General features: G+C 44.5%; 4 protein-coding genes, 1 long non-coding RNA gene, 2 other non-coding genes and 1 pseudogene across 17 annotated transcripts; 6 read left to right on the plus strand and 2 right to left on the minus strand.

The window, feature by feature from the left end:
* The first annotated feature begins 8,470 nt into the window (after positions 1-8,470).
* On the plus strand, positions 8,471-10,933 carry LOC123122413 (uncharacterized). 4 transcript variants are annotated; one of them, XM_044542604.1, is made up of 6 exons: positions 8,484-8,753; positions 8,834-8,857; positions 9,251-9,369; positions 9,645-9,702; positions 9,813-9,890; positions 10,553-10,933. In XM_044542604.1, exons 1-6 carry the CDS (start codon positions 8,621-8,623, stop codon positions 10,744-10,746), a joined length of 606 nt encoding a protein of 201 aa, XP_044398539.1. In that variant the 5' UTR covers positions 8,484-8,620; the 3' UTR covers positions 10,747-10,933. The 4 variants fall into 4 exon arrangements, with proteins under 4 accessions (XP_044398540.1, XP_044398542.1, XP_044398541.1 ...); XM_044542605.1 differs by lacking the exon at positions 8,834-8,857 and having other exon boundaries at positions 8,471-8,753; XM_044542606.1 differs by lacking the exon at positions 9,813-9,890 and having other exon boundaries at positions 8,480-8,753.
* Positions 10,934-11,139: 206 nt separating this feature from the next.
* On the minus strand, positions 11,140-11,212 carry TRNAA-AGC (transfer RNA alanine (anticodon AGC)). Its single transcript has one exon. It is a non-coding gene; the product is annotated as a tRNA-Ala (tRNA).
* Positions 11,213-22,410: 11,198 nt separating this feature from the next.
* On the minus strand, positions 22,411-81,565 carry LOC123122417 (uncharacterized). Of its 5 annotated transcripts, none has more exons than XM_044542611.1 (3): positions 81,147-81,565; positions 76,102-76,139; positions 75,640-75,905 (listed from the first exon to the last, which is right to left on the minus strand). In XM_044542611.1, exons 1-3 carry the CDS (start codon positions 81,529-81,531, stop codon positions 75,705-75,707), a joined length of 624 nt encoding a protein of 207 aa, XP_044398546.1. In that variant the 5' UTR covers positions 81,532-81,565; the 3' UTR covers positions 75,640-75,704. The 5 variants fall into 5 exon arrangements, with proteins under 5 accessions (XP_044398547.1, XP_044398546.1, XP_044398548.1 ...); XM_044542613.1 differs by having other exon boundaries at positions 76,080-76,139; XM_044542612.1 differs by lacking the exons at positions 75,640-75,905; positions 76,102-76,139 and adding an exon at positions 22,411-22,979.
* Positions 22,892-27,746, plus strand: LOC123122415 (MDIS1-interacting receptor like kinase 2-like; annotated as a pseudogene).
* On the plus strand, positions 58,799-58,888 carry LOC123126932 (small nucleolar RNA Z223). The gene has a single exon (XR_006462134.1). It is a non-coding gene; the product is annotated as a small nucleolar RNA Z223 (small nucleolar RNA).
* LOC123122416 (probable leucine-rich repeat receptor-like protein kinase At1g35710) lies at positions 76,993-80,624 on the plus strand. Of its 2 annotated transcripts, XM_044542610.1 has the most exons (3): positions 76,993-77,094; positions 77,182-80,237; positions 80,341-80,624. In XM_044542610.1, exons 2-3 carry the CDS (start codon positions 77,411-77,413, stop codon positions 80,622-80,624), a joined length of 3,111 nt encoding a protein of 1,036 aa, XP_044398545.1. In that variant the 5' UTR covers positions 76,993-77,094; positions 77,182-77,410. The 2 variants fall into 2 exon arrangements, with proteins under 2 accessions (XP_044398545.1, XP_044398543.1); XM_044542608.1 differs by lacking the exon at positions 76,993-77,094 and having other exon boundaries at positions 77,172-80,237.
* Positions 81,566-93,436: 11,871 nt separating the features above from the next.
* LOC123125297 (uncharacterized) lies at positions 93,437-95,858 on the plus strand. 2 transcript variants are annotated; one of them, XR_006461381.1, is made up of 8 exons: positions 93,437-93,663; positions 93,781-94,010; positions 94,370-94,536; positions 94,612-94,671; positions 94,771-94,980; positions 95,068-95,107; positions 95,193-95,539; positions 95,625-95,858. It is a non-coding gene; the product is annotated as an uncharacterized lncRNA (long non-coding RNA). The 2 variants fall into 2 exon arrangements; XR_006461380.1 differs by having other exon boundaries at positions 94,370-94,671.
* Positions 95,859-103,484: 7,626 nt separating this feature from the next.
* LOC123122418 (probable leucine-rich repeat receptor-like protein kinase At1g35710) lies at positions 103,485-108,594 on the plus strand. 2 transcript variants are annotated; one of them, XM_044542617.1, is made up of 4 exons: positions 103,485-103,808; positions 104,596-104,729; positions 104,837-107,887; positions 107,993-108,594. In XM_044542617.1, exons 3-4 carry the CDS (start codon positions 104,863-104,865, stop codon positions 108,274-108,276), a joined length of 3,309 nt encoding a protein of 1,102 aa, XP_044398552.1. In that variant the 5' UTR covers positions 103,485-103,808; positions 104,596-104,729; positions 104,837-104,862; the 3' UTR covers positions 108,277-108,594. The 2 variants fall into 2 exon arrangements, with proteins under 2 accessions (XP_044398552.1, XP_044398551.1); XM_044542616.1 differs by having other exon boundaries at positions 103,485-104,729.
* The last annotated feature ends 35,585 nt before the right edge of the window (positions 108,595-144,179 follow it).

A 144,179-nucleotide genomic window follows, 5' to 3' on the forward strand; every position in this document is an offset into this window, starting at 1 on the left:
AGCGGAACCTAGATTCTCATATTGGTTCCTACATATTCTACGAAGATCTTTATCGGTCAAACAGCATAACAACATACGTTGTTCCCTTTGTCATCGGTATGTACTTGCCCGAGATTCGATCGTCGGTATCTCAATACCTAGTTCAATCTCGTTACCGGTAAGTCTCTTTACTCGTTCCGTAACGCATCATCCCGCAACTAACTCATTAGTCACATTGCTTGCAAGGCTTATAGTGATTTGCATTACCGAGAGGGCCCAGAGATACCTCTCCGACAATCGGAGTGACAAATCCTAATCTCGATCTATGCCAACCCAACAAACACCTTCGGAGACACCTGTAGAGCATCTTTATAATCACCCAGTTACGTTGTGACATTTGATAGCACACAAGGTGTTCCTCCGGTATTCAGGAGTTGCATAATCTCATAGTCAGAGGAACATGTATAAGTCATGAAGAAAGCAATAGCAATAAAACTCAACGATCATAATGCTAAGCTAACGGATGGGTCTTGTCCATCACATCATTCTCTAATGATGTGGTCCCGTTCATCAAATGGACAACACATGTCTATGGCTAGGAAACTTAACCATCTTTGATTAACGAGCTAGTCAAGTAGAGGCATACTAGGGACACTCTGTTTGTCTATGTACCCACACATGTACTAAGTTTCCGGTTAATCCAATTCTAGCATGAATAATAAACATTTATCATGATATAAGGAAATATAAATAACAACTTTATTATTGCCTCTAGGGCATATTTCCTTCAGTCTTCCCACTTGCACTAGAGTCAATAATCTAGTTCACATCGCCATGTGATTTAACACCAATAGTTCACATCACCATGTGATTAGTTTACATCGCCATGTGACAAATATCCAAAGGGTTTTACTAGAGTCAATAATCTAGTTCACATTGCTATGTGATTAACACCCAAATAGTACTAAGGTGTGATCATGTTTTGCTTGTGAGAGAAGTTTAGCCAACGGTTCTGTCACATTCAGAGCCGTATGTATTTTGCAAATTTTATATGTCTACAATGCTCTGCATGGAGCTACTCTAGCTAATTGCTCCCACTTTCAATATGTATCGAGATTGAGACTCAGAGTCATCCGGATCAGTGTAAAAGCTTGCATCGGCGTAACTCTTTACGATGAACTCTTTATCACCTCCATAACCGAGAAATATCTCCTTGGTCTTCTAAGGATAATTTTGACCGCTGTCAAGTGATCCACTCCTGGATCAATATCGTACCCCCTTGCCAAACTCATGGCAAGGTACACAAAAAGGTTTGGTACGCAGCATAGCATACTTTATATAACCTATGGCTGAGGCATAGGGAATGACTTTCATTATCTTTCTATTTTCTGCCGTGGTCGTGTTTTGAGTCTTACTCAACTTTACACCTTGCAACACAGGCAAAAACTCCTTCTTTGACTGTTCCATTTTGAACTACTTCAAAATCTTGTCAAGGTATGTACTCATTGAAAAAACTTATCAAGCGTGTTGTTCTATCTCTATAGATCTTGATGCTCAATATGTAAGTAGCTTCACCGAGGTCTTTCTTTGAAAAACTCCTTTCAAACACTCCTTTATGCTTTCCAGAAAAATTCAGTATCATTTCCGATCAACAATATGTCATCCACATATAATATCAGAAATGCTACAGAGCTCCCACTCACTTTCTTGTAAATACAGGCTTCTCCAAAAGTCTGTATAAAACCATATGCTTTGATCACACTATCAAAGTGTATATTCCAACTCCGAGATGCTTGCACCAGTCCATAAATGGATCGCTGGAGCTTGCACACTTTGTTAGCACCTTTTGGATCGACAAAACCTTCTGGTTGCATCATATACAACTCTTCTTTAAGATATCCATTAAGGAATGCAGTCTTGACATCCATTTGCCAAATTTCATAATCATAAAATGCGGCAATCGCTAACATGATTCGGATGGACTTAAGCATCGCTACGGGTGAGAAAGTCTCATCATAGTCAACTCCTTGAACTTGTCGAAAACCTTTCGCAACAAGTTGAGCTTTGTAGACAATAACATTACCGTCAGCGTCAGTCTTCTTCTTAAAGATCCATTTATTCTCTATGGCTTGCAGATCATCGGGCAAGTCAACCGAAGTCCACACTTTGTTCTCATACATGGATCCCATCTCAGATTTCATGGCCTCAAGCCATTTTGTGGAATCTGGGCTCATCATCGCTTCCTCATAGTTCGTAGGTTCGTCATGGTCAAGTAACATGACCTCGAGAACAGGATTACCGTACCACTCTGGTGCGGATCTTACTCTGGTTGACCCATGAGGTTCGGTAGTAACTTGATCAGAAGTTTCATGATCATCATCATTAGCTTCCTCACTAATTGGTGTAGGAATCACTGGAACTGATTTCTGTGATGAACTACTTTCCAATTCGAGAGAAGGTACAATTACCTCATCAAGTTCTACTTTCCTCCCACTCACTTCTTTCGACAGAAACTCCTTCTCTAGAAAGGACCCATTCTTAGCAACGAATATCTTGCCTTCGGATCTGTGATAGAAGGTGTACCCAACAGTTTCTTTTGGGTATCCTATGAAGACACATTTCTCCGATTTGGGTTCGAGCTTATCAGGTTGAAGCTTTTTCACATAAGCATCGCAACCCCAAACTTTAAGAAAGGACAACTTGGGTTTCTTGCCAAACCACAGTTCATATGGTGTCGTCTCAACGGATTTAGATGGTGCCCTATTTAATGTGAATGCAGCCGTCTCTAAAGCATAATCCCAAAACGACATCGGTAAATCAATAAGAGACATCATATATCGCACCATATCTAATAAAGTGTGGTTACGATATTCGGACGCACCATTACGCTGTGGTGTTCCAGGTGGCGTGAGTTAATTGCGAAGTTATTCCGCATTGTTTCAAATGAAGACCAAACTCGTAACTCAAATATTCTCCTCCACGATCAGATCATAGAAACTTATTTTTCTTGTTATGATGATTTTTCACTTCACTCTGAAATTCTTTGAACTTTTCAAATGTTTCAGACTTATTTTTCATCAAGTAGATATACCCATATCTGCTCAAATCATATGTGATGGTCAGAAAATAACGATACCCACCACGAGCATCAACACTCATCGGACCACATACATCAGTATGTATTATTTCCCACACGTCTGTTGCTCGCTCCATTGTTCCGGGGAACGAAGTCTTAGTCATCTTGCCCATGAGGCATGGTTCGCAAGCATCAAGTGATTCCAAAAGCCCATCAGTATGGAGTTTCTTCATGCGCTTTACAACAATATGACCTAAACGGCAGTGCCACAATTAAGTTGCACTATCATTATTGAACTTATATCTTTTGGCTTCAATACTATGAATATGTGTATCACTACTATCGAGATTCAATAAAAATTGACCACTCATCAAGGGTGCATGACCATAAAAGATATTACTCATATAAATAGAACAACCATTATTCTCTGATTTAAATGAATAACTGTCTCGCGTCAAACAAGATCCAGATATAATGTTCATGCTTAACGCTGGCACCAAATAACAATTATTCGGGTCTAAAACTAATTCCGAAGGTAGATGTAGAGGCAGCGTGCCGACGGCGATCACATCGACTTTGGAACCATTTCCCACGCGCATCGTCACCTCGTCCTTAGCCAATATTTGCTTAATTCGTAGCCCCTGTTTCAAGTTGCAAATGTGAGCAACATAACCAATATCAAATACCCAGGCGCTACTACGAGCATTACTGAGGTACACATCAATACCATGTATATCAAATATACCTTTCACTTTGTCATCCTTCTTATCCGCCAAATACTTGGGGCAGTTCCGCTTCCAGTGACCAGTCCCTTTGTAGTAGAAGCACTCAGTCTCAGGCTTAGATCCAGACTTGGGCTACTTCACTTGAGCAGCAACTTGCTTGCCGTTCTTCTTGAAGTTCCCCTTCTTCCCTTAGCCCTTCTTCTTGAAACTAGTGTTCTTGTTAACCATCAACACTTGATGCTCCTTCTTGATTTCTACCTCTGCAGCCTTTAGCATCGCGAAGAGCTGGGGAATTGTCTTATCCATCCCTTGCATATTATAGTTCATCACGAAGCTTTTGTAGCTTGGTGGCAGTGATTGAAGAACTCTATCAATGACACTATCAACCGGAAGATTAACTCCCAGCGGAGTCAAGTGATTGTGGTACCCAGACATTCTGAGTATATGTTCACTGACAAAACTATTCTCCTCCATTTTGCAGTTGTAGAACTTATTGGAGACTTCATATCTCTCAATCCGGTCATTTGCTTGAAATATTAACTTCAACTCCTGGAGCATCTCATATGCTCCATGACGTTCAAAACATCATTGAAGTCCCGGTTCTAAGCCATAAAGCATGGCACACTGAACTATCGAGTAGTCATCAGCTTTGCTCTGCCAGACGTTCATAACGTCCAGAGTTGCTCCTGCAGCGGGTTTGGCACCAGCGGTGCTTCCAGGACGTAATTCTTCTGTGCAGCAATGAGGAAAATCCTCAAGTTACGGACCTAGTCCGTGTAGTTGCTACCATCATCTTTCAACTTAGCTTTCTCTAGGAACGCATTAAAATTCAACGGAACAGTAGCATGGGCCATTTATCTACAACAACATAGACATGCAAAATACTATCAGGTACTAAGTTCATGATAAATTAAAGTTCAATTAATCATATTACTTAAGAACTCCCACTTAGACAGACATCCCTCTAATCATCTAAGTGATCACGTGATCCATATCAACTAAACCATGTCCGATCATCACGTGAGATGGAGTAGTTTTCAATGGTGAACATCACTATGTTGATCATATCTACTATATGATTCACGCTCGACCTTTTGGTCTCAGTGTTCTGAGGCCATATCTGCATATGCTAGGCTCATCAAGTTTAACCCGAGTATTCTGCGTGTGCAAAACTGGCTTGCACCCGTTGTATGTGAACGTAGAGCTTATCACACCCGATCATCACGTGGTGTCTCGGCACGACAAACTATTGCAACGGTGCATACTCAGGGAGAACACTTGTACCATTAAATTTAGTAAGAGATCATCTTATAATGCTACCGCCGTACTAAGCAAAATAAGATGCATAAAAAGATAAACATCACATGCAATCAAATAAGTGATATGATATGGCCATCATCATCTTGTGCCTTTGATCTCCATCTCCAAAGCACCGTCATGATCACCATCGTCACCGGCTTGACACCTTGATCTTCATCGTAGCATCGTTGTCGTCTCGCCAACTATTGCTTCTACAACTATCGCTACCGCTTAGTGATAAAGTAAAGCAATTACATGGCGGTTGCATTTCATACAATAAAGCGACAACCATATGCCTCCTGCCAGTTGCCGATAACTGTTACAAAACATGATCATCTCATACAACAATTTATATATCATCACGTCTTGACCATATCACATCACAGCAAGCCCTGCAAAAACAAGTTAGACGTCCTCTACTTTGTTGTTGCAAGTTTTACGTTGCTGCTACGGGCTTCTAGTAAGAACCGTTCTTACCTACGCATCAAAACCACAACGATTTTTCATCAAGTGTGTTGTTTTAACCTTCAATAAGGACCGGGCGTAGTCACACTCGATTCAACTAAAGTTGGATAAACAGACACCCACTAGCCACCTATGTGCGATGTGCGAAGCACAGCGAGAACCAGTCTCATGAACGCGGTCATGTAATGTCGGTCTGGGCCGCTTCATCCAACAATACCGCCAAATCAAAGTAAGACATGCTGGTAAGCAGTATGACTATTATTGCACACAACTCATTGTGTTCTACTCGTGCATATAACATCTACGCATAGACCTGGCTCGGATGCCACTGTTGGGGAACGTACTATTTCAAAAAATTTGCCTACGATCACGCAAGATCTATCTAGGAGAAGCATAGAAACGAGTGGGGAGAGTGTGTCTATGTACCCTCGTAGACTGAAAGCGGAAGCGTTTAGTAACGCGGTTGATGTAGTCGAACGTCTTCGCGATCCAAGCGATCCAAGTACCAAACGCACGGCACCTCCGTGATCTGCACACGTTCAGCTCGGTGACATCCCTCATACTCTTGATCCAGTTGAGGCCGAGGAAGAGGTTCGTTAGCATGACGGCGTGGTGACGGTGATGATGAAGTTACCAGCGCAGGGCTTCGCCTAAGCACTATGACAATATGACTGAGGTGGAAAACTGTGGAGGGGGGCACCGCACACGGCTAAAGATCAACTTGTGTGTCTATGGGGTGCCCCCCTCCCCCGTATATAAAGGAGGGGAGGAGGAGGAGAGCCGGCCACAAGGGGGGATTCCTACTCCTAGTAGGAGTAGGTTTCCCCCTTTCCAAGTCCAAGTAGGAGAAGAAGGAAGGAGAGGGAGAGGGAGAGGGAAAGAGGGGCTGCGCCCCCTTCTCCTAGTCCTATTCGGACTCCCCGTTGGGGGGCGCCACCTCCTGGTTGCTGCCCTCTCTCTCTCCTAAGGCCCACTAAGGCCCATTACTTCCCCGGGGGGTTCCGGTAACCCCTCCGGCACTCCGGTTTTATCCGAAACCAACTCGAACACTTCCGGTGTCCGAATAACATGGTCCAATATATCAATCTTTATGTCTCGACCATTTCGAGACTTCTTGTCACGTCCGTGATCTCATCCGGGACTCCGAAAAACCTTCGGTCATCAAATCACATAAACTCATAATACAAATTGTCATCGAACGTTAAGCGTGCAGACCCTACGGGTTCAAGAACTATGTAGACATGACCGAGACACATCTCCGGTCAATAACCAATAGTGGAACCTGGATGCTCATATTGGCTCCTACATATTCTACGAAGATCTTTATCGGTCAAACCGCATAACAACATGCGTTGTTCCCTTTGTCATCGGTATGTTACTTGTCCGAGATTCGATCGTCGGTATCACCATACCTAGTTCAATCTCGTTACCGGCAAGTCTCTTTACTCGTTCCGTAATGCATCATCCCGTGACTAACTCATTAGTCACATTGCTTGCAAGGCTTATAGTGATGAACATTACCGAGAGGGCCCAGAGATACCTCTCTGACAATCGGAGTGACAAATCCTAATCTCGATCTATGCCAACTCAACAAAACACCTTCGGAGACACCTGTAGAGCATCTTTATAATCACCCAGTTACGTTATGATGTTTGATAGCACACTAAGTGTTCCTTCGGTATTCGGGAGTTGGATAATCTCATAGTCACAGGAACATGTATAAGTCATGAACAAAGCAATAGCAATAAACTAAACGATCATAGGGCTAAGCTAACGGATCGGTCTTGTCCATCACATCATTCTCTAATGATGTGACCCCGTTGATCAAATGACAACACATGTCTATGGTTAGGAAACTTAACAATCTTTGATTAACGAGCTAGTCTAGTAGAGGCATACTAGGGATACTCTGTTTGTCTATGTATTCACACATGTACTAAGTTTCCGGTTAATACAATTCTAGCATGAATAATAAACATTTATCATGATATAAGGAAATATAAATAACAACTTTATTATTGCCTTTAGGGCATATTTCCTTCATGCCCCTCGCCCACCTCTTTGATTGCTCTCTGATTGCTCGAATGGAGGTTTGGGGTACTTCCCCACATTTATGACCCACGCGCTCCCAGCATGAGGTATGCTTGTCGTGGATCAACTCTAACCAGTGGACAACGATTCCTACTTCCTCTGCAATTCTAATTCAATTGGGTAAATTAATCTACGTGCATGCAAAGTCACTTATGTTACGTGCTGATGTAATTTACTACACAATATGTGCCATCACAAGTCAAAACATTCGAATAGATAATTGTATTGAGATAAGTGCACCAGAAGTCACAAAACTCTCAGGAGATGAGCACTTTGGTCACACTTCTTCTAAAATGTGATGAACCGATCACAACACTCCATATTATGAGCAAACAGGTGACATACTGGTTCGAGGAGCCAAGGTGTCCTGCTGACTGGATGCGGCTCCTCTGCCGTGCGCCATGTGACGTTGTGCCACTGACATGTGGGCCAGGTTTCCAACAGGCCCACATGTCAGTGATAGAACGGCAGGGTGCCGAAGGGTAGAGGATCCTCCTCCCTGCTGACTAGGCATCTTTTTGCAAAAAAAGACCCTGAATAATTTTTTTGAGGTGTCTTTTGCGAGATGTTGGGTCAACAGGGTCTACCTTAGTGCGGCATTTTCTCAAGCACCTTAGGTGATAAAGACCAAATGTGATGTTGCGGGCGATATTTTGTCACTCCTTGATTAATGAAAATATACAAGCTTTATACAAAAGAAATGTAACAGAGATCAAAAGGAACACACACAAAAAATAAAATTTTAAAATGCACACAAAAAGATAGGTAGAACAACACACGAGAAAAGGTTGCTAGCAAGAAAAATAAAAAAAGAAATAAAGAGAAACTTATCCATCCAGCGTCGTCGCCGAGCGGGCCGGGGCCCACTTAGAACACCACCTGCGGAGTCGCTCGTCACTTCGTCGCCGTCTCCGTCGTCTCTCCCCCTTTCCACGCCCCTCCAGAAGCCACCCTGCCGCTGCCGCTCCGATCCAACCGACCCCCCATGGCCTTCGCCAGCTCGCTCCTGCCCGCGCCGGCCTCCGGCGTCCGCGCGAGCCACGCCCCGGAGCTCGCCTTCCCGCCGGTCAACAGGAAGGGCGGCGTCTCGCTGCGGCGCCGGGGAGCCCGGCACGGAGGTATCTGTCTACGCTTCAACCAGCTCGTGCTCAAACTGCTCTCACTGGAATCGGCCTGAGATTTATATTCTAATTGCTAGGCCGTGGCTTCGCGCTGTCACTAGGTGTGCTCAAGATTAGTTCTTTCGCCCCTAAAAAAAGATTAGTTCCTTCGCTCTGATTTGAAGTCGGGTTGCCAGTGATGATTTTGCTTCGATGTTAGAATGTTTGTGCCTGACCAAGCCTACTTATGCTTCTGCTGGTTCGCGAATCCTGATAATGTAGTAGTAGCCTTCGTTTGCTGCACCCAAGTTAGTGGATTGCTCGCCATGTTTGGCTATCTTCTTTACCAGGGAAAATTGTTGTGATTGTAATCAAACTGAAAACTAACGGCAACTTGTAAAGAAAATTTAAAGAACATCCTTATTTTTTATTTATGTTTGAAGAGGTACGATACGAGAGATGGTTGAATTGGGGCCTACCATTTGATGTTTGTTTGCGGCTTTGTTTGTAACCAGTCAGGGCTGAAGTGAATGAATCTGCAAGTGCTTTAGCGATTGATGCTCTCTCCCAAGTTAAGCATGTTCTACTTCCGATCACTGACCGCAACCCTTACCTTTCAGAAGGCACAAGACAGGTCTGTTTCCTTTTTCAGATTTGTTAGTTAGTTTGCGTTTCATTGCTAAAGCATCATATACACTGCATTGGTAATTTAGAGGACTTGAAACATTGTGGCCAATTTCCAGGGCAATTTTATTTTGCCCATTAGTTACACCATAGTTTTATAATCTTCGAATGAAGGACTCTTAGCTGATCTTATTTCTTTCATGGAGTGCAACATTTGTTCCTTTTAACTTGAGTTCGGATACACTGGAAATAGTGGCTTACCCATAATGGCTGATGATGTACCAGGCTGCAGCAACAACCACTTCTCTAGCCAAGAAGTATGGAGCAAACATTACAGTAGTTGGTATGATCTTAATTCCTTTATAACATTACCTTTTCTGTGCTTAAGCTATTGCGCATATTCGTTTACATAGCTTAAATTCCGCTGCATTATAATTCTACTGTTCATTTCAGTTATTGATGATAAGCCAAAGGAGTCATTCCCAGAACATGATACTCAAATGTCAAGCATTAGATGGCATCTTTCTGAAGGTTAAAACCATTTCATTTATTTCTTTTGATTTAATGATCTGCCCCTTATCAAGTACATGAGTTTTTGTACACGATAAATTGCATTAGCCTACTAGTTCAATCTTATTATCGGTTTCATTTTTGATAAAAAAAGCAAATAACTATATAAATTGAACACTTAATCAACAAAGTGGAGCTCCTACTACAACAATAGAAAAGCAATAGTATGATATCACTCCCAATCCATGGCCAGTGATGAGGCTTTGTATTTTCTTTTGCGTTCTGATTGCCTTCCTGAACTTGTATGGTCTGTAGTTAGTGTTAAAACCTTTTGCTTCTTATTTTTCGTTTGTAAGAGAACTTTGATGTTGTAACACCTGGTTTCATTTGATAATGGAACCAGGGATTGTAGTTATCCCCCTGAAGATCTAGAAAAACGTTATGATATCTGTCAAATCTACTCGTGGGTGAAGGAGCACTCTGTGTAGCTGTATGGTTCTTACTGTAATATTGAAAACATTGCACACCCTTTTGGGAAAAAGGAAAAGAGTCTAACCACATATTACAGACCCAATATTGAGAAATAACCTCACCGAGGGTTATCAGCGTTTTTGTATCGCCGCTTGTTTCCGAGTGATGCCATTTCCGAACAGTCGTGCTGATATATTCGTGCTTCTGTGCAGGTGGATTTACAGAGTTTGGGTTGATGGAGCGCCTTGGAGAAGGAAAGAAGCCAACAGCTATCATCGCAGAGGTCGCAGATGATTTGGAGTTAGACCTGGTCGTCCTTAGCATGGAGGCAATCCACTCAAAGCAAGTCGATGGGAATTTACTGGCTGAGTTCATCCCCTGCCCCATTCTGATGCTTCCCCTCTAATAATGTGCTGAGTTTTCCATCTGCTGCTTTTTTTTTTGTCATTTCGGATGAAATTCCTAACTATTTCATGGATATGATGATGCACTTTGGGTTAGCTAAATGTTATACCTTGTTGACGCTGCTGTCCTGGTAGATTTGTGATCATGTGAATATTCGAAAGAACAATAAGAGTGGTTCCTTTGTGAAATTTGCTGTTCTCTTGCATAATCCTGTCATGTGAATGCATATGCTGGCTTGTTTTTTTAACATATTTTTTGCCAGCCGTCTCATGGTATACGCTGTTACTTTGGCTGGAGAAAGATGTGCAATTGTAATAAAGATTTTGCTGTAAAAAAAATGGAGTGCGTTACAAAGAATCAACCAAATGGACTGGGAAAAAGAATAAAAAAAAGGTGGAGATGCGGGGTATCGATCCCCGTACCTCTCGCATGCTAAGCGAGCGCTCTACCATCTGAGCTACATCCCCTTTGTGCATGAATCTCAGATTGTAAGTAATTACTGAAGCGTATTACCGCAACGCCACACAAACTACTCCCTCCGTCGAAAGTATTTTGGAACGGGAAGGAATACATCGTAAAATTATTCATGCAACTAAAAATTGTCACAGAGAAATCTTTGTCAGCAGCGTCAAAGAAACCGCGATCACCTCCTTTGTGTAGGAAAGATGAACGCAGAGAGTTAGGCCAACTTTCGTATAAATTGTACGACTTCATCAGCGTTGTGTGCTGTTTACTCGGTGCTCTACTTGTTCAGAGTCCGCCCAACGGAAAATCAAAGAAGTACGTAATTAGTTTGAACCAGATCTTGTACAAAGTCAGACCAATTTACGGCTACATTGATTCCAGACTATTTCCAGTCAAATTGGTAAAAGTTGCGTCAAGTTATGAATATATATTTCCAGTCTCTAGCCAACTTTCACTATAAATTGGCAGCAAGTTTACTGGTACATTAACTCCCTGCCAAGTTTGAAGGAGAAAAGTTAGGACCAAGTTAAGAGTACATTAATTATTAGTTCTACCACATTCTTGAGATGAATTTGAGACAAGTAATGTTGGCCCAGACGACTTTGAAGTCGTTGCTGTGCTATGGAGGCGCATGTGCCTCGCACGGGTACCGTCGAGATGCTCTGTGTCCCGTCTCCCTACGCGAGTTCTCTTATTTTCGATCGTTGTGGGTGTGGTTGCTAATCCTGGGATCAACGTTGTGTTGTTTGTCTTCTTGATATTGTATCGTCCGCAAGGCAATGTACTCTGCTTGACCCTTCTTTTGTGAATAATAATGAAACACCTCTCCACGATGTAGAGAAACAAGCAATTCTAGCCACCATCACATGGCGATTCCTGCAGACTTGTGATGTAGAGTTCCACTGCTTACCAATACCATGTCGAGTCCAGGACTCAGCGCTGACCACACCATGCACTAGTAGAAAACTGGGCTTTGGTCACAGGGCAATATTCACATTAGTCCCGGTTCAGTCACGAACCGGGACTAATGTGAGCATTGGTCCCGGTTCGTGCGGCCAGGGGCCTGCCGGGCCTCGTAGGGGCATTGGTCCCGATTCGTCCGGACCCTGTGGTCCCGGTTGGTGGGACAAACCGGGACCAATAGGCCACGCTCCTGGCCCACCACCCTTTAGTCCCGGTTCATACCACAAACCGAGACTAAAGGGCTGGTCCTAGTTGCGGCCAGTGTTTAGTCCCACCTCCCCAACCGAAGGGCGCTCACACCAGTGTATAAGCCCGTCCCTCTCTGCCTTGTTGAGCTCCTTTCAAAGTGAAAATAGATGCCCTTATACAGGGAATTTGACCTAAATTCACAGTAAATTTCTTTGAATTTCATAAAAATTTATTATGAATTTAGGTTGAATTTTCTCTATAGGCGCATCTATGTTCATTTTTTTATAGTAAATAAAAATAAATAAACCTTAATAAAATAAAATAAATTAAACTATAGTAACTAAAATAAATAAACCTTAATAAATTAAATAAAAATAGCAGCAGTAAAATAAATAAAAATAGCAGCAGTAAAATAAATAAAAATAAAATAATTAAAGTAAAATACATAAGTAATTAGAAATAAAACAAATAAGTTTTTTGTTGTAAGTAGAAACAAAACAAAACAAATAAAGCAAAAGAGAAAACAAAAAACAGAGAAAAAAATTATGCCACCTACTGGGCCACCACAGAAGGCCCAGTAGGCCCCACAGGCAAAGAGAACGGTTAGGCCCGAAAGCCTGCAGTTGAGAGGAGTTCGAGAGGGTGGGCGCAGCAGCGCTTATAAACCACTCTCGAGCCCTCTCAACTAGCGAGGTGGGACTAAACTTTTGAGGCGGGGCAGCACAAGGCCTTTGGTCCCGGTTGATGCCACCAACCGGGACTAAAGGGGGCATTGGTCCCGGTTCGTGGCACCAACCGGAACCACAGGCTTTTAGTCCCGGTTGGTGCCACGAACCGGGACCAATGAGTTCCCTATATATACCCCATCGCCACAGCAGAGCACTCCACAGTGCTCTGTTTTTTCTGGCCGGCGAGGGGAGGGCATTTGGGTGCTCTAGCTCACCTCCTATGCACATGAGGTGTTTGATGAAATGTCTGAGCCACACTAGTTAATCTTTCTCCTCTCGAAACTCGACCTCCGAGCTCCATTTTCCCCGAGATTTGTCTAGGTTTAGCGGTCCGTCACGTCCCGTCCCCGTCTTCACCGCCGTCGATCGCCCGCGCCGATCTCGTCGCCAGCACCACCATGGTGAGCCTCTTGTTCTTATCTTCTTTCTGAAAGGAAAAAAATTCTTACTTTAGATAGATACTTGTCTAATTTTGTTACTTTTATTATTCCTTCTTATTACATAGTGCGATGGTTTTGGTATCCGCCCCCGTCGGCCCTCGTCCTGTCTATGATTCGGATGTGGTATATATTATCTTTTTATAACTATTTGGTTCATTTATTGTTTATGACAAATATACCGACCAACGTGACATAGATTTTATTTATCTAGGAGGTGGTTGAACCGAAATTCTAGCCGACCCTATTGTCGAGAGGTTAAATTTAGTTGAAGAAGAAAACAATTACTTGAAGGAAAAAATTAAAAAAATATAGGAGGAGAAGATGATATTGGAGTTGCATGTTGCGGATGTCGTCGATGATCACAAGATCAAGATGGATGCAATGCGCTTGAAGATTAGAAAGATTAGAAAATATGCCATTCATACCGAGGCTTGGTATCATTATGTCGTTGGATCAATTGTTACCTTGGTTGCGATTATGATCGCATTTGTTTTCGCATTGAAATGTTTTACATAGTTTCAATGTATGGTTTAATTAATTAGATGCTCTGGAGAGCTATATATATGTTGTTAGATGAGAACTATGTATGTACTTTGGTTTTAATGTGATGATGAACTTCTATTAATTTGGTCACTTAATTATTTATTCATGATGTTTTGTAATGGTTTTTGACACACTTAATTATATATAATGCACGCAGATGAACCGACAATGGATGTACGGTGACAGACACACCTCCGAGTACATTAAGGGCGTGCATAATTTTCTCGAAGTGGCTGAGGCAAACAAGCAGAATGGTTTTATGTGTTGTCCATGCCCTATATGTGGGAATACGAAGTCTTACTCTGACCGGAAAATCCTTCACACCCACCTGCTTTACAAGGGTTTCATGCCACACTATAATGTTTGGACGAGGCACGGAGAAATAGGGGTTATGATGGAAGACGGCGAAGAAGAAGAGGACGATGACAACTATGTGCCCCTTGAATACGGTGATGCTGCAACGGGGGGAGTTGCTGAAGATCAAAAGGAACCAGACGATGTGCCCAATGATGCTGCAAGGGGGGAAGCTGTTGAAGATCAAGAGGAACCAGTGCCCGATGATGATGATCTCGGTCGGGTCATTGTCGATGCAAGGACGCAATGCGAAAGTCAAAAGGAGAAGCTGAAGTTCGATCGCATGTTAGAGGATCACAAAAAAGGGTTGTACCCCAATTGCGAAGATGGCAACACAAAGCTCGGTACCGTACTGGAATTGCTGTAGTGGAAGGCAGAGAATGCTGTGCCTGACAAAGGATTTGAGAAGCTATTGAAAATATTGCTGCAGTGGAGCTATGTGCAGTGCAGTCTACACTATTCCGAAAGGCTTGAAGCAAATCAACGAGCATTGCGCCTCTTTTTTATTTTTAATAACTTATTACAACTCCGGACTTCTTGTGTTCCGACAAAATAAAATAAACTTTAATAAAATTTATGAAACTAAAATTAACAAAGTATTTTCTGTTCAAAACATTATAAGAAACCTCTAGTATTATTGAAACTAAAATCATATAAAATTGATGCAACTAAAATTATCGAAGTATTTTCTGTTCAAAATCATTAAAAGCAAAAGGAATTTTCATAAAGAACTTTTTTTGATAGAAACTTTAATAGCAAAAAGAATTATCATAAAGTAAAATAAATAAATAATTAGAAACAAAATAAAATAAAATAAATAATTTTTTTGTTGTAAGTAGAAACAAAACAAAATAAATAAAGAAAAAAAGAAAACAAAAGAACTAAATACAGCAAAAAGAATTTTCGTAAAGAACTTTTTTGATAGAAACTTTAATAGCAAAAAGAATTATCATAAAGTAAAATAAATAAGTAATTAGAAACAAAATAAAATAAAATAAATAAGTTTTTTGTTGTAAGTAGAAACAAAACAAAAGAAATAAAGCAAAAAAGAAAACAAAAAAACTAAATACAGCAAAAAAAATTGTTGGGGCGCTGCCCGCTGGGCCTTCCAACCCTCGGGTTTGCAAATACAGGCCCAGAAGGGATAGAGGGCTCAACGGGCAGCGCGCCAAAGTTAGGCCCAGAAGCCTGCTATACAGAGGAGTTCGAGACAACAGCCGCAGCGGGGCTTATAAACCACTCCGAGCCCCTCTCAACTAGCGAGGTGGGACTAAACTTTTGGCCGCGACGCGGGCAGCAAGAGGCCTTTGGTCCCGGTTGGTGCCACCAACCGGGACTAAAGGGGTGCATTGGTACCGGTTCGTGGCACCAACCGGGACCAATGCCCCCCCTTTAGTCCCGGTTGGTGCCACCAACCGGGACCAAAGGCCGCCGCTTCCCGCCCTTTGCGCTGCTGAAAAGAGGGCTTTGGTCCCGGTTGGTGGCACCAACCGGGACTAATGCCTACCTTTAGTCTCGGTTGGCGCCATGAACCGGGACTAAAGGCTTTGCTATATAAGCAAACACTTAGAAAATTTTTCAGAGTTCATCTGCAGTTTGCCCCGACGACGCTGACGCCGCCAGGCTGCCCCGATGCCGCCCGCCGCCCCGACGCCGCCCGCCGCCCACGCCGTCGCCGTTGCCCGCGCCCTCGCCGTCAGCCGCGCCCCTGCCCCGACACGCGCCGCCCCGGCCCGTCCCTGTCGTCGCCGTCGCCCTGCCCCGCCCTTCGCCGCCGACGCCTCTGCCCCTGCCCCGACCACGCCGCCGTCGCCTCTGCCCCTGCCCCGACGCGCCGCCGTCGCCTTGGTCAGGGCCGGCACTGCCCCCTTCCTCCCTATCTTTTTATTGCATTTTTATAAAAATGTATATATGTATGTTCATGTATATATGTTCTCTGTGTATATATATGTATGTTCATGTATATATGTTCTCTGTGTATATATTCATGTATATATGCAAAAGATAGATTTTTAGAAAAGTTAGGATTTTTTTCTGTTCATAGATTTTTTTGGTGATATTAATTATTGTAGAATATGCAAATGTTTGTATATTCATATGAACAATGCATTAGGCAAAACCTTTACTTTTTTCGAAATTTTCTATTTGAACATTTTTTTATGAATGAGAGGAAAAAGGAAAATAAGAAGAGGAAGAAAGGAGAAGAAGAGGAGAGGAAGAAGAGGAGAAATAAATAAGAAGAGGAAAAAAGAAGAAAAAGAAGAGGAGAAGAAGAAAGGAATAGAAGAGAAGAAGAAAAAATAGAATTTTCTCCTCTATTCCTTTCTTCTTCTCCTCTTTTTTTTCTTCTTCTTTTTCTTCGATCTTCTCCTCTATTCCTTTTCTTCTTCTCCTCTTTTTGTTTCTTCTTCGTTTTCTCATGTTTTATCGGGTCTGTCGTCGTCGATATACCCCTCTCCCGATAACTTCAACACGAGGGGGGTCGATATACCCCCTCCCCGATAATATTATTTTCCCATGTACGTTCATTGTCGTTGTCGATATAACCCCCTCCCGATAACTTCAACACGTGGGGGGGGGGGTCGATATACCCCCTCCCCGATAACATTATTTTCCCATGTATGTATGTCGTCGTTGTCGATATATATAACTCCCTCCCAGATAACTTCGACATGATGGACGGTCGATATTTATACCCCCTCTCGACCGTGATAACTTATACCACGGGAGCACCCCTCGGCCCTCTCGCTCGACCAAAACTCTCGAGGACACCCAAACCGTAGAAAAAAACGATGTCGGTCTCCTACCCCCTCCCGCCGCGCCCCTACCCTTGAAGCGTTGCCGAGGCCACCCCAAACCCGGAATAAGCTAGGTCTACGTTTGCACTAACCACCTGCTGTCATGTTTGTGTAATAATTGCCATGTTGTAATATTTGCAGAAACAATGGAGCACGGACGAGACGAGCAAGCAGAAGAGGTGTTGGGGGACATAATCTTAGCCGGAGGTGATATCTTGTCGTATCTTAACGACAATGATGGTCTGGAAGAACAGGGTGAAGAAGCAGGCTACGGTGATCGAAGAGTGGAGGAGGAAAGACATGATTATGATGGCTCCGGTGACCCAATGCTGGTGCAAGAAGGAGCCCGTGGTGACGGCTCCGGTGACCGAACAGAGTCCGGCCAGGTAAATATATTAGTTAAGCCTGTGCTGACTAGCTAATTGATGCATTCATTGTTTTGGTATGTACACATATTAATTAACACTCGTCTTTCTTCTTTTTTCTAGCCCTCCGGATCGAGCACAACTGCGGTAAAGAGACGAGGCCCGAAGAGAAAGTTGCGCTCGGATGAAAGGTTTGAGATCACAGCAATCGCGCGCGACGGCCAACCGATTGAACCCATCCGGACAAAGGATGCATTTGCTGCTCAGTGCGGGGTTCTAGTTAGGGACAAGATCCCGATCAGCATCCACCAATGGTATAAGCCTAAGAAGGAAGACCCTGAGGTGTCTTATGTCAATGATATGCAGAAAGATGATCTTTGGACTGAGCTGAAGGCAAATTTCACCCTACCGCCAGAGGAGGATCCGGAGAAGCCAGTTAAAGAGCAATTAATCAAGTCTCATGCTCTTAAGAAGATGGCAGACCTATTCAGGAGGTGGAAGAATGAGCTGAAAACGTTTGTCGACAAAGAAGAGACACCAGAATTCATCGGCCGGTATGAGAAGATCAGAGATCACTGGCCCGCATTTGTGGCCCACAAGACATCGGAAAAGAGTAAGAAGATGTCAGCGACAAACAAGAAGAATGCTGCGAAGAAGAAGCTTCACCATCGCACGGGGTCAGGTGGCTACCTCAAAGCCCGGCCTAAGTGGGCCAAGGCTGAGAATGATCTGCTTGAAAAAGGGATCGAACCACAGACAATGAACTGGACAGACCGTTGCCGGACTTGGTTCTTCGGGGCTGGCGGAACCTTGGACCCTGTATCAGGGAGGTGCGTTTGGACGAACGAGCTTTTGAGAATACCAGTCAAGAAGATTCAGCAATATATCGATGCAGCGCAGGAAGGGACGTTCGTTCCAGACAGAGAGAACGACGAGCTCACAATGGCCCTCGGGAATCCTGAGCACCCTGGACGGACACGAGGCACGCCAGGCTCCGTTCCGTGGAAGGCTGGTTTTCCGGACGCAGGCGGTTACAAAAGCCAGGAGAGGAGGAAAAAAATGGAGCAGACCCAAATTCAGAAGCTGCACGAAAGGGTTCAAGCGCTAGAGGAACGAGACAGCAATCGACATGCCGAAACTACCCCCGAAGCTACCCCGCCATCTCAGCGGAGAAGCAGCGTGGCTTCCACCGAGCTGCTTCAGCTGGAGCATGTCTTGACGGCTCCTGCTAGCTACCCCGTGGATGCTATCACGGAGTCTCAACATTGCCACCTTATGGCGCAATGGCAGAACTTCAAAGTCAAGGCGGCTGTTGGCTCTGTTTTACCTCCTGAACCCGGCGCAACCTACCACTGCCGGCCGATTCCAGAAGGATATGCTAGGGTGATGGTGGATGAAATAACGGAGGGATTTGAGGACCTCCAGCTTGACCACCCTACCGGTGAAGGGGAGACTCGGCTGGGTTTAGCTCTGAAGACTCCGTGCCTATGGCGGAAGGAGCTCATCAACCTTCCGAACTGGACGGCTCCGGCGAGTAAGGGCAGTCCGCCTCCTCCTCCGCCTCCTCCTCCGGCGAGTGATCAGGGCACTCAGCCTCCTTCTCCGGCGCGTGGCGGCACTCCGCCTCCTCCTCCGGCGAGTGATCAGGGCACTCAGCCTCCTTCTCCGGCGCGTGGCGGCACTCCGCCTCCTTCTCCGCCTGCGCCGGCGCGCCAGAGCAGCCAGCCTCCTCCTTCTCCGCCTCGTCAGCAAGGGCGGAAGAGACCCGCCGCCGCTGCGGCTGCTCCGGCGCGTCGTAGTCCTTCTCCTCCGCCTCGTAAGCAAGGAAAGAAGACAGCCGCAGCCGCTCCGTCTGCTCTGCCGGCGTCTAGCAGTACAGCTGCCAGAGGCGGGAGGCAATACAGATTCGGTCCTTCTCTGAAGACTCCAGAGAAGTTACCATACGAGAGGACCGAGGAGGAAACCAGGAAGATCGTGCGAGCCGAAGTGACAAACTTCTTTGAAGGGGTGAAAGCAAAGAAACATCCACCTCCGGAGGAGAAGGTAGATCCGGTGAAAGCAAAGCGCACTCTGGCTGCCCTGACAAAACCACCAAAGTCTCCGCCGAGAGGCAACTATGAGCGCATTCTTGCAAAGACATATGCCGAAGCGGAGCGGTCGGGAAGTACTGTCAGTGATCAAAGGTTAAAAGAACGACGAGCTGGGAAAAAATTGCCCAGCTCGGCGAACAAGCGAACCAATCGTGCCCCCCGCTCAAGGTGTCAAAAGACATCGTCGCTAATGATCCGAGGATGGTGGCCGGTTATAGCAATCTTGGAGATTACCTGCCCGACGATGTACATTATGAAATCATGGAGGTGGACGAACACAAATACCATTACGGGAAGCCTCTCGTCAAAGATGAAAGATCTCTAACAACGATGATGCGAAGATTACATGATTGGTACATGAAAACCTGCAGAGAGTCTGATGGGATGAGTACTTTGACGCTGAGAGTTAAACCGGAGCATGACCTCGTTGGAATTGAACTGCTGAATGTTCCATTTGAGGATTTCTTCCAGTTTTACAATCAAAAGGCCCTCGATAAAACAACGATCACTTGCTACTGTCTGTAAGTAGTACTACTTCTGTCATTAAGTCTCTCTATATAGGTCAGCTCTTTCATTGCATGTATTTATAATTATCCTCACTATATTATGCAGATTGAAGATCGCCGAATTGAAGAAAAGACAAATCGGTGATATTGGGTTCATTAACACAAATCTCATAGATGCATATACGGTTGAAAAACATCCCAAAGAAGCCGAGGCCAACTTGCTACGATCGTTGGTATTAAATCAAAACAAAGATATAATACTCTTTCCTTACAACTTCAAGTGAGTGTTACTGTCTTGTGCATATTCGGTTTCCCTTATTAGTCCAGGTTATGGTAATGTAATTGATGACTTATGCATGCATGCGCAGCTTCCACTATATTCTCCTAGAGATTAAGCTTGAGCAGGGAGTAGTAACCGTCTTAGACTCGAGACGAAAAGATCCCCAGGACTATGCGAACATGACTCAAATGCTCGAGAAGTAAGTTAAATCGATCATTATCCACCATATCAGCAACTTTGTTCATTTCCTGATATCAAGTAATTGTTTTCTTTGTCTGGCAGGGTTTGGAGAAAATTCACCACAAAAGCTCCGGGACTGCCGAAGAAGCTGCAATTTAAACACCCGAAAGTAAGTACTATAGTAGCATGTTCCGCGCATCTCCTAGTGATTCAAGCGCTAGTTTCATCAATACCATTTAGCATGCTTGCTTATCAGTTTGATTGACCTCTATTTCTTGTAAAGTGGTTGTGGCAGGAACCCGGGAATAATTACTGTGGATACTACGTTTGCGAGTCCATCCGCTACACGACCTGTGAGCGGGGCTACTCTGACGAACAATATGAAGTGCGTAAGCAATAATATTCACAATTTTATTTTATTACCATCATTTGTGTTGAGTTTCATTTATTCATATATATATATATATATGTATTGACCCCCTTCTTCAAATTAGATGTTTCGGAAGCGGGATGAACTCCTAGCACCAGATCGTATGCCAGGAATTCAAGAGGAATTGGCGGCATTCTTCCTTGACCACGTGATCGCTGAAAACGGAGAATACTATGTGGACCCTGTGTTCTTACAATTTAATTAGGAGATTGTATTGTAAGAGATAATTATTGTATATATGTAGCCGGTAGTGTCGGATAGATATACGAGAACTTGTTGTTCGACCAATCTCTCGGAGAAGGAGAGGTGGTCGATATCACTTCTCTCTGTATGCATATGTTCATGACGATCTTCTGTTTCCTTCATTTGATTACTAGCTAGCGTGTCTAGTCCTCTCCATACGTATATAGTACGTAGCGTCGACCAAGCACGGAGATAAGAGAGGACACTTCTCTCGATTAATTAGCTAGCTAACACAATATATGAAACACCTAAATTAACCCCCAAACCCCCCCCCCCTTTCAAAAACAAAAAAACAAAAACCCCAGCCCTTGAAATGCTGACGCGTGGATGCCTATTGGTCCCGGTTGGTGACACCAACCGGGACAAAAGGCCCTGCCTATTGGTCCCAGTTGGTGGCACCAACCGGGACCAAAGGCCCCCCTGCCTGGCTGGCAGCCGCGACCACGTGGAGGACCTTCTGTCCCGATTCGTGTAAGAACCGGGACTAAATGGTTAGGGCTTTAGTAACGACCCTTTAATCCCGGTTCGAAAACCGGGACAAAAGGCCCTTACAAACCGGGGTAAAAGCCCCTTTTCCTACTAGTGATGGTCCAAGTCACCATTGGTTTTGTGGTCAGCGATATTGCTCTCTCGTGTATGAAATTGTAAATTACTCCCTCCGTTGTGAATTATAAGATGTTCTGTTTCTTTCTGAATCAGATGTATATAGATGCATTTTGATGTGTTTGTTCACTTATTTTAGTATATAGTTAGCCTGGGTAAAAAAACAATATTTTGAAGTGTCAACAAAATGTACATGTGCATGTAATTTCCATGCCTATTTTTTTATATAATACTCTCTTTGTTCACAAATATAAGATGTTCTAGGTTTTTTGTGAATCGGATGTTTATAGACACGTTGCATTTGTTCACTCATTTCAGTTTGTATGTAGTTAGTATTAAAATATTGAAAACATCTTATATTTGTGAACGGAGGGATCGGAGTACATGTCATGGGTACAAAAAAAAAATGTATATTGATCTGAAAATAGCAAAGCTACATCTTGCTATTATAAATCTACAACTTAGCTTTTTAGTCTGCAAGTTAAAGTACTCCCTGTATCTATTAACAAAAATTACATAAATGTACAATTATCTATATTTACATGTGAATTTTTCATAACTTAAAGTTTTATGAGAGAATTTACTAAATATAATTATGGGTTCTCATTTAAACCCGAATTTCAAATCGGCGCACTCAATAAAAATAAACACAGCCCTAAAAGAAAACAATCGCCCATTGGGGATGTGGGGCCAACCGCTGTTAATCGGGCCACTTTCCCCTCCCCTTCTTTCCTATCCCGCCGCCTCTTCGTCCATGTTCCGGCATGTCGCCGGCCATCTTCCCCACCGCACCAACGTCCTCACCCGAATCCACCCGCCGCCAGGATCCGCTGTTTGGAGATGGCCCGCCGCAAGGAGATATTAGGCATCGCGATGGTACAGAAGCGGCGCGGCCTCAGGTGGGAGGAGGGGGCGCTGCTCTGCCGCTGCTTACCGGCGGCGCTGGTGGCTTCATTTCGCTGCTAGGTGATCTTCTTCTCACACCGATTGGTTGCCGCAGCAAGTTCGAATGATTCCAGCGGCCTGGTCCATCCATGGCCATTTGGGTGAGTCTCTTCTGTTAGTAAATCAGCCGGTTAGTATAGTATCTAGAGTAATAGAACTATTCAGGAGGGTTCCTAAAATTTTGAGCTAGATATCAGGCGAGGATTCTTGCTGGCAGGATGGGAATGCATCGAGTTCTAACAAAACAATGAAGGCCACAAAGTGAAAGTCCATGTAAATCACCACAAATCAATCATATATGCAGCAATCAGATAATTTTGTAGGCCTTAGTAACAAGATAGAGAGACCAACTGTTGGAGAAGCTGTACTTTGAATGCGATTGCTTACTCTCTCCTCTTAGTAATGGTCTATAGGTTGAAAAGGAGGCACAATCACTACCTCTGGAAGTCAGTTCACACCACCTTCTGCCATAGTCCAACTAATGACACTTCTAGGCATACATTTCCTCTGTTTGAACAGCATTAATGGTATTCACCATCAGCGTAGCTAGCCGTGGAAGAAATGGCATTTTCACACTCAAACGTCAAGAGTGTCCATGTCGAACACAAAAAGTTTCCACAGAAAGAGAGACAGTTAAGTTCACTTGACCTGTTGACGCGCCAATTTATCCAAGAAAACCAAGTAATAATCCATGTCCACATGACAAGCATGATATTTTCTTTTTCTGTTGAACGGGCTGAAAGCATGCATTTCCACGATCATCAAAGAGGACCAGGCACAATTTTTTTAAACCAAAAATCTCTGAACAGTTAACTACTCTACAAGCTAATGTTTGTCAGCAGTAAAACGGGTTTGGTCGCACATCAATCGACGTAGAAGTTCTCTGTGCGGTTCCGTATAGAAATTATGTAGCCAGACTTGGACAGAGTCAAGGTCTTCGCTGCAAGTGAAAAGCAAGTGTGTATGCGTGTGAGGCTGCTGTAAATGTGTTTTTAAACCCCTGGAAAACGAGCCAGATGAGTACAACTCACACACCACCCAGCAAAAACCAAGCATAAACGGCTGCCTCGTTTTGCTGTCCGCACTAGAGGTGCGCCAATCTCTCTATCTCTTTAACCATATTTACGCGCGTGCGTGTGTGTGTCTTCTTGCTAACAGACTTGTGGGAGTACTTATGTTTACGTAATCACTTGGCGTATGCAGTCCGTTGCCATTGCCTACGTCGTGAGATCATGGCGGATTCCATGCTGCCATTGCCCCCGCTGCATTGCCTGGCTCTCTCGTTTGCCCAGCTGCTGCTGCTGCTTCTCCTTACTTCCACGCAAGCCGAGGGCCATGCCACACCAGCAGCACGGCACTACACTTCGCTGAGATCCCAAGCGGGGGTGCTTCTCCACTGGAAATCATCAATCGAATATTCCAAGCACATGGGAACCTGGAGAGACGATGGCATGTACCCATGCAACTGGACTGGCATCACCTGCGGTGACACTCGGCTGCATGGAGGAACCACGGTGAAGGTCATCAGAGGAATTTCCCTTGTTGGTGCCGGCATTGCAGGGAAACTGGACACCCTGAGATTCCAGTCGCTCCCTTACCTCATCAAACTCGACCTCAGCGACAATCATCATCTCTCTGGTGCCATCCCACCTGGCATCGGCTCTCTTTCCATGCTTTTCACCCTCAACTTCTCTGGTGATCAGCTTAGTGGGCACATACCTGCAACAATCTGCAACCTTGGGAGGCTTGCACATCTGGACCTCTCCAGCAACAATCTGGCTGGCCAAATCCCTCCTGCCTTCGGTAATCTCTCAAGACTTGCTTTTCTCTATCTACCTGGCAATAGGCTCTCAGGTAGCGTCCCATGGAACCTAGGACAGCTTCAGAACATGAGAGAGATGGATTTGAGCTGGAATATCCTTTCTGGCCAAATACCTTCCTCCTTTGCAAACCTGAGGAACCTCAACGCTCTTGGTCTTTCTGATAATCGTCTGTCAGGACCCATACCTGAAGAGCTAGGACAAGTCCAAACCCTACAAGTGCTATACTTGCAAAAAAACAGGCTGAACGGTGCAATTCCGCCCTCCCTTGGAAACCTCACAATGCTCACATTCTTGTACCTATATCGGAACCAGCACACTGGTCAGATCCCGGTAGAGCTAGGGACGCTCTCGAGCTTGATTGAATTTGATTTGTCAGAGAACCATTTGACCGGCACTGTTCCTTTTTGTGTTGCTGGAAATCTTACTTCACTGGCCTATTTTTCTCTTTGGGGTAACCACATAACCAAATCCATCCCTCATGAGTTTGGAAATCTCGTGAATCTGAAATCCTTGACCTCTCTGAAAATTTCATAGTTGGACCAGTGCCGTCAAGTATCGGGAACATGTCTTCACTTAGACAAATAGTAATACATACCAATAATCTCTCAGGAGAATTGCCGACTGAGCTTGGAAATTTGGCATACTTGGAATCACTGTCATCCCACGAAAACCAATTGTCCGGGTCCCTCAAAGTTTTGGAAAATTGGCGAGCATGACAGAAATGCGACTATTCACCAATCAGCTCTCTGGCCCTTTGCCTTTGACACTCTCCAACCTTACCAATTTGGTCCTGGTTTTGCTGGCTGACAACCAGCTGACAGGACACTTGCCAGATTTGTGCCAAAGTAAAAAGCTACAAGATTTCCAAATTTTTGATAACAATCTGGATGGTCCTGTCCCAAAAGGTTTGAGGGATTGCAGTTCACTAATATCCCTTGGAATTGACAAAAATCAGATCGAGGGAGACATAACTAAATCATTTGGGGTGTATCCGCATCTCAATGACATTAGTTTATCTTCAAACAAATTTGTAGGGCGGCTCTCGCCAAAATGGGGCTTGTGTCAAAACTTGACAAGTATTGATTTTGGACACAACATGATAGAAGGCAGTATACCATCTGATCTTGGGGAGCTAAAAAATCTTGCAATTCTCGATATGCGTTTCAATAGGTTGACTAGTGAAATACCACCGGAAATTGGCAAGTTAAGCAGCCTCTATTGGATGGATTTAGGAAGCAATCGACTATCTGGCCAGATCCCTAAGCAAATCGGCCAACTTAGTAATCTTGAGATTCTTGATTTCTCAAGCAACCTGTTAAGTGGTAAAATACCAGAAGAGATCGGTAATTGTTTGAAACTGCAGTCATTACATATGAATAACAACAGCCTTAGTGAAAGTCTTCCTGGTAGTTTGGGCCATTTAGCTTCCCTTCAAAGCATGCTTGATCTTAGTATGAATAGTCTCAGTGGACCGATACCATCGGAACTCAGCAAACTTGAGATGCTGATGTTTGTGAACTTCTCACACAATCAATTCAGTGGTGGCATCCCCATCTCCATCGCAAGCATGCAAAGCATAACAGTATTTGATGTATCATACAACTTCCTAGAAGGCTCTGTCCCAAATGGTATTCACAATGCATCAGCTGAATGGTTTCTCCACAACAAAGGCCTCTGTGGAAACCTTGTTGGCCTGTCTCCTTGTGATTTGCAACTTGCAGATCATAGGCGGAAACATCAAAAGATTATACTACCAGTGGGTCTTCCTATGCTTGTCGCTACTATTTCAATAGTAGCAGGTGTAGTTGCCCTTTTGATCTGTCGCAAGAAAGCATCTAAAAGTACTGATGATGTGAGCAAAGGGGGTGTTTTCTCTGTATGGAGCTTTGATGGCAGAATGGCATTTGAGGACATTATGAATGCAACTGAAAATTTTGATGAGAAGCACTGCATTGGAGAAGGATCATACGGTAGTGTTTATAAGGCAGAACTTCAAGATGAACAAGTGGTTGCTGTAAAGAAACTCCATGCAGGCGATGAGGAGGCACATGATGAAGAAATATTCCAGCATGAGATTGAAATGTTAACAAAAGTTCGCCAACGCAGCATCGTCAAGTTGTATGGCTATTGTTCTCATCCACGGTACAGGTTCCTTGTATGCCAATTCATAGAGAGAGGAAATCTAGCTTCTATCTTAAGCAATGAAGAACTAGCATCCCAGTTCCGCTGGGAAAGGAGGATAGCTCTAATAAGAGATGTGGCTCAAGCCATCACTTACCTCCATCATGATGTTCACCCACCCATAATTCATAGGGACATCACAAGCAGAAACATCTTATTAGATGTTGACTACAAAGCATTTGTCTCGGATTTTGGTATTGCAAGAATGTTAAAACCCGATTCATCGAATTGGAGCGCACTAGCGGGGACCTATGGCTACATTGCACCTGGTATGTTTATTCGGTACAATACTGTATTCTCTAGTAAGTTGTGTTCGATAGAATGCACTGATGCATACGCCTAACTAATCCTATTCTACTGTGTTGGATGTAGAATGTTCATACACTTCTCTAGTCACGGAGAAATGTGATGTATATAGCTTTGGTATTGTGGTGCTTGAGGTGTTGATGGGCAAACACCCTGGAGATTTGCAGGCTTTTCATTCTTCACTCGAGGACCAGTTTCTACTGGAAGAAATTTTGGACGAACGACTTCCACAACCCGAAGCTGGGGAGGAAGAAGTGAGACGGTGCATCTCTGTGGCATTTGAGTGCCTAACTCCTTCACCCAAAGAAAGGCCAACTATGCTGAAAGTTTATCGAGATCTTTCCATCTGAAGTTATTGTTAAATGCTTGCAGATGTATTATTTCAGTCGTGTTCGGTTCAGAACAAACTTGGACTACCTTAGCTGTCCAAGCATCTATCTGCAAACCAAATAAATAGGTTTATTTCTGTTGGGCATCATAGAATATGGGTCACAATATTACGCTGTGCTATTGCTCTTCCAGTGATCGTACAGATCCTCGATCAAGCTTATGATGATATTTTGAAGGAGGCTTGTATTGATGATAGTAGTCTCATTTATGTTCTCTCTGAACTTCTCTTAGCCCCTGACCTTCCTTCATCTTTACCACTACCAGCTATGTGGGTTCTTTAAAAATTGAGTCGGAAATTCTGAGATGCACTTTGTATGTAAGAAAATCAGTCTCTGGCCCCCGCGTCGCTCCGCTCGGGGCGACACAGGAGGCGACGAAAACCCTAGCCGCCAGCCCCCCTTTCCCCCTCCTCCCCCCTCCCCGCCGCCCGAGGAGGCCTCCGGCGAAGCCCGCGTGGTCGCCCAGGATGGCGGCAGCGAGGATCTGGCTGCTTCGCTCCTCGCGGAGGGCTTCGGGCGCCGAGGCAGCGGCCTTGGGTGGTGCTGCGGCGCCGTTTCTGCGGCGAGCGGCATCGCGGGTGCTGTCCCCCGTCTCCTTAGTCGCGAGGGCGGCGAGTGACGGCGGGCGCTGGCGCCGGTCGCGGCGTGGGCGCAGCCTCCCTGTTCGCGTCTGGATCTGAAGGCGGCTTCCACTTCCCCTCAGAGCGCTCCTCCTCGCCGGATCTGGTCGCCGGCGGCCTCTGGACGCCGGATCCGTGGTTGGTGGGGTAGCCTGGAGCTGCGGAACTGGACCGGGAGAAATCCGTGGCTGGTTCTCCGGCCACGGCGTCGGCGACACAGGCAGGTGCCATTTCCCTTCTCGGAGGCTTCGTCGAGGTTCGTTTCCTCTCCCTCCTGCTCCATGACCCTGGTGAAAACCCTTGTCTTTTCAAGACTGGACGGCAACGGCGCAACGTGCGTCGCCACCTTCTTGAAGGTGTCGTCTTGGGCATGGTAGGAGTGTGCAGAGTGTTGTGAGGTGGGTGTCGGGTTGGCTGCGTCAGCAGCGAGGGAGATGAAGCTTGGTGCTCTGTTTATGTAGCAGTGATGCTCTGCTTTGGCTTGCTCGCCGTATCCTTGCTTGCTTGCTCGCCGGTTTGGCGCCATTCTTGGGCAGGGAGGGGATAGGGCTCCTCTCTTTTGTTAGCAGCAACTTGATGTGGTGGCTTGGGCACGGAGCCTATCCATTCGGGCTTGACCTGCTTCCTGTAAGGTTGCTTCATCTTGCTCGATGTTCGTTTGTTCAGTGTCAGTGCCTTTGTGCAGTTTTTCCCCTTGGTGGTTGTAGCGGTGACCTGCGGTGTGGCAATTCGTCTGGTTATCCTCGTGTAGCGCTGTGTCGGGTTGAGTATCTCCCATGGTGCCCGGCATCGTGTCCAATCCTGGCTCTAGGGTGAGCTTCTCCATCTTCCAGCAGTCCGGCGCCTTTCGAGCCAAGGCGAGGGGCAGGGGTCCCCTCTGGATTTGGAGAGGAGCGGATCGAACAAGGTGTCACCTTTCGGTGTAGATGAGGGCGCGACCATCGCTGGACTATGTCTCCGTATGAAGAACCCCTCCGTTTTGCTCAGCTTGATCTACTTCACTTGGTGGACTCCATAGACTTCTAGCTAGTGCTTAGTTTGCTTATCCCTATAGGGCTTGTAGTCTTTGGTGCTTGTAAGCTGCTGCGGCAACACTATATATGTATCTGCTGGGTTTTTTTTGGATCTTGTTAGCGGCTTTTCGCAGTTGTTTAGTGGTTGTAACGATGGCCTTGTGGCCTTGTGTAATCCCTGGCCGGTTGATGGCTTTGTTAATTCAAAGTCGGGCTCCCCTTAAGCTTTTGTTCTAAAAAAAATGTAAGAAAATCAGTGCAGAGTGAACCAATTAATTTCAAAGAATATTGACATCGTGCTGTGCCTCAAGATAGGCAGACATGTATCGATGGACGACAAATGAGTGGATAGCATGGTGGACAAGGATGGGTTCAGTGGAGATGCCACTTAATCCTCCTTGAATAAACTGGAATGTTACAGTATCTCTTAATCCTTCTCAGTACTACTAGCAAGAGGCGTTGCAAAGGGAGAAAAAAAATTCATAATCTCCAATGGTCATGATCACATTTTGCTACATCACCGAGATACACCATCACTTTCAATTTCGTGAAATTATGAACATTTTTTTTAACTGGTGAACGTATTTGAAATCATAAACATTTTTCAAATTTATGAACACTTTTATATTTCTTCAAACATTTTTTGAATTCATGGACATTTTATACTATTTGCAAACATTTTTTAAAAATTATTAACATTTTCTTAAAAAAATTCTTGAATCGGTGAACATTTCTAGAATGGACGAACATTGTTTTGGGAATTGGGGGAACAATTTTTGAAATTTACAAACATTTTTTGAAATGCGTGATTATTTTTTGAATCAGCGAACATTTTATGAATGAGTAAACTATTTTGTAAGTCGCGAACAGTTTTTGATTATTTAGGATATTTTTCTATTCATGAACATTTTTTGAATTGGCAAAATTTTGTTATATTTCACTAACATTTTTAATACATGATTTTTTTTAAAAAAGTCATGAACATTTTTTGATTTCCCAAACATTTGTTTTCCAAATTTTAGAGATTGTTTGAATAATCAAACTTTTTTTTATAAAGTCGCGAACATTTTTTGAATCCACAAACATTTATAATTTAGGGATAATTGATTTGATGCCCCTAGTTGGGTCACACTCGGCAGGTTTACCCCTAATTTTCGAAAACACTCGTTCACGCCCAAACCACTTTGTTCGTCTTATGCTTTTGCTCCGTTTGACCATGAATTAAAAAAAATCATAACAAATTCATACTAACTCAGAAAAATTCGAATAAGATATCAAAATGTTAAGAAAAACATCACCTATATGTGCATGTGATTTGCACTCATGAAAAAAGTGTTGGGAAGTCCCCATCTCAGTTTGAGCTCATATGATCTCAACATGAACAGTAAAATCTGAAAAAATTGAAAAACAATTAAAAAAATTCTTAATTTTTTTGTGGCAAACATTGGCCAATGTTTTGAGTGCTTGCCAAGTTTTATCAGGGAATGACATTCATGAAAGTCATGGCCAAAAACAAAATTAGTACTCCAAAATACTTTTGTTTTCGAGCATCAGTTTTGTTTTTTGTTTTACCACGACTTCCACGAATGTCATTCCCTTATGAAACTTGGCAATAACTCAAAACATTGGTCAATGTTTGCCAGCTAAAAATTTAGAATTTTTAGAATTGTTTATCAATTTTTTCGGATTTTGCTATTCAAGCTGAGATCATAGGAGCTCAATCTGAGATGGGGACCTCCTAACACATTTGTCATGAATGCAAATGACATGCACATATAGGTGATGTTTTTATGAACATTTTGATATCTTATTCACATTTTTCTAAGTAAGTATGAATATTTTATGATTTTTTTAAAGTGACGGTCAAACGGTCAAAGGGCAAAAGCATAAGACGAGCAAAGTGGTTTGGGCAGGAACGAGTGTTTTCGGAAATTAGGGGTAAACCTATCGAGGGGGACACAACTAAGGGCACAGAATTAATTATCCCTATAATTTATTAAACACTTTATTTCAAAATTCTCATTTTTTATTTTTTAAAACTTTTTAAGTCCCAAATTATTTAAAATAGAAAAAAACAAAAACAGGAAAGAGAAAAGAGAAAAATAAAAACCGAAATTTAGAAAATAGTCCGCCCGGACATGGGCCGACCCAAAGGGGCGCACTGCGTTTTCTCCCAGCACGCAGAGTGCAGCAGTATAGGAGGCCCCTACTAGATGGGCCGGCCCAGGCGGAGGATTCCCCTGTGTGAAACGTTTTTATCACTTATAGGTTGCTGGTGGGTAATATTTTTCAACTTTGGTGCAATTCTCGTGATGTGACACAAGAAGCAATAACCGATTTATTATTAGATATAGATCAGTGATAACACTGAAATACTGGTAATATCACTACGAATCAATCATATACTCCCTCCGTCCCATAATATAAGAACGTCTTTGACACTAATGTAGTGTCAAAAACGTTCTTATATTATGGGACGGAGGAAGTATGCGGCAATCAAATAATTTTGTAGGCCTTGCTGACAAGATAGAGAGATAAACTGTTGGAGAAGTTGTTACTTTGAATGGGATTGCTTACTCTCTCCTATTAGTAACGGTCTATAGGTTGAAAAGGAGGCACAGTCACTACTCTGAAAGTCAGTCCACACCACCTTCTGCCATAGTCCAACCAATGACACTTCTAGATATGCATTTCCTCTGTTTGAACTGCATTAGTGGTATTCACCATCAGCGCAGCTAGACGTGGAAGAAATGGCATTTTCACACACAAACGTCAGCAGTGTCCATGTCAAACACAAAAAGTTTCCCTAAAAAGAGGGACAGTTAAGTTCACTTGACCGGTTGACGCGCCAATTTATCTAAGAAAACCAAGTAACAATCCATGTCCGCACGACAAGCATGATATTTTCTTTTTCTGTTGCACGGCCTGAACGCACGCATTTCCACGATCATCAAAGAAGACCAGACACAATTTTTTGAAACCAAAAATATTAGTAGAACAGTAAACTGCTCTACAAGCTGATGTTTGTCAGCATTAGAATCTGTTGAGTTAGGTCGCACATCAATCCACGTAGAAGATCTCTCTGCGGTTCCGTATGGAAATTATGTAGCCAGACTTGGACAGATTCAAGGTCTTGGCTGCAAGTGAGAAGCAAGTGTGTATGCGTGTGGTGCTGTTGTAAATGTGTTTTTAAACCCCTGGACAGCGAGCCAGATGAGTACCCAACTCACACACCACCCGGGAAACCAAGCATAAATGGCTGCCGTGTTCTGCTGTCTGGACACCGGAGGTGCGCTAAGAGCAACTCCAACCAGACGACCTAAACAGACACGCGCTTTGTTCGTTTTTCGTCCGTTTGAGTCGGCCAGACGGACATGTGCGTTCTCATTCTCAAATGGGTCGGCTTGACCGCCCAACGGGAGGCGGACCCAAATCTGACGGTGTAGGAAAAAAACAGCACGCAGAAATAAACATTAAGTGACCGGCACCGTCGGCCAAATTCCACTTAAACCTAGTTAAACATTAACTAAAACATAAAAAAAGTCTGCGCCCTCACGCTGCCCTAGACGTCGTTGGCCTTGCCCTTGCCCTTGACGTCGATGTCGCCATCGCCATTGCCGCCGGCGAGGTCGATGAAGACGAGAGCAGGGCCAGCCCACCCGAACGCTGGTTGCTACTGTTGGGGAATGTAGCAATAATACAAAATTTTCCTACGTGTCACCAAGATCAATCTAGGAGATGCTAGCAACGAGAGAGAGGGAGTGCATCTTCATACCCTTGAAGATCGCTAAGCGGAAGCGTTACAAGAACGCGGTTGATGGAGTCGTACTCGCGGCGATTCAAATCGCGGAAGATCCGATCTAGCGCCGAACGGACGGCGCCTCCGCGTTCAACACACGTACAGCCCGGGGACGTCTCCTCCTTCTTGATCCAGCAAGGGGAGAGGAGAAGTTGAGGGAGAACTCCAGCAGCACGACGGCGTGGTGGCAATGGAGCTCGTGGTTCTCCGGCAGAGCTTCGCTAAGCACTACGGAGGAAGAGGAGGAGTTGGAGGAGGAGAGGGCTGCGCCAAGGGAAGAGGTACGGCTGCCCTCCCACCCCTCCACTATATATAGGGGCAAGGGGAGAGGGGAAGGCGCCCTAGGGTTTCCCCTAGGGGGCGGCGGCCAAGCAGATTGGATCTCCCTAGGGAAAATCCTAGGGAGACTTTCCCCCCAAGCCAAGCAGGTGGAGGCTTGCCTCCCAAGCCAGGTGGAGGCGCCCCACCTCCCCAAGTAATGTGGGAAAGGGTGTGTGTGGGGGGGGGGGGTGCACCACCCTTTAGTGGGCTGGTTTGCCCCTTCCCCTTTGGCCCATGAGGCCCTCCAACACTTGACGGGGCTCCCGAAACACCTTTCGGTCATGCTGGCCATAGCCTGATACCCCCGGAACACTTCCGGACTCCAATACCCTTCGTCCAATATATCGATCTTCACCGCCGGACCATTCCGGAACTCCTCGTGACGTCCGGGATCACATCCGGGACTCCGAACTACCTTCGGTAACCACATACTATTTTTCATAACAACTCTAGCGTCACCGAACCTTAAGTGTGTAGACCCTACGGGTTCGGGAACCATGCAGACATGACCGAGACACCTCTCCGGCCAATAACCAATAGCGGGATCTGGATACCCATATCGGCTCCCACATGTTCCACGATGATCTCATCGGATGAACCACAATGTCGGGGATTCAATCAATCCCGTATACAATTCCCTTTGTCCATCGGTATGTTACTTGCCCGAGATTCGATCGTCGGTATCCCAATACCTCGTTCAATCTCATTACTGGCAAGTCTCTTTACTCGTTCCGTAACGCATGATCCCGTGGCTAACTCCTTAGTCACATTGAGCTCATTATGATGATGCATTACCGAGTGGGCCCAGAGATACCTCTCCGTCATACGGAGTGACAAATCCCAGTCTCGATCCGTGCCAACCCAACAGACACTTTCGGAGATACCTGTAGTGCACCTTTATAGTCACCCAGTTACGTTGTGACGTTTGGTACACCCAAAGCATTCCTACGGTGTCCGGGAGTTGCACAATCTCATGGTCTAAGGAAATGGTACTTGACATTAGAAAAACTCTTAGCAAACGATCTACACGATCTTGTGCTATGCTTAGGATTGGGTCTTGTCCATTACATCATTCTCCTAATGATGTGATCCCGTTATCAATGACATCCAATGTCCATGGTCAGGAAACCATAACCATCTATTGATCAACGAGCTAGTCAACTAGAGGCTTACTAGGGACATGTTGTGGTCTATGTATTCACACATGTATTATGGTTTCCAGTTAATACAATTATAGCATGAACAATAGACAATTATCATGAACAAGGAAATACAATAATAACCATTTTATTATTGCCTCTAGGGCATATTTCCAACAGTCTCCCACTTGCACTAGAGTCAATAATCTAGTTCACATCACTATGTGATTGTAATGAATCCAACACCCATGGGGTTTGTTGATATATCGCTTGTGAGAGAGGTTTTTAGTCAACGGGTCTGAACCTTCCAGATCCGTGTGTGCTTTACAAATCTCTATGTCATCTTGTAGATGCAGCTACCACGCGCTACTTGGAGCTATTCCAAATAACTGCTCTACTATACGAATCCGGTTTACTACTCAGAGTCATCTGGATCAGTGTCAAAGTTTGCATCGACGTAACCCTTTACGACGAACTCCATAATCGAGAAAATTCCTTAGTCCACTAGATACCAAGGATAAGTTCAACCGCTGTCATGTGACCCATTCCTGGATCACCATTGTACCCCTTGACTAACTCATGGCAATGCACACTTCAGGTGCGGTACACAACATAGCATACTGTAGAGCCTACGTCTAAAGCATAGGGGACGACCTTCGTCCTTTCTCTCTCTTCTGCCGTGGTCAGGTCTTGAGTCTTACTCAATACTCACACCTTGTAACACAGCCAAGAACTCCTTCTTTGCTGATCTATTTTGAACTCCTTCAAAATCTTGTCACGGTATGTATTCATTTGAAAGTACTATTAAGCGTTTTTGATCTATCCTTATAGATCTTGATGCTCAATGTTCAAGTAGCTTAATCCAGGTTTTCCATTGAAAAACACTTTTCAAATAACCCTGTATGCTTTCCAGAAATTCTACATCATTTCTGATCAACAATATGTTAACAACATATACTCATCAAAAATTCTATAGTGCTCCCACTCACTTCTTTGGAAATACAAATTTCTCATAAACTTTGTATAAACCCAAAATCTTTGATCATCTCATCAAAGCGTACATTCCAACTCCGAGATGCCTACTCCAGTCCTTAGAAGGATTGTTGGAGCTTTGCATACTTGTTAGCATCTTTCAGGATTGACAAAACCTTCTGGTTGTATCACATACAACCTTTCCTCAAGAAAATCGTCGAGGAAACAATGTTTTGACATCCTATCTGCAAGATTTCATAAATAATGCAGTAAATGCTAATACAATTCCAACAGACTCTTAGTATCGCTACGAGTGAGAAAATCTCATCGTAGTCAACTCCTTGAACTTGTCGGAAAACATCTTAACGACAAGTCGAGCTTTCTTAATGGTGATACTTACCATCATTGTCTGTCTTCCCTTTTAAAATCCATCTGTACCCAACAGCCTTACGACCATCAAGTAGTTCTTTCAAAGTCTATACTTTGTTTTCATACATGTTTCCTCTTGGATTTTATGGCCTCAAACCATTCGTCGGAATCCAGGCCCACCATCGCTTCTCCATAGCTCGTAGGTTCATTGTTGTCTAGCAACATGACTTCCAAGACAGGATTACGTACCACTCTGAAGTAGTACGCATCCTTGTCGACCTACGAGGTTTGGTAGTGACTTGATCCGAAGTTTCATGATCACTATCATAAGCTTCCACTTCAATCGGTATAGGTGCCACAGGAACAACTTCCTGTGCCCTGCTACACACTAGTTGAAGTGACGGTTCAATAACCTCATCAAATCTCCACCATCCTCCCACTCAATTCTTTCGAGAGAAACTTTTCCTCGAGAAAGGACCCGTTTCTAGAAACAATCACTTTTGCTTCCAGATCTGAAATAAGAGGTATGCCCAACTGTTTTGGGTATTCTATGAAGATGCATTTATCCGCTTTGGGTTCGAGCTTATCAGCCTGAAACTTTTTCACATAAGCGTCGCAGCCCCAAACTTTTAAGAAACGACAGTTTAGGTTTCTCTAAACAATAGTTCATACGGTGTCGTCTCAACGGAATTGCGTGGTGCCCTATTTAAAGTGAATGCGGTTGTCTCTAATGCCTAACCCATAAACGATAGTGGTACTTCGATAAGAGACATCATGGTATGCACTATATCCAATAGGGTGCAGTTATGATGTTCGGACACACCATCACACTATGGTGTTCCAGGCGGTATTAGTCGTGAAACAATTTCCACAATTTCTTAATTGTGTGCCAAACTCGTAACTCAGATATTCATCTCTATGATCATATCATAGACATTTTTATCCTCTTGTCACGACGATCTTCAACTTCACTCTGAAATTACTTGAACCTTTCAATAATTCAGACTTGTGTTTCATCAAGTAAATATACTCAGCATCTACTCAAATCATCTGTGAAGTAAGAACATAACGATATCCATTGCGTGCCTCAGCACTCATTGGCCTGCACACATCAAAATGTATTACTTCCAACAACTTGCTCTCTTGTTCCATCTCACTGAAAACGAGGCCTTTCAATCATCTTGCCCATGTGGTATGATTTGCATGTCTCAAGTGATTCAAAATCAAGTGAGTCCAAATGATCCATCTGTATGGAGTTTCTTCATGCATATATACCAATAGACATGGTTCGCATGTCTCAATCTTTTCAAAAACGAGTGAGTCCAAAGATCCATCAACATGGAGCTTCTTCATGCGTTTTATACCAATATGACTCAAGTGGCAGTGCCACAAGTATGTGGTACTATCATTACTATCTTATATCTTTTGGCATGATCATGTGTATCACTACGGTCGAGATTCAATAAACCATTCATTTTAGGTGCAAGACCATTGAAGGTATTATTCAAATAGACAGAGTAACCATTATTCTCCTTAAATGAATAACTGTATTGCGATAAACATAATACAATCATGCCTATGCTCAACGCAAACACCAAATAACAATTATTTAGGTTTAACACCAATCTCGATGGTAGAGGGAGCATGCGATGCTTGATCACATCAACCTTGGAAACACTTCCAACACATATCGTCATCTCACCTTTAGTTAGTCTCCATTTATTCCGTAGCCTTTTATTTCGAGTTACCAACACTTAGCAACCAAACCGGTATCTAATACCCTGGTGCTACCAGGAGTACTAGTAAAGTACACATCAATATAATGTATATCCAATATACTTCTGTCGACCTTACCAGCCTTCTCATCTACCAAGTATCTAGGGTAGTTCTGCTTCAGTGACCGTTCCCCTCATTACAGAAGCACTTAGTCTCGGGTTTGGGTTCTACCTTGGGTTTCTTTACCAGAGCAGCAACTGATTTGCCATTTCATGAAGTATCCCTTCTTTCCCTTGCCCTTCTTGAAACTAGTGGTTTTACTAACCATCAACAATTGATGCTCCTACTTGATTTCTACTTTCGCGGTGTCAAACATCGCGAATAGCTCAAGAATCATCATATCTATCCCTGATATGTTATAGTTCACCACGAAGCTCTAGTAGCTTGGTGGCAGTGACTTTGGAGAACCATCACTATCTCATCTGGAAGACAACTCCCACTCGATTCAAGCGATTGTAGTACTCAGACAATCCGAGCACATGCTCAACGATTGAGCTTTTCTCCCTTAGTTTGTAGGCTTAAGAAACTTGTCGGAGGTCTCACACCTCTTGACGTGGGCACGAGCCTAAAACCCCAATTTCAGCTCTTGGAACATCTCATATGCTCTGCGACGTTTCAAAATGTCTTCGGTGCCTCAATTCTAAACCGTTTAACATTACGCACTGAACTATCACGTAGTCATCAAAACGTGTATGTTAGATGTTCGCAACATCCACAAACGACGCTCGAGGTTCAGCACACCGAGCGGTACATTAAGGACATAAGCCTTCTGTGCAGCAATGAGGACAATCCTTAGTTTACGGACCCAGTCCGCATAATTGCTACTATCAACTTTCAACTAAATTTTCTCTAGGAACATATCTTAGTAGAACTAAAGCGTAAGCTACGACTTAATTTGCAAAGACCTTTTGACTATGTTCATGATAATTAAGTTCATCTAATCAAATTATTTAATGAACTCCCACTCAGATAGACATCCCTCTGGTCATCTAAGTGATACATGATCCGAGTCAACTAGGCCGTGTCCGATCATCACGTGAGACGGACTAGTCATCATCGGTGAACATCTCCATGTTGATCGTATCTACTATACGACTCATGTTCGACCTTTCGGTCTCTTGTGTTCCGAGGCCATGTCTGTACATGCTAGGCTCGTCAAGTCAACCTAAGTGTTTCGCATGTGTAAATCTGGCTTACACCCGTTGTATGCGAACGTTAGAATCTATCACACCCAATCATCACGTGGTGCTTCGAAACAACGAACCTTCGCAACGGTGCACAGTTAGGGGGAACACATCTCTTGAAATTTTAGTGAGGGATCATCTTATTTATGCTACCGTCGTTCTAAGCAAATAAGATGTAAACATGACAAACATCACATGCAAATCATAAAGTGACATGATACGGCCAATATCATCTTGCGCCTTTTGATCTCCATCTTCGAGGCGCGGCATGATCACCTTCGTCACCGGCATGACACCACGATCTCCATCATCGTGTCTTCATGAAGTTGTCTCGCCAACTATTACTTCTACTACTATGGCTAACGGTTAGCAATAAAGTAAAGTAATTACATGGCGTTTTTCATTGACACGCAGGTCATACAATAAATTAAGACAACTCCTATGGCTCCTGCCGGTTGTCATACTCATCGACATGCAAGTCGTGATTCCTATTACAAGAACATGATCAATCTCATACATCACATATATATAATTCATCACATCCTTTTGGCCATATCACATCACATAGCATACCCTGCAAAAACAAGTTAGACGTCCTCTAATTGTTGTTGCATGTTTTACGTGGCTGCTATGGGTTTCTAGCAAGAGCGTTTCTTACCTACGCCAAAACCACAACGTGATATGCCAATTTCTGTTTACCCTTCATAAGGACCCTTTTCATCGAACCCGATCCGACTAAAGTGGGAGAGACAGACACCCACCAGCCACCTTATGCAACTAGTGCATGTCAGTCAGTGAAACCTGTCTCACGTAAGCGTACGTGTAAGGTCGGTCCGGGCCGCTTCATCCCACAATGCCGCCGAATCAAGATAAGACTAGTAACGGCAAGCAAATTGAACAAATCATCGCCCACAACTACTTTGTGTTCTACTCGTGCATAGAATCTACGCATAGACCTAGCTCATGATGCCACTGTTGGGGAACGTAGCAATAATTCAAAATTTTCCTACGTGTCACCAAGATCAATCTAGGAGATGCTAGCAACGAGAGAGAGGGAGTGCATCTTCATACCCTTGAAGATTGCTAAGCGGAAGCGTTACAAGAACGCGGTTGATGGAGTCGTACTCGCGGCGATTCAAATCGCGGAAGATCCGATCTAGTGCCGAACGGACGGCGCCTCCGCGTTCAACACACGTACAGCCCGGGGACGTCTCCTCCTTCTTGATCCAGCAAGGGGAGAGGAGAAGTTGAGGGAGAACTCCAGCATCACGACGGCGTGGTGGCAATGGAGCTCGTGGTTCTCCGGCAGAGCTTCGCTAAGCACTACGGAAGGAAGAGGAGGAGTTGGAGGAGGAGAGGGCTGCGCCAAGGGAAGAGGTACGGCTGCCCTCCCACCCCTCCACTATATATAGGGGCAAGGGGAGAGGGGAAGGCGCCCTAGGGTTTCCCCTAGGGGGCGGCGGCCAAGCAGATTGGATCTCCCTAGGGAAAATCCTAGGGAGACTTTCCCCCCAAGCCAAGAAGGTGGAGGCTTGCCTCCCAAGCCAGGTGGAGGCGCCCCACCTCCCCAAGTAACGTGGGAAAGGGTGTGGGGGGCACACCACCCCTTAGTGGGCTGGTTTGCCCCTTCCCCTTTGGCCCATGAGGCCCTCCAACACTTGACGGGGCTCCCGAAACACCTTTCGGTCATGCTGGCCATAGCCTGGTACCCCCGGAACACTTCCGGACTCCAATACCCTTCGTCCAATATATCGATCTTCACCGCCGGACCATTCCGGAACTCCTCGTGACGTCCGGGATCACATCCGGGACTCCGAACTACCTTCGGTAACCACATACTATTTCCCATAACAACTCTAGCGTCACCGAACCTTAAGTGTGTAGACCCTACGGGTTCGGGAACCATGCAGACATGACCGAGACACCTCTCCGGCCAATAACCAATAGCGGGATCTGGATACCCATATCGGCTCCCACATGTTCCACGATGATCTCATCGGATGAACCACAATGTCGGGGATTCAATCAATCCCGTATACAATTCCCTTTGTCCATCGGTATGTTACTTGCCCGAGATTCGATCGTCGGTATCCCAATACCTCGTTCAATCTCGTTACTGGCAAGTCTCTTTACTCGTTCCGTAACGCATGATCCCATGGCTAACTCCTTAGTCACATTGAGCTCGTTATGATGATGCATTACCGAGTGGGACCAGAGATACCTCTCCGTCATACGGAGTGACAAATCCCAGTCTCGATCCGTGCCAACCCAACAGACACTTTCGGAGATACCTGTAGTGCACCTTTATAGTCACCCAGTTACGTTGTGACGTTTGGTACACCCAAAGCATTCCTACGGTATCCGGGAGTTGCACAATCTCATGGTCTAAGGAAATGGTACTTGACATTAGAAAAGCTCTTAGCAAACGATCTACACGATCTTGTGCTATGCTTAGGATTGGGTCTTGTCCATCACATCATTCTCCTAATGATGTGATCCCATTATCAATGACATCCAATGTCCATGGTCAGGAAACCATAACCATCTATTGATCAACGAGGTAGTCAACTAGAGGCTTACTAGGGACATGTTGTGGTCTCTGTATTCACACATGTATTACGGTTTCCAGTTAATACAATTATAGCATGAACAATAGACAATTATCATGAACAAGGAAATACAATAATAACCATTTTATTATTGCCTCTAGGGCATATTTCCAACAGGTACGCTGCCAGGGCAGCCTCCTCCGGCGTCTGCTGGGGCGGCGGCATTGCGGCCCGCCGGGCACGCTCCTTCTCCTCCTCAAACCGCAACGCCTCCGTGTCGCGATGCAGCAGCTGCTCCCAACCCATCTGCCGCTCGCCATCAGCCTGCTCCTAGGCGAGCCAGTGCGCTTTCCAGCACTTAAGGTGGGCCGCCCCCTCCTCCGGCGTCGCGGCGTAGTGGACCGGAGCTGCGATCACCCACTCGCGGAACTCACCGGTCCACGTGTAGGCCTCCTCCGGCCAAGTGGGTGGAGGCACGGAGCACTTCCGCATCGGCTCCGGATTTGGCTTGGGCTCAAGGACGGGCGGCAGCGGTGGCGGAGGCGGGACGAAGAGCTGGGAGTGGACGGAGTCCCCCGCCGCAGACAAGGCAAGGGCTTGCTCCAGCCCATCCCAATGCGCGTCCTCCTCGAGCCGGCTAGCCTCCAGCGCGTGCTGCAGGGCCTCCTCGAGGGCGGCTTGATACTCCGTCTCCGCCTCCATTTCCTTCGGCTCTACCTGCGGGGGCGACGGTGGAAACGGCGGCGGGTTGGCATCGACGCCTAGCCGCCATTGCTCCTCGTGTTTGAGGGCAAACCATTGGGAGAGTCGGCGGCGTACTCGGGCATCCGCCGCTGTGCCGACGTGAGCTGCGCCCAGCGCCTGCGCACCTCAACGTCGTGCTCCCGCTATGTCCGCAGAACCACCGGCACCGAGATCCGGTGCGGATCCAGGTGCTAGTGGTGCGGCAGCATGACGTCGGGGTAGGGCAGCGACTGCATGTACTCCCAGTGCCACCGCACTTGGTGCACCAGGATGTGCAGACACATACGACCTGGGCGGACACGCGCCGGTAGTGGAGGAGGAGCATGGTAGGATGAGGGCCGGGGGTGCACTTCCCCTTGCCGCTACTGCTGCTGCCGAAGAGGCCCATTGCTTGCTAGGGTTTGGTGGTGTCGCCGGCGAGGAAGCACAAGGGGGTGGTGGGGGCCAGATGTGGACGGAAGTGGATGAGGCCGGACACCGGCGCACGTGTGGTTAAAAAAGGACGCTTCCACTGGCTGACTAGTGGACCCGCTGTCGGTGGTCGTCATAAATTTGATGACGGGCGTTAGTTGGGTGGCCGCCAAGTGGGACCACGGCGAACACCGAGGAGACGCGTGGCGCGTCCGCGCCGACGCATTTCAGGCGTAATTTTGGGCCGAAAATGGGTCGGCGCGGACGCCAGGAGGACGCGATTTGGGTTTTGGTCGGCGCGTTGGGCCCCCACCTTTGTCCGCGCTGACCCAAACAGACGGGGGCGGACAAAATGGGTCCCCCACTTTTATACATTAATTGAGTTTCTGCGCATTTAATGTGCATAATTCAAATTTGAACTACAAGCACATGCTCCAATGCACTAAAGTTGGTTGAAAAATCACATGTGTGTTCTTGGGTGAAATTATAGGTCCCATGTAAGAAATGAGAATGAAATTGAAACATCTGGGCGTCGTGGCTCGGCCGGAAAGATTGAGAAACTTGATTTTTTAATTCCTGTAAATCTAAAACATGCCTGAAAACCATGAAACTTGGCATGGTGTCATGACATGGCATCAACATGCTGCGGTAAATTTTTTGGCTGAATTGGGACAAGCTTTGGTGTAATCTTCTTGCAAACCGGAGCTTCCCTCAAGAAGGCTCATGGTTTCGAGAGGAAACTTGTCACCTCCGTGTGCGAATTGACATACATACACTGCCTTCTCCCGCCTTAATCTTTTTACACAGGCAGATTAGACCAAATAGAAGTATCGTGCTATATTTTGGAATTATTCCGGGTTCGTTTGACCTTTTTTTATACATTAATTGAGTTTCTGCGCATTTAATGTGCATAATTCAAATATGAACTACAAGCACATGCTCCAGTGCACTAAAGTTGTTTGAAAAATCACATGTGTGTCCTTGGGTGAATTTCTAGGTCCCATGCAAGAAATGAGAATGAAATTCAAACATCTGGGCGTCGTGGCTCAGCCGGAAAGATTGAGAAACTTGTTTTTTTTAATTCCTGTAAATCCAAAATACGCCTGAAAATCATGAAACTTGGCATGGTGTTATGACATGGCACCAACATGCTGCGGTAAATTTTTTGGCCGAATTGGGACAATCTTTGGTGTAAGCTTTTTGCAAACCGGAGCTTCCCTTAAGAAGGCTCGTAGTTCCGAGAGGGAACGTGTTACCTCCGTGTGCGAAACGACATACGTACACTGCCTTCTCCCGCCTTAATTTTTTACACAGGCAAATTAGACCAAATAGAAGTATCTTGCTAAATTTTGGAATTATTCTGGGTTCGTTTGGCCTTTTTTATACATTAATTGAGTTTCTGCGCATTTATGTGCATAATTCAAATTTGAACTACAAGCACATGCTCCAGTGCACACAGTTGTTTGAAAAATCACATGTGTGTCCTTGGGTGAATTTCTAGGTCCCGTGCAAGAAATGAGAATGAAATTCAAACATCTGGGCGTCATGGCTCGGCCGGAAAAATTAAGAAACTTGGTTTTTTTATTTCTGTAAATCCAAAACACGTCTGAAAATCATGAAACTTGGCATGGTGTCATGACATGGCACCAACATGCTGTGGTAATTTTTCTGTCCGATTTGCGAAGGCACACACATTAACAATCAACAAAGTCATTATGAAACAAGCGCTGTCATGTTACAAATCGGAAACAAAAGTATTATTGAAACCGTGGGCGTTCTACTTACCAATTACGTGGCGCCACGCGTCCCCTTTTTTTATTGGCTAGGAGGTGCCGTGCGGGGTAGCTATTTGAGTATGGGAGGCGTGCGATCAGACCCCTGCGCGTGCTCATCAGGAGGAGAGCCATTTGACCGCTACCCGCCGCGCACCTCCCTCCCAATGTCTCCATTAATGGCGCCCAGACCCATGTTCTACGGTGTGGCTATATGTCTCACTGGGCTGAGATTTAAGAGAGAAAAATGAAAATCTGAAAAGAAAGTTTTGCACGGATCTTGATGTAAGATCCGACGGACCTATATAGCATCGACTGCAACTTATAGCAAGCATGATGAATATAAGGACGATGACAGTGGATAATAATTGTCTTACATATTTAGGAACATAATAAAAAAAGCCACATGCGGCAACGTCCGAAATACATAAGGGCAAAAGAAGAAGGAAGACAACGATCTGGCTCGCTGATCTCTACATTGTTGCAGGCCGCGGGAACTAGTCTCCGCGGCGACCGGCGATGAGCTCTTTCTTGTCCTCAAGATGCTGCTTGAGAGCATCCATGGATTCCTCCACCAGCCTTCTGCGCTCGATGCGCAGCATGGCATTCTCGTCCATAAGTTTCTCGACGATGACGCCGGTCCTCTTCAACAAGGCAGTGGTTTCCTCCTGCTCCTCCACACTTCCGACGATCTTCGCCCTCAGCAGGTCGCGCTTGGCCCGGAGCTTCGCATTGCTCTCATTTAGTTGCCGGATGACGCCGGTAGCCTATTCAAAAGAGGCTTTCATGTCGTCCTACAACCTCGCCCAGCCGGAGATCTGATCCATCTGGCTATGGACGATCGCATGCATGCGCCTGTAAGAGTCCTCGCCTGCCCGCGAGACATTTTCCCAGGCTGCCGTGGCGCGGGAGGACATCTCTGCTGCATTTGCGGCGCGGCGGGACATCTCTTCTGCTTCCGCGGTGTGGCCGGACCAGTCTGCCGCATCAACGGCGCAGCAGGACCTGCGTGCTGCTTTGGCGGTGCGGCAGGACCTCTGTGCTGCTACGGCCGCACGGCGGGACATGCCGGCTGCCTCCGCGGCGAGGCGGGACATCTCTCGTGCTTCTGCTTCCATGCTCGCATCTCCCTGGTGGCAATCTCTCGACCAAGAACTTACGCTGGCCATGGCGGGCGCAAAGGGAACGATGATGAATGACTTGTTTGTTTTTGTGGATGAGGAGTTGAGGAGGAATGTGCAGTCATCTTGGAGTAGTAGTATTTATAACCGAGTAGTAATAAACTCCTAAGTGGGAAACCGTTTAGGTTTTGATCGGTGTGAACACATTTGCAATTTGGAATGTGATGGGACGCATGCTCAAAATTTATTGACGGTTATAAGTGCGGCACTATTCCTGAAAGGCGTAACGTGGGCACGTACGCCTTCTCGGCCGTGTACGTGGTGTTTGCACCATAGGGTGCACCGCAATAGGCAATGTCAGCACACGTCTTGTTCCAACAACCGTGCGCGCTCGTTATTACCATCACGCATGTTTCTTTTAATTAGAATGTGTGTGCTCGTCTAGCGCACACACGTTGATCTATCTAACTGTTTCAGTTTGTTGTGGCTAATCGCAAACAGTTCATCCGTGTGAAGTGTATGCCATCAATCACAGACACTTTGATCTGGCTGACCCGTTTCTGTTCTGTTGCCTAATCGCAAACAGTTAATCCTACTGAAGCGTATGCCCTCAATCGCACACACCTTGATCTGGCTGACTGTTTCTTTTGTGTTGCCTAATCACAAACAGTTCATCCGAGTGAACCGTATGCTGTATATCGCACACGCCTTCATCAGGCTGCCCATTTTTTTTGTTCCGCCTCATCGCAAACAGTTCATTGGACTGAACCGTATGCCCTGCATCGCACACGCAACAAAAATCTGGACCGTGTTTGATGGCTCCGCCATCGCAAACGTTTTGTACCTTTTTTGATGGTTCTTTTACACCACCGTTTGCGATTAGTGCATCGCACACAGTTTCGTCGAAGGGTCTCTGATCATAGTGTCGCGTTAGTAGCATCCTGTAGTAGTGACTGGCATCGGCTCTCTTTCTATGCTTTCCACCCTCAACTTCTCTGGTGATCAGCTTAGCAGGCACATACCTGCAAGTCTGCAACAATCTGCAACCTTGGGAGGCTTGCACACCTGGACCTCTCCAGCACCAATCTTGCCGGTCAAATCCCTCCTGCCTTCAGTAATCTCTCGAGGCTTGCTTTTCTCTATCTACCTGGGAATAGGCTCTCAGGTAGCGTCCCATGGAGCCTAGGACAGCTTTAGAACATGAGAGATACGGATTTGAGCTAGAATATCTTTTCTGGCCAAACACCTTCCTCCTTTACAAACCCGAGGAACCTCAACTTTCTTAGTCTTTCTGATAATCGTCTGTCAGGACGCATACCTAAAGAGCTAGGACAAGTCCAAACCATACTTGCAAAAAACAGGTTGAATGGTGCAATAACGCCCTACTTTGGAAACCTCACAATGGTCACATCCTTGTACCTATATCAGAACCAGCACACTGGTCAGATCCCGGTAGAGCTAGGGACGCGCTTGAGCTTGATTGAGTTTGAATTTTCAGAGAACGATTTGACCGGCACTGTTCCTTTTAGTGTTGTTGGAAATCTTACTTCACTAACCTATTTTTCTCTTTGGGGTTCAGAGAAAAGGGACATGTCGCCGCCGGCTCCGCGCAGGCTTTGCCCGCCGGAGGCCACCGACAATGGCGAGAGGAGAAGGAGGAGGAGGCGGGGGCTGCCGGACGGGGCGATGTGGTCGCCGGCCCGTGTCACTCTGGGAAGGGAGCGACGCGGGGAAGGGGAGAGGGGGTTTTCTCTTTTCCTTATTAACTTTGTTGCAAATATGACAACATATGCCCTTGCTGAAAATAAACAAGCAAACCCTCTCTCTCTCTCTTGCATGTGGGACCAACACAACAAAGGGAAATAGGGAAAAAGAACTCCCTAGCTCCCTGGCCATGCCGGTGACCACTGGACACCACGGAGGTGGCTCCGTGGCTGGAGGCAGCCCGCAAACTCCTGCATCAAACACACCCTCCTCACTCTTCTCTCTCCCACCCTCGCTCGCATGCTCCCTCTTCCTCTCTCCTCTCCTCCCGGTGGAACCCTAGCGCCACCATGGTCACCATCACGTGCTCGTCTCTGACCACCCCGTGACGAATTGAGAGCACCTCCTGTAACGCCTCACCGTCCTCTTCCTTCCCCTAACCTGCATGTGCTTTGATGCATTTTAACAACTGAATCACCCCATTCTTCTCCAACTCCAGCCGCATCGTGTTCCATGCATCTTCCCCGGCCGTCTCCGCGTCCTCAGGTTGATCTCTGCCACATCTTTGTGCGTTTTCCCCTCTCTGTCATTACCTAGAACAGGCTACCGTCGCGAGCCGGTCACCGCCGTCGTGGAATTGGTCGCCGAGTGACTCTGGTTACCAAATGGTCACGAGCGCCACTCGCTCGTCTCCCCTTGATGTCGCGCGTCTAATGCGCGCATCCACGCTTCATGGCATGCCCTCCGCTGCAAGTTCGATGCTTGTTGGAGTCGGCCACCGCTGGGTTGACCCAAATTAAAACAGACACGTGGGCCTGGTTGCCTGGGTGGCTGGTCTATGTGGCCTATGGCCCAGCCGTCATTGGGTGTGACTAGGGTGGTCGTAGGTATAAGTATTTTTCTAGTCTCTTTCCCAATAAAAAAAAGTGACTCGTTAACGTTTTTTAAGATTTCTTGTTTTTAATTTTTTTTAGTGCAAAAAATGAGAGTGCCAAATGTTTTGAATTTTTTTAGTGCAAAAATGAGGGTCTCCAATATGTACGTTTTTTCAGTCCTAAAAATATTTAATTTAGATACAAAGTTTCCAAATTTTTGTTACAGAAATAAACAAATCATTATTCTAGTGCCAAAAGAGGGTTTTTTTGTGAAGCAAGTGGCAATAAGATGCAAAAGTGTACTTTTGCAATTTTCTCATGAAGTAGACCATAATAGAGTCCTACTGCCAAAAGATATTGAATTTTTTAGCTTTCTTGCTAGATTTCATTGATCATATGAATTTTTGAACATTTACCATAAGTAATTCAAAATTGTACTACAATTGTGTTATAGTTTGGTCCTAAAAGGTGGCAAAAACCATTTTCAGGTACTCATGTAGGATTGTACGCAGTATCCACAAAAAAGTAGCTAGGTTCAACAACTTACTATGAATAGCCATGTTGACAAAGTTGAACCCATTTTGGAAAAAATGAAAGAAAATGGGAAAATATTCAAAAAAATCCATCCTTTCGCATGGAGTCCTTTTATGTGTACTGGTTTCAAGGAAAAATGATAAACTAGGGATACCATGATTTCTTAATAAATGTTCACAAAATGAACTACCATCTAGTATGAAGGTTCATGGCTTTCAAGCCAAATGACCAAGTTCGTGGCCATATACATGGCATATTTGAATATAAGGTAATGATATTTGGCACAAACATGGGGCTTAACATGCCAAACAAGATTGCCAAATTAGAGTTTCCAAATTTTTGTTACTAAAAAAATTCATTTTTCTAGTGCTAAAAGATGGTTTTTTGTGAAGCAAGTGGTACAAATAGGATGAAAAGTATACCTTTTGAAATTTTCACATGAAGTGGATGATATTAGTGTTGGAAATATGCCCTAGAGGCAATAATAAAATGGTCATTATTGTATTTCCTTGTTCATGACAATTGTCTATTGTTCATGCTATAATTGTATTAACTGGAAACCGTAATACATGTGTGAATACATAGACCACAACATGTCCCTAGTGAGCCGCTAGTTGACTAGCTCGTTGATCAATAGATGGTTATGGTTTCCTGACCATGGACATTGGATGTCATTGATAACGGGATCACATCATTAGGAGAATGATGTGATGGAAAAGACCCAATCCTAAGCATAGCACAAGATCGTGTAGTTCGTTTTGCTAGAGCTTTTTCAATGTCAAGTATTGTTTCCTTAGACCATGAGATTGTGCAACTCCCGGATACCGTAGGAATGCTCTGGGTGTACCAAACGTCACAACGTAACTGGGTGGCTATAAAGGTGCACTACAGGTATCTCCGAAAGTGTCTGTTGGGTTGGCACGAATCGAGACTGGGATTTGTCACTCTGTATGACGGAGAGGTATCTCTGGGCCCACTCGGTAATGCATCATCATAATGAGCTCAATGTGACTAAGGAGTTATTCATGAGATCATGCGTTACGGAATGAGTAAAGAGACTTGCCGGTAACAAGATTGAACAAGGTATTGGGATACCGACGATCGAATCTGGGCAAGTAACATACCGATTGACAAAGGGAATTGCATACGGATTGATTGAATCCTCGACACCGTGGTTCATCCGATGAGATCATCGTGGAGCATGTGGGAGCCAACATGGGTATCCAGATCCCGCTGTTGGTTATTGACCGGAGAGGCGTCTCGGTCATGTCTGCATGGTTCCCGAACCCGTAGGGTCTACACACTTAAGGTTCGGTGGCGCTAGAGTTGTTATGGGAAATAGTATGTGGTTACCGAAGGTTGTTCGGAGTCCCGGATGAGATCCTGGACATGACGAGGAACTCCGGAATGGTCCCGAGGTGAAGATCGATATATTGGACGAAGGGTATTGGAGTCCGGAATTGTTCTGGGAGTACCGGGTGACGACCAGCGTGACCGAAAGGTGTTTCGGAGGCCCCGGCAAGCGTTGGGGGGGCTTATGGGCCAAGGGGAGGGGGCACACCAGCCCACTAAGGGGCTGTGCGCCCCTCCCAACCCCTCTCACGTAACGTGGAGAGGTGGGGGCGCCTCCCCTAGGGCAGCCACCCCTCCTGGCTTGGGGGGCAAGTTTCCCAGGGGTGGGGGCGCCCAAACCCATCTAGGGTTTCCCCTCTGGCCGCCGCCCCTCCCCTAGGGAACCCTAGGGCGCCTCCTCCACCCCCTTCCCCCTATATATAGTGAGGGAGAGAGAGGGCAGCCGCACCTCTTGCCTGGCGCAGCCCTCTCCTCCTCCAACTCCTCCTCCTCCTCCGTAGTGCTTAGCGAAGCTCTGCCGGAGAACCACGAGCTCCATCGCCACCACACCGTCGTGCTGCTGGAGTTCTCCCTCAACTTCTCCTCTTCCCTTGCTGGATCAAGAAGGAGGAGATGTCCCTGGGCTGTACGTGTGTTGAACGCGGAGGCGCCGTCCGTTCGGCGCTAGATCGGATCTTCCGCGATTTGAATCGCCGCGAGTACGACTCCATCAACCGCGTTCTTGTAATGCTTCCGCTTAGCGATCTTCAAGGGTATGAAGATGCACTCCCTCTCTCTCATTGCTAGTATCTCCTAGATTGATCTTGGTGACACGTAGGAAAATTTTGAATTATTGCTACGTTCCCCAATAATTAGAGGCCTACTGCCGAAATATTTTGAATTTTTGAGCTTTTTTGCTATATTCCATTGATTATGTGAATTTCTAAACATTTGCCGGAAGTAATTGAAAATTCAAATTGAGTTCTCTTTTTCAGCTTTCTCAAATATGGTGGATAAATATTTCATAATGGATTTATTTTAAATTTGGAGTTCTCTTTTGAATTTGAATTTTATTTGAGTTTAAAACTATCTAAATATTTCCAAGAATCCATTTAAAAAAGAAATAAATGCAAAAACTAATTTTTATTTGTTGTTTGAATAATTTTCCAAAACTATATATAATTAATAAGAATTATTAAAATATGTATTTTTTAATTAATTTTTTATTGGTTTTGCACTAATTAAAACTAAAACAGTTAACTAAACCTAACTAATGTACTACTAGGCTAAGCCCATTTCTCTCTCCCTCCCTATTTCTCGCTCAGATGTCTTTTTTCCGAGCTAATGCAGCAACCCTAGCACCAGGAGAAGCAACTTGGCCCAACACAACAACGAGCAGCCTAGCCTACCTTTCCCTTTCTCTTTCTTACCCCCTTCCCTCACTGATGAGTGGGCCATGCCCAAGTCACCTTCCACCTCCAGTGCACAACGCCGATGCCTCGACGCTTACACTTCCCTTCCCTCTTCCCGGATTTGTGAAATATCTAGAAGTTTCCCCATGCTCCCCGTAGCCCCACCCACTCCACTAGTGTGCCATTAACGCGACGGAGTGTCCGGCTGTCGCGTCCGAAAACTGCCGTTGTAACTCAGCCACCATCCGCTCGCCCCCGACCACCCCACGCTCCTGTAAAAGCCTATCGTCTCTCGCCTATTTCCCCTAGTCCTTTACCCCCTCCTTGTTGCAGCTATATCCCTTAGTGTCCATGCCAATTCGACGTCGGAGACAACCATGACCGCCACCATCCATGGAAGAATCCGGCCATCCATGGGGCTCCTGCGAGTTGTGCTGGATGTGGTAGTGAATCGGCTGGCCTCCAGCCACATTCGATGTCCTTATCATGCCCTCCCCGGCGAACTCCACATTTGCCAGTGGTGGGAGACATTGAGCTCGCGGGGATGTGTCACCGGCATGTGGGCCCAGGTGGGCAGGTAGTTAGTTAGCTCAAACCACCTAGAGTGACCAACATATGGGCCCTCCTCTCTTAATGATGCTATTAGGGTTAATTAACCCCCTGCTAGCCTATGAGAACATGACATGTGGGCCCTTCTATAAGGTTTGACTTGGCACAATTAGTTACTGAGTTGACCCACTAGTTAGAGACTCTAGATGAAGCGACTTGGCCCCACTTGTCAGCATTTTTCTTGGTCCCACTCGTCAAGAACACATTCTAGTAATGGTCAATGGGCTTTGACCCAATGGATGCTTCGTTTGGGCGTTTGTGAAGATGGGGTGGAGGGATGAGGGGAAAAAGTGGGGAACGCTAAGATAGTAGGGGAAAACTGAGTAGTACTAAGGAACCAGGGGCATGAAATAGAAATCCCATCTTTCAAACGCCCAACCTCCCCATCTCATGAGATTTCGTGTGAGGATGAGATTATCTTTTGAAGTGCAAGCAATGGATTCGTCACCAACAAAACAATTGTTACGGATGGATGGTATGAGCCTCATAGATAGGTTAGGTGTGCTTGGGAGCCTTCAGGATGAGGAAGAACCAATGAGTTTGTGACGGCTTAGAGATCGCCTACTTCTTGAAGTTCCACACCCAGTGATACTTGACCTTGGTGGACTATAATACATGGTGGGATATGTTGGTAAGTTCTTCACGGGCCCTTGGTGGGGACACTATTGATACTTTCACCTTTTTGGTATGAAGTGATAGAGCATTTACAGTTCATATCTTCACCAACGAGGACTAAGATAGCGCTAATAATTTGAAGCTAAAAAACTAAAATCAACATTTTCGATCTCTTTACCTTACTCAACTTTTTCTTCTGCGCTTTACTATTTTGTAGACTTGTATGTGCAGCATGCGCTTAGGCAACCTTTAGCCAAGCTTAAAGTTTACCGAGATTAAAATAGATTCGAATTTCTAAGGGGTAATTTTCTAGTCTATATCCACTCCCCTTGTAGACTCCAAACAATCCTATAATATTTTCCAAGTTAATGCACGAAAACGAGCCCACCTGACAATTACTAGTGTTGGAATTACCTCCCTGAGAAAGGGCAACTTATGAGAGTTTTCCTCAATGCAATTAACGATCATCTCAAAAACACTTATGGCAATAAATCTCCCACTACATTGTAAATATTTGATTTCCTTGAAATCAGGAGAACAAGCTAAGCCAAAAAATTAATTAATACCTCAACTAATAACACAAGGTTATTCAATAGGTCTTTGAAATGGCCAATTTTTTCGTGATCACACAACTTACCTTTTGGAATCAATAAAATGCAATGTTTACATAGATGGAATGTTCACTACTAGAAATATGTCAACTAGTGACCTTCTGTCAGTGACCCTGGAAGAATTGGTCATAGATCTATGACCATTTAAGACCAATTGGTCAAAAGCTGTTCGGGGGGCTCCAAACCCTAAACTATAACGACCATTTTGGTCAGAAAGGTCATAATTTCCTTACATGAAATGGTCATAAAGCAGATAGCACTGGTTCGCTACCTTATTTCTAGCTTATCATGACCAATATAGATGGTCATAACCTTTGTGATTGTGGTGGGTTGCTATGACTAGGCGCCACCTCATCAGTTTTGCCTATGTGTCATGTCCATGTGGCAGTTTTTGCCCTAGGTTGTGAAGCAACCTATATTTCTGTCATTACCAAAATTCCCAAAAAAATCTCATAAATTCTTTGGGTCATATCTTCGTCAAATATGTAAAAAATCCTTCCTTGCCTAGTTCAAAAATAATTCAAAAATATTCATTTTCCTATTTTGTTCAAAACAACACTTTGTGAAGGAAGTACCACTTTGGCATGTCCAAATAGTATCCATTTTCTATGGCGCTTTCCTATGCCCAAATAACCATCCTCCACCAAATGCCAGCTCAATCCATTCATTATTTTGAGCCCAGCTTCAACATTAGTATTTATGTCCAGTGTGGTACTTTGCAAAGCAAGTACCACCTAGGCTCCTCCTTTTGAGCTGAAAATTTGTGAAGACGGTCTTCTTAGTAACTAATCATCCTCAGCCAAAACTCACACCCATTAGCCATGTACATTTCCCGTACCGCTAATCAAACACTTGGCTGCTAATTCATATTTGAGCATCGATCGGTCTCCTCGTGAGAATCTTATGTTGTAATTTTCTTCCTGGAACCTACCTGGGGAGTGCCCAACCCACTAGACATTCCTAGGCCGCCCAGAACACATGGCAACACCACGGTCACGCGGTGACCACGCGGCGGGCATGCGAGTTTACGCGCTCTAGAGTTGGGGCCCTCGGCCACCGCCCAAACCTCGACGTATTGCCACCAAACCATGTATTTATGATTAAATAGGTCCTTATGTAACTAGAAATGATTTTTTGAAAATAAATAGCAAACTATGAGGCAGCTGCAGTTCAAATTTGACCCGCTTCCAGCTGAATCGACGGAAATTTGTCTTTTTCAGGAGAGGTGGATCAAAACTTTTTACACCCACCATTTTGTCAATTGTGCATTAAATATGTCCTAGTATTTTAGAAAATTGATTTGGTCCAATTTTGCAACAATTATTTGGTAGTTCCTTCACAATAAAACCTCATTTCGGGCACTCGAAAAATGGAAAATGGTTTTTTCGTCCAAAGAAAATGAAAACTTCCTTAGGCAACATTGTTTGCCATTCCAATATGCACCCTTGTGCACAATATGAGATCATTTGAACAAACTATGCCATGAATGTGGCCATAATATTGATCATTTGGCTTGAAAGCCATTGATCTCCACACGTGATAGCTCGTTTCTGAGAACACTTTTTAAAAATAATTGCCGTATTACAAGTTTGTTATTTTTCCTGGGAACTTGGCCACATATGATGACACAATGCGAAGGTTTCTCAATTTTTTGTTTTTTTTTTGAATTATTTATGCCCGTTTCAAAATGCGGTCAAAACGGCAGGAATGACCGTTCCTAGCTAGTAGTTGAATCTTGGAATTTTTTTGGTGTTTATCTAATTAAATAGATACTTATGTACCTAGAAATGATTTTTGGAAAAAATAAATAGCAAACTATGAGGCAGCTGTAGTTCAAATTTGACCCGCTTCCAACTGAATCGGCGAAAATTTGTCTTTTTCACGAAAGGTGGATCAAAACTTTTTACACCCAACCATTTGGTCAATTGTGCATTAAATATGGCCTAGTATTTTAGAAAAATGATTTGGTCCAATTTCGCAACAATCATTTGGGAGGTCCTTCACAAAAAACCTCCTTTCGGGCACTCGAAAAATGGAAAATGGTTTTTTTGTCCAAAGAAAATGAAAACTTCCTTAGGCAACATTGTTTGCCATTCCAATATGCACCCTTGTGCACAATATGAGATCATTTGAACAAACTATGCCATGAATGTGGCCATAAGATTGATCATTTGGCTTGAAAGCCATTGATCTCCACATGTGATAGCTCGTTTTTGAGAACACTTTTTTAAAATAATTGCCGTATTACAAGTTTGTTATTTTTCCTGGGAACTTGGCCACATATGATGACACAATGCGAAGGTTTCCCAAATTTTTGATTTTTTTTAATTTTTTATGCCCGTTTCAAAATGCGGTCAAAACGGCAGGAATGACCGATCCTAGCTAGTGGTTGAATCTTGGAATTTTTTTGGTGTTTCTCTGATTAAATAGATACTTATGTACCTAGAAATGATTTTTGGAAAAAATAAATAGCAAACTATGAGGCAGCTGCAGTTCAAATTTGACCCGCTTCCAACTAAATCGGCGGAAATTTATCTTTTTCACGAAAGGTGGATCGAAACTTTTTACACCCAACCATTTGGTCAATTGTGCATTAAATATGGCCTAGTATTTTAGAAAAATGATTTGGTCCAATTTCGCAACAATTATTTGGGAGGTCCTTCACCAAAAAACCTCCTTTCGGGCACTCGAAAAATGGAAAATGGTTTTTTCATCCAAAGAAAATGAAAACTTCCTTAGGCAACATTGTTTGCCATTCCAATATGCACCCTTGTGCACAATATGAGATCATTTGAACAAACTATGCCATGAATGTGGCCATAAGATTGATCATTTGGCTTGAAAGCCATTGATCTCCACATGTGATAGCTCGTTTTTTAGAACACTTTTTTAAAATAATTGCCGTATTACAAGTTTGTTATTTTTCCTGGGAGCTTGGCCACATATGATGACACAATGCGAAGGTTTCCCAAATTTTTGATTTATTTTTGAATTTTTTATGCCCGTTTCAAAATGCGGTCAAAACGGCGGGAATGACCGTTCCTAGCTAGTGGTTGAATCTTGGAATTTTTTTGGCGTTTATCTGATTAAATAGATACTTATGTACCTAGAAATGATTTTTGGAAAAAATAAATAGCAAACTATGAGGCAGGTGCAGTTAAATTTGACCCGCTTCCAACTGAATCGGCGGAAATTTGTCTTTTTCACGAGAGGTGGATCAAAACTTCTCACACCCAACCATTTGGTCAATTGTGCATTAAATATGTCCTAGTATTTTAGAAAATTGATTTGGTACAATTTTGCAACAAATATTTGGTAGGTCCTTCACAAAAAGCTCATTTCGGACACTCAAAAGATGGAAATGTTTTTTTTTGCCAAAAAACTCATTTCTCATGACATATTTTTAAAGATATTTATCTTATTTCATGTTTGTTACTTTTCCTGAAAACTTATTCACATTTGGTGACACAATGACAAGGTTTTTCATTTTCTTTTTGAATTTTCTAAGGTCATAAAATAGCTGATATGATTTTAACACGCTATTTTTAGTCAACTACGACCAATTTAAATGGTCATAACGTGGTACTGCATTTTGATTGGTCCGTGGACGTCTCACGCGGATCGTGCATGGAACATCGTCGGATGCTCTCGGATCCAACGGCAGTCCTCAGCCCACCGCACCAACCCCGAGCCCACCTAAGCTCTACTCGTGGACGTTTTCCACCCCCCGCCTCCTTTCTTTCTTTGCCTCCTTTCTTTCTCTGCCCCTCGCTCCCTCACAATCCCTCGCCCGAAACCCTTGCCGCCGCCACCTACGCCTCTTGTTCCGGCGGGCCTCGCCGGCGCGCAGCCCAGATCCGAGCTCCCCTGCCTCCGCTCTTCCCTCCCCTCCGGCCAGATCCGCCTCTCGCGGCCCCGGTAGCTCATCCCCAACCCCTTCCCACGGCTAGGGTTTTGAGGGTGGCGTTCCCACCAATTCCGGCGCGGCGGCGACTGTGCTCCGTCCTCTTCGACGCCCACCAACCTAGCCGCATGGCACGGCCCTGGCCATGGCGGCGGCTAGATCCACCCCCTCCCTCATCTCCTCGCCGCCGCCACCTCCTCCCCGTCCTGCAATGGCACGTCCCGCCACCACCTCCTTCCTCGACGCGTCCCGCAGCGACGCCCATCGCGTCCCGCAGATGCCGTCCCCAATCCCCACCCCCAACCAAAATCTTCCCCATCTCCCCCGGCCGGTTCTCCTCCCGTCCGCATCCCCTTCCCCACCCCCGCTCCTAGATCGCGGCGCGCCGCCCCTGACCGCCGTCGGAACCCCACCCCGCCGACGAGGCCCGACCCCCCGGGGGCCCAGCCAAGATGGTGCTCGCGCAGCTGGGCGGGAGCATCTCCCGCGCGCTCGCGCAGATGAGCAACGCCACGGTGATCGACGAGAAGGTGCTCGGGGAGTGCCTCAACGAGATCTCCCGCACGCTCCTGCAGTCCGACGTCCGGAAGATCATCAACCTCGAGACCCTCGCCGCCGGCACCAACAAGCGGCGCATCATACAGCAGGTCCTGCCCGCTCCACCTCCCTCAATTCATTTCCTGCGCTATTCGATCGAGGGACGCGCGTGCCAGGGGGGACTGGTCGGTTGGAGGCTGATGCCCTTGTGTTTTTCCTGCTGCAGGTCGTCTTCACGGAGCTCTGCAACATGCTGGATCCAGGGAAGCCGGTCTTCACCCCCAAGAAGGGCAAGCCCAACGTCGTCATGTTCGTCGGATTGCAGGGTCAGTCCGACTCACCAACCAACCTCGCCTGCTTGCTCTGTTTATTGTTCTACACCTATTACTGAATGTATATATGTACCACTCTGTGTGTAGCATTTTTCTAACTGTACAATAGCACTCACTCCTCTACTGTCACATAATAGATTAGCCTTGAATTCATCTAGTTTGGATCAAAACAGAACCATTGATTAATACTAGATGATTGTTACTGTACATTTGGTTACAGATTTCTTTGAACTAGTTTGATTCCCTGCTGATCTACATCTTTTACTTACTCACATGCTTGACTGAATTTGCTACTGCTGTTACTCTAGTGGTGAACGAGATAGGCATTCTATTGCTTGTTTCCTTGCTTCCACAAATTAAAACTCAGTAATCTTGTTAACTGCTACCGCTGTCATGAACCACACATCTGAGATGAACTTGACATTGATTTGCTCGTGTGTCAAGTATGGATAGACTTTGCTATTCACCAGTATTCAGGCGGTTGAAGTGTGCATGTTGCTGCGGCTGTTAGGATGTCGTTGGGTTGTTATCACTATTACTAGTCCTATCAAATTGCCTGTGAGTAGTTCATTACCATGCTATCCAGGGGATATTCATTTATGTGCCTGTGAATTCGTTCTTGGTGTGTATGTATGTATATGTGCTAGCAACATGAGTAGGAATTAGCATCATGCTCGGCCTGGATGAATTGCATGCATACATTGATCCAGGGAGAAGTGTATGGCTGATACAATCCTCTTTTTCACAAAGCTATTATACACTTTGGGAAATACAGTAATTTGTTCTTTACTAAATGCACTGCAAGTATGGATGCTGATGCATGCATGCATCTAGGGTGAATCGTACCTTGTTGTTCTTTATGCATCTCCAGTCGTACCTAGTATTGTTTTAATGGATTCAGTACAATTTCTGTGTACATTGGGATTGCTCTGTTTGCTTCATATTATGGTGTAAATGTCTTGCTAGCTTATTGTGGCAGCCGGCTGTGATGATAAACACTTTCAACAAACATGCCAGTTCTGCTTCTGAAAATTCATGACTAAAAAACCTGTTATACAAGATTTGTTTAGTACTCACGTATTATGGCCGTGGCTTATTTAGTATGTGCTTGCTGTGCCTTGTGTATTGGTGCCTAATTAGCTTCTGTTAGGGTATAATCTACTGGTTATAGCAAGATTTTACTCTTGTTTCGTGGAATAGATGGTTCATGTGTACTGCGATGTACTAGTTGAGCTCTCCTGGCTGTACTAGTCGAACTCTGCTCCTTCTAACTCATATCAATTTTTCTCCTGCTGTTGTACAAGTGATGCTTGTGTGATTGTTGATGGACAGGAACTAGCAAACTTTGTTGTTTTGCAACTGAATGAACGCAACTTCAGTTTGTACGTCACCCAGCTTGCTGCTACGGTGGCTGTCGATGCCGGCAAGCCTGCAACATCTCCGATGAGCTGCAGGACCTGGACACCTTAGGTATGCCCTGCTCCTCCTACTTCCACCCTCATCTCATGTGCGCCAAGTCCATCTCTCTCATGCGCATGTAGATCATGATGTACCAGAACCCTGCAACAGAACTACTGATGTAATATGCAAAGAACAAATTGAAACCATGTTCTATATCCTGACTTGTTATTTTCTTCTCTAGAAAATTGTAGACATGAATCTCTAGTTGACCTATTGTTTCATAGACATATATCTGCATTTCTGCTGCTTTATCATACATTCGATCCATAAATCTGCATTTCTGTGAAATTTTGTTAAATATATATTTTCCAGATAGTCTATACACTAAACCTGGAGGTTTGAATATCTACTCCAAGAATGAAAATGCTACTCTAATGACTTTGTGTTCACCCTTTTACAGGAGCTCCAGGCCTAGGAAATTTCAAGTTTGAAGTGGCGTGTTCTGATAGTCCAGAAAAGTGAAGAAGTCCGGAGTGTATTTGTAGTAGGAGTTATATGTTCTGATAGTATCACATGTAATGGTGAAATGAATTATGTAAAGATTGTGCTATTAGCCAAAATTGGCATGTGGTTTGATAATTCTCATTTGTTTGCTGTTGTGACTGAAATAATTGTGTGGAAATTGAAACATTGGATGTCTTTAATTAGAACCTGACAAGTGGGACCTAATAGTATTTAGCATATAAAAAGGCCATTTTCCAAAAAATATTCACAGGAAAAAAACCTAAAAACTAAGGAAATGGACAGTAAAAAGGCCGAGCCCCAATTGAGAAATAGATGCGGCCCAAAAAAGAAACCAAAAAAGGATCACAACCTTGGAAATAAAAAGGCTGCAATGTTGGGCTTGGCACATGTAGCCGGCCAAAAATTCACCTGAAAAAACAATAAATAGGCTGAATTGTTGGGCTCGGCCCATGTAAAACACTGAACTAGACCGGGCTGATTCTTATCCACGTCAGCTTGCCATGCTGGATCCTACGTGGTCTGGGGAGGCTGCTAGTGACCAAAATTTTGGTCGAAGAACCAACGACCTTTTACAGAAGGTCGTTAATTTCAGTTTACGACCGCCAGCTTTTGACCTTCTGTTTTTGGTCAAAAAAAGGTTGCAAATGAAAAACTATGACCTTTCAGCGGCCAATAGTGAGGGTCACAAGTTGACATATTTCTTGTAGTGGTTGTCATCTGGACCGGAAAAGAAGCATCCAATGCTTGTTGTGACGTATCACCCGAACTATTGGCAACAAATAACCCCCATGCTTATCATCTTGAATGTTACATATAACTCTTTAATATCCGCATTGTGTGCTCTATATAATAGACCCCAAGCCTCATTTGCTAAACATTGATCATACATCTGAGAAAATAAACTTGTTTGCTTAATTTGGGTTTAGGCCAAGAAACCACTTCTTCCTGGAATCTGGCTAACATTTCAAAAGATTCCCAGAGATACTTTGCAAATTGAAAAGAACCCAGTGCCATCTTCTTTACATGTCCCAACAAAGTTAGGATTTTTTGTGTGAAATATATTTCTTATATACATTGTATTATCATGCACGAGTATATTTCTAGCAATATATTCACATGCTCTTCGTTACCAAAGCGTGAGTCCCTTATGCTGCTACTCATATTTCACCTGTTCCTTCCTCGTAGAAAAGCTTCTGCAAATATAATTAATACACCAAAACAACATGCAACATCATTATATACTTTTGCATGATCTTTGGCAATGTTCAATGTCATGACCTTATCTACAGAGCCTTAGCTTTGGCTATAAAACATCAGTTACTTAAGAAAAGCAATTTGGGGGAAGGAAACAAATTGCACCACCTGATCTTTTCTAAGTATTAAGAAAAATAAAAGGGAGTAGGAAAATGTACATACGCCAAGAAAATGCGAGATATGCCTATGAATTTACCACAAAGGATGCATGGTGCTAAAGAGCCAACTTGTTGATGTAAAGATTTAGGTCAAAAAGTCTATGTGGGGTTGTGGACATCCATGTATCACACAGCTGTACTATTACCTATGGGTTGTACACTAAGATATCAATGTGAATCTGCCTCCTGAAATCGAGTAAAAACTTCCACATATCATTGGCATACTGTAAACTGTTCAGTAGCAACACCTCATGTCTTGTCACAAGCAACGGTCAATGTGGCATTTTGCTCTAATTAATATTTATTTTGTGCTAAAGAGATAAAGAATAAGATACTAACCTAGTGGTGAAGCTCCCCTATAAATACACTATCATTCTTAAGGTTCTTGCGAACCAGAACAACAAGCCCTCACCTATTCAGTGATCATCCTGTAGTTGACATGGTTCGAGGTGATAATGTAGATAATTAAGTAAGAAGGCGTACCGAGGAATTAAATGCATGGGTAAATGGCACAATCAATATTATTTTTTTGCACTTTCTGTTACTAGGGTTGTGTCGCAATCTCTATAATCTCTGTGTTTCACAAATATTATTTGACCGAGGCAACAGTTTTTAGTACAATTTTATCATTTGTTTCGCAACCCAAAAAAGAAAAAGAATAGGACCACACCAAGTCCAATTGGGTGTCGTGCTAAAGTTCCACAAGAACAACGATAGCAACCCCCAGGAGGACCTCCTAGTGTGTGTGCTGAAGTGTCTATTATCCATCCTGGTTCTACAAGTAGGTACTGACAAGTGCTCGACTAAATTATCCGTGTGGCCGTTTATGTGTTTTATTTCATGTAAAAGTGTGAGTAGGTGATAATAAAGAGGTGTTTGGAATTCATGCTGCCACCTTTCCGGCATATTGATGATGTGGGGCTATGATGCATGTATGGCCTTGGATTTCATTCTATGTAACTTGTATATTTATGGCAATAGAGAGGTGTCCAATTGTCGAGTCCATGTTGCTATGTTTGCCACGATGGTAGTAAGTTATATTATACATATTTCTTCACTAAATTAACCTTTTGGGAACTTATTGTCTTTATCTACTGGTTAGGCGTCTAAACTTTAGTTGGTCTCATTGTCAGGTAAAAAGTTAGCCCAGAGCAAAATCTGAGTTCTCAGTTTTGTCAAAAGACGAAAGGCGGGTTTGATTTTTCAAATATATAATTTGGGTTTTGTACTAGTTTGGCATGTATTCATGTGGAAGAATTTTTTAAACGGCTGGGACCGCAAACCCATGCTCTTCTTGAGCAGCAGAGCCACCAACGCATGCACAACTACCACCTCATTTTGGAGCAGCTCCTCACGTTGTGAGTTCCTAACATGACCACTAGCTTTATATGTTCGCATGATTACTTTGCTCCAGATACTATTCCAACGCGGTTGTTTATGAAGAGATGAATCCAAGTAGGAATCACTCGACCTTTCTTGCCACTCTCCGTCCATGACACCAAGTGACAAACCACACCCGAAAATAAACCAACGATCTGAGTAAAAACCAATAATTGAATAGATGTAGGGGCCGATCGATGGAAGCATTTATGTTCGAGGCAATGCACAGACAGTGACATCGAAGAACACTAATTACGTCCTCCCAAGACCCTCAACTCGCTAGGCCAGCATACCGTCGTGGTGCTTGGGGGCTTCGGACCAATATTGCATGCCGTCTTACAAAACATACTATATCTGCAGCACCCATACATGCATGTTGATACAATATCACATAAATGCTTATGTTCCTCACCAAGATGGTAGCATGCCACTAATGTGCTTGGGAATATGGAGCACACCTATGTCGGGGGTCAAAATGAAAACAAAGTCATCCAGCCATATCAGGCAGTCCTGAGTGGCAAACTACGAGGACACCCCCGGCAACAACAGTGGATTGCTTAAACATGAGAAAATGATTGGATCCACATATATATACAAGCAACTTTTTTAGGAATGAAGTAAGTCTCAAGGAACTAATTGCATAAGGCTTACCTTCTTAAATGTTGCTACAATTTGACTATTAAACATATGTTTGGTTTCCTTAGCATACTCCATTAGTTCTTATTCATTCATGGTCTGAAGCCTTGCCAGCTACTAACAAATGTTAGTCATATGCAGGAATGATGATCAAGTAGTACATATGATACAGTTGTACTAAAATGTACTTAAATATATATCATGCCTCCTGATTCTAAGCTAGAAAAAAGTGATTCCTTGATCAAACAATATTTGTGAAACACATAGATTTTAGACACTGAAACACTTAGTAACAGAAAGTACAATCATCAATATTGTTTGCAATATTTACATATGCATTGAATTTCGCGGTGTGCCTAGTTACTAAATTATCTTCATTATCTCCTTGAGCCATATCAACTACACGGTTATCACTGAATAGGTCAGGACTTGTTGTTCTATTACGGAAGAACCTTAAGAGTGATAAAGTGTATTTACAAGGGGAGCTTGACCAACATGCTATTCTCTCATTCTTTATCTCTTTAGCACAAAATAAATATTAATTAAAGCAAAAGGTCACATTGACAGTTGCTTGGTAGAAGACGTGAGGTGTTTGTACTAAGCACTTTACAATATGCTAATGAAATGTGGAAGTTTCACTTGATTTCAGGAATTAGTTTCATGTCAATTTCTTAGTGTACACACCAAAGGCAATACTATAGTCGCATGATAAAAGGATGTCCATAACTGTACATAGTTTTCTTACCTAAATCTTTACATCTACAAATTGGCTCTTTATCACGATTTCTTCCTTTCTGGTGAATTCAAGGAGATATATAGATCACGTACTTCCTTGGTATATCTACACCCCACTTTATTTTCCTTAATATCTAGTAGTAAATGTTGCCTTATCCTCGAAAAAGATCCAGTGATGTTATTTGTTTTCTTCCTCTTTTTCCTTTTCTTAAGTAACTGTTGTTTTATAGTCAATGCTAAGGCCCTCTAGATAAGGTCATGCCATTAAACATTGCCAAATGATGTTGCATGTGTTGTTTCGGTGTATTAATTACATTAGTGAACGTTCGTTCCTTCAGGGAAGCATAAGGCAAATATGGGTATCAACATAAGGCACTCACGCTTTGGTAAAAAAGGGCATGTGAAAATCTTCCCAGAAACTTACTAGTTTATGCAAATAGAATGTATATAAATAATTATATTTCAGAAAAAACAACACTTACCTTATTGGGACATGTAAAAGATGGCACCGGGCTCTGCATGGTCTCATGAAACCTTTGAAATTTTAGCCAGATTCCAGGAGAGGGTCTGCATGGTTTCTTGACCTAAACCCCAAATTAAGCTGGTATAAGTTGTTTGGCACATGTTGAATTCAAGGGAGTTGAACTTTGTGGTATAAAGAATGTCCATTTTCATTGGTATAAAACTATATACAAATGCTAAATGTTGTTTTAGACACTTCTTGTTTCTTCAACACATAAATGGACTACATACCTTTCCACACACACAAAATTTGTGTGTGCATGCGTAATAGCATTCATAATAAATTAGTCTTTCCCACATGTATTTTGTATGAATGGAACATAGAAATGGAGATACTTTATCCATGAGATAGTCTAGACCTACAGATACAATTTGCATGAACTTATAGCACACAAATCAATATACTTTATCCCTGAAATTACCCATTTTCATGGATCTTTGTCACTCACACATGATGGGTCTAGATCTACATATAAAAATAGACTTGCTCACAAATATAGTTAAGTATAATTCACATAAGCCCCGTCATCTCCTACGAGGCAAATATGACCCACCGATTTATGTTTGGGTTTACCCAATAGGTGGTTTCCATCCACAACACTACCCAAACATTACACTATCTTGCAACTCATAATAAACAACATCGAAGCCCTCACAAAAAAAAGCACAACAACAACAACAAAAACGTGAAAGCATGTGGAAGAAGAGAAAAACCTTAGATGCCGATAGGTTTTCCAACTTGCTAGGCTTGAAAATTATCATCACCAGCTACCACCTGGAACACATGTTTGCATGTTGTAACAATATAACACCATTAGCACACAAGTTTTTTCCTCATATGTATGATAAAATATTTAGCAAATGACGCTCGGGTCTATTATATAGAGTGTGCAAGGTGTATATTAAAGAGTTATATGAAACGCTCAAGATGATAAGGATGGCATTTATTTGTTGCCAATAGTGCTGGTGATAAGTCGCGACAAGCACTAGCTGCTTCTTTTTCGTTCTCGATGACAACATTCCAGCTATGCAATTATTGTATTTTATTGATTCCAAAAGGTCAATTGTGTGATCATGAAATTGAAGGAAATATGCCCTAGAGGCAATAATAAAGTTATTATTTATTTCCTTATATCATGATAAATGTTTATTATTCATGCTAGAATTGTATTAACCGGAAACATAATACATGTGTGAATACATAGACAAACAGAGTGTCACTAGTATGCCTCTACTTGACTAGCTCGTTGATCAAAGGTGGTTATCTTTCCTAGCCATAGACATGAGTTGTCATTTGATTAACGGGATCACATCATTAGGAGAATGATGTGATTGACTTGACCCATTCCATTAGCTTAGCACTCGATCGTTTAGTATGTTGCTATTGCTTTCTTCATGACTTATACATGTTCCTATGACTATGAGATTATGCAACTCCCGTTTACCGGAGGAACACTTTGTGTGCTACCAAACGTCACAACGTAAATGGGTGATTATAAAGGTGCTCTACAGGTGTCTCCGAAGGTACTTGTTGGCTTGGCGTATTTCGAGATTAGGATTTGTCACTCTGATTGTCGGAGAGGTATCTCTGGGCCCTCTCGGTAATGCACATCACTTACGCCTTGCAAGCATTGCAACTAATGAGTTTGTTGCGGGATGATGTATTACGGAACGAGTAAAGAGACTTGCCGGTAACGAGATTGAACTAGGTATTGAGATACCGACGATCGAATCTCGGGCAAGTAACATACCGATGACAAAGGGAACAACGTATGTTGTTATGCGGTCTGACCGATAAAGATCTTCGTAGAATATGTGGGAGCCAATATGAGCATCTAGGTTCCGCTATTGGTTATTGATCGGAGACGTGTCTCGGTCATGTCTACATAGTTCTCGAACCCGTAGGGTCCGCACGCTTAAAGTTTCGATGACAGTTATATTATGAGTTTATATGTTTTAATGTACCGAAGGTTGTTCGGAGTCCCGGATGTGATCACGGACATGACGAGGAGTCTCGAAATGGTCGAGACATGAAGATTGATATATTGGAAGCCTATGTTTGGATATCGGAAGTGTTCCGGGTGAAATCGGAATGTTACCGGAGTACCGGGAGGTTACCGGAACCCCCTGGGGGCTTAATGGGCCATAGTGGGCCTTAGTGGAAGAGAGGAGAGGCGGCCAGGGCAGGGCCGCACGCCCCTCCCCCTAGTCCAAATAGGACAAGGAGAGGGGGGCGGCGCCCCCCCTTTCCTTCCTCTCTCCCTCCTCTTTCCCCCTCCACTCCTAGTCCAACAAGGAAAAGGGAGGGAGTCCTACTCCCGGTGGGAGTAGGACTCCTCCTGGCGCGCCCCTCCTGGCCGGCCGCACCTCTCCCCCTTGCTCCTTTATATACAAGGGCAGGGGCACCCTAGAGACACAACAATTGATCGTTTGATCTTTTAGCCGTGTGCGGTGCCCCCCTCCACCATAGTCAACCTCGATAATATTGTAGCGGTGCTTAGGCGAAGCCCTGCGTCGGTAGAACATCATCATCGTCACCACGCCGTCGTGCTGACGAAACTCTCCCTCAACACTCGGTTGGATCGGAGTTCGAGGGATGTCATCGGGCTGAACGTGTGCTGAACTCGGAGGTACCGTGCGTTCGGTATTTGATCGGTCGGATCGTCAAGACGTACGACTACATCAACCGCATTGTGCTAACGCTTCCGCTTTCGGTCTACGAGGGTACGTAGACAACACTCTCCCCTCTCGTTGCTATGCATCACCATGATCTTGCGTGTGCGTAGGAATTTTTTTGAAATTACTACGTTCCCCAATAGTGGTATCCGAGCCTGGATTTATGCGTTGATGTTATATGCACGAGTAGAACACAAGTGAGTTGTGGGCGATATAAGTCATACTGCTTACCAGCATGTCATACTTTGGTTCAGCGGTATTGTTGGATGAAGCGGCCCGGACCGACATTACGCGTACGCTTACGCGAGACTGGTTCTTCCGACGTGCTTTGCAGAGAGGTGGCTGGCGGGTGTCGGTTTCTCCAACTTTAGTTGAACTGAGTGTGGCTACGCCAGGTCCTTGCGAAGGTTAAAACAGCACCAACTTGACAAACTATCGTTGTGGTTTTGATGCGTAGGTAAGAACGGTTCTTGCTAAGCCCAGTAGCAGCCACGTAAAACTTGCAACAACAAAGTAGAGGACGTCTAACTTGTTTTTGCAGGGCATGTTGTGATGTGATATGGTCAAGACATGATGCTAAATTTTATTGTATGAGATGATCATGTTTTGTAACTGAGTTATCGGCAACTGGCAGGAGCCATATGGTTGTCGCTTTATTATATGCAATGCAATCGCCCTGTAATGCTTTACTTTATCACTACGCGGTAGCGATAGTCGTAGAAGCATAAGATTGGCGAGACGACAATGATGCTACGATGGAGATCAAGGTGTCGCGCCGGTGACGATGGTGATCATGACGGTGCTTCGGAGATGGAGATCACAAGCACAAGATGATGATGGCCATATCATATCACTTATATTGATTGCATGTGATGTTTATCTTTTATGCATCTTATCTTGCTTTGATTGGCGGTAGCATTATAAGATCATCCCTCACTAAATTATCAAAGTATAAGTGTTCTCCCTGAGTATGCACCGTTGCGAAAGTTCGTCGTGCTGAGACACCACGTGATGATCGGGTGTGATAGGTTCTACGTTCAAATACAACGGGTGCAAAACAGTTGCACACGCGGAATACTCAGGTTAAGCTTGACGAGCCTAGCATATAACAGATATGGCCTCGAAACACGGAGACCGAAAGGTCGAGCGTGAATCATATAGTGGATATGATCAACATAGTGATGTTCACCGTTGAAACTACTCCATCTCACGTGATGATCGGACATGGTTTAGTTGATATGGATCACGTGATCACTTAGAGGATTAGAGGGATGTCTATCTAAGTGGGAGTTTTTAAGTAATATGATTAATTGAACTTAAATTTATCATGAACTTAGTACCTGATAGTATCTTGCTTGTCTATGTTGATTGTAGATAGATGGCATGTGCTGTTGTTCCGTTGAATTTTAATGCGTTCCTTGAGAAAGCAAAGTTGAAAGATGATGGTAGCAATTACACGGACTGGGTCCGTAACTTGAGGATTATCCTCATTGCTGCACAGAAGAATTACGTCCTGGAAGCACCGCTGGGTGCCAGACCTGCTGTAGGAGCAACACCAGATGTTATGAACGTCTGGCAGAGCAAAGCTGATGAATACTCGATAGTTCAGTGTGCCATGCTTTACGACTTAGAACCGGGTCTTCAACGACGTTTTGAACGTCATGGAGCATATGAGATGTTCCAGGAGTTGAAGTTAATATTTCAAGAAAATGCCCGGATTGAGAGATATGAAGTCTCCTATAAGTTCTACAGCTGCAAGATGGAGGAGAATAGTTCTGTCAGTGAGCATATACTCAAGATGTCTGGGTACTGCAATCACTTGATTCAACTGGGAGTTAATCTTCCGGATGATAGCGTCATTGACAGAATTCTCCAATCACTGCCACCAAGCTACAAGAGCTTCGTGATGAACTATAACATGCAAGGGATGGATAAGACGATTGCCGAGCTCTTCGCAATGCTAAAGGCTGTGGAGGTAGAAATAAAAAAGGAGCATCAAGTGTTGATGGTCAATAAGACCACCAGTTTCAAGAAAAAGGGCAAAGGGAAGAAGAAGGGGAACTTCAAGAAGAACAGAAAGCAAGTTGCTGTTCAGGAGAAGAAACCCAAGTCTGGACCTAAGCCTGAGACTGAGTGCTTCTACTGCAAGCAGACTGGTCACTGGAAGCGGAACTGCCCCAAGTATTTGGCGGATAAGAAGGATGGCAAGGTGAACAAAGGTATATGTGATATACATGTTATTGATGTGTACCTTACTAATGCTTGCAGTAGCACCTGGGTATTTGATACTGGTTCTGTTGCTAATATTTGCAACTCGAAACAGGGGCTACGGATTAAGCGAAGATTGGCTAAGGACGAGGTGACGATGCGCGTGGGAAATGGTTCCAAAGTCGATGTGATCGTGGTCGGCACGCTACCTCTACATCTACCTTCGGGATTAGTTTTAGACCTAAATAATTGTTATTTGGTGCCAGCGTTAAGCATGAACATTATATCTGGATTTTGTTTGATGCGAGACGGTTATTCATTTAAATCAGAGAATAATGGTTGTTCTATTTATATGAGTAATATCTTTTATGGTCATGCACTTGAAGAGTGGTCTATTTTTGTTGAATCTCGATAGTGGTGATACACATATTCATAGTATTGAAGCCAAAAGATGCAGAGTTGATAATGATAGTGCAACTTATTTGTGGCACTGCCGTTTAGGTCATATCGGTGTAAAGCGCATGAAGAAACTCCATACTGATGGATTTTTGGAACCACTTGATTATGAATCACTTGGTACTTGCGAACCGTGCCTCATGGGCAAGATGACTAAAACGCCGTTCTCCGGAACTATGGAGAGAGCAACAGATTTGTTGGAAATCATACATACAGATGTATGTGGTCCGATGAATGTTGAGGCTCGTGGCGGATATCGTTATTTTCTCACCTTCACAGATGATTTAAGCAGATATGCGTATATCTACTTAATGAAACATAAGTCTGAAACATTTGAAAGTTCAAAGAATTTCAGAGTGAAGTTGAAAATCATCGTAACAAGAAAATAAAGTTTCTACGATCTGATCGTCGAGGAGAATATTTGAGTTATGAGTTTGGTCTTCATTTGAAACAATGCAGAATAGTTTCGCAACTCACGCCACCCGGAACACCACAGCGTAATGGTGTGTCCGAACGTCGTAATCGTACTTTACTAGATATGGTGCGATCTATGATGTCTCTTACTGATTTACCGCTGTCGTTTTGGGGTTATGCTTTAGAGACGACCGCATTCACGTTAAATAGGGCACCATCAAAATCCGTTGAGACGACGCCTTATGAACTGTGGTTTGGCAAGAAACCAAAGTTGTCGTTTCTTAAATTTTGGGGCTGCGATGCTTATGTGAAAAAGCTTCAACCTGATAAGCTCGAACCCAAATCGGAGAAATGTGTCTTCATAGGATACCCAAAGGAGACTGTTGGGTACACCTTTTATCACAGATCCGAAGGCAAGACTTTTGTTGCTAAATTCGGAATTTTTCTAGAGAAGGAGTTTCTCTCGAAAGAAGTGAGTGGGAGGAAAGTAGAACTTGATGAGGTAATTGTACCTACTCCCTTATTGGAAAGTAGTTCATCGCAGTTTCTGCGACGCCTATACCAATTAGTAAGGAAGTTAATGATGATGATCATGGAACTTCAGATCAAGTTATTACTGAACCTCGTAGGTCAACCAAAGTAAGATCCGCACCAGAGTGGTACGGTAATCCTGTTCTGGAGGTTATGTTACTAGACCATGACGAACCTACGAACTATGAAGAAGCGATGGTGAGCCCAGATTCCGCAAAATGGCTTGAAGCTATGAAATCTGAGATGGGATCCATGTATGAGAACAAGGTGTGGACTTTGGTTGACTTGCCCGATGATCGGCAAGCAATTGAGAATAAATGGATCTTCAAGAAGAAGACTCACGCTGACGGTAATGTTACTGTCTATAAAGCTCGACTTGTTGCAAAAAGTTTTTCGACAACTTCAAGGGATTGACTACGATGAGACCTTCTCACCCGTAGCAATGCTTAAGTCTGTCCGAATCATGTTAGCAATTGCCGCATTTTATGATTATGAAATTTGGCAAATGGATGTCAAAACTGCATTCCTGAATGGATTTCTGGAAGAAGAGTTGTATATGATGCAACCGGAAGATTTTGTCGATCCAAAGGGAGCTAACAAAGTGTGCAAGCTCCAGCGATCCATTTATGGACTGGTGCAAGCCTCTCGGAGTTGGAATAAACGCTTTGATAGTGTGATCAAAGCATTTGGTTTTGTACAGACTTTTGGAGAAGCCTGTATTTACAAGAAAGTGAGTGGGAGCTTTGTAGCATTTCTGATATTATATGTGGATGACATATTGCTGATTGGAGATGATATAGAATTTCTGGATAGCATAAAGGGATACTTGAATAAGAGTTTTTCAATGAAAGACCTCGGTGAAGCTGCGTATATATTGGGCATCAAGATCTATAGAGATAGATCAAGACGCTTAATTGGACTTTCACAAAGCACATACCTTGACAAAGTTTTGAAGAAAGTTCAAAATGGATCAAGCAAAGAAAGGGTTCTTGCCTGTGTTACAAGGTGTGAAGTTGAGTAAGACTCAATGCCCGACCACTACAGAAGATAGAGAGAAGATGAAAGATGTTCCCTATGCTTCAGCCATAGGCTCTATCATGTATGCAATGCTGTGTACCAGACCTGATGTGTGCCTTGCTATAAGTCTAGCAGGGAGGTACCAAAGTAATCCAGGAGTGGATCACTGGACATCGGTCAAGAACATCCTGAAATACCTGAAAAGGACTAAGGATATGTTTCTCGTTTATGGAGGTGACAAAGAGCTCATCGTAAATGGTTACGTTGATGCAAGCTTTGACACTGATCCGGACGATTCTAAATCGCAAACCGGATACGTGTTTACATTGAACGGTGGAGCTGTCAGTTGGTGAAGTTCTAAACAAAGCGTCGTGGAGGGATCTACGTGTGAAGCGGAATACATAGCTGCTTCGGAAGCAGCAAATGAAGGAGTCTGGATGAAGGAGTTCATATCCGATCTAGGGGTCATACCTAGTGCATCGGGTCCAATGAAAATCTTTTGTGACAATACTGGTGCAATTGTCTTGGTGAAGGAATCCAGATTTCACAAGAGAACCAAGCACATCAAGAGACGCTTCAATTCCATCCGGGATTTAGTCCAGGTGGGAGACATAGAAATTTGCAAGATACATACGGATCTGAATGTTGCAGACCCGTTGACTAAGCCTCTTCCACGAGCAAAACATGATCAGCACCAAGGCTCCATGGGTGTTAGAATCATTACTGTGTAATCTAGATTATTGACTCTAGTGCAAGTGGGAGACTGAAGGAAATATGCCCTAGAGGCAATAATAAAGTTATTATTTATTTCCTTATATCATGATAAATGTTTATTATTCATGCTAGAATTGTATTAACCGGAAACATAATACATGTGTGAATACATAGACAAACAGAGTGTCACTAGTATGCCTCTACTTGACTAGCTCGTTGATCAAAGATGGTTATGTTTCCTAGCCATAGACATGAGTTGTCATTTGATTAACGGGATCACATCATTAGGAGAATGATGTGATTGACTTGACCCATTCCGTTAGCTTAGCACTCGATCGTTTAGTATGTTGCTATTGCTTTCTTCATGACTTATACATGTTCCTATGACTATGAGATTATGCAACTCCCGTTTACCGGAGGAACACTTTGTGTGCTACCAAACGTCACAACGTAACTGGGTGATTATAAAGGTGCTCTACAGGTGTCTCCGAAGGTACTTGTTGGGTTGGCGTATTTCGAGATTAGGATTTGTCACTCCGATTGTCGGAGAGGTATCTCTAGGCCCTCTCGGTAATGCACATCACTTAAGCCTTGCAAGCATTGCAACTAATGAGTTTGTTGCGGGATGATGTATTACGGAACGAGTAAAGAGACTTGCCGGTAACGAGATTGAACTAGGTATTGAGATACCAACGATCGAATCTCGGGCAAGTAACATACCGATGACAAAGGGAACAACGTATGTTGTTATGCGGTCTGACCGATAAAGATCTTCGTAGAATATGTGGGAGCCAATATAAGCATCCAGGTTCCGCTATTGTTTATTGACCGGAGACGTGTCTCGGTCATGTCTACATAGTTCTCGAACCCGTAGGGTCCGCACGCTTAAAGTTTCGATGACAGTTATATTATGAGTTTATATGTTTTGATGTACCGAAGGTTGTTCGGAGTCCCGGATGTGATCACGGACATGACGAGGAGTCTCGAAATGGTCGAGACATGAAGATTGATATATTGGAAGCCTATGTTTGGATATCGGAAGTGTTCCGGGTGAAATCGGAATTTTCTTGGAGTACCGGGAGGTTACCGGAACCCCCCGGGGGCTTAATGGGCCATAGTGGGCCTTAGTGGAAGAGAGGAGAGGCGGCCAGGGCAGGGCCGCGCGCCCCTCCCCCCTAGTCCTAATAGGACAAGGAGAGGGGGGCGCGCCCCCCCCCCTTTCCTTCCTCTTTCCCTCCTCTTTCCCCCTCCACTCCTAGTCCAACAAGGAAAAGGGAGGGAGTCCTACTCCCGATGGGAGTAGGACTCCTCCTGGCGCGCCCCTCCTGGCCGGCTGCACCTCTCCCCCTTGCTCCTTTATATACGGGGGCAGGGGGCACCCTAGAGACACAACAATTGATCGTTTGATCTTTTAGCCGTGCGCGGTGCCCCCCTCCACCATAGTCAACCTCGATAATACTGTAGCGGTGCTTAGGCGAAGCCCTGCGTCGGTAAAACATCATCATCGTCACCACGCTGTCGTGCTGACGAAAGTCTCCCTCAACACTCGGCTAGATCGGAGTTCGAGGGATGTCATCGGGCTGAACGTGTGCTGAACTCGGAGGTACCATGCGTTCGGTACTAGATCGGTCGGATCGTGAAGACGTACGACTACATCAACCGCGTTGTGCTAACGCTTCCGCTTTCGGTCTACGAGGGTACGTAGACAACACTCTCCCCTCTCGTTGCTATGCATCACCATGATCTTGCGTGTGCGTAGGAATTTTTTTGAAATTACTACGTTCCTCAACAGAAATAACTATTCATTTCAAGGAGGACCTATTGAATAACAATATCCTATTAGGTGGGGTATTAATTATTATTTTTTGGCTTAGCTTCTTCTTCTGATTTTCAAGGAAATCGAATATTTACAGTAAGAAGTAGAGGGGGCTTAATTGTCATCAATTGCTTTGGGATGATGTTAATTGCCTTGTGAAAAGCTCTCATAAGTGTTGCCCTTTCTCATGGAGGTAATCCCAATTATTAGTGTTTGTCGTGCGGGTTTGTTTTAGTGCGTCAACCTGCAAAATATTTAGGATAGTTTGGAGTCAACAGCGGGGGTGAATAGACTAAAAGAATTACAAATTAGAAATTCGAATCAATTTTAATCTTGGTAAAATGTTAGCTTAGCTAGAGGTTGCCTAAGAATACGCTGCACATGCAATTCTACAAAATAGTAAAGCGCGTAAGCAAAAGTTATAAGGTAAAGCATTCAAAATAAAGATCAGAAACATTGATTTTTTCCCGAACTTGGAATTGTTTTTTTAGAACCATGGAAGTATTACACCAAGGTAGAGAACAGTTCATCTCTCATAATATGTCTAACCTCGTTGGCAACGTCTGCAATCAGTTTGGAGTCGCCTGATCTTCTTGCAACTGCTGCCAGCTCATAGGCCCACTTGTTGTTAACCCCTCTTGATCATGCTGACATCCGTGTGCCTGAACGCCCCAGCTTGCATTTTCACGTCCTTAAGTACATCATGCCATGCAGTCTTGGAAGTCTCCTTGGACTAGAACTCCCATCCAAGCCTCGCGCAGGCTGTCTCCAGAGTCCAGAATCAACTGGCCATGGAACAAAGTCGCAAAATCTGTCACACCCATCAGAGCAGCGGCTCCTCCCGCTTCTTCCACTGAACTGCATCCGGGTAGCCACCGACCAACTGACAGAAAATCTCCTTATGATCCCTATCGACTGCACTCCCCCAAGCATCTCCCGTTTCCCTGATGAAAGAGGCATCAAAATTTAACTTCGCTGTGCCCGAAATTGGTGCAGACCAAAGAGAAGGTGTTGGAATCATCGGCCGTCCTGGGCCATTTGGGAACAGCGAAATCTTATTTTTATTCCCCTCTCCGCTCGGTGAATATGCATCAGACATCGGTTCAGAGTACAGGCACAGTAGATACTGCACCGATCCCGCTACAGTCTCTTTTGCATCACTATGGATAGCATTGTTTCTCAAGTTCCATGACTGCCAAAGAATCAGCATGATTTTGTTACGGATGACCTGGGTCTTGGATAGCAACAACATCTGCAGCCAGTCCTCTCCCGTGTACCTGAACTCAGCTTCTTTAGGTAACTAGATGATGCCCCGCGCGTTGCGGCGGGACTTTCTGGGTTCTATATGCAGCTTCAAAGAAAAACACACATAATATGAATTGAAAATGAAATTGAAGATCTGATTTGGATTTGTTTTTACATTCGAAATATTGAATAAATTTATTGTTCACCACCATACACAGATTTAGCACTAACATGTAAGCATTCCTTACGGTTGGCTTGAAAAAAATTGAAATAAAAACAAACATTGGGTGGAAATAACTGGAAACACCTAGAGAATGGACTCTTCATAGTTTGGTTCATAACCACTCCATCAAGGTCCTCGATGGGTAGCCAAGGTTGCAAGATTCCCTGGTCAAACTGAGACACGATTATTAGGTAACATGTGATCGAACAACTGGAAGGAAACTTTTAAACATGAATTATATATCAATGGTGTCTCATAGGGAAAACAATACGCAATGTCCGATAATTGCTCAACAATCTAATGTGATCCTTTTTCCTTATTCAATGCACAATTGCATGAACACTTACTAGCAAGGGAAAAAGTTAGTACCCAGGAAAAAGTCGTATAACTCCAGTCCTGCAGCAAACCTGATGCAATGCACAACTGCATGAACACTTACTACAAGGGGAAAAAGGACAGTAGAAAACTCCTATATTGTAATCTTGTACCATATACTAATGCGTATCAGTCAGAATTTCAAAAAAACAATTCTTAATATACGATGAATATTTTTGTAATACACGATGAACATTTTTATAATGCAAGGTGATTTTTTTTCATAATATACAGTGAACTTTTTCTTGGTATATGACGAACATTTTTGTAATATGAAATGAACTTTTTATAGACTACTCAGAAAAAGAAGAAAAATAAACAAAAAAAATTCACAAAGGAAAAAAAGGAACCAAAACAGAAAAAAATGGAACAAAAACACTGAGAACCGGACAAAACAGTGGGAAATACCGGAAGCAAAAAACCACAGAAGAAAAACGAAAAAAAAACCGCAGGAAACAACAACGAACGAAAAAAATCACGTGGATCCATACGTGGCCTTGCCAACTGGAGGCTGGCTTCAGAGAAGCCATGACTATTTTCGTGTTTTTAGTAATTGAATTCCATGAGTTTTGGTCGAATATAGACTTGAATTTGTGCACAAAAAAACCCTTAAATGTTCGCCCCTGCCGACAAAGTTTAATTTCTGGATCCGCCGCTGCAGATGAGAACAACCGCCACAACCACTTTACGTGCCTTGTGATGTTTATCACCACTAAAACATGTCGAGTTAGGCCGTCGCGCACCGGCTCAGAAGACCTGTGTCTTGGTCGGAGTCAAGGCATATATTCGCTGCACACGAGAAACGCGTGTGCAGGTGCGTGTGGCTGGTTTACATGTGCTTTTAAACCCCTGAACCTTTCATCGAACTCTCATCTCACACTCACAGCTCGAGCTCACACACGGACACCACCACCCGGCCTGGCAAACACACCAAGCACAAGGTACGTCTGCTCTCCGGACGGACAGCTGCTAGCTACCTGCAGAGGGGTGCGCTACTCTTTATTATCTCCTTCAACAATCACGTCTTGCCGCTTGTGTGCATCCTTGTTTTACACGATCATTTTCCATATGCAGGTGAGGTCGATCATGGCGAACTCTGCGGCGCGTGGGCCGCCGGCCGGTCGCCTGGTCCTCTTCGTTTGCCCTGCTCCTGCTGCTGCTTCTCCTTAGTCCCAGGCAAGCCCAGGGCCGCGCCACGCCCCGAGGCACTTCGCTGAGGGCTCAAGCCGCGGCGCTTCTCCACTGGAGATCATCCGTCAAGTACTCCGTCAAGCACCAGCTGGGAACCTGGAGAGAGGACGGCATGTATCCGTGCAACTGGACCGGCGTCACCTGCGGCGACACTCGGTCACGCCGAGGAACCATGGTGAAGGTCATCAGTGGAATCTCGCTCGGCGGTGCCGGCATTGCAGGGCGGCTGGACGCCCTGAGTTTCCAGTCACTCCCTTACCTCGTCAACCTCGACCTCAGCGACAACTACCATCTCTCCGGTGCCATCCCTCCAGGCATCGGCTCTCTTTCCATGCTTTCCACCCTCAACTTCTCTGGTGATCAGCTCGTCGGGCACATACCTGCATCAATCTGCAATCTTGGGAGGCTTGTAGAAATGGACCTCTCCAGCAACAATCTCACTGGCCAAATTCCTCCTGCCTTGGGCAATCTTTCAGTAATTGCTGTTCTCTATCTAAATGGGAATAGGCTATCAGGCAATATCCCATGGCACTTCGGACAGTTTCAGAACATGAGGGAGATGGATTTGAGCTGGAATATCCTTTCTGGCCAAATACCTTCCGCCCTTGGGAACTTGACAAATCTCAACGCTCTTAGCCTTTCTGATAATCGTCTCTCGGGACCCATACCTGAAGAGTTAGGACAAATCCAAAGCCTGCAAATACTATACATGCAAAAAAACAACCTGGATGGCATAATTCCGCCCTCCCTTGGAAACCTCACATTGCTCATATACCTGACGACATATCGGAACCAACACACTGGTCCAATCCCGGTAGAGCTTGGGACGCTCTCGAGCTTGATTTTGTTGGACTTGTCAAACAACCATTTATCCGGTTCAATTCCTTCTAGTGTTGCTGGAAATCTTACTTCATTGACCTATTTCGCTATTTCGCGTAACCAAATAACTGGATCCATCCCTCACGAGTTCGGAAATCTCATGAATCTGGAAACCCTCGACCTCTCGGTCAATTTCATAGTTGGATCAATTCCGTCAAGTATTGGGAACATGTCAACACTTAGCCGAATTGACCTACATAGCAATAACCTCTCCAGGGAACTGCCGTTCGAGTTAGGAAATTTGGCAAATTTGGAATCTTTTTCATCCCCCATAAACCAATTGTCTGGCTCAATCCCTCAAAGTATCGGAAAACTGACGAGAATGAAAGAAATGAGACTATTCACCAACCACCTCACTGGTCATTTGCCTTCATCACTATCCAACCTTACCAATTTGGTCGACTTTGAACTCGGTGACAACCAGCTAATCGGACAGTTGCCAGAGTTATGCCAAAGTAAAACGCTACAATTTTTCTCAATTTCTAAAAACAATATTGATGGTCCTATCCCAAAAGGCTTGAGGGATTGCAGTTCACTAACAAGCCTCGGAATAAAAAATAATCAGATCGAGGGAGACATAAGTGAAGCATTTGGGGTATATCCACACCTCAATATCATTAGTTTATTTTCAAACAGGTTTGTAGGCCGGCTTTCGCCAAAATGGGGCTCGTGTCAAAACTTGACAAGTATTGATTTTTCAAACAACATGATAGAAGGTAGTATACCTTCTGAGATGGGGAAGCTAAAAAATCTTGCAATTCTAAATCTGGGTTTCAATAGGTTGACCGGTGAGATACCACCAGAAATTGGCAAGCTAACTAGCATGTATTGGATGGATTTAAGAAACAATCAACTATCTGGCCAGATCCCCAAGAAAATCGGCCAACTTGGCAATCTGGAGCTTCTTGATTTCTCAAACAACCTGTTGAGTGGTAAAATACCAGAAGAGATTGGGAACTGTTTGAAACTGCAGGCGTTACAGATGAATAAGAACAACCTTAGTGGAACTCTTCCTGGTAGTTTGGGTCATTTAGCTTCCCTGCAAGGAATGCTTGATCTTAGTATGAATAGTCTCAGTGGACCAATACCATCGGAACTAAGCAAACTGGAGATGCTGATCTTTGTAAACTTCTCGCACAATCAATTCAGTGGTGTCATCCCTGTCTCCATTGCAAGCATGAAAAGCCTATCAATATTTGATGTATCATACAACTTCCTAGAAGGCTCTATCCCACAAGGGATCCAAAATGCATCAAGTGACTGGTTTCTCCACAACAAAGGTCTTTGTGGAGATCTTATTGGCCTATCTCCTTGTGATTTGCCTACCGCGGATCATAGACGAAAGCATCAGAAATTTATACTATCAATCGGTCTTCCTATGTTTATCGCTACTATCTCAATAGCAGCGAGTGTAATTGCCCTCCTGATTTGCCGCAAGAAAGGATCTAAAAAAACCGACTTTATGAGCAAAAAGGATGTATTCTCTGTATGGAGCTTTGATGGTAGAATGGCATTTGAAGATATTATTGGTGCAACTGACAATTTTGATGAGAAGCATTGCATTGGAGAGGGATCGTATGGCCGTGTTTATAAAGCACAACTTCAAGATGAACAAGTGGTTGCAGTAAAGAAACTCCATGCAGGTGATGAAGAGGCACATGATGAAGAAAGATTCCAGCATGAGATTGAAATGTTAACAAAAGTTCGTCAACGCAGCATCGTCAAGTTGTATGGCTATTGTTCTCATCCACGGTACAGGTTCTTTGTATGCCAATTCATAGAGAGAGGAAATCTAGCTTCTATCTTAAGCAATGAAGAACTAGCATCCCAGTTCCACTGGGAAAGGAGGATAGCTCTAATAAGAGATGTGGCTCAAGCCATCACTTACCTCCATCATGATGTTCACCCACCCATAATTCATAGGGACATCACAAGCAGAAACATCTTATTAGATGTTGACTACAAAGCATTTGTCTCGGATTTTGGTATTGCAAGAATGTTAAAACCCGATTCATCGAATTGGAGCGCACTAGCGGGGACCTATGGCTACATTGCACCTGGTATGTTTATTCGGTACAATACTGTATTCTCTAGTAAGTTGTGTTCGATAGAATGCACTGATGCATACGCCTAACTAATCCTATTCTACTGTGTTGGATGTAGAATGTTCATACACTTCTCTAGTCACGGAGAAATGTGATGTATATAGCTTTGGTATTGTGGTGCTTGAGGTGTTGATGGGCAAACACCCTGGAGATTTGCAGGCTTTTCATTCTTCACTCGAGGACCAGTTTCTACTGGAAGAAATTTTGGACAAACGACTTCCACAACCCGAAGCTGGGGAGGAAGAAGTGAGACGGTGCATCTCTGTGGCATTTGAGTGCCTAACTCCTTCACCCAAAGAAAGGCCAACTATGCTGAAAGTTTATCGAGATGTTTCCATCTGAAGTTATTACTAGTTAAATGCTTGCAGATGTATCATTTTATTCTTGTTCGGTTCAGAACAAACGTGGATTACTTTAGCTGTCCAAGCATCTATCACAAACCAAATAAATAGTGTTATATCTGTTGGGCATCGTAATAGAATATATGGGTGAATGGGTCACAATATTACACTGTATAATTGTTCTTCCGGTGATCATACAGATTTATGATGATATTTTGTAAGGAGGCTTGAAGTGATGATAGTTATCTCATTTATGTTCTCTCTGAACTTCTGTTAGCCCCTGACCTTCCTTTATCTTTAGCACCGCCAACTATGTGGGTTCTTTAAAATTGAGTCGGAAATTCTAAGATGCACTCGGTATGTATGAATATCAGCACGGAGTGAACCAATTAATTTTAAAGAGTACTACTACCATCCTGCTGTGCCTCAATATGGACTGCAAATGAGTGGATAGCATGGTGGACAAGGATGAGGTCAGTGGAGAAGTCACTTAATCCTCCTTGAATAAACTGGAATCTCGTACCTCTCGGCCCCCTCCACTCCGACCTTCGCCTCGCCGTCGCCGGCGCTCTCCTCCGGGTGAAGCCCGGCCGGACGGAGCCGGTGGCAGCGGGACCTGCTCGTCTCGCCTTTGGGGCGGCCTGCTTGCGGACGCGGAACCACGACGGGTAGGTGCTGAACCGCGCGTCGTCCGGCGGCACGTGCGGTACGGCTGGCGGCGACGGTTGCCCAAGCGTGGGCACAGGATGCCAGATCGGGGGGCGCTGCTTCGGCTTAGCGGCGACGCGGGGCGAGATGGTGGCGGCAGGCCCGATGTGGGTACGGGTGAGCCATGGCGGAGCTTGCAGCCGCTGCGAGGCTTTGGCGTTTGTGGTGTCTGCTAATCCGGCTGTGATGCCCGTGGCCATGTGGACGGCACGGCGGTCTTATCTGATAGTCGGGCACAAGGTTTTTAATTTCGGAGACCATATTATTTCGGAGCTCTAATTTCGAAATTTCGAATATTTCGGAAATTATTTCGGATTTGGCGATTTCAAGTTCCACTTAATTTTACAGAATTTTAACAAAATTTAAATTTATTTTGAAATTAGTTTGAATCTGCATCGAAATTTTGGAGTTAAAGATATTTCGCACCCACTGAAATATGTGAAATTTCGAGAATTTCACTGAAATTTCATTGAAAGTTTTAACCCTGGTCGGGCAGCTGCAGCTTGGTGTCGTCATTATTCGAACTGGCGTGGTCGTTCTGATTCAGATTTAGACGGCTTGGTGATCTAGATCTGGTCGGCCGGGCAGTGGTGGCTGCATGACTCCATGATGGGAGTGGTGAAGCGACCCCCTACGGCTCCATGACGGATGTAGTCATCAAAAGGTCATCGGAAGCGTTCATCTCTCCCGATCTAGTGGTTGGTAGAGAAATGGTTGTGCAGCTATGGCGGTCGTACATCGCATGTAGCTGCTGGATCGTGAAAAAGTGATGGTGACAATACATGAGTGACTTCGATGGTGGTGCTCCTCGAGCGTCTAGACTTGAGCTCCAGGGTGAAAGCCTAGTATGCCTGAGTTGGTTATACCTGGCAATGGCGACGTTTTGTGTACATTGTTACCTTGTTGTGGCATTGCTCGGATATACTCGGTCTGATTATTCATGGTGAAAACCTAGATTCCAGCCTTGGTGATTGGATCTGGTGACGGCGGCGCTTGAGCGTCACATCCTTCTTGAAGGCGTCACTGCAGAAGAACCTCGTCGTCCGTGTGATGTCATGAGATGGTTGGTGCGGATATGGTCAATGTTGTAGTTTGCCGATCGCAGATCTGATTGCTACCGGGTTTTTTTCCCGCTTAAGTACAGCTTTGGTCTTATATGACTTTGTTAGTCGCTTGCGTGTTTGTGTGTGTTGGTTTTGACTGTGTGCATTCTAGTTATGCAGAAACCGGGTGTGTGTTTATCGTGTTTCTATTCTCTTGATGTTTCATTTTGAATAAATAAAATCCACCCTTTGTCAAAAACATATCACTACTAGTCTGAACTCTTGTTGCCCTATCAGATACTCTACGCTTCTCTCTTGCCAAGTGCAACCGTGGAGGGAGGGCGTACGGCAAGCAACTCGGCGACATTTGGCATGTTGGTAACCTGAGATGCAGTTGCAGCAGCAACTTGAAGGGCCATGGCTCTGCCTGCAATGGTGATGAACTGATGATGCAAAACTACCAGCTGCAGAGATGAGGATGTTTATTCTGATTCCTCCTTCAAACTGAATATGTACTCCTATGCCCATTCTGCTTGGATCTGGAGTGGAGTTGCTCGTATTCTTTCCCCCAACTCAAGTGGCATCCCAGTATTACCCTGCATCCTGTAATTAAAAAAAAATCTGATTTGATTGTAGAACCTTGCTTTGAAATACTTTCAGATTCTTGATTTAGCCGCACACCTTGTTTAATGGACGGACCTGTTTCATCTGTGCAAGATGCTAATGACATACCCCGCAAAAAAAGAAGATGATAATGCCATGTGCAGTGTTCGTTTTTCTGCCAAAAGGGCGATCATTCCTGGACTTCGATAAACACTATAAGAAATTCATTATATTGCTCAAAGAAGCCTGAGGTGGTTTAGAATTGAGAATACGTACCCTGAATAATAGCAGGAATTGTGCCAAGGGTCTGAACAAAATATCCGGTTTTTATTTTATATCAAGGTTCAGAGAACCAAGCTGCTTTGGGCAATGTGCAAGTAAAGAATAAGTGCAGGTCGGTTTCTTCCAGATTACATCTTGAGAAATGTTTTTCGTTGCGAGAAGAATCATCCTCTAAGCAAAATTTTGGATGGAACAGAAAAGCTGTTCAACTCTCTGAGGCTCATGTAAATCTTGCAAAGAAATCCTGTAGGCATTTTTAGAAGTGCACTTCCCTGAATGATGAAGTTTGCAGCAGAGGAATAGGGAGTTATATCATTGCTTTGCCAGCCTAACTAGGGACTCTGGCTATACTTCTTAAGTACTGAGGCGAGTTAACGAGTATGTTGAGTTCTAGCCAGAAGAACAGCCGAGTCAACGAGCATGTTGCCCTCTGTACTCCAAGGAAACACAAATGTTCTCAGATTATAGCGAGATTATGTACAGTAAGCATGCTCCACCTTATGTCCACGCAAGCCCAAGACCGTGCTTCGCCTCCAGCTGTAGCAGAAGCACGTTGCGACACTTCACTGAGGCCTCTCCCAGTGCACGGGTGCTTAGATGACGGCACTTCACTGAGATCCGAGACCCTAATGGTTACTTAAGAAAAGCAATAAGGGGAAGGAAACAAATAACACAACCTGATCTTTTTTGAGGCAACAGTTACTAGCAGATATTAAGGAAAATAAAAAGGGAGGAGTAATTTACGATGCCAAGAAAAAAAATGTGAAAGGAAACATCGTGCTAAGGAGCCAACTTGCATATGTAAAGATTCAGGTCAAAAAGCCAATGTGCAGTTGTGGACATCCTTGTATCTCACTCCTGCTCTATTACCTAAGGGGTGTACACTAAGAAATCGATGTGAAACTGCCTCCTTAAATTGAGTGAAAACTTCCACATTTCATTGGCATACTGTCAAGTGCCTAGTAGCAACATCCCACATCTTCTCACAAGCAACGGTCAATGTGGCCTTTTGCTTTAATTAATCTTTATTTTGTGCTAAAGAGATAAAGAATGAGAGACTAACCTGGTGGCAAAGCTCCCCCTGTAAATACATTTTATCACTCTTAAGGTTCTTGGAAACCAGAACAACAAGCCCTCACCTATTCAGTGATCATCCTATAGTTGGTATGGCTCGAGGAGATACTGAAGATAATTCAGTAAGGAGGCATATGGAGGAATTCAATGCATGGGTAAATGACACAACAGATATTAATATTTATAATTTATGTTACTGTGGGGAGTGTCACAATGTCTAATATCCATGCTTCACAAGTATTGTTTGATCTAGGCAGCACGTTTTTCTAGCTAGGAATCAGAAGACATGATATATATTTAGCAATGTTTAGTACTCCCTCCGATCCATATTAATTGTCAATGATTTAGTACAATAATAAAGTTATACTAAATCATCGACAAGTAATATGGTTCGGAGGGAGTACAATTTATAATGTGTATTTGCTCATCATTCTTGTATACGGCGATATTGTTGGCAGTTGGCAAGGCTTGAGACCATGAATAAAGAAGAACTAAAGGAGTATGGTAAGAAAAACAAAGATATGTTTAATTGTGAAATGTAGCGGAAGTTAAGAAGGTAATTCTTATATAATTAGTTCCTTGAAACTTACTTTATTCCTACAATGTCATAGTTGTATATAATGTGTGAATCCAATAAATTTTCTCAAGATTAAGAAATTCACTTGTGGAGCTTCAGCGAAATAAACAAGAACAACAACAACCCAAAATGAAAAGGAAGAGGACTGCGCTAAGTCCAGTATTGGGGTCGGTGCTAAAGTTCCACAAGGACGATGATGATACCAACCCCCAGGAGGAGCTCCTAGTACATGTTTTTTTAGACCCTCCTAGCACATGTTGAAGTGTATAATATCCGTCCCGCTACAAGTCAATATTAAAAGGTGCTCGACTAAATTATCATGTGGCTATTTATGTATTGTTGTAGATTTTTTTTTCATGTAAAGTGTGAGTCAATGAAGATAAAGAGGTGTTTGGAATTTGTGTTGCCGACATGTTAATGATGTGTGGCTATTATGTATGGCCTTGGATTTCATTCCATGTAAACTTGTATATTTATGGTAACAAAAGAGGTGTCCTATTGTCGAGTCCATGTTGCTATGTCTGCCATGCGGTAGGGACTAGGGAGTTATATTCTACATATTTCTTCAATAAATTAACCTTTTGGAAATTGATCGCCTTTTTTCTACTTGTCAGGTGCCTATAATTCAATTGTTCTTATTTTCGATTTTTGGAAAAAAATGGCCTAGAGCAAAATCTAAGTTCTCGGTTTTGTCAAAAGGAAGGCAGGTTTTATGTTTCAAAGATATAAGTTGGGTTTTGTACAAGCTTGGCATGAATTCATCTGGCAGGATTTCTGAAATGGTTGGGACTGCAAGCTCACGCTCTTCTTGAGTAACAGGGCCACCAACGCACGCACAATTATCAGCTCATTCTGGAGCGGCTCTTCACATCGTAAGTTCCTAACATGACCACTAGCTTTATATGTTAGTGTGTTTTTTTTGCTCCAGGTGTTATTCCAACTCGGTTGTTTAAGAAGAGATGAATCCAACTAGGAAACACTCGACCTTTCTTGCTGCTCTCCGCCCTTAACACCAATTGCCAAACCACACCAGAAAGTAAACCAAAAATACGAGAAAGAAATCAATAATTGGACAGATGTAGGGGTCAATCGATGCGAAACTGCCTCACGTACGATCAACTAGCATACGAATTGTACGAGAAGAGACAGGCCCGTTTTCTGAGGTCTTGGCCCACCACACCAGATGAGTCTTGTCGTACACAGATCCTACAGAATTTGATCGTACGTATAGCAGCTCTCCAATCGATGGAAGCGTCCAGGTTCAGTTACAACCTCAATGTTGTAGTCACATTATTAAAGTTCGAGGCAGCGCACTGACACTGACATTGGAGCACACTAGATCCCTCCTCCCTAGACCCTCCACTCGTTACGTCAGCATACCTTCGAGATGCTTAGGGGCTACATACCAATACTACATGTTGCCTTACGAAACATGCTATATCTAAGGCACCCACCCGTGTGGTTTGACCCAATATCACATAAATGCTTACTTTGTAACGTGCTTGGGAAAATGGAGCACACCTATGTCAAGGGTCAAAATTTAAATAAAGTCATTCAGCTGTATCAGCCAGTCCCGCGTGTCAAACTATGAGGAATACCCCGGGCAACAAAAGTGGATTGCTTAAACTAGAGAAAATTATTGGATCCACACATATATACAAGAACAATTTGTAGGAATGAAGTAAGTTTCAAGGAACTAATTGTATAAGAGGCTTACCTTCTTAAATGCCGCTACCATTTGTCTGTTAAACACATGTTTGTTTTTCTTAGCATACTGCATTAGTTCTTCTTCATTCATGGTCTCAAGCCTTGACAGCTGCCAACAATGTCGTCGTGTCCAGGAATGATGACCAAGTACATATGAGACAGTTGTACTAAACATTACTTAAATATATCATGCCTCCTGATTCTTAGCTAGAAAAAAGTGATGCCTTGATCTAATAATATTTGTGAAACACGGAGATTATAGACACCAAGACACTCCCCATAGTAACAGAATGTACAAACATCAATATTGTTTGTGCCATTTACCCATGCATTGAATTTCTCTATGTGCCCCCTTACCGAATTACATTCATTATCTCCTTAGCCATATCAACTACACGATGATCATTGAATAGGTTAGGGGTTGTTCTAGTTTGCAAGAACCTTAAGAATGATAATGTGTATTTATAGGGTAGCTTCACCAACAGGTTAGTCTCTCATTGTTTATCTCTTTAGCGCAAAATAAATATTAATTAAAGTAGAATGTCACATTGACCGTTGCTTGTATGAAGATGCGAGGTGTTGCTACTAAGCACTTTACAATATGCGAATGAAATGTGGAAGTTTTCACTCGACTGCAGGAAATAGTTTCACTTCTTTCTTAGTGTACACCCCAAAGGCAATAGTACAGTCACATGATACAACGATGTCCACAACTGCACATGGGCTTTTTACCTAAATCTCTACATCTACATGTTGAGCGCTGCTATCTCGTGCGCGCGCTGCAACGCTCGAATTCAGACAGGCTGCGGTTGCCTTTTTTAGCAAGTGTGGGTTGCCTTTTTTAGCAAGTGTGGGACATAGTTTGAGGTAAATCCGGCCCCACCCCGGGCCCCACCCATTGAAATCAGGGGGGTGAGATTATGGTTCACGGGAGAGAGAGAGCAGGGAGGGTCCAGCGCTGTACATGCACATGTGGGATGCTGTTTTAACGTGGGTGGGCCCATCTGTCCTTGGCTTTCGCTAGCGGGAGGAAAAGAGGTCGCTCGTTGCGACGCTCGCTCGCGAAGGAGCGTTTCCGCTTGCATCCATGCCTCCGGGTACGAGTTTGCTATGTCAGTTTGTCGTGGGCCCATCGAAAAAACGACATGTTGTCCTATATATGGGGGTCACCGTTCTTATTCCCTCTTCGTGTCTTCTCTTTGCCTTCTTACTTGCAATGCTTGCAACTGATTCAGGTTTCTTCTTGTCCGCCGGTGGGCATGCGTTGCTTCGGTTGCGCCATCCGGGTATGTTTGTGTGCCCGACTCAGGGTGCTCTTGGTCTACGTGTCGGCTTGGTACCACAACGAGAAGACTAGTTACCTAGGGTTGTCTACGGAGGTGATGTAGGACATGTATTCGGTCTCTGAACCCGGTTTCGACCAATTTTGGCGTCACTAGGGAGGCTGGTTGTCGGTATCTTCTGGTCGTAGTCCTATTGCTTGGTTCCTGCGTTTTGGTGTTGCTTGGTCATTGTGCGACTTCAGAAAGTTTGTTCTGAAAGTCCGAGCACTAGTAGAAAAGAGGGCTTTGGTTCAGGCCGGGTCAGCCCATTAGTCCCGGTTCAGTTCAGAACCGGGACCCATGGGGCACTGGTCCCGGCTCGTGAGGCCAGGGGTCTGCTGGGCCCCGTGGGGGCATTGGTCCCGGTTCGTCTGGCTCCTTTGGTCCCGGTTGGTGGGACGAACCGGGACCAATGGGCCTCGCTCCTGGCCCATCATCATTGGTCCCGGTTGGTGGCTTGAACCGGGACCACAGGCTGCCCTTTAGTCCCGGTTCATACTACGAACCGGGACCAATGAGGTGCCTATATATACCCCTCGCCCGCGAGCAGAGCACTCCAGTGCTCTGTTTTTCTCTGGCCGGCGAGGGGAGGGCTTTGTGGTGCTCTACCTCACCTCCGATGTAGATGAGGTGTTCGATGAAATGACCGAGCCACACTAGATAAGCTTTCTCGTCTCGAAGCTCGACCTCAAAGCTTCATTTTCCACGAGATTTGTCTAGGTTTAGCGGTCCGTCACGTCCCATTCCCGTCTTCACCGCCGTCGATCGCGCGCGCCGATCTCGTCGCCGGCAGCACCGTGGTGAGCCTCTTGTTCTTATCTTCTTTCTGAAAGAAAAAATTCTTACTTTAGATAGATACTTGTCTAATTTTCTTACTATTTTATTGCTTGTTATTATATAGTGCGATGGTTTTGGTATCCGCCCCCGTCGGCCCTCGTCCTGTCTATGATTCGGATGTGGTATATATTATCTTTATAACTATTGGTTCATTTATTGTTTATGAAAATTATGCCGACCAACGTGACATAGATTTTATTTATCTAGGAGGTATGTGAACCGGAAATTCCAACCGACCCTATTGTCGAGAGGTTAAATTTAGTTGAAGAAGAAAACAATTTCTTGAAGGAAAAAATAAAAAAAATTGAGGAGAAGAAGATGATATTGGAGTTGCATGTTGCGGATGTCGTCGATGATCACAAGATCAAGATGGATGCAATGCGCTTGAAGATTAGAAAGATTAGAAAATATGCCATTCATACCGAGGCTTGGTATCATTATGCCATTGGATCAATTGTTACCTTGGTTGTGATTATGATCGCATTTGTTTTCGCATTGAAATGTTTTACATAGTTTCAATGTATGGTTTAATTAATTAGATGCTCTGGAGAGCAATATGTTGTTAGATGAGAACTATGTATGTACTTTGGTTTTAATGTGATGATGAACTTCTATTAATTTGGTCACTTAATTATCTATTCATGATGTTCTGTAATGGTTTTTGACACACTTAATTATATATAATGCACGCAGATGAACCGGCAATGGATGTACGGTGACAGACACACCTCCGAGTACATTAAGGGCGTGCATGATTTTCTCGAAGTGGCTGAGGCAAACAAGCATAATGGTTTTATGTGTTGTCCATGCCCTAAATGTGGGAATATGAAGTCTTACTCTGACCGTAAAATCCTTCACACCCACCTGCTTTACAAGGGTTTCATGCCACACTATAATGTTTGGACGAGGCACGGAGAAATAGGGGTTATGATGGAAGACGACAAAGAAGAAGAGGACGATGATAACTATGTGCCCCCTGAATACGGTGATGCTGCAAGGGGGAAAGCTGCTGAAGATCAAGAGGAACCAGACGATGTGCCCAATGATGCTGCAAGGGGGGAAGCTGCTGAAGATCAAGAGGAACCAGTGCCTGATGATGATGATCTCCGCCGGGTCATTGTCGATGCAAGGACGCAATGCGAAAGTCAAAAGGAGAAGCTGAAGTTCGATCGCATGTTAGAGGATCACAAAAAAGGGTTGTACTCCAATTGCGAAGATGGCAACACAAAGCTCGGTACCGTACTGGAATTGCTGTAGTGGAAGGCAGAGAATGCTGTGCCTGACAAAGGATTTGAGAAGCTATTGAAAATATTGAAGAAGAAGCTTCCAAAGGATAACGAATTGCCCGACAATACATACGCAGCAAAGAAGGTCGTATGCCCTCTAGGATTGGAGGTGCAGAACATACATGCATGCCCTAATGACTGCATCCTCTACCGCGGTGCGTACAAGGATCTGAACGCATGCCCGGTATGCGGTGCATTGCGGTATAAGATCAGACGAGATGACCCTGGTGATGTTGACAGCGAGCCCCCAGGAAGAGGGTTCCTGCGAAGGTGATGTGGTATGCTCCTATAATACCACGGTTGAAACGTCTGTTCAGAAACGAAGAGCATGCCAAGTTGATGCGATGGCACAGTGAGGACCGTAAGAAAGACGGGAAGTTGAGAGCAGCAACCGAGAGGGGAAATGACACGTATTATGGTTACATAGTGGACATATGGGAACTTGACTACGGACATGATTTTAAGGTCCATTTGTTTAAGTGCAAATGGGTTAATCTGTCAGGAGGCGGGGTACAGGTAGACCCACAGTACGGAATGACAACAGTGGATCTGAAAAATCTTGGGTACACTGATGAACCGTTCGTCCTAGCCAATGATGTGGCACAGGTTATCTATGTGAAGGACATGTCTACCAAACCGAGAAAAAGAAAAGATAAGGAAGCGAATACAGCATACAATGAGCCAAAGCGCCACATAGTTCTTTCAGGAAAAAGGGACATCGTGGGAGTGGAGGGCAAGACAGACATGTCTGAAGATTATGAAAAGTTTCATGAAATTCCTCCCTTCAAAGTCAAGGCTGACCCAAGCATCCTGATAAACGATGAAGATTATCCATGGTTACGGCGCAATAAGCAAATGACACAAGCGAAAAAAAAGTGAAGACTTTCTCCCGCAACTATTATGATGATACCATGCCAACTTTGTAACAGACGAGTATGATACCATTGTCCGTTTTGTACACGAAGTGCATCCAGTTTTTGCCGTAACCCTCTCAACTTTCTTGCACATGCTACGTGAATGAAATGATGACACCATGCCAACTTTCAACCTTTTCATAGTTCATTTGAAATGCTTTTCAATTTCAGGGTCTTATAGCTCAAAATAATCAATAAATGCATGGAAAATAACAAATGAAGTCAGAAAGGGTTGAAAATTGATGATGTGGCTTTGAATGGTGCATTTTGAACACACAAAAAGTCAGAAGTTCAAATAAGTTTCAAAAAATGAAATCCCTTTGTAACAGACGAGTTTCCGTATGAAATCCTGATACTTCGAAAGAGATTGTCCGTTTTGTACACGAAGTGCATCCAGTTTTTGCCGTAACCCTCTCAACTTTCTTGCACATGCTATGTGGATGAAATGATGATACCATGCCAACTTTCAACCTTTTCAGAGTTCATTTGAAATGCTTTTCAATTTTAGGGTACAAAAAGTCTTATAGCTCAAAATAATCAGTAAATGCATGAAAAATGGTGCATGAAAAATAACAAATAAAATAAATAAGTAATTAGAAACAAAATAATATAAAATTTAATAAAATATATAAGTAGAAACAACATATAATAAACTTTAATAACATAAATAAAATTTATGAAACTAAAATTATCAAAGTATTTTTTGTTCAAAACATTATAAGCAACATCTAGTATTATTGAAACTAAAATTATATAAAATTAATGCAACTAAAATTATCGAAGTATTTTCTGTTCAAAATCATTGAAAGCAAAAAGAATTTTCATAAAGAAATTTTTTTCATAGAAACTTTAATAGCAAAAAGAATTATCATAAAGTAAAATAAATAAGTAATTAGAAACAAAATAAAATAAAATGAATAAGTTTTTTGTTGTAAGTAGAAACAAAACAAAACAAATAAAGAAAAAAGAAAACAAAAAAACAGGCAAAAAATAAAAAATATGCCACCTACTGGGCCACCACGGCCTGAATACGACTAGAAACCCATCGATGGGCCAGGATTCAGGCCCGCAGAAGGCCCAGTAGGCCCATCAGTCATAGCAGTGACAATTAGGCCCGTAAGCCTGCAATGGAGAGAAGCTCGAGAGGGGTGCGGCAGTAGGGCTTATAAACCACTGCGCGCCCCTCTCAACTAGCGAGGTGGGACTAAACTTTCGACGCAGCAGCACAAGGCCTTTGGTCCCGGTTGGTGGCACCAACCGATACTAAAGGGGTGCATTGGTACCGGTTCGTGGCACTAACCGGTACCAATGCCCCCCCCCCCCTTTAGTCCCGGTTGGTGCCACCAACCGGGACCAAAGGCCGCCGCTTCCGCCCTTTGGGCTGCTGAAAAGAGGCCTTTGGTCCCGGTTGGTGACACCAACCGGGACTAAAGGTGGCATTGGTACCGGTTTGTGCCACCAACCGGTACCAATGGGTTTGCTATATAAGCCAGCACTTGTGAAAATTTCGTCAGTTCTTCGATCCCTCCGACGACGCCGTCATGCTGCCCGAGCTCGCCGTGCCTCTGTCGCGCCCCCGACCACGCCGCGCGCCCTCGCCGTGCCTCTGCCGCGCCCCCGACCCGCCCCGCCGTCGCCCGCGCCCTCGCCGTCGCCGCGTCCTCGCCCGACATCGTCGCCGCGCGCCGTCCCTGCCCCGACGCGCGCCGCCCCTGCCCCGACGTGCGCCGCCCCTGCCCCGACGCGCCGGCCCTGCCCCGCCGCGCGCCGCTCCTGCCCCGACGCCGTCTCCGCGCCACTCCCCGCGCCCCTGCTTGCCCCGACGCCGCCCGCCGCGCGCTCCTCCCTCTGTGAGCACCGCGCCTTTGCCGGGCCCGCCGGCGTGCTATTTTTTTTACATGTTTTTACATTTTCATATATGTATGTATGTATTTTTTAGATATATGTATTTTTTTATGTATGTATGTATTTTTACATGTTTTTTGTATGTATGTATGTATTTTTTCAATTGTAATGATGTTTTAAAAATACATATATGCAAAAGTTAGATTTTTAGAAATGTTTTATCTATATATGTTCTCTGATTTAGTACATTTTAGATTAGTTTCATTTTCAGAAAAGTTTTATATATTTAGGAAGAAGGAATAGAAGGAAGAAAAAGGAAGCAGCGATTCGGTGCCCGAGCGCAACTGCACCTGAAATCTCGCGCGTCTATTCCTGGCTTGGGATGCGAACAATTCCAACTGGCGAGTCCGACGCGAGCGGCAGTAATTCGGGCGTACGCGTGAATACGGTGTGAAACAGTGGCGCATGCGTGGGGCCACGGCGTAGGGAAGGGGTGGAGGTCACGGGATGGCGTGCTAGGCCGTGGACCAAGACGTTAACCTTTTTGCCGAGCCAGGGATCGGATAATGGGTCCAGGACGGGAGTCGACATCTGAGTCGTTTGTCGGAATTCGGGGTACCACAGGCGCGCACATGTGGGCAAAGGGCTGTCCCTCGGCTTGTCCTGGTTCATCCTGGAAACCCTCGCTGCCACCCTCTTTGGGGAAACCCTCGCCGCCATCCTCGGTACCACTCCTGCGTCTCGTGTTGCGGCTGTTCCTTGCGGCGGCGCTCGTTCTTTGCCGTCGACGACAAGGGGATGGATGGATCTAGTATGGAGTTCCTGCTGGACGCCGTCGACAGGTTAGTCTGCACAGATCTATGAAATTGCTTTTGGTATTTCCTGGGCAAAGCTGCATCACACGCAAGAGAGCCCTGACGAACTGCCTTTGTGCCGGTGATTGCCATATGTTTTTTCAGGAGTTCGCTGACAACCTTGAGCAGTTAGATCCGGTTCCCCTCGTTTTCCTTTCAGACAACAGAGCCGGTCTTTCGGTTCCTGCTGATGCGAATGATGGGTCTGATATCGCTGAAAAGGTCGGAGAAGATAGAGTGCGGGAAGGTGTGCACCGTAGTCGTGATGCATCTCAGACGAGGTCGGCTCAGTCGAACGACAGAGTCAATCCAGAGGCCCCTGGCTGGACTAAAAGGTGTGAAGCAAAATCCTCCCTGATCGTCAACTGTTTTTCTTCAACTACGTATGCAACTTATATGCAGAAATGCAGAATGCATTTTTCTTAAGAAAAATGTAGGTTACTTTGTTGGTCGTTTAGCTAGCAGAACCACTGACAGTCTGACATTACTCTACAAAGATGCCTCTGAAATCACTATTACTGAAAATGAGCAAAATTAGACCTTGAATGTGAGCATCTGAAAATGAGCAAAATTAGACCTTGAATGTGAGCATGAACCTAAAGCAGTTTTCGTTCTATTGTACAAAGTTTTTTCCAGAGAGGGCACAAAAGCAATAGCCGTATAATTATGAAAGCATGTTTTCTCTGTTTTTCAGACGCATGTACTAATGGGATTATACCAGCGAGAGGAGGTGCATCAAACAACTGTGTAGCCGGAAGTTCCAGTGAACCGGAAGATGAGGAAAGGAAAGAACGTGCAGGCAGCGAACAGCAGCACTTGTTATAGTCGACCGAGCCATAGACAATTCAGGACTCTTCAAAGGTTCTCAAGTGATGTGTGTTCATGCTTGTTTTGTTTTATAGATCCAGTAAAAAAAGATTGTGTGATGTCGTCCAGGTATATTCGAGCAAGCGAGGGGTCTCCTGTCAAGACTTGGAGTGGAAGGATACAACGGATGTAAGTAATTACAACACGTCAATTTCCACATACTGTTTGTGTTTATCACTATGATACCAAGATTGCGGATTGAAAGATTGGCATGTTCTGTTAATTTAGCTGGTGCAGCACCTGATGGTCAATGACCGAGGAGCGTCAACCCCGCATGCACGGGAGATGGTGAGGATGACATCAATTGGGATGAGCTAGAGCGAAAGCCAGGAAGCTGCACAAATGGAAGCTGAACAGCAAAACGGTTATGTGCCGGTTGGCATACTGGATGCAGCTATAGTAGTTAAAGATGAAGACGACAACAACCGGGGAGAACTGGTGCGCAATAAATGTGTGAAAACAATTTTGTCTGCTGTGTATGCAATTAACTGTTCGTTGATCTAATAATATTGTTGTGAATTTCAGAACTGGACGCTGATTTCCTAAATGTATTTTGATGATGAAGGTATTTGTTCATACGGGTCAGATGGAATTGTATGGTTTATGCTGACTGGCCCTGTCTTGATTATACACCTTGTTCTGCACTGCAGATGGTGGTGACGGGCAAGCTCCGACCAAGAGCATGACTAGTGGTGATGGGCAAGCTCCGACTAAGAGCATGACTAGTGGTGACGGTGGCTCAGCATCTTGATTCCAGCAGGCGATTGTGAACTATCTGCAGAAGTGTGGGATTAAGTACACGGTGAATAACCATGGTAAAACACATGGTTCCAGGGCAGAAGCTGCAAGTGCAGATACAGATAATATACATCAAGGAGTGAATAGGGTGAGAAGTACCCTCCATCGATCGGGCTGTACCATGTACAACTGTCTGATCTCATGACATTTTCAAGTTCAATGTGAACATGATGGAATGTGGAGAAAACGTTCTCAATAAGTAAGCATTACTGCCATCCATGGATTTTTTTTCTCTTTTTTTTGGCCTGATATTGATGGAAAAAACACTAACTAGTACCTCACAGGAAATGGTTTAAGCACTTCCACCCTGTATTGGCGGTGGCATCTGGTCAGGACCTGAAGGATGAGCTCACTCCCGGTAACGAGTTGACATTGAATTTGTGGAGGTGCATCCATCACATGCTTAGTCAGAAGGAGAAATAATGTATTGCGGATGGCTTGATAGGTTTAGAAGGATTTTTTGTGCATGTTTTGTTGTAAGTGCACAGCTTAATTAAAATTGTGTTCTGTGCACCCTAGTACTCCCTCTGTCTAGGTGAGTAAGTCATCTTACGAAAACCAAATAATCCCAAAACACTTAGGCGCGGTGCATTAACTCTCACCTTGTTTTTTGTTTCTTGACATAAATAAAGGAATCAACCAATAAGAGATGTGGGCTGTGTCTGCTTTTAATGACTTGAGGCTACCAAACACGACATGCAGTGGTCAGTTCATTGCATGCAAGGCTATTAATTAGCAAATGAACATTAACTTCTCTTGTTTTCCCCTCTGCCTTGGTCACGGTGCACAACCTAAGATGACTTACTCACCTAGACAGAGGGAGTAGTACATGTGCTTGCAAATGCAATTAAGTTCCTGTACCCTGGGAGGGTAGAATTGGACATTGTGTTTGGGTTTACGAAAATGTACCGAATAATGTGTAGAAGTTGGTTACCAAGAAAATTGGAATGACAGAAAATCTGGAGGGCCATGCTTTGTAGTTACAAACTTTCAGAAAAATCAGCTTCGACGATGAGTTGGGAGGTGGTTTGGTGGATGATAAGTGAATTTTAAATTGAACTTGGTGAAGGTTGATTTGTAAGGTGTTTGCGTGTTTATACATCGAAAGTGCCTTTGACAAAAAAGAAAGGAGTTCGTCTTCTGAGCATCAGCGATTCGGATGTAGTGCTAATCCGGTGATTTGGAGGGTATTCATGTGTCAGCAACCCGTATATTCACATATAAATGAAACCTAAGTTGAACATAAATGTGAAAGTATGTTTACCATGGATCCTACAAACTTGAGTCGTCCGGGTCTCCCCATTTAATAGTACTGCAAATCTCACATAATACTCGAGATACATTGACTGCTGATAAGCTGGAATTAACGAATTTAGTCCTGACGCACGCGTACACTCCGGATGGTGGTTTAGATGTGCCTAACCAGTTGGCGTGGTTGGTTGTGTATAGTTGTGGGCGAGGGGTGGCTGGTGTCGTGGGTGGAGAGATATTTATGCCGTCTGGTGTGGTCGCGTTTCTCGAACGGACGACGTGCACGGCCCAGCCGGGCTCAGAAACATTGATGAGCCATCCAGCGAGCAGCTGATCCGCATCCACAGTGCGAGGCGCCGTTGCAATTAATGTGCCACTGGGACAGAGCGATTTTCGCAGCATACGATCGAGAAATACACCAGGATGCACAAATCCACATGCCAGCTATCGGCGTGGATTTCGGGATCATCTGAGCACGAGCTCAGAAACAGATATCCAGAAGAAGAAAAAGTTTTATATATGCAAAAGTTACATTTTTAGAAAAGTTTTATATATCTAGCTAGGAAAGGAAGAAGAAGAAAAAGAATGAGAGGAAAAAGGAAAATAAGAAGAAGAAGAAAGGAGAAGAAGAGGAGAGGAAGAAGATGAGAAATAAATAAGAAGAAAAAAAAGAAGAAAAAGAAGGGGAGAAGAAGAAAGGAATAGAGGAGGAGAAGAGAAAATAGATATATATATCTATTTTCTCTTCTCCTCCTCTATTCCTTTCTTCTTCTCCTCTTTTTTTTTCTTTTTTTTCTTCAATCTTCTCCTCTATTAATATCTTCTTCTCCTCTTTTTTATTTCTTCTTCGTCTTCTTATTTTTTATCGGATATGTCGTTGTCGATATACCCCGTGTCCCGATAACTTCAACACGAGGGGGGGTTCGACCTACCCCCTCCCCGATAACATTATTTTCCCATGTATGTATGTCGTCGTTGTCAATATAACCCCCTCCCGGATAACTTCGACCGTGATAACTTATACCACGGGAGCACCCCCCGGCCCTCTCGCTCGACCAAAACTCTCGAGGACACCCAAACCCTAGAAAAAACGATGTCGGTCTCCTACCCCCTCCCGCCGCGCCCCTACCCTTGAAGCGTTGCCGAGGCCACCCCAAACCCGGAATAAGCTAGGTCTACGTTTGCACTAATATATCCATCTGCGGTCATGTTTGTGTAATAATTGCCATGTTGTAATATTTGCAGAAACAATGGAGCACGGACGAGACGAGGAAGCAGAAGAGGTGTTGGGGGACATAATCTTAGCCGGAGGTGATGTCTTGTCGTATCTTGACGACAATGATGGTCTGGAAGAACAGGGTGAAGAAGCAGGCTACGGTGATCGAAGAGTGGAGGAGGAAAGACATGATTATGATGGCTCCGGTGACCCAATGCTGGTGCAAGAAGGAGCCCGTGGTGACGGCTCCGGTGACCAAACAGAGTCCGGCCAGGTAAATATATTAGTTAAGCCTGTGCTGACTAGCTAATTGATGCATTCATTGTTTTGGTATGTACACATATTAATTAACTCTCGCCTTTCTTCTTTTTTCTAGCCCTCCGGATCGAGCACAACTTCGGTAAAGAGACGAGGCCCGAAGACAAAGTTGCGCTCGGATGAAAGGTTTGAGATCACAGCAATCGCGCGCGACGGCCAACCGATTGAACCCATCCGGACAAAGAAAGCATTTGCTGCTCAGTGCGGGGTTCTTGTTAGGGACAAGATCCCGATCAGCATCCACCAATGGTATAAGCCTAAGAAGGAAGACCCTGAGGTGTCTTATGTCAATGATATGCAGAAAGATGATCTTTGGACTGAGCTGAAGGCAAATTTCACCCTACCGCCAGAGGAGGATCCGGAGAAGCCAGTTAAAGAGCAATTAATCAAGTCTCATGCTCTTAAGAAGATGGCAGACCTATTCAGGAGGTGGAAGAATGAGCTGAAAACGTTTGTCGACAAAGAAGAGACACCAGAATTCATCGGCAAATATGAGAAGATCAGAGATCACTGGCCCGCATTTTTGGCCCACAAGACATTGGAAAAGAGTAAGAAGATGTCAGCGACAAACAAGAAAAATGCTGCGAAGAAGAAGCTTCACCATCGCACGGGGTCAGGTGGCTACCTCAAAGCCCGGCCTAAGTGGGCCAAGGCTGAGAATGATATGCTTGATAAAGGGATCGAACCAGAGACAATGAACTGGCTAGACCGTTGCCGGACATGGTTCTTCGGGGCTGGCGGAACTTTGGACCCTGTATCAGGGAAGTGCATTTGGACGGACAAGCAAATGATCATACCAGTCAAGAGGCTTCAGCACTATATCGATGCAGCGCAGCAAGGGACGTTCGTTCCAGACAGAGAGAACGACGAGCTCACAATGGCCCTCGGGAATCCTGAGCACCCTGGACGGACACGAGGCACGCCAGGCTCCGTTCCGTGGAAGGCTGGTTTTCCGGACGCAGGCGGTTACAAATGTCAGGAGAGGAGGAAAAAAGTGGAGCAGACCCAAATTCAGAAGCTGCACGAAAGGGTTCAAGCGCTAGAGGAACGAGACGTAGCTCGCAGCAACCGACTTGCCGAAACTACCCCCAAAGCTACCCCACCATCTCAGCGGAGAAGCAGCGTGGCTTCCACCGAGCTGCTTCAGCCAGAGCATGTCTTGACGGCTCCTGCTAGCTACCCCGTGGATGCTATCACGGAGTCTCAACATTGCCACCTTATGACGCAATGGCAGAACTTGAAAGTCTAGGCGGCTGTCGGTTCTGTTCGACCTCCTGAACCCGGCGCAACTTTTCACTGTCGTCCGATTCCAGAAGGATATGCTAGGGTGACGGTGGACGAAATAACGGGGGGATTTGAGGACCTCCGGCTTGACCACCCTACCGGTGAAGGGGAGACTCGGCTGGGTTCTGCTCTGAAGACTCTATGCCTATGGCAGAAGGAGCTCATCAACCTTCCGAATTGGACGCCTCCGCCTCCTCCTCCTCCTCCGGCGAGTGATCAGGGCACTCCGCCTCCTCCTCCTCCTCCGGCGAGTGATCAGGGCACTCCGCCTCCTCCTCCGGCGAGTGATCAGGGCACTCAGCCTCCTTCTCCGGCGCGTGGCGGCACTCCGCCTCCTTCTCCGCCTGCGCCGGCGCGCCCGAGCAGCCAGCCTCCTCCTTCTCCGCCTCGTCAGCAAGGGCGGAAGAGACCCGCCGCCGCTCCGGTTGCTCCGGCGCGTCGTAGTCCTTCTCCTCCGCCTCGTAAGCAAGGAAAGAAGACAGCCGCAGCCGCTCCGTCTGCTCTGCCGGCGTCTAGCAGTACAGCCAGAGGCGGGAGGCAATACAGATTCGGTCCTTCTCTGAAGACTCCAGAGAAGTTACCATACGAGAGGACCGAGGAGGAAACCACGAAGATCGTGCGAGCCGAAGTGACGAACTTCTTTGAAGGGGTGAAAGCAAAGAAACATCCACCTCCGGAGGAGAAGGTAGATCCGGTGAAAGCGAAGCGCACTCTGGCTGCCCTAACAAAACCACAAAGTCTCCGCCGAAAGGCAACTATGAGCGCATTATTGCAAAGATATTTGTCGAAGCGGAGCGGTCGGGAAGTACTGTCAGTGACCAAAGGTTAAAAGAACGACGAGCTGGGAAAAAATTGCCCAGCTCAGCGAACAAGCGAACCAATCGTGCCCCCCGCTCAAGGTGTCCAGCGACATCGTCGCTAATGATCCGAGGATGGTGCCCGGTTATAGCAATCTTGGAGATTACCTGCCTGACGATGTACATTATGATTTCTTGGAGGTGGACGAACACAAATACCATTACGGGAAGCCTCTCGTCAAAGATGAAAGATCTCTAACAACGATGATGCGAAGATTACATGATTGGTACATGAAAACCTGCAGAGAGTCTGGGGGGGAGGAATACGTTGACGCTGAGAGTTAAAGAGGAGCATGACCTCGTTGGAATTGAACTGTTGAATGTTCCATTTGAGTTCTTATAGTTTTTCAATCAAAAGGCCCTCGATAAATCAACGGTCACTTGCTACTGTCTGTAAGTAGTACTACTTCTGTCATTAAGTCTCTCTATACAGGTCAGCTCTTTCATTGCATGTATTTATAATTATCCTCACTATATTATGCAGATTGAAGATCGCCGAATTGAAGAAAAGACAAATCGGTGATATTGGGTTCATTAACACAAATCTCATAGATGCAACTGAGGTTAAATATCATGCCGAAAATACCGAGGCCAACTTGCTACGATCGTTGGTAATAAATGAAAACAAAGATATAATACTCTTTCCTTACAACTTCAAGTGAGTGTTACTGTCTTGTGCATATTCGGTTTCCCTTATTAGTCCAGGTTATAGTAATGTAATTGATGACTTATGCATGCGTGCGCAGCTTCCACTATATTCTCCTAGAGATTAAGCTTGAGCAGGGAGTAGTAACCGTCTTAGACTCGAGACGAAAAGATCCCCAGGACTATGCGGACATGACTCAAATGCTCGAGAAGTAAGTTAAATCGATCATTATCCACCATATCAGCAACTTTGTTCATTTCCTGATATCAAGTAATTGTTTTCTTTGTCTGGCAGGGTTTGGAGAAAATTCACCAAAAAAGCTCCGGGACTGCCGAAGAAGCTGCAATTTAGACACCCGAAAGTAAGTACTATAGTAGCATGTTCCGCGCATCTCCTAGTGATTCAAGCGCTAGTTTCATCAATACCATTTAGCATGCTTGCTTATCAGTTTGATTGACCTCTATTTCTTGTAAAGTGGTTGTGGCAGGAACAAGGGAATGATTTCTGTGGATACTACGTTTGCGAGTCCATCCGCCACACGACCTGTGAGCGGGGGCTACTCTGACGAACAATATGAAGTGCGTAAGCAATAATATTCACAATTTTATTTTATTACCATCATTTGTGTTGAGTTTCATTTATTCATATATATATGTATTGACCCCTTCTTCAAATTAGATCTTTCGGATGCGGGATGAACTCCTACCACCAGATCGTATGCGAGCAATTCAAGAGGAATTGGCGGCATTCTTCCTTGACCACGTGATCGCTGAAAACGGAGAATACTATGTGGACCCTGTGTTCATATATAATTAGGAGATTATATTGTAAGAGATAATTATTGTATATATGTAGCCGGTAGTGTCGGATAGATATACGAGAACTTGTTGTTCGACCAATCTCTTGGAGAAGGAGACGTGGTCGATATCACTTCTCTCTGTATGCATATGTTCATGACGATCTTCTGTTTCCTTCATTTGCTTACTAGTTAGCGTGTCTAGTCCTCTCTATACGTATATAGTACGTAGCGTCGACCAAGCACGGAGATAAGAGAGGACACTTCTCTCTATTAATTAGCTAGCTAACACAATATATGAAACACCTAAATTAACCCCCCAAAACCCCCACCCCCCCTTTCAAAAAAAAAAACCCCAGCCCCTGAAATGCTGACGCGTGGATGCCTATTGGTCCCGGTTAGTGCCACCAACCGGGACCAAAGGCCCTCCTGCCTGGGCTCGCCGCACCGGCCACGTGGAGGCCCATCTGTCCCGGTTCGTGTAAGAACCGGGACTAAAGGGCTAGGGCCTTAGTAACGACCCTTTAGTCCCGGTTCAACAACCGGGACAAAAGGCCCTTACCAACCGGGACAGATGACCCTTTTTCTACTAGTGGAGTCTTTAGACCATAAATAATTACTTCGGGTCGTGATCTAATTTGCATGAGCCATGCATGTTCCCTCTATCAAATCTTTCTCTTCGTTCTCTCTATTTCTTGGATCATGAGAAAGTTTGTTGACATTTTAGGTAATTTGCAAATGTATATAAATTAATGGGATTAGGTGTAAAGACTCGGACAAAAAAATTAGTACCCCCTCAGATAGGCCCGGGAGAAAATAATTCTATGCGGTGAGGTGACGAAAAAATCACCACCTTTATTAATAGGTATATATAGATTTATCATTGTATATCTTTTGATTTTTTTAAACTCTCTTTAACCAAAACTTCAAATCACGTGGAATCCTATTTGGTGCTTACAGCGCCAAATATAATGTGTTTGGTATTTAGCGCACACCTGTCGATTGTTTCCTTCGTTAAAGACCGACCAATGTATCGTAGCTTAGCGTGAGATCTAGTTGAAAGCTCCTTCTGATTTGGGGAAGCTTCTAGAACCTTCCAATCCTGATTTGGGAAGCTTTCGACCTATTTTTTCCCTTTTGTACTGTTTTAACTGGTTTTGTTTGGTTTTTTCGGTTTTCTATTTCTATTTTAATTTTTTTAATTCGTGACTTTTTCAAATTCTTATTTTTTGGCAAATTCGTGAACTTTTTTTTCCAAATTTTATGAACCTTTTTTTAGAATTTATTTTCCAAACTAGTGAACTATTTTTTATTCTTGTGAAATTTCTTGAAATTACGAAGTTTTCCAATTCTTGAATTTTTTATAAATTGAGGAACGATTTTTCTAGTTTTTGAACTTTTTGTCAAATTTGTGAATTTCCCCAAATTTTATGACATTTTTCTATTCGTGAACTTTTTTTGAAGCTGTGAAACTATTTCAATTTTTTGAACCTTTTTCAAACTCACATTTTTTCCGTTTTCCCATTTTTAAACTTTTTCAAAGAATCAAAAGTCAACCGGTCAACTGGTCATTTTTAGGAAAAAAGGCGAGCGAGCTGGGGTAGTTGGGCCGGACCACAGTACTCACATTTTTTACTTTGTATGTAGTCTATATTAGAGTCTGTAAAAGGTCGTTTATTTAGGAGGAACGGTGGAAGTAAAAATAAAACAGGGCAAATAAAAATAAAACTAAATCGTCAACAGGGCCCATTGTGGGCCAACCGCAGTTAACCGGGTCACACTTTCCCCTGACCTTCTTCCCCATCCTGCCGCCTGTTCCGGCCTGTCGCCGTCCGTCTTGGCGTCTTCCCCGCTGCAACGACGTCCTCACCCCACTCCACCAGCCTCCAAGATCCGCACGTTTGGAGATGTCTCGCCGCAAGGAGAGACTAGGCGTCGCGATGGTACGGAAGGGGCGCGGCCTCAGTGGGAGAAGGGGGCGTTCCTCTGCCGCTGCTCATCGACGGCACTGGTGGCTGCACTTCCGCCGCTAGGTGGTCTTCTCCTCGCACGGATTGGTTTCGGCAGCAGGTTCGAGTGATTCCAGCGGCCTATTTCATGGTGAGTCTTTTCAGTTTTTCTTAATGAATTTTCAGTGGTCAGTGTCAGTGGACATTCGGTTAATACTAGTACTTTGGCAACTCCTAGATTAGGAACTTTCAGGGGAGTTCCTAAATTTTTTTGGTGGATGTCAGGCGAGGATTCTTGCTGACGGGATGGGAATGCATGGAGTTCTAACAAAACATTATAGGCCACAAAGTTAAAGTACATTGTAGGTTCCCACAAATCAATCCTATATGCAGCAACAAAATAATGTTGGTTGACAAGATAGAGAGACCAACAGTTGGAGAAGCTGTTACTTCGAATGGGGCTGCTTACTCTCTCCCCGTAGTGACGGTCATAGTAATAGATTGTTGGAGATGCCCTAAGCTATAGGCTGAAAAAGGAGGAGCCGCAGTCACTGCCTCTGAAAGTCATTTCATCCCATCCACTACCATATTCCAAACGAATGTAACTTCTGGATATACATTTCCTCTGTTTGAACTGCATTAATTGCATTCACCATCAGCGTAGCTAGCGGTTGAAGATATGTCATGTGCACACACAAACGTCAACGCGGTCCATGTCGAATACAGTCAACAACGCAATTAAGTTCACTTCCTGTTGACGCATGGAAAACCAAGCAATAATCAACGTCCACGTGACAAGCATTGATATTCTATTCTTCTTTTGAGCGGAATCATCACAGAGAACCAGTCACAATGATCTGAAACCGAAAAGCTTATATCGCATCAATCGCAGAAAATTATGCCAGCCAGATTGGACTCAGCCAAGGTCTTCGCTGCAGGTGAGAGGCAAGTGCGTAGGAGTGTTAGGCTGCTTTAAATGTGTTTATAAACCCCTGGAGAACCGAGCCAGATGAGTACCCAACTCACACACCACCATCACCGGGCTTCGGCGTTCTGCTCTCAGACACAAGAGGTGCGCTTATTCTCTCTATCTTCTTGACCATATTTTTTCGCCTGTGTATGTCTTGCTGCTAGACTTGTGGGACTACTTCAGCTTACATGATCACTTGGCCTATGCAGTCATATTCATAGTACGTCCTGAGATCATGGCGAATTCCATGGTGCCAACGCTGCTACATCGCCTGGTTCTCGCGTTGCTCCTCCTGCTGCTGCCTCTCCTTAATTCCGGGCAAGCCGAGGGCCGCGGCACTTCACCGAGATCTCAAGCTGGGGCACTTCTCCACTGGAAATCATCCATCAAGTACTCCTCCAAGCACCAGCTGGGAACCTGGGGAGACGACGGCATGTACCCGTGCAACTGGACCGGCATCACCTGCGGGGACACTCTGTCACGCAGAGGAACCATGGTGAAGGTCATCACAGGAATTTCCCTTGATGGCGCCGGCATTGCAGGGCGACTGGACAAACTGGGATTCCAGTCGCTCCCTTACCTTGTCAACCTCGATCTCAGCAACAACTACCATCTCTCCGGTGCCATCCCTCCAGGCATCGGCTCTCTTTCCATGCTTTCCACCCTCAACTTCTCTGGTGATCAGCTCACCGGGCACATACCTGCATCATTCTGCAACCTTGGACAGCTCACAGGGATGGACCTCTCCAGCAACAATCTCACCGGACAAATCCCTCCTGCTTTAGGTAATCTCTCAAGACTTGCTTTTCTTTATCTACGCGGGAATAGGCTCTCAGGTAACATCCCCTGGCACCTCGGACAGCTTCAGAACATGAGAGAGATGGATTTGAGCCTTAATGACATTTCTGGCCATGTACCTTCCGCCCTTGCAAACCTGACCAACCTTGACTATCTGGACCTTTCTGAAAATCGTCTGTCAGGACCCATACCTAAAGAGCTAGGACACATCCAAACCCTGCAAGTACTACACTTGGAGAAAAACAATCTGAGCGGCACAATTCCGCCCTCCCTTGGTAACCTGACAGTGCTCACATACCTGACGGCATATCGGAACCAATACACTGGCCCAATACCGGCAGAGTTTGGGATGCTCTCGAGCTTGATTGGGTTGGACTTGTCAGATAACCATTTGACCGGCCCTGTTCCTTCTAGTGTTGCTGGAAATCTTACTTCAGTGACCTATTTTTCTCTTTTTGGTAACCACATAACCGGATCCATCCCTCATGAGTTTGGGAATCTCGTGAATCTGGAAACCCTTGCCCTCTCGGACAATTTGATAGTTGGATCAGTGCCGTCAAGTATTGGGAACATGTCTTCACTCAAACAATTAATAATACATAACAATAGTATCTCAGGGGAACTGCCGACCGAGTTTGGAAATTTGGTAAATTTGGAGTATCTTATGTCCTATGAAAACCAATTGTCCGGCTCAATCCCTCCAAGTTATGGAAAATTGGTCAAGATGACACAAATGCGACTGTTCAACAACCAGCTCTCCGGCCCTGTGCCTCCAGCACTGTCCAACCTTACCAATTTAGTCGTCATTGCACTGGATGACAACCAGCTGATCGGACACTTGCCAGATTTGTGCCAAAGTAAAAAGCTACAGGTTTTACAAGTTCATAACAACAATTTAGATGGTCCTGTCCCAAAAGGCTTGAGGGATTGCAGTTCACTAACATCGCTCATGATCGCCAATAATCATATTGAGGGAGACATAACTGAAGCATTTGGTGTGTATCCACACCTCGATACGATCAATTTATCTTCAAATAGATTTGTTGGGAAGCTCTCGCCGAATTGGGGCTCATGTCAAAACTTGACAAGTATTAATTTTGCACACAACATGATAGAAGGCAGTATACCTTCTGAGGTTGGGGTGCTAAAAAATCTTGGAAAGCTTAAACTGAGTTTCAATAGGTTGACCAGTGAGATACCACCAGAAATTGGCAAGTTAAGCAACCTCTATTGGATGGATTTAAGAAACAATGAACTATCTGGCCAGATCCCTAAGCAAATCGGCCAACTTAGCAATCTTGAGATTCTTGATTTCTCAAGCAACCTGTTGAGCGGTAAAGTGCCAGAAGAGATGGGAAATTGTTTGAAACTGCAGTCCTTACATATGAATAACAACAGCCTTAGTGGAAGTCTTCCTGGTAGTTTGGGCCATTTAGCTTCCCTGCAAAGAATGCTTGATCTTAGCATGAATAGTCTCAGTGGACCAATACCGTCAGAACTCAGCAACCTAGAGATGCTGATGTATGTAAACTTCTCACACAATCAATTCAGTGGTGCAATCCCTGCCTCCATTGCAAGCATGCAAAGCCTATCAATATTTGATGTTGCATATAACCTCCTAGAAGGCACTGTCCCAAATGGGATCCAGAATGCATCAACTGAATGGTTTCTCCACAACAAAGGTCTTTGCGGAGACCTTGTTGGACTGTCTCCTTGTGATTTGCCCCCTGCAGATCATAGGCGAAAGCACCAAAAGATTATACTACCAGTCAGTCTTACTATGTTTGTCGCTACTATTTCAATAACAGCAGGTGTGATTGCCTTTATGATTTGCCGCAAGAAAGTACCTCAAAATACTGATGATGTGAGCAAAAGGGATGTATTCTCTGTATGGAGCTTTGATGGCAGAATAGCATTTGAAGATATTATCAATGCAACTGACAATTTCGATAAGAAACATTGCATTGGAGAGGGATCATACGGCAGTGTTTATAAAGCAGAACTTCAAGATGAACAAGTGGTCGCAGTAAAGAAACTCCATGCAGGCGATGAAGAGGCACATGATGAAGAAAGATTCCGGCATGAGATTCAAATGTTAACAACAATTCGCCAACGCAGCATCGTCAAGCTATATGGATATTGTTCTCATCCGCGGTTCCGGTTCCTTGTGTGCCAGTTTATGGAGAGAGGAAATCTAGCTTCAACCTTAAGAAATGAACAACTAGCAATCCAGTTCCACTGGCAAAGGAGGACAGCTTTAATAAGAGATCTGGCTCAAGCCATCGCTTACCTCCATCATGATGTTCACCCACCCATAATTCATCGAGACATCACAAGCAGAAACATCTTACTAGATACTGATTTCAAAGCATTTGTCTCAGACTTCGGTATTGCAAGAATGTTAAAACCTGATTCGTCAAACTGGAGTGCACTAGCAGGGACCTATGGCTACATAGCACCTGGTATGTTTATTCCGTGCAATACTGTATTCTCTAGTATAATGTGTTAGATGGAATGATCTGCACTGATGCATACTCTTGATTCTTATGTTCCTGTGTTGGATGCAGAATGTTCCTACACTTCCCTAGTTACAGAGAAATGTGATGTGTATAGCTTTGGTGTTGTGGTGCTTGAGGTGTTGATGGGCAAACACCCTGGAGATTTGCAGGCTTTTCATTCTTCACTCGAGGACCAGTTTCTACTGGAAGAAATTTTGGACAAACGACTTCCACAACCCGAAGCTGGGGAGGAAGAAGTGAGACGGTGCATCTCTGTGGCATTTGAGTGCCTAACTCCTTCACCCAAGGAAAGGCCAAGTATGCTGAAAGTTTATCGAGATCTTTCCATCTGAAGTCACATGTTAAATTCTTCCAGATGTAGCATCTTAGCCTTGTTTAATTCTGAATTAAACTTAGGCTAACTTAGCTGTCCAAGCATTTTCAAAACGAATAAATTATACAGTGTAACTTCATCTTGAACTTAGCTGTCGATATAGAGTTTAACATCGTCACCCATATATGTCTGCTGAGCGTCGTAGAATATATGGGTCATGATGTTACACTGTATAATTGTTCTATCGATGATCATACAGATCATGGATCAAGCTTATGATAATATTTTCAGAGTAGGTTCGAAGTGATGATAATAGTCTCATATGTGTTGGACACTCTGAACTTCTGTTATCTCTGCTATTTCTGCGTACAATGCCCTGTCCGCGGGCATAAAGGCATTGCCTGTGGAGGAGGAGCTCTGGAGCTCGCGAGCTCCACCATCTTGTCACTCCTTCGCGTGGCTGTCGATTAGGAACATGTGCTGAATGTCCGACAGATAAGCGTGACGGGGTTTGCCACGTCGGGCGCCATGCCGACCAGTGCGAGGTGTCAATTGACCATATCCTCCTCGGCTGTGACGCTGTGTCTATGCGTGTGCACTGTGCGCTCTTTGGGGCAGTCCAGGTTCAACAATTTGGATTTGAAATTGAAGACATTTCAGACCATCTTGTACCATATTCCAGCGGACGTCACTTGATAACAGATATGCATTTCCCTCTACTTGAACTGTACTCGTCGTGTTCAACATCTGTGCCGTGGAAGACATGGCAATTGCACATACAAACATCAACGTTGTCCATGCCCAATACATACATACATACATTGTCGCATTTTGTATTTTACTGCCTACTTTCTTTACCTCAAGAAAGACCAACTATGCTGAAAGTGTATTGACATCTTTCCATCTGAAGTTACATGTTAAATTCTAGCATATGTATCACCTTAGCTGTTACTGCCTTCCGAATTATAATATGTTTTGAATATTTCAATATAGAGTACATACAGATTGAAATGAGTGAACAAAACACACTAAGACGCGTCTATATACATCCAATCCATAAAAAAGTTAGAACATCTTATAATAGTTAACAGAGGGAGTACCAAATAAATTATGTTATTTTTGGTGGGCATCATAGAATACATGGGTCACAATTTTACACTGTATAGTTGTATTCTGGTGATCATACAGATCATGGATCAAGCTCATGATGATATATTCTAAAGAGGCTTGGAAATGATGATAAATGTCTCTATGTCTTCTGCTATCTGCACTTCTCTTACCTCCTGACCTTCCTTCCAGTTTACCACTGCCAACTCTAGGGAGTATTATCTTCAAGAACGTATAAATTTGACATAGGCATAGTATAAGTTTTTTCCTTTTAGTAAAGATTAAGTGAGCTACGCATCTTAATAATCCAGGTAGTACACTATTTATTTGTCCCGCCGTGCTTAGGTAGCCTATGAGCCACATCATTGGCAGATCGCCTAACAGCAACGACGGAGGCCTCTGTTTTTTTATAAAGGCCGCTTTTATTAATTTAATATGTACTCAAGTTCAGATGCACACAACCACACTTCAAAAGTCTGACTAATACAAACACGACATGACATCAACAGTAAAGCCAACAAAGACGATACTACGCCTATGTCAAAATTGCCTATGCGGTGATGGATCAATCCGGATATTATATTGCCAACCATGTTGGGTAAAAACGACCCTGGTCACCCGCTCCAACTACAAACACACCGCCTTGAGTAACAGTCGATAGTCCATACGGTGCAACATAGAGCACGTACGAAGCTAGTGTGTAGACTGGATAATAACCTACAAAGAAGAAGAAAATGTTATTAAAAATATAATTATTTCTACATAGCCAAAACGACCATAGCAAGACACTCTCACCCTTATTAGCATTTTAAACCTATTTGGAATTTCATCCAGCCAGTGATCATAAATGTTGGCAACACCTGTGGGTGGACACAAATTGGATGCTATTTGGATGATGGCCATATAGAACGCAAGAAGATGTATTTGCTTGTATCATCATGTGTATAAAAACTACACTTCTCACTTCCTTGCCAATTACGACGAGTGAGGTTGTCTTTGGTGAGTATAACTCCTATCCGAAGATACCACATGAAAATGTTCACTTTTACTGGAATCTTGGCCTTCCAAATTTGCTTGTGAAAGTGCATGGTACATATTCAATGGTGAATGACCCTGATGTGGTGAGATTCCAACAAAATACATCTTGTCCTTGTGCCAGGTTAATCAAATTAAATCTGGAGAGAAGATTCTACCATGACAAAAGGCTAGGGCCAAACAAACCTCGTCTGAAAGAAATATCCGGAGGGCATGAGCTGAGCATGTGCACAAGAGTATCGTTCTTATTGCATACAATCTGGTACAAGACTGAATATTGTTCTCGGAGAGTGGAATTGCCTCGCCGCTTATCCGCACCGAAACGTAACTCCGAGCCATCCCTTATCGCGAACAATCCAAAGAGGAATAGGTGTTTATTTATCACCATTAGACCTGTCCAAAAGTGTGAATCTCCAAGTTTCCAAACTACCCAAGATAAAGCCTTCTAGCCTAGGTACTTGTTGTGCAGCAAGGTTTGTAAAATGCTATTCTCAGTAAGTAGTTTGAGTAACCATTTACTAAGTAAGCGTCATTCTTAACCTGAAGGTCCTTAATGCCTACACCACCTTCTTCAACAAGAGAATCATGCATGGACCTCTCAATCTCCGCTCCCTTCAACTTTGATGCAACCCTTGTGTTGCCTGTTTTGCCAGCATTAGCCTCGACACATCCACTCCAGCGCCAGTTCTAATGCTCGTCGGCATGCGATGAGATCCACACACTCGGGATCAGATATAGAAGAGAGAAAAATGGCAAGCCTCACCTCGGAAGTCTTGTGCTGAGTTCAAAGGGCATTCTACTCCAACATACATTTCAAACATTTGAATCTCTCTTATCCTATTTTTGAAGCCTGTTTTTCAAATGCCCAATCTCATATCCCATGAGATTTTGCTTGTGCATGAGATTATCTTTTGAAGTGCAAGCAATGGATTCATCACTAAGAAACATTTGTTACATATGGATGGTGTGAGCCTCCTAGATAGGTTAGCTGTGCTTGGGACCCTTCGGGATGAGTAACAACCAAGAATTTTGTGAGGGCTTAGAGATCACCTACTTCTTGAAGTTCTACATCAAGTGATACTTGATCTTAGTGGACTATAAGCCATGGTGCAATACGTAGGTAAGTTCTTCATGGGCCCTTGGTGGGGGACGCTATCGAGACTTTCCCCTTTTTGGTACGAAATCTTAGAGGCTTTGTTCGATTTCCACTAACGAGGACTATGATAGAGCCAACAATTCAAATTTCAAAAAAAAAACAATGTTTCAATCTCTCTTTTGAACTCTGTACCTTACTGGAAACTTTTCTTTCGTGCTTTACTATTTCGTACACCTGTATGTGCAGCGTGTTCGTAGGCAACCTCTAGCCAAGATTAAAATTTACCAAGATTAAAACTGATTTGAATTTCTAAGTGGTAATTTTGTTAGTCTATTCAACCCTCCTTGTAGACTCCAAACAATCCTACAATATTTTGCAAGTTGATGCACGAAAACGAGCCCACATGACAAGAATTACCTCCATGAGAAAGGGTACGACTTATGAGAGTTTACTCCATGCAATTAACGATCATCCCAAAACCACTCATGGCAACTAAACTCCCACTACTTCTGATTCTAAATATTTGATTTCCTTGAAATTAAGAGAACAAGCTAAGCCAAAAATAATACTTCAACTAATAAGATAAGGTTGCCAATATGTCTTTGAAATGGCCAGTTTTTTCTTGATCACGCAACTTACCTTTTGGAATCAATAAAATGCAATATTTACATAGATTGATGTTGTCATAGAGAACGGAAAAGAAGCAACCAATGCTTGTTGTGACGTATCACCCGAACTATTGGCGACAACTAACTGCCGTGCTTATCATCTTGAATGTTTAATATAACTCTTTAATATCCGCCTTGCCCACTCTATATATAAACCTGAGCCTCATTTGCTAAACATTGATCATACATCTGAGAAAAAATGTGTTTGCTTAATTTGCGGTTTAGGCCAAGAAACCATGCAGACTCCCTCCTGGAATCCGGCTAAAATTTCAAAAAGTTTCAGGAGATACTTTGCAAATTATAAAGAACATAGTGCCTCCTTTTTACATGTCCCAGCAAAGTAAGTATTGTTTTATGAAATATATTTCGCTATATACATTGTATTTGCATGCACGAGTATATTTCTGGCAATATATTCGCATGCTCTTCTTCGTTGCCAAAGTGTGATCTTATGCTATACTCATATTTTTTGCCTTTTTCTTCCTCGCAGAAAACCTTGTGCTAATGTAATTAATACACCAAAACAACACATACAACATCATTGTATACTTCTACATAATATTTGGTAATGTTTAATGGCATGACCTTATCTAGAGAGCCTTATCTTTGGCTATAAAACAACAGTTCCTTAAGAGAAGTAATTTGGGGAAGGAAACAAATGGCACCACCTAATCTTTTCTGAGGATAAGGCAACATTTACTAGGAGATATTAAGGAAAATTAAAGGGAGAAGAAAAATGTACATACACCAAGAAAATATGTGATATGTCTATCTTATGGAATTCACCACAAAGGAAGCATGGTGATAAGGAGCCAACTTGTAGATGTTAAGATTCAGATAAAAAAAGCCTATGTGGGGTTCTGGAAATCCTTATAGCACGCAGTTATACTATTACCTTTGGGGTATACACCTAAGAAATCAATGTGAAACTGCCTCTTGAAATCAAGTGAAAACTTCCACATTTCATTGGCATACTGTAAAGTGCTTAGGGGCAACACCTCACGTCTTGTCACAGGCAACGATCAATGTGGCATTTTGATTTAATTAATATTTATTTTGTGCTAAAGAGATAGAGAATGAGAGACTAACCTAGTGGTGAAGCTTCCCTATAAATACACTTCATCATTCTTAAGGTTCTTGCAAACCAGAACAAGAAGCACTCACCTATTCAGTAATCATCCCGTAGTTGACATGGCTCGAGGTGACAATGAAGATAATTCAGTAAGGAGGCACACCAAGGAATTAAATGTCCGAGTATATGGCACAATCAATGTTGATGTTTGTACTTTCTATTGCTGGGAGAGTGTCGCAATGTCTATAATCTATGTGTTTCATAAATATTGTTTATAGATGCAACACTTCATTCTAGCTAGGAATCAGGAGGCATGATATTTATGCTTAAGTAATGTCTAGTACAACTATATCATATGTATTTGCTCATCATTCATGTATACAATGACACTATTGACAGCTCACAAGGCTCGAGAGCATGAATGAAGAAGAACTAGCGGAGTATGCTTAGCAAAACAAACATTTGTTTAACAGTGAAATGGTAGCAACATTTAAGAAGGTAAGACCTATAATTAGCTTCTTGATACTTACTTTATTCCTGAAAAATCGTAGTTGTATATATGTGTGTGGATCCAACAAATTTTCTTGAGATTAACTAATCCACTTTTGCAGCTTCAAGGAAAGAAAAACAAAGATATGTTTAACAGTGAAATGGTAGCGACATTTAAGAAGGTAAGCCTTATACAAGAACAATTTTGTAGGAATAAAGTACGTTTCAAGCAACTAATTGTATAAGGCTTACCTTCTTAATGCCGCTACCATTTGACTGTTAAACATATGTTTGTTTTGCTTAGCTTAATCTATTAGTTCTTCTTCATTCAAGGTCTCAAGCCTTGCCAGCTGCCAACAATGTCGTCGTATACAGGAATGATGAGCAAGTAGATATGACATAGTTGTACTAAACATTACTCAAATATATATCATGCCTCCTGATTCCTAGCTAGAAAAAGTGATGCCTTGATCAAACAATATTTGTGAAATACAAATATTATAGACACTGAGACACTCCCGAGAGTAACAGAAAGTATAAACATCAATATTGATTGCACCATTTACCCATGCATTGAATTTCTCTATGTGCCTCCTTACTGAATTATCTTCATTATCTCCTCGGACCATATCAACTACACGATGATCACTGAATAGGTGAGGGCTTGTTGTCCTAGTATACAAGAACATTAGAATGATAATATATTTATAGGAGAGCTTCACCAATAGGTTATTCTCTCATTATTTATCTCTTTAGCACAAAATAAATATTAATTAAAGCAAAAGGTCACATTGGATGTTGCTTGTGAGAAGACCTGAGGTGTTGCTATTAAGCACTTTACAATATACTAATGTAGTGTGGAATTTTTACTTGATTTCGGGAAGTAGTTTCACGTCAATTTCCTAGTGTACACCCCCAAAGGCAATAGTACAGTGGCATTATACAAGGATGTCAACAACTACACATAGGCTTTCTTACCTGAATCTTTAACTCTACAAGTTGGCTCTTTGGCACAATGCTTCCTTTGTGGTGAATTCAGTAGATAGACAGATCACGTTTTTCCTTGGCATTTCCCTCCTCCCTTTTTAGTTTTCTTAATATCTAGCAGTGATTGTTGCCTTATCCTCAAAAAAGATCATCTGCTATTTGTTTCCTTCCCGTTTTTATTTTCTTAACTATTTTTTTATAGCCAAGGCTAAGGCCCTCTAGATAAGGTCATGCCACTAAACATTGCCAAAAATTATGCAAAGTATACAATGATGTTGTGTGTGTTGTTTTGATGTAGTAATTGCATTAGTGAAAGTTTTTTTCCAAGGAAGCATAAGGCAGAAATATCAGTGTCAGCATAATGTGCTCACACTTTGGTAACAAAGAGCATGTGAATATCTTGCCAAAAATTTACTCGCGTATGCAGATATAAAGTATACAAAGAATTATATTACACAAAGATAACACTTACCTTTCTCGGGCATATAAAAGATTGCACCGGGCACTTTCCAATTCACGAAGTATCTCCTGAAAACCATTGAAATTTTAGCTAGATTTCAGTAGGGGGTCCGCAAGGTTTCTTGACCTAAACCCCAAATTAAGCTAGTATAAGTTGTGTTGCACATGCTGGATTCAAGGAAGTTGAACTTTGTGGTACAAAGTATGTCCATTTTCATTGGTATAAAAACTATATACAAAGGCAAAATTTTGTTTTAGACACTTCTTGTTTCTTCAACACACAAATGGACTACATACTTTTCCACCAGGAAATTGCAGGTTCGTACGTAATAGCCTTCATATAAAAATAGTCTTGCACACATGGGATTTGAATGAATGGAACACATAAATGGATATACTTTATCCGTGAGATAGTTTAGACCTACATATACAGTTTGCATGAACTTAACACACAAATCAATATACTTTATCCCCGGAATTGTCCATTTTCATGGATCTTTGTCACTTACACATGAGGGTCAAGATCTACATATAAAAATAGACTTGCTCACAAACAGATTTAAAGATAATTCACGTAAGCCTCATCATTTTCTGCGAGGGAAATACGACCCACCAATTTATGTTTGGGTTTACCAAATAGGTGGTTTCCATCCAAAGTACTACCCAAACATTACATTATATTGCAAATCAGAATAAACAACACCAAAGCCCTCACAGAAAACATAACAACAAACATGAAAGCATGTGGAAGAAGAGAAGAACCTTAGATGCGGATAGGTTTTTGATCATGAGAGGCTCGACAATTATCATCACCACCTTGAACACATGTTTGTAGGTCATAACAATATAACACCATTAGCCCACAAGTTTTTCCTTAGATGTATGATCAAATCTTTAGCAAAGGACGCCCCGGTCTATTATATAGTGTGTGCAAGGTGGGTATTAAATAGTTATATGAAACGCTCACGATGGTAAGGGTGACGGTTATTTTTTGCCAATAGTGTTGGTGATAAGTTGCGATAAGCACTGGCTGCTTCTTTTCCGTTGTCGGTGATGACATTCCAGGTATGCAATTATTGTATTTTATTGATTCCAGAAGATAAGTTGCATGATCACGAAATACTATTCATTTCAAAGAGGACATATTGAATAATAATATCTTATTAGGTGAGGTATTAATTATTATTTTTGGCTTAGCTTTCTCTCTTGATTTCAAGGCAATCGAATATTCACAATAAGAAGTAGACGGAGCTTAATTGCCATCAATGGTTTCAGGATGATCATTAATTGCCTTGAGGAAAACTCTCATATGTGTTGCCCTTTCTCATGGAGGTAATTCCAATGATTATTGTTTGTCGTGCGGGTTTGTTTTAGTGCATCAACTTGCAAAATAATTAGGATTGTTTGGAGTCTATAGGAGGTGAATAGACTAACAAAATTACCACTTGGAAATTCAAATTAATTTAAATCTTGGTAATTTTAAGCTTAGTTGGAGGTTGCCTAAGAATACACTGCACATGAAATTCTACGAAATAGTAAAGCGCGTAAGCAAAAGTTACAAGGTAAAGCGTTCGAAAGAAAGATTGAAAATGTAATTTTTTTCAAACTTTAAATTATTGGAACTATCTTATTCCTCGCTGGCGGAGGTTTGAAACGTAAAGGCTCAAAGACTTCATACTGATGAGTGATATTTTTACACTCCTCTACCCTTTGTTTAAACCAAGATATTTGCTCCGATATTGGCACTAATGACTAATAAATGCATTGGATTCCACAAATCCTTTATTTATAGTGTTTCTATAGGAAATGGGATAAATATGGGCGAAAACAAGTGAGAACATGGAAAGGACTAAAGGAGGAGATAGAAGAAATCAAGAGGATGACTGTGACGCCCCCGATTCAATCGTACACTAATCATACACGCAAATGTGTACGATCAAGATCAGGGACTCACGGGAAGATATCACAACACAACTCTAGACCCAAATTAAAATAATACAAGCTTTATATTACAAGCTAGGGGCCTCGAGGGCTCGAATACATAAGCTTGAATACACAAGAGTCAGCGGAAGCAACAATATCTGAGTACAGACATAAGTTAGACAAGTTTGCCTTAAGAAGGCCAGCACAAAAGCATCTACGATCGAAAAGGCAAGGCCTCCTGCCTAGCCTCCTAACTACTCCTGGTCGTCGACGGTCTCCATGTAGTAGTAGGCATCGACGGCATCTGGCTCCTGGGCTCCGACATCTGGTTGCATCAACCGGAAAGAAGAAGAAAGGGGGAAAAGGGGGAGCAAAGCAACCGTGAGTACTCATCCAAAGTACTCCCAAGCAAGGATCTACACTACATATGCATCAATATCAATGAAATGGGTTGTATCTGTGGACTGGACTGCGGAGTGCCAGAAGAGAAGGGGAAAGCCTAGCCTATCGAAGACTAGCATCTTCAAGCGTCTTGCAACATCAGAAGAGATAAGAGTAGAATAAAGTAAAGTAGTAGTAGTGTTATCAACCTCGGCCAGAGATCCTTTCTCGACTCCATGCGAGAAAGCAATCCCCGAGCCATACTATCCAGTTATCACCTCAAGTATCTAGTTCTAGTTGTATCGATCGGGATACAACTCCGAGTGTCCATTACCGTAGGATAGGCTATCGATAGATGTTTTCTTCCCTGCAGGGGTGCACCAACTTACCCACCACGCTCGATTAACTCCGGCCGGACACACTTTCCTGGGTCATGCCCGGCCTCGGCCAAACAATACGCTGCAACCCGACCTAGGCTTAATAGAGAGGCCAGCACGCCGGACTAAACCTATGCCCCCAGGGGTCATGGGCCATCGCCTCGGGAACTCCTGCACGTTGCGAGGGCGGCCGGTGAGCAGACCTAGCTACCTCCTTAAAAAGGCAGGTGCTTACCAGTCCAACCCGGCGCACGCCGCTCAGTCGCTCATGTCTATTAAGCTTAGGCTGATGTATACGACGCAGAACGCCCATACTATGCCCACGTGATGGTTAGTGCTATCAGGCCAGAGGCCCCTCGGATCAAATATCCAAATCGTAGTGGATTAGGAACGCGCGGTAACAAGCAGAGACTCACGAAAGATGTGACCCCATTGCCCCGTCTCGAGGACTTGCGACAAGGGCTAGGAATGCCCGGCCACGCCTCGTAATTATCTGGCGGGCACCCTCCAGGTCAACCCGTCTCCACATCACTCGCGGGTACCCCTCAGGGTCGACCCGCCTTTCCAAGTAACAGTTGTAAAGTCCAAGTATCCGTGTGTCCAAACATCAAGGGGAAAACCTAAGGAATCACCCCGGGTGAATTCCACTCGATGTAATCATCAAGGTGAATGTAAGAGGAACCACCCTCGAGTTTCACACTTTAGGGGTTGCACGACAGAGTCGTATCGGAAGTGGTTAAGGAGGAAATCACCCTCGATGACCACGACCGAATAGCTACACTACAGAGATCTCATCAGAAGTGATGTATGAGGTTCCACCCTCGGTACTCGATGGTAACTCTGCAGAGTCGAGCAACAAAAGGGGCGTGATGTGATGTGAGGTGTCGGGCTCTGGTCGTCGATCATGTTGATCGAGTCGTCGATGATGAAGCAGGGGCAACAAGGACCAGGTGGGGGGTCACTAATGGATCACTAACCAACCTATACTAAGCAGTTTAGGATAAGCAGGTAGGTAACAATAAGCTGGTTACAAAAGTAGGCTATGCATCAGAATAGGATCAATCAATTACAGTAGCAAAATCTAATGCAAGCATGAGGGAATGGAATGGGCGATATCGGGATGATCAAAGGGGGGGCTTGCCTGGAAGCTCTGCTGAAAAGGAAGAAGTGTTGTCGTCGACATAGTCGATCACAGGGGCGGCATCGGCCTCGGGGTCTACTGGAGAGAAGAGGGGGAAGAAACAATAAATATAAAGCAAGGATAGCATCACAAAGCATAACATGGCAATATGCTGTGACGGGTGTGACCTAACGTATGGCTACATGATAAAGGTGAAGGGGAAAACAACCGGGAATGTTTTCCCGGTTCCGGACCTGTGTCAGACAGATGACCGGAGGGGGAATGTTCCATGTTCAGCATGCTAGGGGCATGTGACAGCTGAATGGACCACGTATTCGGATTCGTTGGATTTTTCTGAGCAACTTTCATGTAGAAAGCATTTTCATCCGAGTTACAGATTATTTTCTATGAATTTTTAAAGTTTAAAACATTTTCTGGAATAAATTAAATTAACAGAAAAGAATTACTACGTCAGCATGTCTAGAGGATGACGTCAGCAGTCAACTGGTCGGCTGACCAGGTCAAACCTGACATGTGGGTCCAGTGGGACCCACATGTCAGCCTCTGTTAGTCTAACCGTGGATTAAACTTACTAATATAGGTTAATTAGCTACTAGACCCCACCTGTCCTAGGTAGTTGACTAAACTATTAAGTTTTAATTATAAATATGTTTTAGTTAACCTAATATGTGGTGGGGCCGCATGTCAGTGGCTGGGGGCTGCCCAGTCAGCACAGTTGACCGATCAACAGGCCGACCGGGCCCCTGGGGCCCATGGGTCAGTGAACCAGGGGGTGGAGTGTCGAGCGCGCGCCAGAATCCGTCTAGGGCGGTCGTTTCGTGAGCGGTTGGCACCATTCGAACGCGTGGATGATACGTCTTCAACGTATCTATAATTTTTTATTGTTCCATGCTATATTATATTCTGTTTTAGACATTATTGGGCTTTATTATACACTTTTATATTAATTTTGGACTAACCTATTAACCGGAGGCCCAGCCAGAATTGATGTTTTTTTTGCCTATTTCAGAGTTTCGCAGAAAAAGAATATCAAACGGAGTCCAAACGGAATGAAACCTTCGGGAACGTGATTTTCGGAACGAACGTGATCCAGAGGACTTGGACCCTACGTCAAGACATCAACCAGGAAGGCACGAGGTAGGGGGGCGAGCCCTCCACCCTCGTGGGCCCCATGTTGCTCCACCGACGTACTTCTTCCTCCTATATATACCTACGTACCCCCAAACTACCAGAGACGGAGCCAAAAACCTAATTCCACCGCCGCAACCTTCTGTACCCGTGAGATCCCATCTTGGGGCCTTTTCTGGAGCTCCGCCGGAGGGGGCATCGATCATGGAGGGCCTCTACATCATCTCCAAGGCCTCTCCGATGAAGTGTGAGTAGTTTACCTCAGACCTTCGGGTCCATAGTTATTAGCTAGATGGCTTCTTCTCTCTTTTTGGATCTCAATACAATGTTCTCCCCCTCTCTTGTGGAGATCTATTCGATGTAATCTTCTTTTGCGGTGTGTTTGCCGAGATCCGATGAATTATGGGTTTATGATCAAGATTATCTATGAACAATATTTGAATCTCCTCTGAATTCTTTTATGTATGATTGATTATCTTTGCAAGTCTCTTCGAATTATCAGTTTGGTTTGGCCTACTAGATTGATCTTTCTTGCAATGGGAGAAGTGCTTAGCTTTGGGTTCAATCTTGCGCTGTCCTTTCCCAGTGACAGTAGGGGCAGCAAGGCACGTATTGTATTGTTTCCATCGAGGATAAAAAGACGGGGTTTATATCATATTGCATGAGTTTATCCCTCTACATCATGTCATCTTTCTTAATGCGTTACTCTGTTCCTCATGAACTTAATACTCTAGATGCATGCTGGATAGCGGTCGATGTGTGGAGTAATAGTAGTAGATGCAGGCAGGAGTCGGTCTACTTGTCGCGGACGTGATGCCTATATACATGATCATACCTAGATATTCTCATTACTATGCTCAATTCTATCAATTGCTCAACAGTAATTTGTTTACCCATCGCAATACTTATGCTATCTCGAGAGAAGCCACTAGTGAAACCTATGGCCCCCGGGTCTATTTTCCACCATATTAATCTTCCAACACTTAGCTATTTTTATTGCCTTTTATTTTACTTTGCATCTTTATTATAAAATACGAAAAATATTATCTTATCATCTCTATCAGATCTCACTTTCGTAAGTGACCGTGAAGGGATTGACAACCCCTTTATCGCGTTGGTTGCGAGGTTCTTGTTTGTTTGTGTAGGTGCGTGGGACTAGCGCGTGGCCTCCTACTGGATTGATACCTTGGTTCTCAAAAACTGAGTGAAATACTTACGCTGCTTTACTGCATCACCCTTTCCTCTTCAAGGGAAAACCAACGCAGTGCTCAAGAGGTAGCAAGAAGGATTTCTGGCGCCGTTGCCGGGGAGTCTACGTACAAGTCAAGCCATACCAAGTACCCATCACAAACTCATCTCCCTCGCATTACATTATTTTCCATTTGCCTCTCGTTTTCCTCTCCCCCACTTCACCCTTGCCGTTTTATTCGCCCTCTCTTTTCCGTCCGCCTTCCTCTCTCTTTTTGCCCCTTGTACTTTCTGCCGTTATGTCTGAAATTGGGGAAATTATTGTTGATATGGACAATAATAATATCATGGAAAATTCTGATGCTCCTGCTGAAGAACCCCCTATCTTACATACAAAAAAATTCCGAATTGGTAGTGGTAATATTATTGGAAAAGGAGTTATCCAAGATTTCTTTACTTGTGCCGGTGCTTTGCCCTCTATGGGTAGTTCTATTCTTCATAGAACTAGTAGTCTTGCGGATGCTATCGCCATGCTTATAGTTGAACTTGAAAGACAATTTATGCACTTGCATCCTTGCATTAAAAGGATTTTCCTAGAATTTTCTAATATTGAGCATTCTTATGTTAAGCGTTCCGCTACTATATTTTTGGCTCATGAGTTTAGATTTATAATAAAAGAGGCCAAAGAAATCTTTGCGCATTATAGGGTGGACGGTGGCCGTCCTCCCATAGAGGCTATCCTCTTTGATCCAGAAGAAATAATGCGTTTTCAATCTCTAGACTATGTTGCTTTCAATGAAAATCTTAGAAAAAGGGTTCCTACCAATGTTCTAGTTGATAGAATTTCTGAACTTCATAATGATTTGGCTGTTCGAAATAATGAGCTAGGATATTCTCTCGAGTATAGGCTCACAAAGTTCTGTCAAAAGAATGCTTATAATGATGAATTGGTTGTGCAATACGAAGGGCCGAAGTTGGAACCTATACCTCCTAAAGTTGATCTTGGGGACTTTTGTCCCATTAAATTTAGCCCTTTTGATTACTTTTGCTTGCCTCAAAGAAAACTTTCTGCTGAACATAGAGAATATGAAATGATTTTTAATGATCTATCCTATTATTATGGCAATACCTAGATCTATCCTTGCTTTTATCCCTAGCTAGGGGCGTTAAACGATAGCGCTTGTTGGGAGGCAACCCAATCTTATTTTTAGTTTTTTTTTGCTTCTGTTTAGGAATACATATTTGATCTAGCCTCTGGTTATATGTGCTTTTATGTTTTAATTAGTGTTTGTGCCAAGTTTAACCTATAGGATCTTCTTGGATGATAGTTATTTGATCTTACTGAAAATTCCAGAAACTTTCTGTTCACGAAAATAATTGTTAAAAATCACCAGAACGTGATAAAATATTGATTACAATTGCTGCTGATCCATAAACAAATTATCTAGGTCTTCCTATTTTTTCTGAATTTTTGGAGTTCCATAAGTTTGCGTTAGTTACAGATTACTACAGACTGTTCTGTTTTTGACAGATTCTGTTTTTCGTGTGTTGTTTGCTTATTTTGATGAATCTATGGCTAGTAAAATAGTTTATAAACCATAGGGAAGTTGGAATACAGTAATTTTAACACCCATATAAATAAAGAATGAGTTCATTACAGTACTTTGAAGTGGTGTTTTGTTTTCTTTCGCTAACGGAACTCACGAGATTTTCTGCTAAGTTTTGTGTTGTGAAGTTTTCAAGTTTTGGGTAAAAGATTTGATGGATTATGGAACAAGGAGTGGCAAGAGCCTAAGCTTGGGGATGCCCAAGGCACCCCAAGATAATCTAAGGACACCTAAAAGCCAAAGCTTGGGGATGCCCCGGAAGGCATCCCCTCTTTCGTCTTCATCTATCGGTAACTTTACTTGGAGCTATATTTTTATTCACCACATGATATGTGTTTTGCTTGGAGCGTCTTGTATGATTTGAGTCTTTGCTTTTTAGTTTACCACAATCATCCTTGCTGTACACACCTTTTGAGAGAGACACACATGATTCGGAATTTATTAGAATACTCTATGTGCTTCACTTATATTTTTTGAGCTATATAGTTTTGCTCTAGTGCTTCACTTATATCTTTTATAGGACGGCGGTAGATTTGTTTTATAGAAACCATTGATCTCTCATTCTTCACTTATATTATTTTGAGAGTCTTAAAGTAGCATGGCAATTTGCTTTAAATAATATCATGAGAAATTTGATACTAGATAATTGTTTTGAGATATAAAGGTGGTAATATCATAGTTGTGCTAGTTGAGTAATTGTGGAATTGAAAAATACTTGTGTTGGAGTTTGTGATTCCCGTAGCATGCACGTATGGTGAACCGTTATGTAACGAAGTCGGAGCATGCGGTATTTATTGATTGTCATCCTTTGTGTGGCGGTCGGGATCGCGCGATGGTTAACTCCTACCAACCCTTCCCCTAGGAGCATGCGTAGTAGTACTTTGCTTCGAGGGCTAATAAATTTTTGCAATAAGTATATGAGTTCTTTATGACTAATGTGAGTGCATGGATTATACGCACACTTACCTTTCCGCAATTTTCTAGCCTCTTCGGTACCGTGCATTGCCCTTTCTCACCTTGAGAGTTGGTGCAAAACTTCGCCGGTGCATCCAAACCCCGTGATATGATACGCATTATCACACATAAACCTCCTTATATCCTCCTCAAAACAGCCACCATACCTACCTATTATGGCATTTCCATAGCCATTCCGAGATATATTGCCATGCAACTTTCCATCGTTTCGTTTATCATGACACGCTCCATCATTGTCATATTTCCTTGCATGATCATGTAGTTGACATTGTATTTGTGGAAAAGCCACCATTCATAATTCTTTCATACATGTCGCTCTTGATTCATTGCATATCCCGGTACACCGCCGGAGGCATTCACATAGAGTCATATTTTGTTCTAAGTATTGAGTTGTAATTCATGAGTTGTAAGTAAATAAAAGTGTGATGATCATCATTATTAGAGCATTGTCCCAAGTGAGGAAATGATGATGGAGACTATGATTCCCCCACAAGTCGGGATGAGACTCCGGACTAAAAAAAAAGAGAGGCCATAAAAAAAGAGAAAAGGCCCAAATAAAAAAATGAGAGAAAAAGAGAGAAGGGACAATGTTACTATCCTTTTACCACACTTGTGCTTCAAAGTAGCACCGTGATCTTCATGATAGAGAGTCTCTCATTTTGACACTTTCATATACTAGTGGGAAATTTCATTATAGAACTTGGCTTGTATATTCCAATGATGGGCTTCCTCAAAATGCCCGAGGTCTTCGTGAGCGAGCAAGTTGGATGCACACCCACTTAGTTTCTTTTGTCTGAGCTTTCATACACTTATAGCTCTAGTGCATCCGTTGCATGGCAATCCCTACTCCGTGCATTAACATCAATCGATGGGCATCTCCATAGCCCGTTGATTAGCCTCGTTGATGCGAGACTTTCTTCCTTTTTGTCTTCCCACATAACCCCTACTGTTGAGGATATAGCTACCGGTGTAACCCGCCCAAGATGGGCTGGGTTACGTTGCAACAACTCTTCGTTCAGAAGCCCAAGGACAGGTTACGGATGGCGGTTTAGTAGTAGGTCTAAGGCCCAGAGGCGACTTAAGGCCCGTAGTGGTAAACCGCCGTTGTGGCATGACTTGTAGTGTAAGGCAAGAATAGTTAAGAGTCCAAGCCGGACACAGTTTATGAGCCGACCGGGACTCTGAGAGCCGCTGGGCGTTAACCTTTCTATATAAAGGGACGACCCGGCGGCAGTTCAGGACAAGTAAGATCAGATCGATAGCCAGGCAGAGCGGTTTAGCTCCTGGTCATCGAAACCCTAAGTAATTCCACCTCAACTGGAGTAGGCTTTTACCTTCAACGTAAGGGGCCGAACCAGTATAATTCTCGTGTCCTTTGTCCCGTTTAACCCCTTTAAGCTTCCTAGCTGTGATGGCTCCACGACTAAGTCCTTGCACGAGGACATCTGCCGTGACAATTCCACGACAGTTGGCGCCCACCGTGGGGCCAGCGCACGGTGGATTTGAGTTCTTGAAGGGCAGCTTCGAAGGGCTCAAGGGATACGCTGTAGGCCGGATGACCGAGAGTCATCGCGGCAAGCTCTACATCGACGACGCAGGCTGGGGCCCCGACGCCGGCTCAATTGAGTACGGGTACCGGGTCCCCTTCGGCGGAATCCACGTTTTCATTGGCAAGATTGGCGGGCCGCGCCCTGAGCCGGACCTCTGCGCCGACCTCATCGAGACGGCTCAGCGTGCGAGACCCGCCCGGACTCTGCCTGCCTTGAAGCGTGCTTTCGTGGGATGTGCCCATGGAGGACTCTCTGAAGGATCTGGATCTGGCGATGAGACGGCCGCTCGCTCTGACGGCGAGTCGTCCACAGATGAGACCAACTCATTATATCAACTTCAAGATGGCAGGCTCAGGGGTTGTTCCGACGGCAGCAGTATTCCGGACCCCTTTGAACCGCCGAGCCGGGTTGGAATCTTCATGGCCGGCGCACAACCTGTTCAAAACTCCGCCACTGGGGCAGGAGGCCCTGTGCACTCGCCGGCTCAGGTGCTGATGGATCTCACGGACAAGATGACGGCCCTGTTAACCGCTACGGTCGTCCCAGCGGATCAAGCTCAGCATGATGCGGAGGTGGCACAGTTAAAGCTGGATATAGCAAGAGCCAAGGAAGATCTGGCAGCGGAAGGGATCAGGATGGCTGCAGAGCGGGCGGCTCTCGACGCCCAGACTCAGCTGAGTCAGGCGCAGTCTTTCCGGCTCACGATGGATCAGAACGCATCCAATGAGATCATGAGGAGGAGGCATCAGAAGGCTCAATCTCGAATCCCTCCGGTTTACGATCCTCGAAACCTCTTCAACACGCCTGGTGCAGGGTCCAGTAACCCGCCAGAAATCACGGCACCCGGGGCTGGAACGCCGATTCAGCCGCAAGTGATGGGGCCTCCCCGTGTGAACACTACCCCGCCTCAGTACGTGCCAATACCACCGGATCATTATGCCAGCCCGTTGGAAAACATGATCGCTGCAGTGGCGCGACTGGCGGCTCTCCCAGTCGAGGGCGAATCTCCAACGGCGGTCGAAACCTGCCGGGTCAGAGAACTTCTTCAGACGACTCTGGCGCAACAGGAGGCATATTCATATAGCCGGGACATGATTCATTCAACCCCTCGTCCAGGCCGGAGCCCAAGTTATAGCAGACACATGGTTTCAGCGACCGGCTCAAGCAACATCCGGCGCCGTGACTTGCCAGCTAGCCATGGCCCGGCACATAATGGAGCCTTTAACATGGTAGACCAAGACAGAGCACGACAAGAGGCGGAGCAGGCGCCTCACCTGACGGCTTACCAGCCCCTCCCGGTTTACCCGACGGCTTCTATCGAGGCGGGCATACCTACGAGGACCGGAGGTGTCCCTTGTCTGGTGCCGGCTCTCCGTAATGAACGTCTGCCCAAGGATTTCAAAGGACCTAGGAAGGTACCTAATTACACGGCTGATTTACAACCCGGAGCATGGATCGAGAGCTACGAGATGGCTATGGAGTTGCTAGAGGTCAGCGAAGCGGCAATGGCCAAATACTTCACCATGATGTTGGATGGGACTGCCCGCACTTGGTTGAAAGGACTGCCGCCTAATTCTATCGGGTCATGGGCAGAATTAAAAGCCCGGTTCATCCAAAACTTCAAAGATACATGTAGGCAATCTATGTCAATTGTGGATTTGACTAACTGCAAGCAGCAAGAGGGCGAGTCTACAACCCATTGGCTTCGCCGGGTCAAAGAGATAATACATTCATCTGATAAGATGGATGCCGGCTCTGCAGTCTTAATGTTGGAGCAAAATTGTCGTTTTGCGCCCCTGAAGATGAAGCTCGGGCGGCTCAAGCGTGATTGCAATGATATGGGTACGCTGATGGCGGCTCTGGTCAAGTACGCCGACTCTGATAGTACCAAGGATCCCGCGTCTGATGATGAAAGGACAGGGAAGGGAAAGAAGAATGGCAATGGCAAGGGCCCTCAGCATAAACCGGCGAACCAGGGAGGTAACAAACGCAAGGCTGATGGCAGTATGGAGTTTGTGGCCAACGCCAATGCGCAGGGTAACAACCACCGACGTAAGGGGAGACCACCTCCCCGAGCCGGCGGGTCAGGCCCGACGCTTGAGCAGTTGTTGAATGAGCCCTGTCCAAGGCATGGCTCTAGGGAGAAGCCGGCCACTCATATATGGAAGGACTGCGCAATCATGAAAGCCTTCAAAATTTCCAACGCTTTTTATGGCAACAATGGGCAGGGCGGCGGCTCAGGCGCCGGCGGCTTTCATGGCCCGGGCGGCGGCTCTAATTCCAATTCTCAGAATTTTAAGGGGGTTTTAATCAGGAATCTGGCCAGGGTAATTAGCAGCAGCAGCAGGGGGGATACCAGACCAGTACAAAGCAGCTCAATGGTGGACAGTATCATGTGTTTACTACCAGTCTGTGCAAGCGAGACCAGAAGCTTCATAAGAGGGCTGTAAATGCTGTTGAGCCGGCGGTTCCACGCTATCTAAGATGGTCTAAGCAGCCTATTGTATGGAGTAGGGAAGATCACCCTCCCCGGGTTGATAATCCGGGTCACCTGGCCTTGCTGGTGGCTCCTCTGGTTGGGGGGTATAAATTCACTAAGGTGCTCATGGACGGAGGTAGTAGCATCAACATCCTCTATTATGAGACCTTCCGTCGTATGGGATTAACTGATAAAAACCTCAGCCAGTCCAACACTGTTTTCCATGGGGTGGTGCCCGGTAAGTCGGCGTATCCAGTCGGTAAGATCGAGCTGGAAGTAGCTTTTGGAGATGAGCACAACTACAGGGCGGAAAAACTGACTTTCGAGGTGGTTAAAATAAGAAGCCCGTACCATGCTCTCTTTGGGCGGTCGGCTTACGCCAAGTTCATGGCACGGCCGTGTTACGTATACTTGCAGCTCAAGATGCCGGGTCACAATGGGACCATTACGGTTCACGGCAGCCGAAAGATAGCTTTGGAGTGCGAGGAAGGTGACGCTGCTTACGCTGAATCTGTTTGCGCAACAGAGGAATTGAAGTTTTACAAGGATAATGTTGACCCGGCAGATATGACGTCTTTGAAAAAGCCGACCACGGAGCATGAGCCGGTAATGAAATTTAAGTCGCCCGATGAGACTAAACTTGTTGACTTTGTTCCAGGTGATTCATCTAAGCAGTTCAGCATCAGTGCCAATCTGGATCCGAAATAGGAAGGCGCGCTCATCGAGTTCATCCGTGAGAACAGGGACATCTTTGCATGGAAACCTTCTGACATGCCGGGTGTACCAAGAGAACTCGCTGAGCACACTCTCAATATTGATCCGAAATTGAAGCCAGTTAGGCAATTCCTCCGGCGGTTTAATGAGGAGAGGCGGAAAGCCATTGGTGAGGAAGTAGCCCGGCTCTTGGCGGCCGGGTTTATTGTTGAAGTCTTTCATCCAGAATGGTTAGCTAACCCGGTGCTCGTGCTCAAGAAGAATGGCACCTGGCGTATGTGTGTGGACTATACGGATTTAAACAAGGCTTGTCCGGCTGATCCTTTTGCTCTCCCCGTATTGATCAGATTATTGATGCTACGGCAGGTTGTGAGCGTTTAAGTTTTTTGGATGCTTACTCTGGATACCATCAGATCAAAATGGTAGTTAAGGACCAAGAGAAGACGGCGTTCATCACTCCCTTTGGAGCCTTTTGTTATGTGTCTATGCCTTTTGGGCTCAAGAGTGCACAGGCGACTTACCAGCGGTGCGTGCAGAATTGTCTCCACAATCAGATTGGGCGCAACGTTCATGCTTGCGTGGATGATATTGTGGTAAAATCCAGAGAGAAGGAAACCTTGGTAGATGATCTGAAAGAGACCTTTGATAATCTCCGGGTCTACAAGATGATGCTTAACCCGGCCAAGTGTGTTTTTGGTGTTCCTGCGGGCAAGCTCTTGGGTTTTCTGGTTTCTCACAGAGGCATTGAAGCTAACCCGGAGAAGATCAAGGCAATCACCTCTTTGGCTAAGCCGGCGTGCATAAATGATGTCCAGCGTCTGGCAGGTCGCATTGCTGCTTTGAGTCGGTTTATAAGCCGGTTGGGTGAAAAGGCCATGCCACTATATCAGATGATGAAGAAAACAAATGACTTTGTCTGGAATGATGCTGCTAATGCTGCTTTTGAGGATTTGAAAAGACAGCTAGCTGAGCCGCCAGTCCTTGCTGCTCCTATCGATAAGGAGCCCTTGTTGTTGTATGTAGCCGCTAACACATGAGCCATCAATGTGGCTGTGCTGGTGGAGCGTAAGGAGGCAGGTAAGGAACATCCGGTTCAGCGGCCGGTTTACTACGTCAGCGAAGTACTCATTGAGTCCAAGCAACGGTATCCACATTGGCAGAAGCTCGTTTATGGGGTGTTCGTGGCAAGCCGGAAGCTCAAGCATTATTTCCAGGGCCACCCTATCACTGTGGTCAGTTCTGCTCCCCTAGGAGATATCATCCAAAATAGAGAAGCCACAGGAAGAGTTGCTAAGTGGGCTATAGAACTTGGGCCTCATGGTCTAAAGTACGTGCCATGCACTGCTATCAAATCTCAAGCGTTGGTGGATTTCATCAACGATTGGACAGAGCTGCAGGTGCCTGAAGAGAAACCGGATAATACATACTGGACTATTCACTTCGACGGGTCCAGGCAATTGGAGGGCTCGGGGGCTGGAGTTGTGTTAGCTTCCCCTCGAGGTGACAAATTTTGTTATGTACTACGGTTGATGTTTCCCTGTACTAACAATGCAGTGGAGTACGAGGCCTTGCTCCATGGTCTTTGGATGGCTAAGGAGATGAGCTTAAGCCGGGTAAGGTGCTTTGGCGACTCAGATTTAGTGGCCCAACAAGTATCAGGCAAGTGGGATTCCAAGGACCCCCTCATGGCGGCTTATCGCCGCGAAGTTGATGCCATTGCTGGACATTTTCAGGGTTACCAAGTAAAGCACATCGATCGCAGAAAGAATGAGGCGGCTGATGCATTAAGCCGGCTGGGCTCTCAGCGAAAGCCGGTGCCGCCTAATACTTTCTTGGATGTTCTGCATAACCCTTCTGTCAAGTTGCCTACAGAGGAAGACTTGGTTGTTCCTGACCCAGAAGCACAGTTGGTGGCGGCTCTCCACGTTATCCCAGATTGGACAGTGCCATACTTGGCTTACATGACCCCGGGAGAATTGCCTGAGGATGAAACTTTGGCCAGACAAATAACCCGGCGGTCTAAGTCAATGATAATTATCAATGGCGAGCTGCATCATCATAGTGTCACTGGAGCTTTTCAGCGTTGTGTTTCCTCTGAGGAAGGTCAAGAAATTTTATGTGAGATTCACGAGGGGGATTGTGGCCATCATGCCGGCTCAAAATCCCTTGTGGCCAAGGCTTTTCGTCATGGTTTTTATTGGCTGACGGCTCATGCTGATGCAGAGGGCTTGGTCAGTAAGTGTGACGGTTGTCAAAAGTTCTCAAGACGGGCTCACGTGCCGGCTCAAGAGTTGAGGATGATTCCAATCACTTGGCCATTTGCAGTCTGGGGGCTTGATATGGTTGGGCCTTTCAAAAGGTCCAAAGATAAGAAGACCCACCTCTTGGTGGCGGTTGACAAGTTCACAAAGTGGGTTGAGGCAGAGCCAGTTAGTAAGTGTGACGCAGCCACGGCGGTTCAGTTCATGAAAAAGGTGATATTTCGCTTTGGTTTTCCACACAGCATTATAACTGACAATGGTACCAATCTGTCTAAAGGCGCCATGGAGGAATTTTGTCAGCGAGAGCATATTCGGCTTGATGTTTCATCAGTGGCTCACCCTCAATCCAATGGTCAAGCTGAGAGAGCCAATCAGGAAATCTTGAAGGGCATCAAGCCCCGGCTTTTGGTTCCTTTGCAACGGACGCCGGGTTGTTGGGTGGAGGAGTTACCTTCCGTATTATGGAGCATCAATACTACTCCTAACAGGTCTACGGGTTACACGCCTTTCTTCATGGTTTACAGAGCTGAGGCGGTCCTCCCTAGCGACATCCGTCATGATTCGCCTCGAGTGGCGGCTTATGTTGAGGCGGATAATGAGCAAGCGCGTCAAGATGCTCTTGACTTGTTGGACGAACAGCGTGACATAGCAGCAGCTCGCTCGGCGATTTACCAACAAGACCTGCGCCGCTATCACAGCCGCCGGGTTAAGTCCAGGGTCTTTCAGGAAGGTGATTTGGTGCTCCGGTTCATCCAGGATCAAATAGACGCACACAAGTTATCCCCGCCTTGGGAAGGGCCCTTTGTGGTCAGCAAGAACTTGCACAACGGGTCATATTACCTTATCGATGTTCGGGAGCACAAAGATTCACGTAAGTCGGAGGAGGAGACCTGCCGGCCGTGGAACATAGCTCAGCTTCGGCCTTATTACACTTGAGCCACCGGCTCTCATAATGTACATATTTCTGTAGCCATGTATATATTGTGATAAATAATAAAGCAGGACCTCTGTCCTTTTTTCCTCCAAAGGTAAATGTATCATTGTCATTTTGATTGTAACATTACATGGTCACTTGGAGGATGATCCGGCTTATGATCGTATTCGAATCTAGCCGTTAAAAATATGATCACTTGGGGGCTTCCTGTTCAAACATAGGTCGTATTCGAACCAAAGAGAACATAGCTATCGATACCCACTTGATTGGCATATTGCCGAGCTCATTGGGGAGTTTTTTTATCATATTTGAATCATAGCTCAACCCCCTTTGGGAACCGACGTGGATCGTATTCGAATCAGTGTCGTTAAACAACTCTCAAGGTCATTTGGGGGCTTCCTGTTCAAACATGGGTCGTATTCGAACCAAAGAGAACATAGTTGTCGGTACCCTCTTGATTGGCAACGCCAAAGCCACTAGGGGCTATATGATCGCATTCGAATCTTAGCTTAACCCCTTTGGGACGGTTCTCTGGTCGTATTCGAATCAGAAGCCCCTAAATTCTTGAGGTCTCTTGTTTTGCAAACCAGTTCTTTGATGATATCAAAAGCATTCAAGGGTGGTTCCTATTCCACCGGCTTAACCTTGATTAATAATGTGCTGGTGAACCGGAGGTGAGTTCTCAACCTCATTATTCGGGTTATATAAACCGGAAGTGTATTTGAAGGCTCACAGGTATGTTGTTATGGTTATCTCGAAGATATAATTAAGAGCCGGTTTATTATGACTTTAATTCATATTTCGGGTTATATGTAAAATATGTGACTCTCCATGCGGTAAGCTGCCTAGAGACTTGTGATTTGTTTTTTCTATGCAGGACAAATAAAGACAGCTCTTTAAACATAAGGAAAACAGAGGATCAAGCATAACCCGGAAGAATATAAAAGGGCAGTTTAAATAAGAGTTAAGCGCTACACACGTGCATGATGGCACGACAAAATTAAGTGTTCGTCCTACTCTATTACAGGACTCTCCGAGTCCAAAAGGTGAGGCATTGTTTTTGAGACATAACCATGAGCCGCCTAAGAAATCAAAGGTGCTTGTTGGGCTGAAGCTTCCGGCTCATCCCTCTCCGCTCCTCCGGTTGTTTCCATGTCCTGGAAGGTTGATGATTTCCAGTCAATGCCACTCAAGGCTTCAAATTGAGCTTCATCATCAATTAACCCGGCCGGGTCAACTTCAGGGGCGAAGGTATGCTTACGAGTCGGAGGAATCAGGCTGACTGCTTCATAACGAGGTGTTGGAATCCTCTGATTCTCCGCGTCATAGCCCGGTTGATATTTGGTAAGGTCTGTGTCATTACCAATCAAAGTGGCCACTGGGCATACGCTCTTCACACAAGCGGCGAAGTCTTTCTGGTCAAAGGGAGTGCCATCTTCCTTCAATCTAGGATACCCAAGGGCGATGTCGGCCGGGTCTAGCTCCGGTAGAAACGCCTTGGCCCGGCTTAGAGCGGCTATGGCTCCGGCTCTGGCAGAAGCTCGTCTTAACTCTTGGAAGCATTGAGGAAGCACGGCGAGCCGCCTGAGTACATCCGCCAGATGAGTGGGAACTTCATTTGACAGAGCCACAACGGCTAAGGCATGTTGTGACCCGGTGTAAAGTTGTTCTACCAAGGTATAAACCGCCTTCAGCTTGGTCAGCACGTTCTGATTGAGATTGGAACTTCTGGGACCTGCATTACAAAGTCAGGTGAGCTGATGGCAATTGCGATACTTATGGGAAATGAACGATGTAAACTAGTTAGAAACTTACAGAGTAACTTACCGGAGATTGTGGAGACCATCTGAGATACATGGCGTTTTAAGCCGGATAGTTCAGCGGTTCTTTCAGTAAGAGCGGCCTCCGCTTGTTCGGCCCGGCTGAGCAAGGCAGTTTTCTCATCCGCCCAGGCTTTTCTTTCTGCTTCAAACTTTTTCTTCAGTTTCTCTTGTGCAGATACACTGAATTCAAATTTGGAATTGGCCTTTTGGGTCTCACTTTCCTGAGTCTTCAGGCGGTTTTTCAGATCAGAGATTTCCGATTCAAATTTCTTACAGATGACCTATACAAATTCCGGGTTACAGTTAGGGTGATTATAATGCAACATTAAGTCCCAAGCATTTTGCAAGCAAAGACACTTAGCACTTGGGGGCTAATGTATGCTGAAGAGCTCTATTTACAGCCGGATCATGAAAATAAGTCCCAAGCACTTTGCAGGCAAAGGTACTCGGCACTTGGGGGCTAATGTATAAAGTTGCTCAACTACTTGATTAAAATAAGGTAAGGACCGGTTCGACTATGCTGTTTAACCCGGCCCTTGAGTGTTACCAGGTAAGCCGGTTTTCTTGCAGTGATTATTAAGCCGGTATTAAGTCTATAACATATTTCATCATAAGTAATAGACTTGGGGGCTGGCATGGTAAGGATGACTATGGAGTAAGCAAGAGAGTCATACCTCAGACTTTTGCTGTATTTGCTTCACCATATTAATTTCCAAGTCCCGGCTGTTGTGCACTTGATTAATATAGCCAGCGACAATATCTCCAATGCTCAGATTGGCATAATCAGTGATGTCCAGCCTAGCCTTGCGGCGTTCCAGAAGTTTTTCCTTGGCAGAGCACCTAGCCAACACGGTGGGTCTTCCCGGTTCAACAAACTCGGTCCGGGTAATTACAACGTCCGGGTCATCTGGATGAGCCGGGTTGGGGATCTCCGGGTTATCAGAACCTTCCATAGCTTGCTCATCCGATGGAGCAGTGGTGGTTTCAGGAGCTGGTGCAGACGGCGGCTCATGAGCAGAAGCATCAGGTTCAGTCAGGACCGGCTCTTCGGCCGGCTTATTTTTCTTCGCCCTCTTGCTGGGCTTTACTTGTACACTGAAAGTCAAAGGGTTAGTGCAGAAACATGAGTAAGATAAGCACAAAATAAGCTGATCATCATTACCCGGGTGCGGTTTTGAAAGCCGGCAAGCTAGACTGCATGGAGTCGCCGGAGGAAGGTGAAGTTCCCTGATAGTTTGAATCAGAAGAATTGAGTGGTTGATGAGTGACGCCCGCCAAAGGATGAAAAGGATATAAGTCGGAGATAACCTCAGTCCGGCGCTTCCTTGATGCTTCGGGTAAGCCAGAGGAGAGGTCTGCATCCTTGCTGGTCCGGGTCTGCCTCCGACTTTCATGAATCTGTCGCTTCAAAAGAAATTGAGGATCTTGATAAGCTAAAGGATGTGAAAATCTTACTTTCAGGGTTACTCTTCGGACTTTCAGTCTTGGTAAGGGCTCCGAGTTGGAGGAAATTATAGTTACCTCTTCAATCATTTCATGACTCGTTCCGGTGTCCGATAATCCATGTTAATAAGATGGTTAAAAAAGGAGCCTAAAGAATCAAGGGCTACCTCTGACTCGGAGGTGTCTTCCAGGTGAAGCAGATCCGAGGCGCTAGGTTTACTCCCCTTCTTGCGGGGAGCGGCTTTCCTGGCGGCTTTTTTAACCTTTCTGGCTTTTTTAGCAGCTTCATGGTCATACCTGACCTTCCAGAATTTATCATTAGCCTGTAAAATACAACAAAGGTTTTTGAAGTTAAGACAAAATCGTTAAAATGGAAGGTGAGGTGTACAGGTCAATAGCTTACCGCTGGGGCCAGGTTAGCCTTGCAGAAGAGGCTTAAGCCTGTCCTCCCGCAATCTGCCAGGCTCTCGTTCAGAAGAGACTTGGTCATATCATCAATGACGTCCTCAGGTAAGTCGTCGGGACTGTGCCGAAGAGGATCATCCTTCCGGCCGGTATAATCGCACATTAAGCCGGGGCGGTGGCTTAAAGGAATCACCCACCAGGCAATCCAGACCCGGACCAGATCAATGCCATTCAGGCCGTTCCCCGGAAGAGCTTTGATTTTGTTGATGGTAGGAATAAGTGGTTGACGTTCAGCTTGAGATAGTTTGTCTGGCAGGGGGTGATTTGACTCCAGACGCAGGGCGCGAAAGCCGGGCAGAGGGTTCTCATCAGCCGGAGAAGTATCTTGGCAGTAGAACCATGTCTGGTTCCAATCTTTGGGGTGGCTTGGCGGCTCAGCTTAAGGGAAGAGACAATCTCTCCGTCGTTGGATTGAGATTCCACCGAGTTCCAAGCTAGGCCCGTTGGCACATTCATTCTGGCGGTTCAGATAAAATAACTCCCTAAAGAGTAGCAAGCTGGGCTCTTCTCCAAGGTACACCTCACAGAACACTTGGAAGTTACAAATGTTCGACACGGAATTGGGTCCAATGTCTTGAGGTCGCAGGTCGAAAAGGTGCAGAACATCTCTGAAGAATTTTGAGCCAGGAGGAGCAAAGCCCCGGCTCATGTGATCAGCAAATATAACAACCTCTCCGTCCTTGGGTTGAGGTCTCTCTTCGGACGGGTCAGGAGCATGATAGGACATGACCTCTTTCTTGGGCAGGTAACCCGTTTTCACGAAGTCAGCTAAGGTGCTATCAGTAACGTTGGATCTAACCCAGTTGCACGTAATGGGCGCCTTGGGAGCCTTGGGCGGCATTGTGAAGGATGGAAGCCTATGAGAAAATAAAAATTCCGGTTCAAATTTAAGCCGGAGGAAAATTTCGGTTCAGTATTTAAGGTGGCGGCTTGTGAAGGGGCCTAATGATATATGGCCAATTGTGTCGGGTTATTTAAGCCGCTATGGATACCGTGAGCAACTAAGTTATTTGACTCTGTTATGGATGACCCGGAATATTCATGAAGTATAGCCTTTTTTAAACCGGTGATATGAGCCGCCATAGCTAACAGATGCAATTTTTGCCTAAGTGTTGCACAAACAAGTTTCACAGGTTGCAGTAATTATTTTGGATCAAACGGTCGTCCAGAAAGGAAAATTTTCTAGACCTAAAAACTGGCACAGAGAGGTTCATAAGTCCTAATGAGGTCTTTTCGCAAGCAAAAAGGATCTGCTAGTATTGGAAATGGGTGCGAAACCACTACCGCAGGAGTTCTATACTGTTTTTCCAATCAAAAGAAGTCGTGGTGGAAGAACTATGAAAGAACAGAGATGAACAACGAAGAACAGGGAGGAACGCGGAACCCTAATGCGGATCTGATGTTTGAGAAGAAGAGGACTTACAGTTGCAGGTTCACTGCGGAGAGTCGCCGCCATTCTCTAGACTAGCTCAGGTTGATGCAGCGGCCGAGGCTGAGGAAGACGGGAGGTGCGGCGGCGGCGGCGGAGCTCGGGCTCTGAGGTGTTGAGAGGAGGTAGACGATGGAAAGGGAGGAGTGAGAGAGGACCCGGTCGGGCCTATTTATAAGGGACGGCTGTTAAGTGGGCGCGAGAAACGAGGAGGCTGAAGACATGATTATCCAGCTGCAGAGGCGCCTCGATTTTCGGGATAGTTATTTAGATAAGGATCCGATGAGATACGTTGGACGGAACGTGCATTAATGGCGGATGACGTCACGGCGGGTTACCACGAATCCAGAAGATGACGTCAAGGCGGGTTATAACCTTCGCGCAAACAGAAGCCGGAAGATTTTCTCTTAAGGTATTGAAGATTGACATGAACCGGTTCAAATCAATCTGGGGCCTAATGTTGAGGATATAGCTACCGGTGTAACCCGCCCAAGATGGGCCGGGTTACGTTGCAACAGCTCTTCGTTCAGAAGCCCAAGGACAGGTTACGGATGGCGGTTTAGTAGTAGGTCTAAGGCCCAGAGGCGACTTAAGGCCCGTAGTGGTAAACCGCCGTTGTGGCATGACTTGTAGTGTAAGGCAAGAATAGTTAAGAGTCCAAGCCGGACACAGTTTATGAGCCGGTCGGGACTCTGAGAGCCGCTGGGCGTTAACCTTTCTATATAAAGGGACGACCCGGCGGCGGTTCAGGACAAGTAAGATCAGATCGATAGCCAGGCAGAGCGGTTTAGCTCCTGGTCATTGAAACCCTAAGTAATTCCACCTCAACTGGAGTAGGCTTTTACCTTGAACATAAGGGGCCGAACCAGTATAATTCTCATGTCCTTTGTCCCGTTTAACCCCTTTAAGCTTCCTAGCTGCAATGGCTCCACGACTAAGTCCTTGCACGAGGACATCTGCCGTGACAATTCCATGACACCTACCATTATACCTCATTCCACCATAGTGCTATATCCATGGCTTGCGCTCATGTATTGGGTGAGAATTGAAAAGGCTGAAGCGCGTTAAAAAGTATGAACCAATTGCTTGGCTAAAACCGGGGTTGTACATGATACGAATATTTTGTGTGGGGAAGATGGAGCATAGCCAGACTATATGATAACTTGCTTTGGCTATGTTATTTTGATAAGACATAATTGCTTGGTTACCATGCTTGAAGTATTATTGTTTTTATGTCAACATTAAAATTTTATCTTGAATCATATTAAATCTGAACATTCGTGCCACAATAAGAAGAATTACATTGAAATTATGCTAAGTAGCATTCCACATCAAAAATCCTGTTTTTATCATTTACCTACTCGAGGACGAGCAGGAATTAAGCTTGGGGATGCTTGATACGTCTCCAACATATCTATAATTTTTGATTGTTCCATGCTATATTATATTCTGTTTTGGACATTATTGGGCTTTATTATACACTTTTATATTATTTTGGGGACTAACCTATTAACCGGAGGCCCAACCCAGAATTGTTGTTTTTTGCCTATTTCAGAGTTTCGCAGAAAAAGAATATCAAACGGAGTCCAAACGGAATGAAACCTTCGGGAACGTGATTTTCGGAACGAACGTGATCCAGAGGACTTGGACCCTACGTCAAGACATCAACCAGGAAGGCACGAGGTAGGGGGCGCGCCTACCCCCCTGGGCGCGCCCTCCACCCTCGTGGGCCCCACATTGCTCCACCGACGTACTTCTTCCTCCTATATATACCTACGTACCCCCAAACTACCAGAGACGGAGCCAAAAACCTAATTCCACTGCCGCAACCTTCTGTACCCGTGAGATCCCATCTTGGGGCCTTTTCCAAAGCTTCGCCGGAGGGGGCATCAATCACAGAGGACCTCTACATCATCTCCAAGGCCTCTCCGATGAAGTGTGAGTAGTTTACCTCAGACCTTCGGGTCCATAGTTATTAGCTAGATGGCTTCTTCTCTCTTTTTGGATCTCAATACAATGTTCTCCCCCTCTCTTGTGGAGATCTATTCGATGTAATCTTCTTTTGCGGTGTGTTTGTCGAGATCCGATGAATTGTGGGTTTATGATCAAGATTATCTATGAACAATATTTGAATCTCCTCTGAATTCTTTTATGTATGATTGGTTATCTTTGCAAGTCTCTTCGAATTATCAGTTTGGTTTGGCCTACTAGATTGATCTTTCTTGCAATGGGAGAAATGCTTAGCTTTGGGTTCAATCTTGCGGTGTCCTTTCCCAGTGACAGTAGGGGCAGCAAGGCACGTATTGTATTGTTGCCACCGAGGATAAAAAGATGGGGTTTATATCATATTGCATGAGTTTATCCATCTACATCATGTCATCTTTCTTAATGCATTACTCTGTTCTTCATGAACATAAAACTCTAGATGCATGCTGGATAGCGGTCGATGTGTGGAGTAATAGTAGTAGATGCAGGCAGGAGTCGGTCTACTTGTCGCGGACGTGATGCCTATATACATGATCATACCTAGATATTCTCATAACCATGCTCAATTCTATCAATTGCTCGACAGTAATTCGTTTACCCATCGCAATACTTATGCTATCTCGAGAGAAGCCACTAGTGAAACCTATGGCCCCCGGGTCTATTTTCCATCATATTAATCTTCCAACACTTAGCTATTTTTATTGCCTTTTATTTTACTTTGCATATTTATTATAAAATACCAAAAATATTATCTTATCATCTCTATCAGATCTCACTTTTGTAAGTGACCGTGAAGGGATTGACAGCCCCTTTATCGTGTTGGTTGCGAGGTTCTTGTTTGTTTGTGTAGGTGCGTGGGAGTCGCGCGTGGCCTCCTACTCGATTGATACCTTGGTTCTCAAAAACTGAGGGAAATACTTACGCTGCTTTACTGCATCACCCTTTCCTCTTTAAGGGAAAACCAACGCAGTGCTCAAGAGGTAGCAGTGGACGACGTCGAGTCGTGTGGTGGTGGTGGCTCGCCCGGGGACGGCCGGAGACGGCGCCGGCGTGGAGCACGGGCGGAGGTGGCCTTCGATGCTCGACGGAGATGGTGCTTCGGGACACGGTTCTTCGTGCGGAGCGGCTCTACGGGCGGCTGGTGCTCGCGTGCATCCATTGTCGCAGTCGGCAGTAGGCGGGAGGCGACGAGCTCGCCGGAGACGAGCTAGCGGCGGCGGTCGGAGCACTGGCCCGTCGAGGACGGCGCCAGGGGGAGCTGGAGGGGTAGCGGGTGCGTGCAGCAGGTGCAGACGGAGGTGCCGAGCATGACAGGGTGGTCGGCAGCGAGCTCCGCGAGCCGTGGCCATGGCGGCGAGCACCACCGTGGCGATGAGCTCGGGCACGACGATGGGACCAGCTACGGGGGAAGAAGAGAAGCGCGAGGAGAGGGGAAAGATGCGGTGGCTCACCGGGAGCCGTAGGAAGGTGGCAGTGTGCTCGGGGAGGCGCGGAGTGTCCGGAATCGACAGCGACAGACAGCGGTGATCCGAGGAAGGAGAAGAAGATGGCGGCGGCGTAGAGGCTTCCTGGCTCGTTCCGTTCGGCGTAGTCAACGTAGTCGAAGTCGGGGAGGCGTTCGAGCACGTTGGCGAGGCGAACGGGAGGCGGTGGCCGCGGAATCGATGCGGCGACGGCGGCGAGCCTGCTCGGAGGAGCTCAGGCGGAGGGGAAGAAAGAGCGAGGGAGTGGGATGGCGAGGCGGGATCTGGTGGGGAGAGGGAGAGGCGGAGCGGGCGAGGGGAAGTGGGAGTGGCAGGGGAGGAGGGGACCGAGGCGTCGGGAGGCTTATCCACCTCGACGCCGGCGAGCGGGTGCGGTGGGGCCGCGCTCGGCGCGCGCACCGGGTCGGTGGAATAGGAGGGAGGGGAGAGCGACCGGGAAGGAGGCGTGGGCCGGCCTGCTGGGCCAGCTGGCTCGGGTGGGCCGAAGCCCAAGTGGGGCAGGGGCTTTCTCTCTCTCACCTCTTCTTTTTCTTTTAGTTTTTCTTTTGAAAACTTTTCTGTTTTCATTTAACAATAGCCTTTTACATTTTCTTTTGCAAAATTACCTTTTGCAAAAATGTGCCACTGGTGAAAACAAATACTAGGGGAAGTGGTGCACTGCCACCATAAGCTTGGGATTTATTTGAATCCATTTGGAATTTTCCCAATTGGAAAGGCATTTTAAAATGCTGTTTTGCACTGTAATAGTTGCTTCTGTCCACCTTAGCATTGTGGTGAATTTGTTTTCCCTTAACAATAAATTGTTTTGGAATATTTGCTAAATGATGAACATATTTCCAGCAACTTTGTGCAACTTCAAATTTTCAATTTTAATTTGAATTGGATTCAGACAAGGAATTTGAAATGAGATATTGATCCAATATGGTTAAGCTTTGTAAATCAAGATGACTTGGCATTGATCATAAGGGATTACTGTAGTGTGATGCTGGGGATGTTACAAATCTCCTCCTCTACAAGAAATCTCGTCCCGAGATTTTAGCGGTGGAGTAAGGGGTAACTTCGAGAGAACGGACCCTTATAGGGTTACTTATCTAATGAACATTTCAGGAAATGTGGCAGAAGTATCTCTCGAATTGAACTTAAGGTAAACATCGAGAGCCGAAATAAGAAGGCACAATAAGAAGTTTCAAGCAAATGAACAAACGATCGATACCTGAACAACGTGTGAGAAGGGGGTTCAGAGTATCGGGTATAGATCATCTCTCTAAGGGTGGCTCGTGAATTACATACGAAGGCAAGTGCAAAGGATACTTCAAAATCAAGGATGTACAGGAAAGTCAGGTTTCAATCCTGTGGAACTGTGGGTTATGGGCCCACCTTGTGGTTCAAAAGTAGGAAGGACATTGACATATTGCACGGTCATGGTAGCAAGGCATGTCGGAGGATAGCCTGTCAGTTATGTTGGCAACAACGTTGGTACCAAGGGCGAGGGACGACGAGAACCATTTTCCTGCTCGTTAAGATGAGGCGGACCAATAGGCAAAGTTCTCATCCATCGGTGGCTACCGGAATGTTATCAACAATAGTAACAAGGTCTTGCTGACAGAGTTGTACACCGAGGTGTTTACCTAAGCAGAGAATTAACTCTGCTCAAATAAGTTAGATTACGAGAATGGTTAAACAAACCAATGGAAAGGAAAATGTGATTATTAGTTTAACCAGACCAATGGAAAGGAAAAGATGCTTATACAAAAGTATTAGAGTATATGCTTCCCAAGAAAAAACAGAGCAAGATATACATGACAGGACATCAAGTACTTATCCATTTAGTTAATGAGGCAATGAGAATCATGATATTACCCATACAACAGTGTTTGGATAATAGATCAAGAAACATTCGGCAATGTGCTTCCAATGTTATTGTTGATATTCGGAATACCTCAGTCATGCTTCGAGGTAGCATTAACATGGTGTTCCAAGTAGTGGTTTGAGTTGAAGATCACAAGAAATACTCAATTAACAATTGCAGGATTAGCAAGAAGTCCAAGGTATAACCAAGACATGATCAAATATGTGTTGGAAAGAAGACTAGGGGTTGTCGATGACAACTCAAATCATCGAAGGTCAAGGATGGTATTTCTTATCCGAATTCGATTGATATGCTGGAAGAGCTCAGAATGTTGACGAGCACGACACAATTGTTGAGAGATTTCAGGAAGATGTAATCGATCGGCGATGACATCAAGTCAAAGGAATGATGAAGTGAAAAGGTATTGGAACCATGGGTACGACACAAACTCGAAAGCAAGCTTGCTGTTCAAGGCGAAATGGTATGACGAGGAACATCGACAAAAGCTTAGCTCATTGTCGAAAATTCTGTTCCGGGAAGAAGGACCAGGTTGCATAGTTAAACTTTAGCACGATAATGACATAGCTGGCCAGGCTAGGAATGACCTGAAGGATTATTAAACTCATAATCAATGAAAATTACTTAGAGTTATAGAATCGGAGTGCGGAATCGATTCAACCGATTCACTTATCGGTATCCCTGAGTGATTATTAACTCAGATCCTGGGGGAAATCAGAAATCGGTGAGAAGCAATACTAGATGAAGACTCATAGGAAGCAACACAGTTCTTTGATATTCTCGAGATACCGGAGGTTAATACTTGAAGGAAGATCAAAATAGAGGTTGTGGAGTTGCATTGATCTGCAGAACACAAGTGTGTGAACTTGTCCGAGAAATGGAATCAAAGGGGAAGAATCATGGTCAGAACCACGGTTGCAAAGGACCAAACATACATACCAGATGAACTTATAACCAGGGGATTATTATTATCACAAGAAGCTTCCATGATAAGTGCCACATCGGGTCCATGGGCATGAACACAAAGTTCAAGGTCCACTCCCACTTTTCAATGCATAACCTTTTATTCACTCCTCGTTTTCGAAGAAATTGTAGTGTTGAAGATTTATCTAGTGAAGCACCAGAAGAGTATGACTCGCATAACTTTCAAGTACACACGAATTAGGAAAAGCATAGGTTCAACCCATCGGGACATTTTTACGAAGCTATACAACACAATAATAGGAGCGACGGGTACACGCTCGAAAGCAAAGGGCTGGCGATACCGGAGTAGATGATACAATTCGCCAGAGGCATTTTGTATCATGGGAAAGTCGTCAATGATCTAAAATATGAAGGAGCTGTCGGATAGTAATCCACCAAAAGATCACATGGTCCGCAAAGGATCTGATGGGAATATCGGTACTCAACCAGAAGAAGGGATGCAAAGGAATCGGTTTATGGAAACATATGAATATGCCAAAGCTTGAATACGAAGGGTTTACGATTTTTAAAATAGAAGATCAGAAGCAGAGGCTCTGATCAAAACATAATTGAGTTGAATCGATAGAGATCGACAATAGATCAAGGTTTATTTGCCAAGAATAAGCTCAAGTTTGGAGTGACGTCTGAGCCGGAAGGGTGAATGCTAGGATCTGATTGAGGATTGTGAGCATTCGCAACATATCGGATCAAGGCACTCGAAACGATTGTGACAGAGGATGTCAACGGAGATTACTAGGAATATGGAACTAACCATAATGCAGGCACGCAAGACTTTCCAAAGCAATAGGTTGCAAAGGATTTTTGGAAGGTCGAATAGCATTTCGGGGTATTTTGTGAAACATATGATCAACTGGGGATGAATGAATCCCC

Source organism: Triticum aestivum, chromosome 5D (assembly GCF_018294505.1).
Source record: "Triticum aestivum cultivar Chinese Spring chromosome 5D, IWGSC CS RefSeq v2.1, whole genome shotgun sequence".
NCBI lineage: Eukaryota > Viridiplantae > Streptophyta > Magnoliopsida > Poales > Poaceae > Triticum > Triticum aestivum.

What these genes read in the sequence shown, in the direction of transcription:
- LOC123122418 (XM_044542616.1), top strand. Translation starts at nt 104,863, where the DNA reads ATGGCGAATTCCATGGTGCCAACGCTGCTACATCGCCTGGTTCTCGCG. An exon ending in CTATGGCTACATAGCACCTG is followed by an intron (nt 107,888 to 107,992) that starts GTATGTTTATTC and finishes TGTTGGATGCAG; the next exon opens with AATGTTCCTACACTTCCCTA.
- LOC123122417 (XM_044542611.1), bottom strand. Translation starts at nt 81,531, where the DNA reads ATGGCCACGGGCATCACAGCCGGATTAGCAGACACCACAAACGCCAAA. An exon ending in GGAGTGGAGGGGGCCGAGAG is followed by an intron (nt 76,140 to 81,146) that starts GTACGAGATTCC and finishes GCATTGCATCAG; the next exon opens with GTTTGCTGCAGGACTGGAGT. An exon ending in GTTATACGACTTTTTCCTGG is followed by an intron (nt 75,906 to 76,101) that starts GTACTAACTTTT and finishes ATCGTGTCTCAG; the next exon opens with TTTGACCAGGGAATCTTGCA.
- LOC123122416 (XM_044542610.1), top strand. Translation starts at nt 77,411, where the DNA reads ATGTATCCGTGCAACTGGACCGGCGTCACCTGCGGCGACACTCGGTCA. An exon ending in CTATGGCTACATTGCACCTG is followed by an intron (nt 80,238 to 80,340) that starts GTATGTTTATTC and finishes TGTTGGATGTAG; the next exon opens with AATGTTCATACACTTCTCTA.
- LOC123122413 (XM_044542604.1), top strand. Translation starts at nt 8,621, where the DNA reads ATGGCCTTCGCCAGCTCGCTCCTGCCCGCGCCGGCCTCCGGCGTCCGC. An exon ending in CCGGGGAGCCCGGCACGGAG is followed by an intron (nt 8,754 to 8,833) that starts GTATCTGTCTAC and finishes TCTAATTGCTAG; the next exon opens with GCCGTGGCTTCGCGCTGTCA. An exon ending in TTTCAGAAGGCACAAGACAG is followed by an intron (nt 9,370 to 9,644) that starts GTCTGTTTCCTT and finishes ATGATGTACCAG; the next exon opens with GCTGCAGCAACAACCACTTC.